We start from the raw sequence: 138,712 nt of genomic DNA, 5'->3' as shown, positions 1-138,712 counted from the left end.
AAATTGGCCATTATAAATTGTCACTAGTATAGGTAGGTGGTAGGGAAATATAGGGACAGGTGGGGATGTTTGGTAGGAATATGGGATTAGTGTAGGATTAGTATAAATGGGTGGTTGATGTTCGGCACAGACTCGGTGGGCCGAAGGGCCTGTTTCAGTGCTGTATCTCTAATCTAATCTAATCTAATTGAAAACCTCTTCTTTTAATCAAATATTATCCTTAACTTCCCTAGTAAGCCACAGATAGATCTTTCTTGCTGAGTTTTTTTTTTAAATGGAATATATTTTTGTTGAACATTTTGAATTGTTTCTTTAAATGTTTCCCACTGTTTCTTTATTGCCATACCTTTTAGTCTATTTACCGAATCAACCTTAGTCAGCTTTCCCCTCATACCTATGTAATTGGTTTTGGTTAAGTTTAAGATTCTTGGTTGGGACTTAATAAAGAATTCAATTGTATTGTGATCAATTTTATGATAAAATCCAGCCCAGTGCACTTATATAGAGAGCTTATGATTCACACCCATGTTACAACTGCAAACTCAGCTTCCTGCTACAGTAATTAAAATTTATTCAAGCAACCACTTTCAGTGCATTGACATTAACTGCTACTAACACTGACAGGCAGTTTCTGTCAACTAGGTATCTTAACTAGCTTGCAGTTTTCTTTTGCAGTTTTAAAGTTCTACATCAAAATCTATGTTAATCTAAATTACAGCTCAGTGCCAAATTTTGTTTGATAATGCTGCTGTGAAGCACCTTGGGTGTTTTGCTATATTAAAGATGATATATAAGTGCAAGTTGTTGTTGCTGGTGACAGCCATGATTGGGGAATTTTAGTCACTTTGACCTCTCCCCTAATTTTGACTGATTTCCTCTGGGATGATGAGGTATGCTGGTTACCACAGGAGCTCTAAGTTTCCTGCTCAGGAACAGACAGGCTCTAATGTGCATTCACATCCGGGCAATGATTTTTTATTTTCAGGTCTTCCTCTATGGTGAGGATCCCCCAACATGTTGAGCACTTCAGCTGCAAGGCGCAAGTAATGACAGGGAGCTCTTTTCCATCCAATTGCCTGAAGTACTTGCATCACTGCTAGAGGCACCTTTCCTTTGTTGTGATATGCTGAAAGGCTGCAGCATGGCTGCTTCCATGGCTCCCTCCTGACTGAGGTAGCAGGGCTTCTGTTCAAGCTGCACCCCCATACTCCCAACCTGTGTGTACTGGGTTTAGGGCAGCATATAGCTACTGAAGAGAAGAGCTCTTGCTGCGAGAGTAACAAGAGTCAGGGGCTTATTGAATAGTGGCGGTGCAGGGTGGGTATCCCCAGAGGCATTGGCAGAGGTGTCAGCTGTGGCTGTGGGTAGCACTCCTGCCTCTGAGTCAGAAGATTGTGGGTTCAAGTCCCACTCCTGAGATTTGAGCATAAAATGTAGGCTGACACTCCAGTGCAGTACTGAGAGAGTGCTACACTGTCCGAGGTGGCATCTTTTGGATAGCACGTTTAACTGAGGTCCCGACTGTCCTCTTAGGTGGATGTAAAATATCTCGTGGCGTTATTCTGGCCAATTATGATCCCGCAACATCACTAAAACAGATTATCTGGTCAATCTCACATTGCTGTTTGTGGAAGCTTGCTGTGCGCTAATTGGTTGTATTTCCTACATTACAACAGTGACTACATTTCAAAAGTACTTTAGTGGCTGTAAAGCCATTCGGGAACCCCTAAGGTCATGAAAGGCACTATATAAATGAAAGTCTTTCTTTTCAGCTGCCTTGATGTCCTGGCATTGTGTCCAATCTGCAGCAAGGCCATCCAGGAAATGAAATCCACACACTGCCCTGTAATGTTAAGTGTATCGAGGAAGCTCAAACATGTGGAGTGGTTCCGTCTGATATCACACCCATTCAGACGGAGCTGCTTATCAGTGGCGAGAATCTCTGCCTCGCAGCTTGAACCTTCTGTTGTGCAATTCCATTCTGCACGGAGGGATTTTCTGCATAATTTTCTGTTGAACACTTTCCGCTTCCTCATCCTAATCTTCCGCTTGGACACATTTTGGAGAAACCTCTGCCGACTGTGGAGGCGAGTATCCCCAGTCGAAAGCCTTGTATTCAGGGAATCCTCTCCCAGTGCGGCTGGGGAACTGTGTTGCAGAGTATTGCAAGACCCGGTGATAATTTTACTGACATTCCAGGCCGCTTGCCCAGTTTATAACCAAGAGGAAATGGTCTTCCACAAATATGTGCAGTGCTGGAGGGTGCAACCCCTTTTTCGTTCCCCTGCAGATGTTCCTGGAACTGCTCCACATGCCAGGGTGGACTGTAATGCTTTGAAGCCATTCAGCATGTAGAATCATACAGAACAGGTGGCCTTTCAGCCCCTCATGCCTCTTCTGGCTCTTTGGTAGAGCTATTAGTTTAGTTCCACTCCCCCGCTCTTTCCCCACAGCCCTGCAACTGTTTCCTTTTCAAGTATTTAACTAATTCCCTTTTGAAAGTTACTATTGAATCTTCTTCCACCACCCTTTCAGGCAGTGCATTCCAGATCACAACAACTTGCAGAGAAAGAATATTTCTCCTCATCTCCCCCTTTCTGATTTTTTTTGCTAAATTTCTTAAAAGTGTTCGCTGGTTACGGGCCCTCCTACCAGTGGAGACAGTTTCTTCCTATCTATTCGTATCAACACCTCATAGATTTGAACACCTCTATTAAGTCTTCCCTTAACCTTCTTTGTTCTAAGGAGCTTCATTACTCTCTCCACATAACTGATGTCTCTTATTCCTGGTACCATTCAGGTAAATCTGCTCTGCACCCCCTCCAAGACATTGACTCACTTGACATGTGAGTCGTACCTCTCACACTTGATCTGGAGCTTACTGTCTGACACAGTCCCCGGTACCTGCACATATATGTGAGGCTCTGCAAGCATTCTTCATTTAAAAGCAGGATCAGTGAGCCAAGGGGTGATGGGTCCAGACTTGCCAGTCAGTAAAGTCATGGCCCTCATATTCCATCTCCAGTTGCTCCTGTTTCATTCGTGCTCCGTGTATCACCCAGTGCAATAGCCTTTGCTCTTACACTCTTGCTGACCTGGGACGGATGTCTGTGGCTGGTGCTAGCAAGGCAGAGAGTGAGTCTTGCCATCTGCTCTAAACTGCTACCAGAGTGGATTCCATTGTTGCCGGTGTCTGATTCCTCTGATACCTTGTCATGAAGGTGCTTCCATTATTACTATTTTTTGAGGACTCATGTTTAAAAGATGGTGAAAACTGGTTCATTTGAAAGTCTGAGGAGATGCCTGGATTTGTTTTTCTAAAAGGTGACTGGAAAGACACTTTGGATGTTTTTTTGAAACTCTTACTGGATTGACAATGAAATGCTAAATAAACATAAGAAGTCTTGCTAACTATTGGAGTTGTTGACAGAGAGGTCACATATCTAAGTTTATGGTTGTCAGGTGTATTAGCTTTCTGATTTGGGCTTGGACTGATTTGAATGCTCAGTTGGTATGTATCCTGCTAAGAGAGAAGCCACCTAACTTATTCTTTTCCACCTGTTTTGAAAAATCTTCTGAGAATACAGTGTGATAGCTGAAACCACTGATGCAGTAATTCTCCTGAAAAGCCTGCAAAACTACTCCTCGACGTCTCCTCAACAGAACTGCTCGAGAAAGAGCCCGGGGACAACCGTCTACGTGCACCTGGACACCAGACCAAAGGCCATCTGAAACATTCTTATCCCTTTTCTTCAAAAATTGACAATAACTTGGCCAAAATATTTTTTTTTAAAGTTAATCTCTGCAGAACCAGTGTTTTCATTTTTCTTTATTTCTTTCTTTAAGAAATGTGTGTGTGTGGTAGATATTTATACTTTCATATTTCAAACTGTGTGTTAATAAGCTTTGCATCTTTATTGAATAAGTCTTGTTTTACAATATATCAACAATTTTGTTGTTTATTAAAGAAACCCGGTTGGCGGATTTTTATTCTGAAACTAATATAGATGAAGTGAATAATTGGCCTTATCGGTAACTGGGCAAACATTTAAACATATGTTGTGACCGGTGGAGTATTGGAACTGGAGAAAGACAGTGCATTCCTCTAACCTCGGTCATAACCAGATTAGCAAAGGAGAGGGGTTAGAATGGGTTACTGTGGAGAACAAAGAACAAAGAACAGTACAGCACAGGAACAGGCCATTCGGCCCTCCAAGCCTGCGCCGATCTTGATACCACCCAAAACTAACACCTTCTGCACTTCCGGGGCCCATATCCGTCTATTCCCTTCCTATTCATATATTTGTCAAGATGTCTCTTAAATGTCACTATCGTATCTGCTTCCACCACCTCCCCTGGCAGCATGTTCCAGGCACTCACCACCCTCTGTGTAAAAAAACTTGCCTCGCACATCCCCTCTAAACTTTGCCCCTCTCACCTTAGACCTATGTCCCCTAGTAACTGACTCTTCCACCCTGGGAAAAATCTTCTGACTATCCACTCTGTCCATGCTGCACATAACTTTGTAAACCTCTATCATGTCGCCCCTCCACCTCCGTCGTTCCAGTGAAAACAATCCGAGTTTTTCCAACCTCTCCTCATAGCTAATGCCCTCCAGACCAGGCAACATCCTGGTAAACCTCCTCTGTACTCTCTCCAAAGCCTCCACGTCCTTCTGGTAATGTGGCGACCAGAATTGCACGCAATATTCTAAGTGTGGCCTAACTAAGGTTCTGTACAGCTGCAACATGACTTGCCAATTTTTATAATCTATGCCCCGACCGATGAAGGCAAGCCTGCTGTATGCCTTCTTGACTACCTTATCCACCTGCGTTGCCACTTTCAGTGACCTGTGGACCTGTACGCCCATATCTCTCTGCCTGTCAATACTCCTAAGGGTTCTGCCATTTACTGTATACCTCCCACCTGCATTAGACCTTCCAAAATGCATTACCTCACATTTGTCCGGATTATACTCCATCTGCCATTTCTCCGCCCAGGTCTCCAACTGATCTATATCCTGCTGTATCCTCTGACAATCCTCATCATTATCCGCAACTCCACCAACCTCTGTGTCATCCGCAAACTTACTAATCAGACCAGCTATATTTTCCTCCAAATCATTTATATATAATACAAACAGCAAAGGTCCCAGCACTGATCCCTGCGGAACACCACTAGTCACATCCCTCCATTCAGAAAAACACCCATCCACTGTTACCCTCTGTCTTCTGTGACCGAGCCAGTTCTGTATCCATCTTGCCAGCTCACCTCTGATCCCGTGTGACTTCACCTTTTGCACCAGTCTGCCATGCAGGACCTTGTCAAAGGCTTTACTAAAGTCCATATAGACAACATCCACCACCCTTCCCTCATCAATCATCTTCGTCACATCCTCAAAAAATACAATCAAATTAGTAAGACACGACCTCCCCTTCACAAAACCATGCTGTCTCTCACTAATAAGTTCGTTTGTTTCCAAATGGGAGTAAATCCTGTCCCGAAGAATCCTCTCTAATAGTTTCCCTACCACTGACGTAAGGCTCACCGGCCTATAATTTCCTGGATTATCCTTGCCACCCTTCTTAAACAAAGGAACAACATTGGCTATTCTCCAGTCCTCTGGGACCTCACATGTAGCCAATGAGGATGCAAAGATTTCTGTCAAGGCCCCAGCAATTTCTTCCCTTGCCTCCCTCAGTATTCTAGGGTAGATCCCATCAGGCCCTGGGGACCTATCTACCTTAATGCTTTGCAAGACACCCAACACCTCCTCCTTTTTGATAATGAGATGACTGAGACTATCTGCACTCCCTTCCCTAGGCTCAACATCCACCAAGTCCTTCTCCTTGGTGAATCCTGATGCAAAGTATTCATTTAGCACCTCGCCTATTTCCTCTGGCTCCACGCATAGATTCCCACCTCTGTCCTTGAGTGGGCCAACCCTTTCCCTGGTTACCCTCTTGCTCTTTATGTACGTATAAAAAGCCTTGGGATTCTCCTTAATCCTGTTTGTCAATGACTTTTCATGACCCCTTTTAGCCCTCCTAACTCCTTGCTTAAGTTCCTTCCTACTGTCTTTATATTCCTCAAGTGCTTCATCTGTTCCTAGCCTTCCAGCCCTTACAAATGCTTCCTTTTTCTTTTTGACTAGGCTCACAATATCCCGTGTTATCCAAGCTTCCCGAAACTTGCCAAAATTGTCTTTCTTCCTCACAGGAACATGCTGGTCCTGGATTCTAATCAGCTGACGTTTGAAAGGCTCCCACATGTCAGATGTTGAATTACCCTCAAACAGCCGCCCCCAATCTAAATTCTTCAGTTCCTGCCTAATATTGTTATAATTAGCCTTCCCCCAATTTAGCACCTTCACCCAAGGACTACTCTTATCCTTATCCACAAGTACCTTAAAACGTATGGAATTATGGTCACTGCTCCCAAAATGCTCCCCCACTGAAACTTCGACCACCTGGCCGGGCTCATTCCCCAATACCAGGTCCAGAATGGCCCCATCCCTAGTTGGACTATCTACATACTGTTTCAAGAAGCCCTCCTGGATGCTCCTCACAAATTCTGCCCCATCCAAGCCCCTAGCACTAAGTGAGTCCCAGTCAATATTGGGGAAATTAAAATCACCCACCACTACAACCCTGTTACCTTTACATCTTTCCAAAATCTGTCTACATATCTGCTCCTCTACCTACCGCTGGCTGTTGGGAGGCCTGTTGTAAACCCCCAACATCGTGACTGCACCCTTCCTATTCCTGAGCTCCACCCATATTGCCTCGCTGCATGACCCCTCTGAGGTGTCCTCCCGCAGTACAGCTGTGATATTCTCCTTAACCAGTAATGCAACTCCCCCACCCCTTTTACATCCCCCTCTATCCCACCTGAAGCTTTTAAAGCCTGGAACATTTAGCTGTCAATCCTGCCCTTCCCTCAACCAAGTCTCTGTAATAGCAACAACATCATATTTCCAAGTACTAATCCAAGCTCTAAGTTCATCTGCCTTACCTGTTATACTTCTCGCATTGAAACAAATGCACTTCAGACCACCAGTCCCGCTGTGCTCAGCAACATCTCCCTGCCTGCTCTTCCTCTTAGTCCTACTGGCCTTATTTACTGTGTCCTCCTCGTTTACTTCACTAGCTGTCCTACTGCTCTGGTTCCCACCCCCCTGCCACACTAGTTTAAACCCTCCTGAGTGACGCTAGCAAACCTTGCAGCCAGGATATTAGTGCCCTTCCAGTTTCGATGCAACCCATCCTTCTTGTACAGGTCCCATCTGTCCCTGAAGAGAGCCCAATGGTTCAGATATCTGAAACCCTTCCTTCTACACCAGCTGCTCAGCCACGTGTTTAGCTGCACTATCTTCCTATTTCTAGCCTCACTGGCACGTGGCACAGGGAGTAATCCAGAGATTACAACCCTAGAGGTCCTGTTTTTTAACTTACTACCTAACTCCCTAAACTCCCCCTGCAGGACCTCATCACTCTTCCTGCCTATTTCATTGGTACCGATGTGTACCACAACCTCTGGCTGTTCACCCTCCCCTCTGTCCGTTCAGAGACATCCTTGACCCTGGCACCAGGGAGGCAACATACCTTCCTGGAGTCTCTTTCACGTCCACAGAAGCGTCTATCTGTGCCCCTGACTATAGAGTCCCCTATAACTATTGCTCTTCTGCGCTTTGTCCCTCCCTGCTGAACAGTGCCAACCGTGGTGCCACTGCTCTGGCTGCTGCTGTTTTCCCCTGATAGGCCATCCCCCCCAACAGTATCCAAAACGGTATACTTGTTAGAGAGGGGGATAGCCACAGGGGATTCCTGCACTGACTGCCTGCCCCTTCTAGCGGTCACCCATCTATCTGCCTGCACTTTGGGTGTAACCACTTCTCTAAAACTCCTGTCTATGACGCTTTCCGCCACCTGCATGCTCCTAAGTGCATCCAGTTGCCGCTCCAACCGATCCATGCGGTCTGTGAGGAGCTGCAACTGGGTACACTTCCTGCAGATGTAGTCGCCCGGAACGCTGGAAGCGTCACGGACTTCCCACATCTCACAGGTGAAGCACTTCACCCCTCTAACTGTCATTTCTATCACTAATTAGTTAATTGATATAAAATAAATACTTATTAAATCCTTACTAAATTATGATACACTTCACTATGTGGTCCCTAGTGCTAGATTTCTACAATAAATATTAAATGCTGTCTAAATACAGTAATCTCCTCCCTCTGGTTTAGTTACTCTACTTATTAATTAGTTAATTAGTGTTTTAATCAATTTTTATCAGTTTTATTTTCAAATTCGGTATAGATTCCCTACCAGCCAATCAGGTCACAGCTTTCCTGTGACGTCACTTTTTCAGTTTTTTTCCCCCACCCTGCCGAAGCTGCCGAATCGTTAGGTAAGTATTTTATAGTGAAACTTACCTTCCCAGCTGCCCCCTGGCTCACACTCTCACTGCTACCGCTGTTCAAAAAGTCCCTCCCTCTCCTCCTATCCTGCTCAACCCACTCCCCCAATTCTCTCCTTTTCCTTGCCTCCTTTCTTCTCCCTTTTCTGTACCCCTCCTCTCCCTCATTGTCCCGATCTTCCCTCCTTTAACTATTGTATTGGGGCTTTAAGGGAATGCACGAATAGTGGGCATGATCATTACTGAAGGAAGTGATGTCACACAGCATGTGACCCGATAGTTGTAGTGCATTGGATCCCTGGGCTAGGCATGCATTGTGGGCTCTCCTGTAATCTATATGTAATGTTCCTGGTCTTCAAATAAAAGAACCTACACATTTGCACCAGTTGTCTCAGGGTGATTGGTAAGTTTGTGAACAGCAAGCAAGAAATGCAACATGGTGCCAACAGTGTGAATTTGAAGACTGGACCCTTTTTACAGAATTTTAAAAATTCCAAGTTGAAAAGTGGAACAGAAGATCGGGTTTGTGGTGCTCTACTTCAGCGCAAGGTCATGGCGAGGAACCAGCCCGAAGTCAGGAAGAGTCACAGAAGATGCTTGGAATCACACAGGCCATCTACAGCAAGAGCAGAAGCCACACATAGAAAAAGGCAAAGTCTCTTTATATAAGCACAATGAACACCTAACTTAAAAATTGCCAAAACTGTGTCAATAGAAGAAGTGGTCAATCTAGGATCACGATGTCCTAGTTCGCTGCAATTTGGACCAGGGTCATATTTTCCAAAGTCTATTGTGCTCAACCAAAATTAACAAAAACGCTGCGGCTGCCATTGCCGTTTTCATGGGCTGACTGCTTCCTGGTGTGCCGAACACAAGCACAGGAACCGGGAAACAGCACACCACAGTGTGACAAAGACCAGAACTGCAGGCTTAGGGAGAACTGCAGTGTTGCTGAACACCGTCAGAGAAACAGCACCATTTTGTGGCAAATACTGGAACTGCAGGCTGAAAAGTCCTGAAGCTTTTTAAGGTGGAAGAGTCTGTGGGAGACAACATCAGAAGCATGACTACCACATTCGCCAGCATGGACTGGAAGGCAGCAGATATCATGTTGAAATTTAAGCTCTTCCGACAGACCATGGAACTATGTTTCTTCGATTTAGCCATCGTGGACGCAGACAAGCAGGCGTTTAATATCAAGATTGCTGTTGAAAAGGAGGGGCTCCACAGAATCAACACATCAGGGCTATCTGAGGAAGTTCAGAAGGATCCTGCCAAACCTTGGAGCACACTGAAGGATCAGCTTCATGTATCAGCTTGGAATTATATCACTGTTCCTTAACTGTCGCTGGGTCATGTAAGATTCAATAAGACAGGGGTGGTTTAAACCCCCTTCTAAGGTGGGAACAGACTTGGCAGCACAAAGCTTGTTGTGAATCAACTTTATTGAGATAAAGGTAAGGACAAGTTTATTAAGATAAACCATAGTCATAAACTCAGGCAGTGATTAACAGTCTAACACAGATATTACCTGTATTAGAGACTGGATGGCAGAGTGCACGACTCTTTCTCTTGCAGCTTTTGGTCTTCAAGTTTTTCCTTCTCGGTCTCTTTGTCTCTTGTTGTTATTTGAAAATTCTCAGTGTCAAAGATACGTCTTCTTTTATCCTGGCAGCTTTCCAATTAACCCTCTCTTCTCCCAATCAGTGATTAGTCTTGTATTAAAGGATGTCTTTCTTAACCAACCAAGGACCATTTTGTGATGGTTGCTAACCTTTCGGATTTATGCATGTGTGTTGATTACTTTATTTCAATGCTTTTACATTCTGAGGTTCCTTATCTCATTACAAAACAAATCTACACTTTGTTCTCACAAACTGTTTTTCACTGTCTGCTCTCAAGGTCTCACCTCTTTACTGAAAGTAAGCATTTTCAAATGTGACATAATCTCCCAGAATCCCTCTACCTTGATATCTTGTCCATACTGTGCCCTATTTCCTCAGTTTTCCTACTTTGCCACACACAAAGGAGGGTTCTAATAAAGCTAAATGTTAGATTATGATAGTAAGTTAGGTGTTAGTTTATAATAGCTAGATTTTAACAATTAGTATTCTAGTTAGTAACTTTTATTAACCTAATAATCTTACAAGTCCCCTGGTTGAGGGGGAGATATTCTTATCGAACCCTCATTAGTTATTTTTCTATTTTCAAGAAAAGCCGCCAGCTCTAAGCTTCATGTTTTGTCCCACATGTAGCGAATAGCAAATACTATGGCCTGTGTTAGTATTATAAACATAGACAGAATCTGGAGGATGGGTATTGGCCTACATGATAAACAGTCTCCCACCACTGGTAGTTGCCTAGCCATTGTATTTCCTGTATTTTACGGTCATTGTTCTGCATCATCTTTACAGAGTGTTTCTGTGAGTTGGTTATCATTTCTATTCCAGGCTGCAGTGCTGACTGTTGTACCGATACCCAGCCATTCCCCTTCCTTGATTCTAACCTGCCTAATCGTGGAGGCAATATCCATGGATCCATGGCCCAATCACACAGGTCAGAAAAGCATCATATTACATTCATTACAATAAGGTTCTCTACATCCTTCCCAAGTTGTGTGGTCATAATCCTTCCATCATGCAGGGACTTAAAGACTCTCCAGCTCTCTCTTTGCCTGTATCCATCTTGTGGATAGTTCTTACTACACATTATTATTTTCCTAGCCCTTCAATGGTCTTTCTGAACTTTAATTTTAGTCCCTCTGATCATTACCAATGTGTTTAATTTATCCTTTTTATTGTAAAGTCATTTTCTCTATGCAGTGTGTCAATGCCTTGATAATTTAAAATGTTGTCTCACTCTACTGGCCACAAAAACCATTTTATGCCATCCTGTTTGTCAAGTAGGTGAACATTTCTGAGACCCATTCTTCAGTGCATTTCACCATGTAATTTGCATGTTAGTTGCTTCACATGTAACATATTACATCTGTACCCTTACACCAGTGCCCCAGTATTATGTCACACATTCTTGACTCTCTGGTGATCTTATCAAAAGATCAAGGGTGGTTTCTGACTGAGATCTTTGCCTATCTCCCCCATCATGTTCCCGATATCTCGGCTAGTGGCCAGACTAACAAATGCAGCTCAGATTTTAAAAAACCCATAGGCAAATGTGCAAGTACCTCCAAGAGAAAGTTATCAAATTACCAGTCTTATCTATACTTTCCTGACTCTTATTCGAAAGTTCTGGACTTCTTGGAAATTCTACACCATGTTAATTTAATGGTTTGAATTCTAATTTCACCATTGCTTATCCCAAAATTCCTTTATTAGCTTTTGCATCTGCCAGATCTAATTGCCAATTTCCATTAATTATAATTCTATTCCATTTTGAGCCCTGGAGAAACTTTACAGTCCAATACCCATAATATCTTTAAAACAGAAATCAAACATATCCATTTGTTTCCAGGCATTACCATATTTTGTTCTTTATCTTAGATAATGTTTTAGTTTCTTAAAAGCAACTTGCTAAATTACATTGTACTTCTTGCATCTCAAAATTATCTCAAATTCAAGTAATAGTGTTGCTGGTGTCATGAAGACCCCACCTGCCAAGAATGAAGCATATTAATTTCATTATATGAACATTAATTTTAAACTGTTGCTGGAGTGAAGAAATGACTTGTGTAAAGACATCAGCAGTGGCTGGAAAACATTTGCATACTGAGTGATAGCGCCTGGAGACAATAGAACGGCTCCCTGATCCAATGAACCCAAATAGATTTTGATCACCAGACATTGAATGTGTAAGAAAGCCAGCATTCCAGGGTGTCTGCTAAGATGGAGAATCCACAAATGCAAAAGTTTGTTAAAACAGACAAATGAGAAATTGGAAGTGGGAAGTCAAATTGATCCCAATTTTAAAAAAGAGAAAAGATTTCAATACAGGTTTTCTTGTGGTTGTGTATGCTAGAATACTAACATATCTGTGACTGAAGCCAGTAACTCACCAAGCCAGGGTGAAGTAACTTGGAATAAGTTAAAAGCACTGTCTATGGAAGAGTTGAGAAAAATGGCTGAGCAGTGTGGGATCACTGTCCATGCCAAGGCTAGAAAGTCTGAACTCCTAAGACTAGTGGCCAACCATTTTTCCCTTGAATCTGAAGAAGCAGAAGTATGGTTAGAAATAGACTCCGACAGGGTATGGCTATCAAAGATACAATTGGAACAGAGGAAACTTGAATTAGAAGACAGAGAAAGAGAAAGAGAGAGACAGGAGAGAGGGAAAGCAAGACAGCAGAAAGAAAAGGGGAGAGAGAGAGAGAGAAAGAAAGAAACTTTCATAAGGAACATGAAGAAAAAGAGAGCGTGGAGAGAGAGAGAGAACCTTCCAGAAGGAATGCGAAGAGAGAGAACTGAGGCAGCTTGAGTTAACTAGGGGATGACAGAGTAACCCCATTGAAAGCCTGGCCAATATGGAGGATCGTAATTCAGGGCTGAGTACAGAATTGTTAAAACTTTCCCAAAATTCCAAAATTCAATGAGGGAGACGTGGAAGCATTTTTTGTATCTTTTGAAAAACTGGCAAGGCAGTTAAAGTGGCCAGCTGAGACTTGGACTCTGCTGATACAAAGCAAGCTAACAGGAAAAGCCCATGAGGTGTATTCCCCGTTGCCAGATGAGAGCTCATCCAATTATGAACTGACAAAAAATGCTATGCTCGGGGCATATGAGTTTAGAACCCTCAAGAAGCAAACTGATCAAATTTACCTGGAGTTTGACAGAAATAAGCAGCTGGCTTTTGACCAGTGGCTGAAGGCTCTTAAAATGCAGCCCAGCTAGGAAAATCTGCGAGAGGTTATTTTGCTGGAGGAATTTAAAAGCTCTCTCACACTCTCCATAAAGACACATGTACAGGAACAGAAAGTTCATAGAGCCCGGCAAGCAGCAGTTCTGCTCTCATTTATAAGTCTCCAGGGGAAAACCTTTCCGAATCACCCCCACAAATCCGAACAGGACAAGGAGTGGGAAGGTGATAGAAGCCCAAGCAGTCCTGGGAGGGAAAGAAAAGCAGGAGACACAGGGGGCCCTCCTCCAGCCAAAAAGGAAGGTGCTGCAAAGAGGAGTGAGACCCGGAGACCTGTGTAATAAAAGCAGGGCATTTAAGAGCTGACTGCTGGAAACTAAAAGGAAAACCTGCAGGGTTAATCGGGGTACACCCACTCAGTGAAGGAGAAGGAACCCTGATGGAAAGCACAGCTCAACTGCAGTAATAGGAAGAGCCAGGAAGCCTACTGCTGCAACTGCAGGAAATATAATAGGATTCCTGAAGGTTATCGGGATTTTGTGTCTGAAGGGAGAGTAACCCCATACCCCTCGAATGGGACAAGCAAGTCCATCGTAACGCACAGGGCCACAAGAACCCTTTTACTGGGAAAAGGCCTGACCTTGCCCCCAGAGAGTGCAGTAAACACCAGAATGGTGATGAATGGTATTGGAGGGCAATGTATGCCTGTACCTTTACACTGGGTGCACTTGGAGTGCGACCTAGTTTTGGGACCGGTGACCATAGGGATCGTCCCTAGTTTGCCTGTGGACAGGGTTGACCTGCTCCTTGGTAATGATCTGGCGGGGACGAAGGTGGTAGCTTCCACAGTAGTGAAAGAGAGGCTGCAGGAGGTCAGAGAGACAGGGCAGTGGCAGGAGACGGTCCACTGCAAGTTCCCTGAATGTGTAGTGAATCAGGCCATGATCAAACCAGCTCCCCCAGGGGAGACTGAATTAAAACTGCAGGCAGATGACCATGAGGTCTGTCTGTCTGAGACTTTCTTTGGAAAGTTAGAAGACCCAGGAAATGAACTAAATGAATCTTCCCTAGCTGAGGCTCAGCGAGCCGACCCAGTACTGAAAGATTTAGCACAGGCTGCCCAGTCTGAAATTGAAGCAGAGGAAGTCCCTGATTGCTATTATTTAAAGAATGAGGTACTGATGAGGAAGTGGAGTTCTCCTCACAGCCCTGAGGGCAAGGAGTGGACAGTGGTTCACCAGTTAGTGGTGCCGCAGAGGTACCGGAGAGAAATAGTAAGAATGGCCCATGAGATTGCAGTGGCTGTACACATCGGTACACGAAAAACCAAAGCCTGCATAAGACAGCAGTTTGACTGGCCAAAACGCCACAAAGATGTGGTGGAGTACTGTAGGAGTTACCACATGTGCCAGGTTGAGGGGAAACCCCAACCTAGAGTGAAATCTACACCCCCTAAGTCCTGTATCGGTGTTTGGAGGGCCCTCCAGCAGAGGGCCGGTGAACTGTAAGTGACCCCTGCTGAGACCAAAAGGGGACAGGCAAGCAAAAGGTTGGAAAGGAAAGGACGAAGAGGGCAGGTTAACAGAAGTCTGGGAGGAATCCCAAATGGAAACCCCTACAGTCCAGTCAGCCAAATACAAAATGTTTGAAAAGTTAGACCCCACATCCTCCTATGTAAATGCAGACACTAGAAGCACCCCACCAGAGTTGCTAACAGCATTTACAGGAACCTGCAGAGACAAAGAAAGGCCTCAAGAGGACAGAGAACTGTGAGGGTGATACCTCATCTTGTCGAAGTGCCACAGGGAAATGTAGTAGAATGTGGGCAAATATCTGCAAGCAGGAGTGTCCTAGAGGACAAGGGGAAGATTAGAGTCATAGAGAGATACAGCACCTAAACAGGCCCTTCGGCCCACCAAGTCCATGCTGACCATCAACCACCCATTTATACTAATCCTACATTAATCCCGTTTTTCCCGCTCACATCCCCACAATTCTCCGACCACCTACCTACACTAGGGGCAATTTTATTTTTACAATGGCCAATTTACCTATCAACCCACAAGTCTTTGGCATGTGGGAGGAAACCGGAGCACCCAGAGGAAACCCACGCGGACACAGGGAGAACTTGCAAACTCCGTACAGGCAGTAACCTGAACCGAACGCGGGTCGCTGGAGCTGTGAGGCTGTGGTGCTAGCCACTGCGCCACTGTGCTGCCCTGTTAGCAAGGAATCCTCCCCCACAGTCAGGAGAAAAGGGAACCAACCAGCCCCTAAGGTGAAAAGCCCTTGCATGACACATCTAAGCACTGAAAGAGAGTTCAGAGTGGAACCAACCACTGTCGATGCCCATGAGCAGAACTCCAATTTAGGGCGGATTATATCTAACCCTCTGCCTGCAGACCTCAACAGGAACAAAGACACCCTAGGCAGTCCTGGAAATGTGCAAACTGGAAAACATACCTAAAAACCACATGTTTATTGAGATGTCAAAAAGGGCAGTTTAAAACAGCACTGCTACCAAGACAAGACAGGTTGTAACAATTTTTAGGATTTCTGAATGAATGAGAGAGATGCATGTGTGTTTTCCTGTACCTACTCTTCTCTTTAGCCCCTTTTAATGAAATGCTCTTCAAAAAATCGCATTTCATTCGGTTGGGTGTGGAAGTGTCATGAAGACTCCATCTGCCAAGAATGAAGCATATTAATTTCATCATATGAACATTAATTTTAAACTGTTGCTGGAATAAAAAAATTACTTGTTTAAAGAGATCAGCAGTGGTTGGAAAACTTTTGCGTACTAAGAGACAGTTTCTGGAGAAAATAGAACTGTTCTCTGATCCAATTAACCCAAATGGTTAATAGACATTGAATGTCATAAGAAAGTCAGCATTCCAGGGTGTCTGCTAAGATGTAGAATCCACAAACGCAGGAGTTTGTTAAAACAGCTAGTCACATGACTAACCTGCTAGCCCAGGTTTTGGTTTTGAACTGCTCACAGGACAGTTTGGGTCATGTTGCAACCGAACTTGGAAGAAGAGAGCCTCTCTCCTGGCTAGCTCTCTCTCTCTGTCATGAATTCCCAGATCCATTGAAGACACTTAAACCTCAACAGAGAAGACTCCTACATCGAAACAAGTTTGAAAGCAGGCCCCAAAGAAACATCAAGATTTAACTGCAATCAAAGACTCTACATTGAACTCAAAGGACAGTAAATAAAACCCAGCTATTGCTTCAAACTTTTTCCCTTTATTCTTTCTACTTTTCGGTCTCTATCTGCATGTATGTTTATCGCGTATGCATGCTAGCATGGTCGCGTCGCGTATTCATAGTCGTTTTAACCAAATTAGAGTTTTAAGGTTAATAAGCTTCCACCTTTCTTGTTTAAATCTAAGAAAACTTGTCTGGTTGATTTCTGTGCCTTACAATTGGAGAGCAGTGAACAAGGCGTTTTCAAAATTAAACCCTGTTACGGTTAAACTAGGCATAGGCTGAGAGGGAAGCCCTAGGCCCCTTTCTCACCTGGTTGTAACATTGGGGTGGCAGATTTTGTTAACATTTCATTTATTTCTACCCAGAAGAACCTTATTTCTCGATATTCATAGAAACCACCAAGACTGTTTATAGTTTTCTAAACAATTGATTATCCCCCTAAATTTTAAAAAAAATTCCCCTTTGAATGCTTGAAATAACCACTCAGATCATTTTTTTTTAATCAATTCCAATTTCTTATGCCCAAGCTTGGTGGTATTGCATGGTGTTTTACATTAAAGACAGAAGTGCTTGCAACAAGTTTAGAGATAACTTTTATATCTCTCCTTCTCAAACACTTTGTCTCAGAAGATAACAACTAACAAAAGTTTTTAAAAAGGCAACGCCTTCAGTCCAAAAAGCAATCACAAAGTGCCAAATCTATCAGGGTCGCCAGAATGTAAGATTCGATAAGATAGGGGTGGTTTATACCCCCTTCTAGGGTGGGAACAGACTTGGCAGCACAAAGCTTGTTGTGAATCGAATTTATTTACGTGAAGGTCAGGACAAGTTTATTAAGTTTTCAGATAAACCAAGTCACAAACTCAGGCAGTGATTAATAGTCGAACACAGATATTACCCTTATTAGAGACTGGACAGAAGAGTGCACGACTCTTTCTCTTGTAGCTTTTTGTCTTCAAGTTTTTCCTTGTTGGTCGCTGTCTCTTGTCTCTTGTTATTTGAAAATTCTCTGCTGTAGAGTGTCAAAGATAAGTCTTCTTTTATCCTGGCAGCTTTCCAATTAATCCTCCCTTCTCCCAATCAGCGATTAGTCTTGTATTAAAGGATGCCCTTCTTAACCAACCAACGATCATTTTGTGATGGTTGCTAACCTTTCGGATTTACGCTTGTGTGTCGACTACTTTATCTCAATGCTTTTACATTCTGAGGTTCCTTATCTCATTACGAGACAAATCTACACTTTGTTCTCACAAGCTGTTTTTCACTGTCTGCTCTCAAGGTCCCGCCCTTTTACTGTAAGTAAGCATTTTCAAACTTGACATAATCTCCCAGAATCCCTGTACTTTGACATCTTGTCTATACCGTGCCCTATTTCCTAGGTTTTCCCACTTCGCCATACTATAAAGAAGAGTTCTAATAAAGCTAAATGTTAATTTATGATAATAAGTTAGTTGTTAGTTCAAAATAGCTAGATTTTAACAATTAGTATTCTGGTTAGTAACTTTTATTAAGCTAATAATCTTACAGTCAAAATCCTGGAACTCCCTTCCTAACAGCACTGTGAGTGTACCTACAGGGATCGCAGTGGTTGAAGAAAGCGGCTCACCACCACCTTCTCGAGGACAATTAGGGATGGGCAATAAATGCTGGCCTAGCCATTGATGCCCACATCCTGTGAAAGAATTTAAAAAATGTGAATTTCAGAGTCCACCATTTGGAGCTGCCAGCAGCTAGAAGAGTCGATCGATCAGTTCGTTGGCAGGTGACGTGATAAGGGCAGAGATGGTGACTTCTCTGAGGCTGAGCTGTCGGAGAGGATTTTGGAACTGGTCATAGCTTCAACACTGATAGAGGCATTCCAGAAAGACCTTCTGGAGAAGAAGGAAGATCACAGCATTGATGCATTGTTGAACGATGGCATGAAGTACGAAGGCATCATGGCTGGACGACAAGACCTGCAGTCGTTAGGCATGGCTACAAGTATCGGAGTAGTGACCAAGGTGCAAAAACCGAGCAAATCTTGTGGGAAATGTGGTCTCCTACACCTACTGCTAAGCTGCTCAGCGTCTAAGACCTTTGCAAGGCATGCGGCTTAAGAGGACATTGGGCGCACCAGTGCAGGAAGTCTGGTTCCGATAGCACAACCAGAGGGTACAGCAAGCCACGAGCCAGCAAAACATGTTTGCAGCATAATGGCAGCAACAAGGGATGTGTCAGAATGCAACAAAATCGCAAGCACCTTCATGAAGTCAGCAGTAAAGACAGACCAGGGCGAAGGTTCAAACGGGAAATCTTCAGCTCGAAAGTGAACAGACTTTCCATATCGTGAATGTGCCATGATGTGTGGATGCAGTTACGCAATCAGAGGCATTTGCTACAATTCGCATCATATGCCAGAAGAAAAGCACCACCAAGACTGACACCTGTGGAAGCTCAATCATTGAGCACGCTCAAGACACAAATCAATAGATTTCTGAATACTAATGACATGACGGGATATGGGGATAGTGGGGGAAAATGGCATAGAGGTAGATGATCAGCCATGATCTGTTTGTATGGCAGTGCAGGCTCAACGGGCTGAATGGCCTATTCCTGCTCCTATTTCCTATGATCCTATGAGACATGGGTGAACCGGCGGTAGCAGGGTTACCGGTGTGCAGGAAACTGAACATTGCAACAATTTACGGGTTCACCGACAGTAACAGAAGATGCCGGGAATGAACGTATCGAGTCAGTCTGTGATTTTCAACTGATGTACCCGGACAGATTCAATGCCACAGGAAGTTTCAGAGGTGATGCTGTGTTGCACCTAAAGGAGGATGCAACTCCATCGATCAAACCTCCCAGGAAGTGCAGCATGCTTGCATAGAAGAAGCTAAAGACCGAGCTGGATGACTTGGAATGTAACGGCATTATCCACCATGTGCATTAGCACACTGACTGGTGCAGCTCAATTACATGCATAATAAAGAAAAACAGCAAAATCCAAGTATGCTTAGACCCAAGGAGGTTGAATCTTGCATTAAAGAGGCACCCACACAAGATTCCAACATGACAGGAATTGAATCCCAAATTCTAAGGCGTGAGGTTTTTCTCCAAGTTGGACGCCAAACACGGATATTGGTCTGTTCATCTAGCAGCGGGGTCTCAAGGGATAACTACTTTCAGGACGCCATTTGGAAGATACTGCTTCCAGAGATTGCCTTTTGGCCTATGAGTTAGCCAGGATCTGTTCCAACAGCATATGGACAGAATTACAGAGAATGTGCCAGTATGCATACGCATTGTGGATGATATTGCATTAATGGGACAAACAAAAGAGGAGCATGACCAGAATCTACACTTATTCATGGCAGTGGCTTATCATAAAGGACTCGTCTTCAACAGTGAGAAGTGCAACGTGAGTCATATCAACTCTTTTGGCTCTATATACTCCAGACCGGGATATGTCCTGATCAAGGAAAAATAGAGGGCGTGAAAGCGATGCTGACTCCCCAGGATCGGAGGGATCTAACTTCTTGGCACCTTGCACACCTAATATTGCAGAGTGAGCGGCCTCATTGAGAAAGTTGCTGAGGAAGGATGTTCCTTACCTATGGCAGTAGGACCATCAACACTTATTTGAATCACTGAAACAGGCATTGTTAGAGCAGACAAGTGTTCTGCAATATTATGACCCAACGAGGGAGATGGTCCTAGATGTCGACGCGTCTCCGAAAGGGCTAGGAGCGTACATCATGCAGCATGGAAAACCTATTGCATTTGGCTTGAAGATCTTCTCAAAAGCACAGTCAAATTATTCAGACATAGAATGTGAGACTCTAGGTCTAGTGCTCGGGCTAACAAGCTTCCACATGTATCTCTTCAGTAAAAGATTCGTTGTGGAAACGGACCACAAACCATTGGAAATGATTTGGCGCACACCGTTGACAAGTGCACCACCTAGACTGCAGAGACTTCCCATGAATGTTGAAGGATATGATTGCGAAGTCCTCCACAAACCAGTAACAGAATGATCACGTCAGATACTCCTAAATAGGTTACCGAATCCGAAGAAAACTGTAGATATTTTGTTGGACTTGGCTTGGATGTTGAAGTTGAGGATAGATTCAAAGTTGACTTGATGAGTTTTGGTCAGCACAAGTGCAATCAACTTCAAGAGGAGACAGCTAGAGATGCACTACTGATGGCACTGTGGAAAGTCATTATCAAAGATTGGCCTGACACAATTCAGGAAGTGTACTCCAATGTGAGATATTTTTGGACGTACAGTGATGAATTAGTCCTCTTAAGAGGCGTAATATTCAAGGGAAAGCAGGTACCTATACCTGCAATTCTTCATCAGGACAATTTGTCACAGTCGCACCAAGGGCATATGGGCATAGAACGGGTGAGACACCTGGCAAGAGAAACTGTGAAGTGGCCAGGGATCAATAGCGATATAGAAAAGGTCGTGAGGATGTGCCAGAGACACCAGCCGGATCAGCACAGGGAGCCTATAAATCCTCACAAAGTTCATTGCATCCTTGGTCCAAGATTGCAATGGATCTGTTCACTGTTCATGGTGATGATTTTCTCTTGGTCACGGACTACTTCCCCTAGTTCCCAATTATCTGGCAGTTGAAGGATGCCTCGAGCTCATCCGTTTCAAACACAATGAGTGCTATATTCAAAAACAAAAACAAGAAATGCTGGATTCACTCAGCAGGTCTGGCAGCATCTGTAGAAAGAGAAGCAGAGTTAACGTTTCGGGTCAGTGACCCTTCTTCGGAACTGACAAATATTAGAAAAGTCACAGATTATAAACAAGTGAGGTGGGGGTTGGGCAAGAGATAACAAAGGAGAAGGTGCAGATTGAACCAGGCCACATAGCTGACCAAAAGGTCACGGAGCAAAGGCAAACAATATGTTAATGGTGTTTTGAAAGACAAAGCATTAGTACAGATTAGGTGTGAATATACTGAATATAGAACATCAGCAAGTGCAAACCTGAAGAAAAACAACCTGAAAAAAACAGTGGGTAAGCAAACTGAACAAACTAAGATGAAATGAAATAAATGCAAAAAATGTAAAAAGGAATGCAAAAAAAAGGAAGAAAAAATAACTAAAAATGACTAAAAATGAAAGTAAAGTGGGGGGCTGTCATGCTCTGAAATTATTGAACTCAATGTTCAGTCCGGCAGGCTGTAGTGTGCCTAATCGGTAGATGAGATGCTGTTCCTCGAGCTTGCGTTGATGTTCACTGGAACACTGCAGCAATCCCAGGACAGAGATGTGAGCATGAGAGCAGGGGGGAGTGTTGAAATGGCAAGCAACCGGAAGCTCAGGGTCCTGCTTGCGGACTGAGCGGAGATGTTCCGCAAAGCGGTCACCCAGTCTGCGCTTGGTCTCCCCAATGTAGAGGAGACCACACTGTGAGCAGCGAATACAGTAGTTATTCAGTCTGTGTGGTACACCAGAAGAGATCGTATCAGACAACAGACTGCAGTACATTGGCAAGCCTTTTAGGGAAATGTGTGCCAAATGGGGCATAACCCACGTGACTGCCTCAGCACATTACCCTTGATCAAATGGTCTTACCAAGAGAATGGTCCATGCTGTTAAGGAAATGATTATAAAGTGCTGGGAAACAAATTAACACCTACAGATTTCCATATTACATCAGAGAGTGAAACCTTTGAACATGGGTTTACCGTCGCCAACGGAAATGATGTTTGGGAGGTATGTGAGAACCACACTGCCTAGCCATCATTTGTTCATGAGTGCATGAGAAGCTTCTTAAAAAGCTGGTGTCATGCAAACCCATACCTGCCAAGAATGAAGCATATTAATTTCGTCATATGAACATTGATTTTAAACTGTTGCTGGAGTGAAGAAATGACTTGTTAAAGAGATCAACAGACATTTCGGCTGCAAGGACAATTGCATACTAAGAGATAGTGCTTGGAGAGACAAAAGAATTGTTCACTGATTCAATTAACAGAGATTGAGCTGGGCAATGGTGATCCACATCTTGTCTCAGTAAGAGGGTGCAGAGGAGATTTACCAGGATGCTGCCTGGACTGGAGGGCATGTCTTACGAAGAAAGATTGAGGGAGCTAGGGCTTTTCTCATTGGAGCGAAGAAGGATGAGAGGTGACTTGATAGAGGGGTACAAGATGATGAGAGGCATAGATAGAGTGGATAGCCAGAGACCTTTTCCCAGGGTGGAAAGGGCTATCACCAGGGGGCATAATTTTAAGGTGATTGGAGGAAGGTTTCGGGGAGATGTCAGAGGTAGGTTCTTTACACAGAGAGTGGTGGGTGTGTGGAATGCGCTGCCAGCGGTGGTAGTAGAAGCAGATACATTAGGGACATTTAAGCGACTCTTGGATAGGTACATGGATGATAGTAGAATGAAGGGTAGGTAGTTAGTTTGATCTTAGAGTAGGTTAAAGGTTCGGCACAACATCGTGGGCCGAAGGGCCTGTACTGTGCTGTACTGTTCTATGTTCTATTAATAAGCTTCCACCTTTCTTGTTTAAATCTAAGGAAACCTGTCTGATTTCTTTGCCTTCCAATTGGAGCAGTGAACAAGGATTCACTGAGGGGGAGCTAAAAACACGGTGTTTCTAAAATTAAACCATGTTATGTTTAAACCAGGCAAAGGCTGAGAGGGAAGCCCTAGACCTCTTCTCACCTGGTCGTAACACAGGGGACAATGAAGGCTATATATGACTGAAATACAGGTGTGGAGACTATCCACTCTGTCCATACCGCTCATAACTTTGTAAACCTCTATCATGTCACCCCTCCACCTCCGTCGTTCCAGTGAAAACAATCCGAGTTTTTCCAACCTCTCCTCATAGCTAATGCCCTCCAGACCAGGCAACATCCTGGTAAACCTCCTCTGTACCCTCTCCAAAGCCTCCACGTCCTTCTGGTAGTGTGGCGACCAGAATTGCACGCAATATTCTAAGTGTGGCCTAACTAAGGTTCTGTACAGCTGCAACATGACTTGCCAATTTTTATACTCCATACTCCGACCGATGAAGGCAAGCATGCCATATGCCTTCTTGACTACCTTATCCACCTGCGTTGCCACTTTCAGTGCCCTTGGACCTGTACGCCCAGATCTCTCTGCCTGTCAATACTCCTAAGGGTTCTGCCATTTACTGTATACCTCCCACCTGCATTAGACCTTCCAAAATGCATTACCTCACATTTGTCCGGATTAAACTCCATCTGCCATTTCTCTGCCCAAGTCTCCAACCGATCTATATCCTGCTGTATCCTCTGACAATCCTCATCATTATCCGCAACTCCACCAACCTCTGTGTCGTCCGCAAACTTACTAATCAGACCAGCTACATTTTCCTCCAAATCATTTATATATAATACAAACAGCAAAGGTCCCAGCACTGATCCCTGCGGAACACCACTAGTCACATCCCTCCATTCAGAAAAACACCCTTCCACTGATACCCTCTGTCTTCTATGACCGAGCCAGTTCTGTATCCATCTTGCCAGCTCACCTCTGATCCCGTGAGACTTCACCTTTTGTACCAGTCTGCCATGCGGGACCTTGTCAAAGGCTTTACTAAAGTCCATATAGACAACATCCACTGCCCTTCCTTCATCAATCATCTTCGTCACTTCCTCAAAAAACTCAATCAAATTAGTAAGACACGACCTCCCCTTCACAAAACCATGCTGTCTCTCGCTAATAAATTTGTTTGTTTCCAAATGGGAGTAAATCCTGTCCCAAAGAATTCTCTCTAATAGCTTCCCTACCACTGACGTAAGGCTCACCGGCCTATAATTTCCTGGATTAAACAAAGGAACAACATTGGCTATTCTCCAGTCCTCTGGGATCTCACCTGTAACCAATGAGGGTGCAAAGATTTCTGTCAAGGCCCCAGCAATTTCCTCCCTTGCCTCACTCAGTATTCTTGTTTGCATTAGTTTGCCACTCCATCATAATTCAGTTCTGACACCTCCCAGGGGTTGATAGTCCATAGTTCTGGGCCACAAGGCTCAGCAGCACAGCAACTTCCCCCACCCCCACGTGACCACACCTCAACCTAGCCTGATGAAATGTGACGTCATTGATTGACATCGACTCCAGCCATACAGAGGGCAGCATGGGGCCGCTGTATCCAATCAGAAGGGGGCGAGCGGACAGTGCGTGATCAGGTTAAGTTGCGGCGAGGTTGGCGCCCGGGGCGTTTGCAGGAGCAGACTCGGTTGTTGGGGGCAGGATGACTCGTGAGTAGTGGCGAGGGGGGGGTGGCGAACCGGAGACCCGCATAAACCCGTGGATCCAAGTCTGGGCCGTCTTCTCAATCCGCGGGGGCGAGTGAGGTTGTTGCTGTCGCCGGGAGGCGCTCGACCTAGGCCCCAATTAACGGGTCCAGCTTTGATCGTAGGGTGGAGGGTTCCAAGGATTAGGCCGGGCCTGGGCTTGGGCTCGGCTTGGCTCTGGGGTGTTACCGGGCCTTTTGTTCCCCGATCCGGAGCCAGTGGCGGCCGCTTCGTTCTAACAGGCCCTGGGCGCTTCCCTCTGCCACGTCCACACTCCATAAAAATAATCGGGTCAAAATAAATCGGCAGCCAGCGATTAAAGGGGCGGTGCGGTCCGGCTGGGGCTGGTGGAAATGTAGTACAACCGCGTCCAAATTTTACACCTACACAACTGGAGTGCGAACGGAAGGAGGCTATTAACCCCTCCAGTCTGTTCCACCATTCAGTTATATCAAAGAACATAAGAAATAAGAGTACGACATTTGATCCTAAAATAAAAGCTAACATTCTCCCGGGGGTTACCATTGACTAGAAACTGAACTGGAATAGCCATGTAAATACAGTGGCTATAAGAGCAGGTCAGAGGCTAGGAATCCTGTGGTGAGTAAATCACCTCCTGATTCCCCAAAGCTTGTCTATCTACAGGGCATAAGTCAGGAGTGTGATGGAATACTCTCCACTTGCCTGGATGGGTGCAACAAGAAGCTCAACAACATCCAGGACAAAGCAGCCCACTTGATTGACACCCCATCTATAAACATTGGCTCCCTCTGCCACCAATGCACAGTGGCAGCAGTGTGTACCATGCACTGCAGCAATGCACCAAGGTTCCTTAGCACTGTCCAAAGCTGTGACCTCTACTACCTAGAAGGATAAAGGCAGCAAATGCATGGGAACACTACCCAAGTTCCCCTCCAAGCCACCCACCATCCTGACTTGGAACTATATTGCCATTTCTTCACTGTTGCTGGGTCAAAATCTTGGAACTCCCTTCCTAACAGCACTGTGGGTGTACTTTCACTCGAAGGACTGCAACAGTTCAAGAAGGCAGCTCAGCATCACCTTTTCAAGGGCAGTTAGGGATTAGCAATAAATGTTGGCCCAGCCGTGACACCCACAGCACCCAAACAATTTTTTTTAAAAAGCAAAATACTGCAGATGCTGGAAATCTGAAGTAAAAACAAAGTGCTGGAAATACTCAGCAGGTCAGGCAGCATCTGTGGAGGGAGAAGCAAAGTTAACGTTTCAGGTGTGTGACCTTTCATCAAAACTGTCAAAAGTTAGAAAAGTATTTGACTTTCAGCAATTGGGTGGCGGGTTTGTGTTGGTGGGGAAGAGAACAAAACGGAAGGTGTGTGATAGGACAGAGGGCAGGAGAGATTAAATAACAAAGCTGTCGTGGGACAAAGGCAAAGAGCGTGTTAATGCTTGTGGTGAAAGACAAAGCATTAGTCCAGTTAACAGCAAAGTAATGAGCAACTCTTTCCGCATGATAAAACAGGTACATGGTTCAAAAATAAAATAAAAACAAAAATATTTCAAAAAAGGCAAGTCGTACTCTGAAATTGTTGAACTCGAGGTTGAGTTCGCAAGGCTGTAGAGTGCCTAATGGTAAGATCAGGTGCTGCTCCTCGAGCTTGCGTTGATGTTCACTGGAACGCTGCAGTAGGCCAAGGATAGAAATGTAGGTATGAGAGCAGGGGGTTGTGTGAAATGGCAAGCAACCGGAAGCTCAGGGTCGTGCTTTTGGATTGAGCAAAGGTGTTGTGCAAAGCGGTCACCCAGTCTGCGTTTGGTCTTGCCAATGTAGAGGCAACAGCATTATGATCAGCGCATACAGTATACTAAATTGAAGGAAGTACAAGTAAATCGCTGTTTCACCTGGAAGTGTTTGGGCCTTGGATGGTGAGGAGAGGAGGTAAAAGGGCAGGTATTACACCTCCTGCAATTGAATGGGAAGGGGACAAGGTGTCGGGGGTAGTGGAGAAGTGTACCAGGGTGTTGTGGATTTCTTCGGAATGCTGACGAGGGAGGGGAGGGGAGGGGAAGATGCGTTTGGTGGTGGCATCATGCTGGAAGCGGCGGAAATGGCAAGGATGATCCTTTGGATGTGGAGGCTGGTGGGGTGCAAAGTGAGGACAAGGGGAACCCTGACATGGTTCTGGGAGGGAGGGGAAAGGGTGAGGGCAGAAGTGTGGGAAATAAAGTGGTTAGCACCGCAGCCTCACAGCTCCAGCGACCCGGGTTCAATTCTGGGTACTGCCTGTGTGGAGTTTGCAAGTTCTCCCTGTGTCTGCGTGGGTTTCCTCCGGGTGCTCCGGTTTCCTCCCACATGCCAAAAGACTTGCAGGTTGATAGGTAAATTGGCCATTATAAATTACCCCTAGTATAGGTAGGTGGTAGGGAAATATAGGGACAGGTGGGGACGTGGTAGGAATATGGAATTAGTGTAGGATTAGTATAAATGGGTGGTTGATGGTCGGCACAGACTCGGTGGGCCGAAGGGCCTGTTTCAGTGCTGTATCTCTAAACTAAACTAAATCGGACACAAGTGGGCGGTGAGCGAGCGGTCGTGGGGGGTGCTGTGAGCGAGCAGGCGGGCGGCAGGGGTCGGGAGCGGGTAGCGGGGGGGGGGGGAATAACTAATCTACCTCAGTTCCACCTACCTGCACTATCCTCATATCCCTTAATTCCTTTAATATTCAAAAATGTCGACCTCTCTTGAATATATTCAATGACTGAGTATCTGCAGCTCTCAGGGGTAGAGAATTTCAAAGATTCACAACCCTTTGAGTGCGTAGCTGATCTGTATCTTAGCTCCACTTAACTGCCATTTCCCCATATATCCCTTGTTACCCATACCTAGCACAATGTCTATTGATCTCATTTTTGAAAGCTGCAATGCCCAACATACCCAGCTTTTTTGAGGGGGGAGAGAGCTTGGATTTTCTCCACCCTTTGTATGAAAGAAGTGCTTCCTGATTTCCATCCTCTCCTCCACCGCACCCCCCCCCCCCACCCCCGCTCCCCCCAATTACAGGGTGTAGTTTTATCTGCACTTACCCTATTGAATCCTTTATCATTTTAAACACCTTGATTAGATCAACCTTCCAGTTTATGGAGGTTTTGCCAAATTTGTGCAACTATTTATAATTTAACCTGTTAAGCTCTGACATTGTGAATCTGTGCATTGAACAAGTAAATCCAGCACAAACCACCCAACCTGTGAATGTGAGTTGGGGCAATCTTCATTTTAGAGTTTTTTAAAAAATGACTTTCAGGTGCAGATCGATACAGGACAAGTCAAGTGCACCCTATCCCTGTTTGAAAACTTGTAATTTCCAGCAAGCCTGTCAAGTGATTTTTTTTTTTTTTGCTACACTTAATCAGTGTTTGTACTTTTTGTTGTTGGATTGCTGTCACTGTTTTGCTAAGTGATAGACTGGATTATGATGTGATGCTTGGCTGCTAACCTGATCTCTCTCTTTTTAAAGATTTCAAGTATGTCCTGTCAGGACAATGGTCTGAAATGGTGAAATTCAGGTCATTGTAATTGACTGTAAAATGCTGTATGGATCCTTAAATGTCAGGCTAATTCAATACTGTAAAGAAGAGAATTCTAGTTCTGGGAGACCCAGTTACAGAATCCTGCATCTATTTGGTTTCCTGTCCTTCATAGCCCTGCCAATAGACGTACACTTGAACAGTCAGAATTTTAACTGCAAATGCTGCTGGCCCGAACCCACATTTGCCAGTTAGATTGTTGTTGGATTTAATGGTCCAGTATTTCTGTAGAAAAGCTTTAAATTCAGATTGCATGCCAAGAAAGCCTCTCATTGGTTCTCTACCAAGTCGCAAGTGGATGGATTCAGTTGAATAATTGTGATTTGAATTGCTGATCACAAAAGATGTCCGATACCCACATGTAGCAGTATTTATGTACAGCAGTTTAAAAGCATGGGTGAATGGATTCCAAATGGGCAACATTGTGAAAGAAAGTGAAGAGCAAAGTGGGACAACATTTTTTGCTAAGGTTTAACTGATTGGAATCAAGCTTGTGAATCTACAGTTCCTGTTCAGATTTCTGTCAAGTGCTGTAGGCCTCAACTACTTGAACAAGTGGGGACATATTTATGCAGCTGCAGCCTTTATACAGCTGGAATTCCACCCAATTGGACAACATTGTCCACAGTAAAGGCCTGCTTGGGTCTGCAAATGAGACCCGATAGGACCCCAAGCCCGACCCAGCCCGAGTCCTTCCATTTTTTTTCCCACGCCCGACCCGACTATCAAACTTGCCTTCCGTTTTTCACTTAGTTCCTTACCTGCACAAGCTTAAAATAACTGTCACAAAACCACCTTTAAAGTTCAAAAAGTAAATTAACATTAGAGTCACTTACCTGAGGTGGTGATAGAGCGTGTCTGATCCAGCCCGAATGCCAAACCCGGAAGTGCGACCCGACCCATGTTGTCGGGTCCCGTCGGGGTCGGGTAGCAGGCCTTTAGTTCACAGTAGCTGGATGCATGGGTTATAACTGAAGTTCTGTTGCTACCTGAAGGTGCATTTTGTACCTTTGCAGTTTTCTTGATTGATTTGCTTAGTGCTTCATTGAATTTTATACATTTATACAAATAGTTGGATCTCCTATTCTGCATGTGTGCCACTAAATTATGTGCCCAGATAGCAGAGTGTGGGAGGCAGAGCCAATTTTTGTGAATAGGCGTTCTCTGAACTCATTTGAATCTCCTAGTTTCAGGAACGCATCCAACTCAATTGAGTATGGGGAAAGAACACTTGGTAATATGATTCGTAAATCTCCTTTTTGAGAAGACTTCCTGAGCTGTTTGTCCTTGGAACTAAATGAAGTCAGTGTTCAATTGTTTGACATTTTGTATCACAGTTACATTTTTGAATGAATGCTAGTCTGGAGTAGGCTTGTTATAGGAAATAGGAGCAGGAGTAGACCATCCGGCCCCTCTAGCCTGCTTTGCCGTTCAACCAGATGATCTACCTCAAAGCCATTTTCCCACACTATCACCTATCTCTTGATATCTTTAGTACCTAGAAATCTTATCGATCTTTGTCTTGAACATGCTTAATGACAGCCTCCAAAGCCCTCTGGGGTAGAGAATTTAAAGATTCACCACTATATGAGTGAAGAGATTCGTCCTCATCTCAGTCCTAAATGGCTTACCTCTTATTCTGAGACTCTGTCCCCAGGTTGTAGACCCCTCCCCCAGCCAGGCGAAACCTCCTACTTGCGACCAGAAAAAGTGTGCAGTAATGTGATTGCAAAAATCCACATCCAAAAGTTTAGAAATCTTAAAAGTTCTTTCAATACTGAGCCATTATTTCTTGGAAATATGAAGGTATGGAAGTTCTCCAACTTCATTATCTAATCATTGACCTGTCGGGCATTTTGAAAGCAAGATATTAATGTTTCAGCATAAACATCACTAAAAAGCCATCTTTTGGCAAGAAGACATTTCCATAGCTGCTCATCTATAGATCATTAAATTCAGTTTTTAGCTTTCAGCTCGTTTTCAGTTTCTCATTGTCATTCTGACTCTGCATTAGTCACTAATATTTCTCCCATGTACAAATGCAACCTTGGGGAGTCTATGCAAGATTGTTTCCTTAAAGCCTTGCAGGCTATTGGACTGTAAGAAATCATTTGACATAGATGATACTTTAATGTCTTTTTTTGGACTGGCCAGTCTTTTCTTTCTAAGAATTTATCATTGGTAACTTGATGTGTACTTACATTTTGTGTAGTTGTCTGTCTTGTAATTTTTAGTTTCAGCATGCACATAACCATGTGACAGTGTGGTATTGCATCCTTTTGGGGTAGATGAGAATAATGGACGCACCCACGTGGTGTATAATGCATTATATCAAAATTAAAAGACAATGTAGTACTATGGCTTTTCATCCTATTAGCAGCATGCTCAAGGCTGCAGGTTGTTTTTTTTTTGCTTGCATTTACTTTCTTTCATGGTTTCATGTACTGTCATACAGGTTTATGTTTTGTTTCTTTGACACAATAAAAAAAAAAAATTCCTGTCAGCGAGATCTCTATCCTTATAAATCTGCCAGTGCATCTCAGCTCCAGTATCCGATCTACTGAGCCCAGCGATCGAAAAGAAACTTGTTGCTATATTTCACAAGCCCCTTTCTTAGTTTAGTAAAGGAACTATAGAATCAGCCTATGACTTCGAGTTTATTAAATTGCCAGTTCCAAAGACACATTAAAAATTAAAAGTTCAGAAACATTTTCTCATACATAAAATAACTGACTTAATATAGGACCTGGAGTAACAACAGGATGTTCTTTGCTTTTGCCTCATGAAATACATCAGCTTTTTTTGTTGATAGGAAAAATGCCCCCATGCTCTGAGGCTAACAGCGATGTCTAATACTCCTTGTGAAGTTCAATCGAGAGCAAGGAAAATCAAAAATGTATCAAAAGCATTTAAGCTGCCTTCAGACACTTGCTTAAACACAAAGGTCTGGAATTTTCTCTGTCCGCCCATCCCAAAACCTGCACCTGTTCCATGGATGTCACAAAACATCCAAGTATCTACCCAATCTCACTATAATATGCCCAAACTCAAAATGGACAAAAAATGCCATAAATCAAGGACTAAGTAACAAAATTTAAAGTTGCAACATCTTTAATTATTGGGCACAACATTGTGACCTACAATCAAGGCAACCTTTCAATTTTTGATGTGAATTATCTGTTGTTAAAGATGCATAAGAGGAAATACTAAGCAAGCCTCATGAGCATACTTTTTAAAAAAAAATGTAAAATTGCAATTAAAAGCCAGAAACATCAGTGTCCTGTGCTGTGGTTGCAAATCTACTTGAAACGTTGAGTCCCCCTGCCTAATTGATTTTGAGAGTAGGGAGACGGGGCAGTGATTTTGTTTGGACAGAGGGTTTGATGGATGAATATTAAAGATAGAGGAGACTTAGACGTATTGTAGTTCCGCTTCAAATCTTTTAAGTCACGTAATTTATTTATGCCCAGATTAAATGCAGAGGAAACTCCAGCTCAAGTTTTCATACATAGCAGATCCTGAGGAATGCTATTCACTTTCAGGTAACAAGTAATTTGTGATAAATCCATTTGTCATTTAGTTCTAAGGCTCTGTTTGACTGACTTGACCACTTGCAGAATAGAAAGCTACTAACTAGTCTATCTGGTGACATTAACACACAAACCTTTGTCATTAAGGTGTATTAACATTGCTTCGTTACAGTGATCTGTAGATATATCCGAAATGCAATGTTTAATTCTGCAATTGCAAAGTGAGTTGGTAATTATTTTTCAGTGCAGGATGGAAAACCACCTTGACCAAACCAGTTTGACTTTGGCCAGTGAATTGATTTTCTTTTTAAGAAGCAACAAAATGAGAAGGGGAAAGATGTTAATTATTGAGGCTGAGCTCAACTTCTTCACAAGGAGGAGCCCAGTTGCATTGATAAAATTTAAATGTGATCAGAAAAAGTTAAGTTTTTTAAATGATTTTTGATTTTATAGGATTTTTGAGCTGGTAAGTTTATAATGAAGTCAGAATAAAAAATATACATCAAAAAGTTACAAAACTGAAGCTGAGTCATATTCTGAGACTTCCAAGTGCACTCATAGTAAACTGGGATCAGAGTCTCTTTTTTTCCCATTCTCCCCCGACCACACCCCACTTACTTCAAAACATCACACATACAGGAAAGTGAGTTCTAAACCTCACACCTCTTACACGTTGGCTTGTGCAGCCCTGATGGAAACGGATGGTGGGGGGAAGAGAAGGGCTGAGACCAGTTTTTCCTCCCTTCCTTTCCCCTCTGTAGAAACTCCTGTCTTTTTAATTGGATCAAAGTAACTGCTGTAATCGTGCCTTTTTTAAAAAAGATGTCATTGTGATGTGGAATACCTGATCAAACTGAAGGAGTCACGATTGACTTTTTCTTCCTAGGTGGTAATCAACGAGAACTTGCTCGTCAGAAAAATGCAAAAAAATCAACTGAGCAAAGTAAGCGGAAGAGAAAGGATGATGGTTTATCTGCTGCAGCCAGAAAGCAGAGGTAAACCAAATGTAACATCAACTGAACCTGTAAATCATAAAACAAACAGTCCAACGACAAATCTGGAGCCCAGAGTCTTGCAACTCTGCAGGGAATAAAGTGGTTATATTTCTGTCCATCTGGCTGTGTTTTAGTGGGGGCTGGGTAAAGACTGCTTATGAAAGCAGAAAAATTAAACAAATTAAAAACAATGTTAGAAATGTACAACAGGTTTGTTGGCAACTGTAAGGTTAATGTTTTGGTTATGGATCCTTTGTCAAAGCTGGGCATAGATGGGGCTAAGTATAAATTTTTTAAGGGACAGGCAAACAGTTTGTGTTGACTCCTATCACAAAAGAAGCAGTTGATGGGTTTGATAACTTGTCAATGGTTTTTAAAAAGCGACAAGTTTCTGGATGATTGTGCCATATTGTATGCTGTATTGTGCTAGGATTAGTTGGAATAGCTGAATTCAGTTGATCTGAACTGCTGGAGACACTATTTTGTAATTCCAGTGGAGAGTCCAAATGAGAGGCTACTTTACTATATACATACATAGAAACTCTAAATTTGTGTTACTGCCCCATTTATAATTGCCAATCATTTGTTCTATTGTGAAAATACAGGTTGAAACATTCTATAAAAGATTATTCAGGCATATATTCAAGTAAAGTGTGTTGGGAAATGTTGTGATATGATGGCTTCCAATTTGTATTCTTGCAGGGATGCTGAAATAATGCAGCAGAAACAAAAAGCAACTAAAAATTCTGCAGCACCTGCAGGAGATAATGCAGGAACTTCAAACTAACGCCCACACCCGTGGTACTCTGCCTAACTTTCCTGGATGGGTACACCTAATGAGCAACGCGGCTTTGTCTTCAAATATTGAACATATTTAAAACATTGGGTTCTGATACTTCAAAATATTGCATTGTTGTATCTTTCCTATGGGATTATGCCATGTTTAATGCAAAGGAAGGTGTCTTGCTTGTAGAATTGGTACTGATGCAGTATTAGATCTTTTACTGTAAAGGTGCATTTCCTGCATGAGCATAATTCATTAGAGGTATTTCCAGTTTAAGCAGAAAACATGCTTGCATTTGGATTTATGTGACCAGCCTTGTATTTTTGTATCAACGCTAACCCTTTAAATTCTGTTTTAATAAAGACAGCATTTAAGTTGACAAAGCTGGGTTTAGCTGCTTGTCTTTAAGTTGCCACTAAAGCTTTGCCATTCTTGAAGCATCTTTATTCTGCCTCAGTGGTCCAGAGGTGGAAGGAAACCAGTCAGTTCTTAGCATGATTAATCAAGTTTGACATTTTCTAGCGAGGTAGGTATTACAAAAGGGTGAAGGACTTTTTTTGGGTTGGGGGTGGGGGAGGGGGGGATTTGCCACTGCCTTTCAATGTTGATTTTAATTACATGCATAGCCATTGGACGAGTAATTCTGCTTTTATACCTCAGGTACAAGTCAAATCTTTCTCTGCCAGGGAGGAATTGGCTTTAAGTGTAGTAGCAAGGGCATTTGGAGTAGAGAAAGGAAATGTGATATGCAGAAGCCTTGCTAATTAAATGACTGATTTGTATATACAATGAAACTGCCTTTCTAAAAGGGTCTAAGACATTTAATGGTGGTTGCCAGTTTATGGTTCAAAGTTGCTATAAAAATCGGGGAAGAAACTGGGTAGTTTCTTGGACTGATTTGGGATGGGATGTGGTCCTGGCAAGTTGTGCAGTCTTTATGTAATAATACTTTCTTTAAAGACTGGAGTAAATATATTGAATTGAGTGGGAATCATGGGTTTGAACTAATAGGTCAGCTATTAAGGAATTATTCAGTGATCAATCTATGGACTTAACTACTACACCATAGTGGAGGAAAAAAGCAAAAATTTTTTTTTGAATAGTACAACTTTGGAGAAGGTTATGGCATTTTGCTGGATGGATGAACTTGGGCTGAATGGCCACCTTTTTATATGTAACTGGTGATCTACCTCCAATTTATCCATCTTGCATGCTATTGTGGTTTTCTTTGCTTTGACAGTGGCAAGCGAATAAAATTACATGCAATAGTTAAAGGAATTTTATACAAGTTGATTTTAGTTTTTAAGTGGCCAAAGGTGTACAATTAAAACCTAAAGAACTAGTTAAAATCTCAATTTTGCTTATTCAGTCCTTGTAAATCAGTGACATTCATGTTATGCCCTAAATGATAATCTCTATTATAAAAGTGAATCTGATGCAGTATTAGAGATGATGTAATTCTCTCATACAGTCCTTTTTGCTGCAGTTAGGCCTGTGATAATTTAAAAAATAAATCTTCATCAGGACAGGAAATTGATGTAGGGTGGTATTTTCTTCAATCTGGGCTAATCAGTTATCCCTAAAAATGTTTTGAGGTGCTGCATGGTTAATGACTTGAAATTGCTAAGAGATGCTAATGCTTTGCTTGCTTAATAGTGCAAAATGAGTAAATCGGATTTGGGTGAATTCTGAAGATTGTCACAAACCAGAACTACAATTTACGCAATGTGATCAACCCGCGTCAGCTTTTTGTCAAGCTGGCTGAAGATGCTAAAAAATGCATGTAATCAGTAGTGACATCTCCTGGATTTTGTGGGGTGCGGTGATGGTGATTGAGACACATCTGCTTTAGCCAAGAATTAAAGTTGGTGGTTTCTTCCTTCTTGCTGTACTGTTAGTGACCTGACACAAACTTTGCTCAATTCCAAGGCTATATTTGAAAACTTTTATATCTGCGCTTCCTGTCATTAAGTTCCCCTGCCTGCTGCCATTTTGCCCAGGGCCTTTGCAAGAGTGGCCCACGTGCCCACCTGAATTGAGAAAGATCCTCATTAAATTATGCATTGGGATCTTAATATACACAGGACCCCAATCAGTTTTGAAATACATATCACATTGTCTCATGCTCTGACTTCTTGTACTGGACTGTGATTCTCAAAGGGAGTGCTGGGCACCATTCCAAACAACCCAGCAAGACTTGTGCCAGGAGGAGCAGAATTGGCAAGCTGCTGCAGGGTGCCTGTAGTTTGCTGGTGAAAAGGAACTGAGGCCCAGGCCTGTCTGCAAAAACAAGCAACTACACTTGACTGATCTGTTTTCTGCTGTTGGTTAAATGGATTGAATAATTTGCGAAATCTTAAGTGTCACTATGTCTGAAACTTGCTAATACTTTGGGAAGATCAGCAGTGGAATATTTTGGGTGGCTGGTAGCTCAGCAATTTGTTTTAATGTGTTTGGTGATTGTAGTTTGTTCCTTTAAAACATTTGGCAAATGTTCAAAGATGTTGCTTCGAAAGAATGCAAAGAATTTACTGTATATTGAAACTTGTCAGGAATGAGTGACTACTCCTGTTGAAAGCTATTGATTCAGCCACAATATGAAGGGGATTGGGTTATAGGAAAATAACCTATTAAGTGAGGAGCAATTTGAAATTGAAGCTATTGGGCTGCAAACTGCCCGGTAGTTTAGTGCATTCCCCACCAATGGTGACTGCCTTCAGCCATCTGGATGTTTGACTCTGACATTCTCTCCCTAAACCTCTTTGCCACTCCATCTCTCTTCCAAGCTTTTAGTCACACCTCTTAACATCTCAAGCTGGATTTGTTTTTATACTTCTGTTGAAGCACCTAGGGCTGTGTCTCTAGATGTTGAGGGATTTAATAATCTTTGAACATCAAGAGGAAATGCCTTGTCACCCTCTGTTAAAATGTTCATTTGACGATGGCACCTTGACGTTGACCCTATATCAAAACCAAAATCTTTTGAGTCATGTAATTCATTCCAACTGATTTTTATGTGAACTCCAAATATGCACTAGTGTGAAGGTAAGAGGCTTGAGCAGGGCTGAGTTTTGCTCCGTGGATCACGAGTTTCTGTTAGGTCAGAACCAATGTAGGAGATATGGTCACTTCGGTACTTCGGAGAATTCTGTCACTTAAGCTTGTTGATGCTCTGTTTTGCCATCAGCCCACCTATCCTGTAGTCCATATTGGAGTAAAGTGACCAAAGGGATTTCTGATGTGCATAAGCTTCTTGTGCAGGGTCCGCCGTCCCCCCCCCCCCCCCCCCCCCAAAAGAAAGAGTTAATTCCTTGTCAATACAGGGTTTCTCTCCTTCCGTACCACCTCTTCTCTTTCCCACCCCACCCCCCCCCCCCACAATTCCATTCATTGTCAATACATGGAAAGCAATATTTCAATAAACCTCTGGTGCTCGTATCTGATTTTGTAGTATTCCATGTCTTGTGGGAGGGGACTTTATTTGAATTGTGTCCACCAGGTGTGTCCTTTCACCGATCCATTTAAAAAAAACATTGGTTTACAGTCATTTTCTTCAACTCCCATTCCCCAGTGCAAAGATTTTTTTGACTGAACTTGAATCATTTTGGACAGGCGTTCAGATCGCAAAATCAGTGTATTTCTTGCACAATCACCACCCTGTTTTCAATAAAAAGATGGAAATGTCATCACCAATTTGATTGGTCTGCATTGGATCTTGCAAGTTGAATATGGTACCAGTGACTATTGCTGGCCTTGAGTGTATAATGCAAGACCCTTGATAGTTGTGAATTGAGTTTTATCTATTAATATAAAGCAAGAAATGAAACCATGCATTCTTTCATTCTCTGCATGTTTAATATGCTTCAAGTAAATAATTGATTTCTTAAGATTTCCCTACAGACTTTCATTGGGGAATTGGACATATTCCTGAGAGAGAATATCTCAAGTTACAGCAGGTAGTTGTGGGTTAGCCAGGATTACTGATGCACATAAATGCTGTAGTCTGCTGGAACTTTTGAGTTCCTTCAGAGATCGGAGAGAAATTTTCTGAATTGTTTTTTTTTTGCCTTTTGCAACTGGGAGCTGGGTCAATGGTGTTGTTTAATCTTTTCCTGTCCTTTTTCTTATGTTAAAAGTTTTTTTTTATATTCTTTTTCACTGGAAGATCTGTACCAGCACTACTTTGTAGCGAAGAGGATTTGAACTAATTCGTTAAGGGAATGGCATGCTTCTCAAAAAGCCGAATATTTTCAATACTTTGATTTTGACGGAAAGGAAACCAGAAAATACAGACTTTATAATAGTTTTTCTTTCCCTATTTTTAACTGAATTGCTGTCTTGATTTGTGTGTGTATATAACATTTTTTGAAGTGTCCATGTTGAATAAAATAACTTTGTTTAAAAAAAAAAGTACTTTGGAATAACTAGTTTTTTCCTGCGGGCTTTTCTGAGATGCAGATAACCTGAAGCCAAGTGGAGGATAATCTAGCTTAACTTCCATCAGTGGGAGAAAATTAGTTTTTGATTGGCCTCAAGATGACCTATTTGCACTGTTGCTCCACAGGGAGCAGTAGGCTTTATAGCAAGTTAGCAGCTGAATCTCAGCAAATTCCAAATGATCAGCCACAGGAGTTCATTGTGTAACTTTTACTTAAAGATATGAGAGCCTATATTTAGAAACTGTTGTTACGACCAGGTGAGAAAGGGGTTCCCTCTCGGCCTTTGCCTGGTTTAACCATAACAGGGTTTATTTTTTAGAAACACTGTTTTTAGCTCCCCCTCAGTGAGTCCTTATTCACTGATTTCTTTGCCTTACAATTGGAAAGCAATCAGACAGGTTTTCTTAGATTTTAAAAAAGGTGGAAGTTTATTAATCTTAAACTCTAATTCGGTTAACCAGTACAGGACACAACCAGGCTAGCAAGCATACATGATAAACACAAACGCAGATAGACATAAAAAGTAGAAAGAATAAAGGGGAAAAGTTAGAGGCAATAGCTCTGTTTCTATTTGCAGTCCTTTGAGTTTGATGTAGTCTTTCGTTGTCAATAAGTCTTGCTGTTTCATTGGAGCCCAGTGCACGCTTTAAAACTTGTTTCGATGTAGGAGTCTTTTCCCTCGAGGTTTAAGTGACTTCAATGGATCTGGAAATCAGTGAGAGAGAGAGAGGGAGGCTCTCTTCTTCCAAGTTCAGTTGTAATCTGCAGTCTGACCCAAGCTGTTCTATGAGCAGTTCAAAACCAGACCTGGGCCAGCAGGTTAGTCATGTGAGTCACTTTTTTAACAGACTCCTGTGTTTGCAGATTCCAAAACTGTCGGTGGGGTGGGTGGGTAGGAATGTAGTGCTGTCTCTTACCCCGACAAGATGTGGATCACCATTGTTCAGACCAATCTCTTAATTAAGTCAGCGAGCAATTCGTCTCTCCAAGCACTGTCTTAGTATGCATATGTTTTTCCAGCCACTGCTGATCTCTTTAAACAAGTCATCTCCATTCCAGCAACAATTTAAAATTAATATGTCTCATTCTTGGTAGGTGGAGGTCTTTGTGCCACTGTTTACATATTTATGAATCATAACCAGCTGTTTGAGCTGTGGATTAGACTACTTATTTATGAACAAGCATGTCAACTTGTGTCATCGCATTAGGCACATTCAAATTCCAAAACATCTTTCATTGGAATGGTTTGTGCATTTGCCCTGTTTCATAGAGGGCATACTTGCTTTAATTATCAAGTATTCATGCAATGTGGTTAAAATGCGAGATGGTGAATGCAGCAAGCCTAGGCCATCATCTCATTGTTTTCCAGGATGCTAAAGCTTGAGATTCTACTTGCCGTATCTTTTTCTGGGAGGAATTTTGCATATAAATGTCCTGTCGGCTGGCTGTTACTTCTGTTCATCATACCATTATGTGGAAGATGGAATTCTGTAAGCTGCTCAATTGTCAACTGTCTTTTACGGAACATATGAATTAGGAGCAGGAGTAGGCCCCTTGAGCCTACTCCACTATTGAATAAGTTCATGGCTGAACTGATTACTCCACATTTCCATTTACCCCCGATAACCTTCCACCCCCTTGCTTATCAAGAATCTATCTACCTCTGCCGTAAAAATATTCAAAGACTCTGCTTCCACTGCCTTTTGAGCAAGAGAATTCCAAAGACTCACGACCCTCAAAAACTCTGCTTCCACTGAGCAAGGGAATGCCAAAGACTCACGACCCTCAGAGAAAGAAGTTCTCCTCATCCCTGTCTTAAATGGGCGACCCCTTATTTTTAAACAGTGTCCCTTAGTTTGAGAATCTCCCACAAGGGGAAACATCCTTTCCACATCCACCCTGTCAAGACCCCTCAGGATCTGATATGTTTCAATCAAGTTGCCTCTTACTCTTGTAAATTCTAGCGGATACAAGCCTAGCCTGTCCAATCTTTCCTTGTAAGACAGCCCACCCATTTCAGGTTTTAGTCTGGTAAACCTACTCTGCTTCCAAAACATTTATATCCTTCCTTAAATAAGGAGACCAATACTGTACACAGTGCTCCAGATGTAGTCGCAACAATGCCCTGTATAACTGAAGCATAACCTCCCGTCTTTTGTATTCAATTCCCCTCATGATAAACGATAACATTCTATTAGCTTTCCTAATTACGTGCTGTACTTGCATACTAACCTTATGTGATTCATGCACTAAGCTACCTCGATCCCTCTGCATCTCAGAGCTCTGCAGTCTCTCATCATTTAGATAATGTGCTTCTTTATTATTATTCCTGCCAAAGTGGTCAATTTCACACTTTCCCACATTATACTCCATTTGCCAGGAGAAGCTGTACTAACAATGGACTCCTCATTGTATATATTGTATTTTGCATATTCCTGCTGTCAGCGGTTTTACAGAATAGAAAAGTTACAGCACAGAAGGAGGCCATTTGGCCCATCAAGTCCACACTGGCTCAAGTACCTCACCTGCTCCCACTCCTGTCTAACCTTGCTTTATCTTAAGGCGCTTATCCAATTCCCTTTTGAAAGCCTCCATCCTGTTCTCAGGCAGTGGGGAAAATGATCCACACCTCTTCGTCTAACGCTATCAATATATTCTATTCCTTTCTCCCTCCATGTGTTTATCTAGCTTCCCCTTAAAGGCATCTCTGCTGTTCACCTAACTACACCAGCTGGTGGTGCGTTGCACATTCTAACCACTCTCTGGGTAATAAATTTCTCCTAAATTTTCTATTGGATTTATTAGTTAAAAGTATTTTGGCCAAGCATAGCTCTCTACTGTACAAAGTGCCTAGGTATGATTGCTTCCATCTGCTGGAAAAGATGAGTTATGTCAGTTTCAAATCAGCAATAGTCATAGAGAGATACAGCACTGAAACAGGCCCTTTTACCCACCGAGTCTGTGCCAACCATCAACCACACATTTATACTAATCCTATATTCCCTACCACCTCCCCTCAATTCTCCTACCATCTACCTACACTAGGGGCAATTTACAATAGCCAATTCAGCTATCAACCTGCAAGTCTTTGGCTGTGGGAGGAAACTAGAGCACCCGTCCGAAACCCATGCGGTCACAGGGCGAACTTGCAAACTCCACACAGGCAATACCCAGAACTGAACCTGGGTTGCTGGAGCTGTGAGGCTGTGGTGCTAACCACTGCGCCACCCAAGTTTATAGAAGGGTGGAATTAAAACAGGGTGAACCTCTGAAGAAGGGTCACTGACCTGAAACGTTAACTCTGCTTCTCTCTCCACAGATGCTGCCAGACCTGCTGAGTATTTCCAGCATTTCTTGTTTTTATTTCAGATTTCCAGCATCCGCAGTATTTTGCTTTTAATTTTAAATTGTTGCTGGACTGAAAAGATAACTTGTTTCAACTTGCATACAAAGAGACAGTTGCCTGTCGAAACAATAGAACAGCTCCCTGATCCAATTAACCCAAATGCATTTTGGTCACCAGACATTGTGGAACAAGCTGGCATTCCATTTCCCACCCCGCACTGTAGGTGTCTGCTAAGATGAAAGGAATCCACAAAAATAGGAGGGTTTGTTAAAAAACTAACTAATTGACGCATGACTAAACTGCTAGCCCAGGTTTGGTTTTGAACTGCTCACAGAACAGTTTGCGTCAGACTGCAACTGAACTTGATGAAAGAGCCTCTCGCTCTCATGAATTTTCAGATCCACTGAAAACACTTAAACCTCAAGAGTAGACTCCTACATTGAAACAAGTTTGAAAGCGTTCACTGGGCCCAACGAAACGGCAAGATTGTACATCGAATGCAAAAAACAGTAAATAAATCCCAGGTATTGCTTCAAGCTTTTCCCCTTTTATTCTTTCTACTTTTTTGTCTCTATCTGTTTGTGTGTGTTTATCGCGTATGTAGGCTAGCGTGGTCGTGTCACGTATTCGTAGTCGTTTTAACTGAATTAGAGTTTTAAGGTTAATAGAGGTGTTGGGACAGAGTAGATGGGGAGGAACTGTTCCCATTGATGGAAGGAGCGAGAACCAGAGGACACTGATTTAAGGTGATTGGCAAAAGAAGAAACAGCAACACGTGGAAAATCTCTTATGCAGCGCATAGTTAAGATCTGAAATACACTGCCTAAAAGTTTGGTGGAGGCAGCTTCATTCGAGGTTTTCAAATTCAATCGAGACCTTCAAAAGAGAATTGGATAGTTATCTGAAGAGAAAACATTTGCAAGAATACTGGGAAAAGACAGGGTAGTGGGACTAAGTGAGTTCTTGCAGAGAGCTGGCAGGGCCACAATGGGCCAAATGGCCTCCTGTGCTGTAACCATTCTATGTTTCTAACTCCCACATACAAAATGATTCCTGTCTACGGGAAACATGTTTAATATTTGCTGGGCACAAGAACAGTACACCCTTCCCCTAAATATCTCAGAATGGAATAGTCCTTTTGCAGCAGATATGAGCACTTTACCTCTGGAACAGTAAACTGCACAGAGTCTTAGTTTTAGGTAATCTAGGTCCCAACAAATGGCGTGATTAACTGTAAACCCACAACCAGATCCTGCAGATTCAACTGGAGAAGAGTAGTAGTTGAGGTGAATAGCGTAGATGCATTTAAGGGAATTCTAGATAATTACGTAAAGAAATAGAGGATATGCTGATTAGCTTAGATGAAGATGGGTTGGTGGGGAGGCTGATGTGGAACATAACTCCCAACATATGCCAGTTTTGCCAAATGACCAGCTTCTGTTCTGTAGATGATGTGGTGATTACATGAAACATAATTCTTAGACAGCTATGATAGTGTTGGCAGATCCATATGTGAAAGCAGCAACTGAAGGTTATAAGTGGTACAGTTGATATGGCATGCTTTCACATTTTGGGAACCAGTCTGATGAATCACAATGAATTTTGTGGTCAGTGGCAAAAAACAGCACTTACAGCTGCCCACGGACTTTGTGGGCTTTTGCATTGCAACTTAGTCATCAGGAGTCTGAAACGATGTGACACCCTTGGCAGGGGATCTGGGCTATGCCCAGGGCAAGCAACTGTGAATCCATACTGAAACATGCAGAGTCCAAACCAGAACGTGTAAGATTGAATTAAATATTCTATGTAAAATTATATGCAGAAAGTAAATGAGGAAAGATGGGATTGAGGGCGCAAAGTTTTAAAAAAAAAATCCAAGAATAAAGAAAAGAATGTGACACCACACTTGTAAAATTACATTTTCAGTGGCAGAGAGGTTGTATGGCAGTAAGTAAGACTTAAACCATATCATTAAAAATTCACTTATACTTGAATGGACCAGCTCTAACTTTTTCTGGCATGTTTAGTGGGTAAGTACTGCAAATTCACACCCTTCATATGTTTGAATGCTGCAGCTCTCAGCAAGGTACCAGTGTTAGAAAGCTTGTGAAGAAGCAGGGCAACTCGGACAGCAATTTCCTGATTTCTGTGTTTGTGCATGTGCAAAGATCGGAAGTGGACGTCCAATTTACTCCTTAACTGTGAGTGCTGATGGCCTCACCGTTATTCCTACCGCAAAATCATGAGAGTATTTTGCCCCAATCCTTATTTATAATGAAAAGCTGGATCTGCTATTTTGATCTATAGTACATAATGTGTGGGATCTATTGACAATAGAAGGGATGAATGCTTTGTTTGCACTATAACTATGAATAATTTTTGTCTTCATGTACTTGGTGTGCTCAAAACCTATCCAAATTGCAAGATTGCACATGAAAGCCTTTATCGTATTTCCCAAACTATGACTGAGGTTCCCTCACCCCCAGAAGTAAGCAAAATAAGTTGACAGCATCAATTGACAGTGTGCAAATGTTTTATACCTTCCAATTTCCTTTGACATCTCCATCTACAGTATTGCATCTGGAAGGTCTACAGCGAAACCTGACCATTTCCTGGTCTGATCACCTATCAGACCTGTTACGATCGGGTGAGAAGGGGTCTAGGGATTCCCTCTCAGCCTTTGCCTGGTTTAATCATAACAGGGTTTAATTTTAGAGACACCATGTTTTTAGCTCCCTCTCAGTGAATTCTTGTTCACTGCTCCAATTGTAAGGCAAAGAAATGAGACAGGTTTCCTTAGATTTAAACAAGAAAGGTGGAAGTTTATTAATCTTAAACTCTAATCTGGTTAGCGACTACTAATATGTGACGCGACCACGCTAGCATGCATACATGATAAACACACACACACACACACAGAAAAAGTAGAAAATAATAAAGGGGAAAAGTTTGAGGCAATATCGGGGTTATATTTAAAGTCCTTTAAGTTCAATGTGGAGTTTTTGGTTGCCTCTAAGTCCTGCAATTTGTTGGGGCCCAGTGCACACTTCAACTTGTTTCCATGTTGGAGTCTTTTGAGGTTTACGTGTCTTCCTTGGCACCGGTGGCTTGGGAGAAAGGGAGCGAGAGACAGCCAGGAGAGATTATTCCTTGTTCCAGCTTCAATTGCAAACTGCCTTCTGTTCCTTCCTGTGTGGCACAATAAAAAAAAAAAGTTGGCCAACAGGTTAGTCATGAGACTAACTGGCTTAACCACTCCTGCTTTTGTGGATTGCATCATTTTAGCAGTCCTTGGAATGCACTTCCTTACAAATTTAGTGTCTGATCAAAATACCATCTGGGTTAATTGGCTCACAGAGTAGTCCTTTGTCTCCACAAGCACCATCTCTTAGTATGCAAATGTCCTCCATTCTAAGGTCTGGTGATCTCTTTAATGAATCCTTTCTTCACTCCAGCAACAGTTTTATATCAATGTTCATATGGCAAAAGTAATTTGCATCATTCTTGGCAGGTGGGGATCTGCATGACAGACCCCACTACACACTAAATTTCAATACTATACAGATGCAGAGCCTGTGTAACTTGTGAATTTATATATTATATATAATATATTCTGAAGGGTCACTGACCTGAAACATTAACTCTGCTTCTCTCTCTCCACAGATGCTGCCAGACCCGCTGAGTATTTCCAGCATTTCTTGTTTTTATTTCAGATTTCCAGCATCCGCAATATTTTGCTTTTATTTTAGGATTTCTATATTAGCCTGTTGACAAAGCTGATCAAGTACCTTTAGCCTGCACACATTGTTAATTTCTGCCTTTTGAGACTAGAGATGAAAACATAGCAGATGTCCTATTACGCTAGTGATCTGTACACTGCAATTGGGGGCATAGTTAAGCCTAGTCTGCTAAACCATACATGTCTTGTAAAAGGACAAAGGTTTCAGATGAAGCAACATTTTTGTTGTTTTTTTGTTGTGAATATGTGATTGGGAAAAGCCTGAACTGCCATAGCCACTTTGTACTAGGTTAGTCAATATTGTACTGAGAGCTGCCACCCAATGCCACTGAACTCACTTCACACTCAACAATCACGAGGGGAGAATCTTTGCAGTGCAGGGAACCTGATTTAAAAAGGTCCCCTCTCATTCTCCCCACCAAAACCAGTCTTCTGGTCCCTATGCAGCTCAACGTTGGAGAGTTTACATACATTGAGAAAGGACTCACCCGGATTTTACAGCACACGGGAAACCCATAAGCACAAACAAACACTCGAGCTATTTTAGCAACTTGTAATTGTTACGACCAGGTGAGGAAGATGGCTAGGGGGTCGCTCTTAGCCTTCACCTGGTCTCATTGTAACATTTAATTTTTTTTTTAAAAAAAAAGAGTGTTTTGAGCTCCCCCTTGGTAAATCCTTAATTAAGAACAAGAAATGCTGGAACCACTCAGCAGGTCTGGCAGCATCTGTGGAAAGAGAAGCAGAGTTAACGTTTCGGGTCAGTGACCCTTCTTCGGTAAATCCTTGTTCACCACTTTCCAATTATAAGGCAAAGAAATGAGCAAACAGGCCTGCTTAGGTTTAAAGAAGAAAAGTGTAATTTATTAAAACAAACTAATTTGGTTAATGCCTAGATACATGCCACACCCCATGGGAGCAATGCATATGCAATACGTACATGCAAATAGAGACAGGAAAAAAAATATTGGAGAGGTTTGAGGTAATCTCTGAAGAGGGATTTTTGTGATTGTGGTTTGAGCTCGCTGTAGTCCTTGCTTGCAAGTAGATCTTGCTTTTCGTTGGGGCCCAGTATTCTTCTTAAACCTCGTTCACTGGAGGAGACTTTTCTCTCTCAGGGTTCATATGTCTTCAATGAATTCCAAAGCTGGTGAGAAGGAGTTGAGAGCAGACAGGAGAGAGGTCTTTTCCAATCCAGGAGCAAACAGCTTTGAGTTCAATTCTCTGGCCAATTTAAAACTCCCCTAATTGTGCAGGTGGTCATGTGACTGACTGGTTTGACCAGGGCTCTTGTGTATTGGGGAGCAGGGACTGGTTCCTTTGTTCCAACACTATTATGCAAAAAATGTCTTTTCCAGTCAGGGGCTTGGCAACCCCTCATAATAGGCCTTCTCCCCAGCAACAATTTAAAAATTTAATGTCCATGTGGCAAAATATATGTGCCTCATTCTTGGCAGGCATGACTCATTTTTGTCTCAATTTGATTCAAATCATAATATACAAGTGCTGTTATAACTAGTGTACATCACACATGGCCAAAGCTGAAAAATAAGTAATAGTGCAGATAGATTTTAGTAATCTAGACAGTCAAAAGGAGTCTATACAGATACTGGCTGTATTGATCAATCTTCTTGGAGTGCTAGGGAAGGAAAGGGGAAAGAAATCATTTGAAAAATGATTACAACAAACCCGAATTTTGTTTTGATAGTTTTATTTCAGTTTCTAACCAGACAGCTTTTACTGAACAGATACGTTATTTCAAAAAGCAAATTCCTTCATTTTACAAAAATGTTTATTTAACTTTTTACATTCCTTGCACATCTTTTTAAAGTCAGTTTTGCATCAATGCAAGACCCATCAAAAATAGAATAGGCAACATGTGTTCTTGTGCTCAAATATGTACATCTAAACCTATATACCCTCATAAAAATATACACAGTATCTGCCAAATATATTGGCCATTAAATAGAGATGCTCTCAAATGAGAGCAAAGGTTTGGGGGAAAAAAATCTGTGATAGCATATTGTGAGCAAACATCACAAATCCTATGAATAACCTATGGCTTAATAGAGGTCAGTGAAAGACTGCAATCGATTGAGTACTAGTTCTACACTTTGCAGCAGTTGTTCAGTGCCTTTTTCCCATCTGCTGTTAGCTTTGTCACTGGTTCAACACCATCCCTGGTTCTCACATGCTTTTTGGCTTCTCTATGGAGAGAAATGAAAACAAATTATGTTAATGCATACAGCGTGGCAGATCTATCCAGCCTACCTCACTGGAGCGCATTACATTTCATGGATTGAGATTAATTTATGCTGTGGAACAGCACTTCAACAGAGAATACTCTTAACTGGGTATGTCTCACCATTGCGATGCATGCAGGGGTCTTTTGTTCCTGCTGTTCTGAGACAGGTTCTTCACTTCTATTTTAGTTTGGCAACAAGGCATGGATTCAAATTTCAGATGTTACAGCCTGGAATAGCGTACAACAGTGTAGCAGTCTATGCAGTTTGTCTGGTGATTTCCTCTCCCTCCCTCCCTGTGCGGCAGCACCCAGCTTCACAGTGCAACAGATGGCACCTGCAGCTCATGAAGCACCACCATTAAAACACTCTGGAAATTAGGGAAGAACTACCAATCCCAAATTTGTCTAGATTGCAGAACTTCCTCCATATCTCAATCCTTCTAATTAGCAGGCGAGTCAAAAACAGTCAGGATTCCCATTTCTGATTGTTATCTAGCGAGTGCAGACATTACACAAGACAGGGTAAGATACAGCTGTGATCATAGAAACATTGAAAATAGGAGGCGGCCATTCGGCCCTTCAAGCCTGCTTCACCATTCATTATCATGGTTGATCATCCAACTCAGTAACCTGTTCTCGCTTTCCCCCCTATCCTTTGACCCCTTTTGCCCCAAGAGTTATGTCTAACTCCTTCTTGAAAACATACAATGTTTTGGCCTCAACTGCTTTGTGGTTGCGAATTCCACAGGCTTACCACTCAGTGAAGTAATTTCTCCTCATCTCAGTCCTGACAGGTTTACCCCGTATCCTTAGACTATGAGCCCTGGTTCTGGATTCCCCCACCATCGGGAACATCCTTCCTACATCTACCTTGTCAAGTCCTGGTAGAATTTTATAGGTTTCTATGAGATCCACCCCTCACTCTTCTGAACTCCAGCGAATATAATCCTAACCAACTCAATCTCTCCTCGTACGTCAGTCCCGCCATCCCAGGAATCAGTCTGGTAAACCTTCGCTGCACTCCCTCTATAGCAAGAACATCCTTCCTCAGATAAGGAGACCAAAACTGCACACAATATTCCAGGTGTGGCCTCATCAAGGCCCTGTATAATTGCAGAAAGACATCCCTGCTCCTGTACTCTAATCCTCTCGCTATGAAGGCCAACATACCATTTGCCCTTTTTAACCACCTGTTGCACCTGCATGCTTACCTTCAGCGACTCGTGTACGAGAACACCCAGGTCTCGTTGCATATTCCCCCCTCAGTTAATAGCCGTTCAAATAATAATCTGCCTTCCTGTTTTTGCTACCAAAGTGGATAACCTCACATTTATCCACATTATACTGCATCTGCCATGCATTTGCCCACTCAACTTGTCCAAATCGCCCTGAAGCGCCTCTGCATCCTTCTCACTACTCACCCTCCCACCCAGTTTTGTGTCATCTGCAAATTTGGAGATGTTACATTTAGTTCCCTCATCTAAATCATTAATATATATTGTGAATAGCTGCGGTCCTAGCGCTGATCCCTGTGGTACCCCACTAGTCACTGCCTGCCATTCGGAAAAAGACCCGTATATTCCTACTGTTTCATGTATGCCAACCAATTTTCTATCCATCGCAATACACTACCCCCAATCCCATGCGCTTTAATTTTACACGCTAATCTCTTATGTGGGACTTTGTCGAAAGCCTTCTGAAAGTCCAAATAAACCACATCCACTCTACTAGTTATATCCTTGAAGAAGTCTTGTAGATTTGTCAAGCACTATTTCCCTTTCGTAAATCCATGCTGACTCTGTCCGATTCTACCACTGTTCAAGTGCTCGGCTATAAAATCTTTGATAATGGATTCTAGAATTTTCCCCACTACCAACGTCAGGCTGACTGGTCTATAATTCCCCTACTTCTCTCTACCTCCCTTTTTAAATAGTGGGGTTACATTAGCTACTCTCGAATCTGTAGGAACTGTTCCAGAGTCTATAGAATTTTGGATGACGACGACCAACGCATCCACTATTTCTAGGGCCACTTCCTGAAGTGCTCTGGGATATAGATTATCAGGCCCTGGGAATTTATCAGCCTTCAAACCCATCAATTATCCCAGCACCATTTCTCTAATACTGATTTCCTTCATGATCATCACTGACCATCATGGCTCACTCAAATAGTGCCTTTCCTGGGCAAAGATGAGTGTCATTGGATCTATAACTCAGACACCTGCTCAACACATATTTCCAAATAATAACTTTTACTGGGTGCAGTTTGACGATTTCATCATCTTCTGCACTTTCTTCCAGGAAAGTGATTGTGAATACATGTCCCAATGCAGGAACAGTCCCAACACATGAGGATCAACATCACACCATAGCACTATTTGGAGAAGAGCAGTGAACTCTCCCAATATCCAGACCAACATCACTCTCTCAACCAACACTACTGCTCGTTCATTCTGTTGTGGAACTTGGGCATATGGTTTGTCATGCACAAATTGTAACTAGAACCCATCTGCATTACTTTGGAGATGTAAAGTGGGCCAGATGGGATTTATCCTAGGATTCTCTGGGAAGCCAGGGAGGAGATTGCAGAGCTTTTGTCCTTGATCTTTATGTCGTCATTGTCAACAGGAATAGTGCTGGAAGACTGGAGGATAGCAAATGTTGTCCCCTTGTTCAAGAAGGGGAGTAGAGACAGCCCTGGTAATTATAGACCTGTGAGCCTTACTTCGGTTGTGGGTAAAATGTTGGAAAAGGTTATAAGAGACAGGATTTATAATCATCTTGAAAAGAATAAGTTCATTAGCAATAGTCAGCACGGTTTTGTGAAGGGTAGGTCGTGCCTCACAAACCTTAGAGTTATTCGAGAAGGTGACCAAACAGGTGGATGAGGGTAAAGCAGTGGATGTGGTGTATATGGATTTCAGTAAGGTGTTTGATAAGGTTCCCCACGGTAGGCTATTGCAGAAAATACAGAAGTATGGGGTTGAAGGTGATTTAGAGCTTTGGATCAGAAATTGGCTAGCTGAAAGAAGACAGAGGGTGGTGGTTGATGGCAAATGTTCATCCTGGAGTTTAGTTACTAGTGGTGTACTGCAAGGATCTGTTTTGGGGCCACTGCTGTTTGTCACTTTTATAAATGACCTGGATGAGGGTGTAGAAGGGTGGGTTAGTAAATTTGCGGATGACACGAAGGTCGGTGGAGTTGTGGATAGTGCCGAAGGATGTTGTAGGGTACAGAGGGACAGATAGGCTGCAGAGCTGGGCTGAGAGATGGCAAATGGAGTTTAATGCGGAAAAGTGTGAGGTGATTCACTTTGGAAGGAGTAACAGGAATGCAGAGTACTGGGCTAATGGGAAGATTCTTGGTAGTGTAGATGAGCAGAGAGATCTTGGTGTCCAGGTACATAAATCCCTGAAAGTTGCTACCCAGGTTAATAGGGCTGTTAAGAAGGCATATGGTGTGTTAGCTTTTATTAGTAGGGGGATCGAGTTTCAGAGCCACGAGGTCATGCTGCAGCTGTACAAAACTCTGGTGAGGCTGCACCTGGAGTATTACGTGCAGTTCTGGTCACCGCATTATAGGAAGGATGTGGAAGCTTTGGAAAGGGTGCAGAGGAGATTTACTAGGATGTTGCCTGGTATGGAGGGAAGGTCTTACGAGGAAAGGCTGAGGGACTTGAGGTTGTTTTCGTTGGAGAGAAGGAGGAGGAGAGGTGACTTAATAGAGACATATAAGATAATCAGAGGGTTAGATAGGGTGGATAGTGAGAGTCTTTTTCCTCAGATGGTGATGGCAAACATGAGGGGACATAGCTTCAAGTTGAGGGGTGATAGATATAGGACAGATGTTAGAGGTAGTTTCTTTACTCAGAGTAGTAGGGGCGTGGAACGCCCTGCCTGCAACAGTAGTAGACTCGCCAACTTTAAGGGCATTTAAGTGGTCATTGGATAGACATATGGATGAAAATGGAATAGTGTAGGTCAGATGGTTTCACAGGTCGGCGCAACATCGAGGGCCGAAGGGCCTGTACTGCGCTGTAATGTTCTAATGTTCTAAAAAAAAAGTACTTTCAGAAGTCTAGGGGCAGCGATAAGGCACTGTATAAAAATGCAAGTTCTTCCTTTTTAAAAAAAATACATTTTACTACCCACATAACTACAGCAGTTAGAACAGAATATTGCTGCTTACATAAACACCTGTGATCCATATTGTTAGCAGTGACTTTACCTGGCCAAATGCAGTACAGCCTCCACCACATTGGTCCCATCCTTTGCACTTGTTTCACAAAACAAAGCATTGTAAGTCTAGAGAAAGATGAAGGACAGGTTTATTCTGTATTGATCTATAAACAGGTTGGCCTACAATTTGCAACATGACAACCACTATACTGGATTAACTCAATGTACCAGGCTGCTGGGCTTCTATTTTACAAACTGGCCATAAGATAATGGTTAAATATGAAATGAACTGTTTAAAAAATTTTGATTTAAGCTGAAAATAGCTCCATATTATGGCACTTTCTTTGGGTATGGAGGATTTATATGACATCAATTGCTAAATTGTGTTAAATAACGATATGTAGTGTTATCACTCTTACCATTGCTAGTTTCTCTCCATGGGCAGTCAGCACAGTGCCACGCTGCGTATGAGGCATTTCATTTCTTAAATCTATTTTATTCCCAATTAAGATAATTGGTATCGCAATATCAGCAGAATTCTGAAAAGATATTATTCATTAGCACTGTTTTATTGTACAAAGATTATCTTGTTTTTGGAACCATATATAGTGAAACTTGTATATTGTGGACATTTTGGAGACTGGCATCAGCTGTCTTTTTTTTGCAGGTGTCCTTATTTTCACAATGTTCCAGCAGAATGGTGATTATTTTACCCAACATCTATAGCAGCAGTGAAACTGCTACATCCCCAAGAAGCAGTCAATCCCAGAGATGGAGTAGTGTCTCTGCTACTATAGATGCTGGGTAAAGAGCTCTCCATATCCACAAAATGAATTTCTTTCACAAAAATCGCTACCCACTCACACTGACTTATGTGTACTATGTTTTAAGTTGTAAATGGGCTTGGTACATTGAAGGCTGTCCATAGCTTGTAATTCACTGAGTCTGTGATTTCAGAGTGCCTCTTGTATATTTTACCATGCAAGTTATTTGGGTTTCTGAATAAAAGTGTCCATTTATCCAAGTTTCACTGTAGATAAGAGATAAAAGATTTCCTGATAGTTAAAATCATAAACCAGTTTATAAAGAACAGATTTACACACAAGACAGAGAATGTTGCCTTCTAGTACTGACATAACATCTTTAGGGCAAACAATACCAGCTCAACATACTGGTTCAGGCAGGAGTGGAATGCCCCACACATCAATACACAGAGCAAGAAACAGATGGGTAATGTTATGTAGTATCTTTCACATCCTCAGGACATTCTAAAGCACTTCACATCCAATTGATTACTTTTGTTTGTGGAATGTAGCCTTTATCCTTGGCTCAGCAGTAACAACTCTCGCCTGAGTTAGAATGTTGTGGGTTCAAGCCTCACTCCAGAGACTTGAGCATGCAATCCAATCTGGCACTTCAGCTGATGCCCCATCTGTCCTCTCAGGTAGACATAAGGGAAGTTAGATATAGTTCTTAGGGCTAAAGGAATCGAGGGGAACAGGGTACTGAGTTTGGATGATCAGACATGATCATATTGAATGGCGGTGCAGACTCGAAGGGCCGAATGGCCTACTCCTGCTCCTATTTACGTTTCTATGCATCTCCGAATTATAGAATGAAGAACAATTACAGCACAGAAGGAGGCCATTCAGCCTGATGAGCCTATGCCAGCTCTTTAAGAGCAATTTAGTTAATCCCACTCCCCTGCCCTTTCCCTGTAGCCCTGCAATTTTTTTTTCCCCTTCAGGTGCCTATCCAATTCCCTTTAAGGCCACAACTGAATCTGCCTCCACAACACTGAGGTAGTGCATTCCAGATCCTAACTACTCGCTGCGTAAAAATGTTTTTCCTCATGTTGTCTTTGGTTCTTTTGTCAATCACTTTAAATCAATGTGCTCTGGTTCTTGACCAATGGGAAGAGTTTCTTTCTATCTACTGTCTAAACTTCATGATTCTGAACAGCTCTACCAAGTGTCCTCTCAACCTTTTCTCTGAGAACAACCCCAGCTTCTCCAATATATTCAAGTAACTGAAGTCCCTCATCCATGAAACCATTTTTGTAAATCTTTTCCTGTACCTTCTCTAAAGCCTTTACATCCTTCCTAAAGTGCGGTGCCCAGAATTGGACACAATACTCCAGTTGTGGCTGAACCAGTGTTTTATAAAGGTTCATCATAACTTCCTTGCTTTTGTACTCTACACCTCTATTTAGAAAGCCCAGGATCCTGTATGTTTTTTTAAACCACATTCTCAACTTGCCCTGCCACATTCAATGATTTGTGCACATATATCCCCAGGTGTCTCTGCTCTTGCACCCCTTTTAGAAATGCACTGTTAGTTTATATTGCCTCTCATTCTTCCTACCAAAATGTATTACTTTAGAATTCTCTGCAGTAAATTTCATCTGCCATGTGTCCACCCATTCCACCGGCCTGTTTGTGTTCCCTTGAAATCTATCACCGTCCTCCTCAATTCACAATACTTTCAAGTTCTGTGTCATCTACAGTTTTTGAAATTGTGCTCTGTCCACCCAAGCCATTATTATAGATTAATAAAAGCAATGGCCCTAGTACCAATCCCTGCAAAAGCCCAATGTACCTTCCTCCAGTCCAAAAAACAACCGTTCACCACCACTGTTTCCTGTCCTTTAACCAATTTCATATCCATGCTGCTACAGTCCTTTTATTCTGCTGGCTCTAGCTTTGCTGACAAGCCTATTATGTGGCACTTTATCAAATGCCTTTTGGATGTCCATATACACCACATCAACCACACTATCCTCATCAAAAAACTCAACAAATCTGCTTTCCTTAAGTAATCCACCCTTGTCCAAGTGATTGTTAATTTTGTCCCGGATTATCATCATTTCTAAATGCTTTCCCACCACTGAGATTAAACTGACTGGCCTGTCGTTGCTGGTCTTCCTTACACTCATTTTTGAGCAAGGGTGTAACATTTGCAATTCTCTAGTCCTCTGGCATCATCCACTTATCTAAGGAGGATTGGAAGATTATGGCCAGTAACTCTGCAATTTCCACCCTTATTTCACTCAGCATACTTGGATGCATCCCAGCTGGTCCTGGTGACTTGTCAACTTTAGGTACAGCCAGCCTTTCTAATACCTCTGCTTTATCAGTTGTTAGCCCATCCTCTTGCACTGTGACTTTGACATCATCTTGGTAAAGACAGATGCAAAGTACTCATTTAGTACCTCAGCCATGCCCTCTTCCTGCATGCGTAGGTCGCCTTTGTGGTCCCGATCTCTCCTCTTACTATTTATATGTTTGAAGACTTTTGCATTCCTTTTCTGTTAGTATTGTTATCTCATGACACTATTTGAAGAACAGGGAAGTTCAATGTCTTGAACAACATTTATCCCTCAAGCACATCACAAACTGATTATCTGGCCATTTATCTGTCAAAGCTTGCAGTGCATAAATTCTCAAAAAAATTAGAACTTATGAAGTGACATCACGTCAAAATTAATTCATTAACTGAAGGGCTTTGCGACCTGAAGATCTGAAAGGCACAAGATAAATGCAAGTAATTTTCTCTCCTTTAAATGCCCAATTGATGTTTGTAGCATTGAATGATCAGTAAAATGTCAGCTGCTGCGAATGAACCAGATAATCATGCAACAGAAATTGTTTTGACATTTGTAGGAAATGCTGTTACGATTTAGGAAACTGTCATGCAGGCCCCCACCTGCCAAGAATGAGGAACATTAATTTTGCCACATGGACATTAAATTTTAAATTGTTGCTGGGAAGAAGCGAAGGCCTGTAACAAGGGGTTTCCAGGCCCAGGCTGGAAAGACATTTTCGCATATCAACAGACAGTGCTTGCAGACAAAAGGAGCTATTCCCTGCTCCAATTCAATCCACAAACAGACATGGTCAGACCAGTTAGTTAGTCACATGACTAACTGGCTACTTACAGTTTGGAACTGAGAGCCTGCAGAAAGCAGAATGCTCCTGGACTGAAGTAGACCTCCTCCCCTGTCTGTCTGCTCCCATCAATTTCTCACAGAATACCAAAACCCACTGAATACACATGAACCCCAAGAGATAAAAGACTTCTAAAGCAAACAAGGTTGAAGAATAATACTGGGCCCCAACGAAATGCAAGGATCTACCTACAATCAAGGACTCTACAGTGAGCTCAAAAAAAAAATGTAACAACTCTTCAGATATTGCCTAAAACCTTTCCACTTCATTTTTCTTTTGCTATTTTCTGTCCCTATTTGCATGTGTGTATCACTTATGCATGCTAGCTTGGGCGCATCATGTATCCATAGGCATTAACCAAATTAGAGTTTAAGTTCAATAAAATTTCACTTTTCTTTAAGCCTGAGAAAGCCTGTTGTGCTGGTTTCCTTGCCTTATAATTGGAAAGCAGTGAACAAGGATTCACCAAGGGGGAACCAAAAACACAGTATGTTTAAAATTTAAACCCTGTTACAATAAGACCAGGTGAAGGCTGAAAGGGAACCCTAGACCTCTTTCTCACCTGCTCCCAACAGAAACCTTTACGACTGAAACCACATACTTGAAGAAAAAAGGTTATTGTAGCTCCAGATCAAACCAGTCAGTTTGATTATCTTTCTCATTTGATTATTCTCGAATGCATTGCTTCAACAATTCTACCCCAAGTCATGCATGTTGTTTATATTCTCATTGTGTTTTATGCATTTATCATATACATCACACCACTCCCCTACCACCCACACTGTAGGAGTGGAGCCCAGTATGAGAAGTTCTGAAGAAACTATACACTTAACATAAACATGAAAACGTCAACACAAACATTAGGCACCCAATCCTGCATGTAGTCTTAGTCCCCAAAACAAGGATAGAGGAATGGGTTAAGGTTTTTGTATGTTAATTATTAGGAAATGCAGTTTGAACATTTAAGCGATCAAGTCTTGCATGGTAACAGGAGTGAGGTTTCATGCACTTGAAAACATATTACCTGAAGAAAGTTGATAAACGTGCAGTGGTTTCAGTAGTTAATAAGCAGAATGGAGGACCAAAAAGGATTATTGAACACACAGACACACACACACACACACACACACACACACACACACACAGACCTCTGGAAAACCCCTGAAATAATGGAGAAAGTGTCAAAGGGTAAGCCAACAACTACATACAGATTAAAAAAAAAGTTACCCAAGAACAAGCTAGATTACCAACATGGTTTAAGCGAAAGGATCTTCGAAATAGTAATGTACCTGGAAGTGCACAATGCCAGAACAACCTAATGTGAAAAGGTTTCAAGCAGAGTAAACCCTTGGCAAAACTGGGCAATTTGGTTAAGCCAATAAAGTGATTTGAACCTTAATTTCGTCAATCCACTCTCGGATATTCAGAAAGCTGGTCTCTGAAGTCACATCATACAGTAATAACACGCCATGAGCTTTACGGAAATAGGACTTGGCAATGCTCCGAAATCTGGGATAAAAAAAGAAACATGCAGCATCATTAATGAGCATTTGAACTGGAAAGTCGATAATGGAAATATGTTTATACTGCAGAGATTCTGAACAAAAGTCAAAACTGATTATTCCATATTATCCATGTACAATGGTGTATAAAAACGACTGTAGTCCAGCAATGATGAGCCACAGGTTACAGGTTCATCATTCAATGAGCCATTTCTCATATACCGGCCTGGAGTTTCCGCTAATTATTTCCTTCCAGCCCCAGTTGCCCAAACCAGTGCAAACGATCGTGGAACTTCAAGCACAAATTGTGTCCAGTACAAATTGAGATTCCATGATCTTTTGTGCTAGTTTCAAAAACGGCAAGCTAGAAGCTTCCTTGCCCACAAAACTGGCCACACCCAAGGACTGAACCAATCACCACTGTGAGCTTGCACTAAATGTGCCTGCTTGTGAGTCTTCAAAAAGGCCCGAAAAATTAAGCAAGTTAGGCATGTATCAAAAGCTTTGGAACATTTAATTTATGAAGAAACTGATTACTGTACACCAATATAACTAGTAAGTTGTTCTATATAGTTTTTAAAAAAAAATTATTTTCATTTATTTAAAATCCAGTTACTCAGGGCTAAGACACTGATTAAAAATGTTTATTTTTTGAGATACATCCATTTTCAGCTGCATTAATAAAACTGCACCAAGTTACCACTCAAATAAATCAAAGAATACTTTTGAAAGCAAAATTTTAAAAAATATGTTCGAAAACACTGCCCGAATGTGCTGGTCCATGGCAGATTTTATATATGGCGATTTGCAAGAGATTTGAGTGGAACCTTGAATAAACAAAACCTCTCAAAACTAGTGCAATTTGGGAGGCACAATTTGCACCCGGATTGCCGATTGGGCCCAAAGTAGAAACTCTACCCGTTCATGTGCAAATAGGTTTCTCTCTGAAACCCAATCTTTGGATGGAAAACAAGTTCCTTTAGAAGCACAGATAAAAAAGGGGAGAACCTTTAGCAGAACATGGTAGGGGTAATATTCACCTTTACCATTTAGGGACCTTTTCCTTCTGCCAGGTTTCTTGCCCAGGTGGCATCGCTCAGCCTTTGTTGAACTGAACCAATTACTTATTCCACTGTAATCAATGGAACCAAACACCAGGTTCTACAGCTGGCATGTGGTCATTTCTGCTCCCTCAGGTTATCATGCAGGTGAAAGTTGAATCTCGCCTCCAATGTCCTTCATATAGGTATATGCTCTAACATTATTCAGGGCCAGAGTAGTTCCCTGGACTGGTTTTCATTGGGGGAAAGAGGCATTCACTAGATTTTTCTTTCCTAATTGGCCTGGGTTTTTAAACCCAGGTTTATCTGCCTCTCGCAGAAAAATCACATGGTTCTAGGTTAAGTGGGAAGCTCTGATCATCATTTTCCAATCCTCTGGCCACAGGTGTGGTGCTAACATTGTACCATTCTTTAGAAAAGGAGAAAGGGATAAACCGAGTAATTACAGGCCAGTCAGCCTAACTTGTAAGTATGGAGATGCACAAAGCATCACAATTATATGGGACAGGCCTTTTCCTGCCTGTCATTTTTCATTTATTTGTACATATGCTTTGCTACTTCTTGTATCACCAAGAAATTCTTCCATTGAATCAATCTTTTAACAGGCCACACAACTACACTGCTTGCATGCAGCTAAAGTGAATATTCTTAATTAGTACCTATGTAATAAAATAGAAAAGTTAAATAAAATGAAGGGCCAGAATGCCTATTTTAAATTCTGACCTATTCAAAATTTTAATTAGAAAAGCGGTCAGGTTTCTCATTTTAAACAAAGTCACCTTTACCTCTCCTGGCCAGCTGTGTCCCAGATCTGTAATGTGGTATTTTCACCATCAACCAATAGTTTCTTCATTTGAAAATCAACTCCTAGAAACAAACAGATTATATTCAACACTTTGCTTTCACTAGAAAGTCCGAAAAACGTAAAACTAAGTTAGCTGAATAAAGATGTTGTCATGAACACAATCAATTATAACTGGGTAAAAGTTATTTAAGTGCAAAGTGTATTCATTCTCAGAATACAGACATCAACAAGGCCAGTATTTATTGCCCATCTGTAGTGGGGAGTCTTGAGCCACTTGTAATGATTTTGATACAACTGCTTGCTAAAGTGAAGTATTTAGAGTTGGTATGGGACTGGAATCAAGGATGGGAGGTTTCCTTCCCTAAAGCAGTTGGGGTTTCAATGACTGACAGATTCATGGTCACTTTTACTGATTGCAGCTTAAATTTTTTTGGAAGATGGAAATAACTTCAAATTCTCGAAGTGTTGTGGTAGAATTTGGACCCATACTCTGCTGCATTTCTAGTCCGGTTCCATAACCACTATACTACCGTAGCTTGGAAACACATATTGCAGTTGATCTACAATCGCCTGTTTTGTGCCCCTGCCATCTTTGAATTCTCCCCCCTCACCTTAATATTTCCAAACCTCAATTCATCCTGGAACAGTAAGCAATATTCGTCTGATATAGGTGACTCACCTCCCATCGCCACTCATCCCCCTCCCCCCCACACCCCCAACAGAACAATCACCAGGGCTCAAGACCTCCTGGCTGTTGCTTTTGAACAGCAACAAAATGGTCCCAAAGCTGGTGGCTACTTGACTTGTCCAAGAGGCTCTCCTGCACATTTAGCAAATAGGATCATATCAGAGCCCAAACCAGGTCAAATGGCATTTATATTAAGCACTTTGCTACTTTTTGTGTGCTTTTGCCAGTATGAGGGTATAACAGGTAGATTGTAGGAAGGAGAAGTGTCCCAATTTCTAGCCTCGACTTCACGAGTGCCTTGTAAGAGTGCAGGGAAGAGAAATTGGGGTTTCAGAAATCCACTGTTGGCTTCTTCATTCTGATCTTGAGCAAAAGACCAGCTTTAAAGAAAAAAAGTATCTCTTGACAATACAGAGCACAGTGATCGCTAAGGTCAGTGTGTCTGAACACTTGCCAGTACGAGTCAGAGCATGCACACTGACATCATCACATAATGACAATCACACACACAGCTGCTGAGCAACAAACAGCCAACTGGGTGGCAATGGTTGAGTGTATGGGTGGGGAGGGATGGTGGAGAAAAAAAAAAGCAGGCGGCTAACACATCTGAAGTGGCCTGCAAGCATTTGCATTCATTACAGATCATTAACGGTGTTATAATTACATGATTCCTCATCAAAAAATATTTTCAGACTTTTTTTTTGCCTTCGCCCTTTTTGGTTTTTGGCGACTCCAACCCCTGAAGAGTCAATCAGAAAAAGGTGGACACCATTGCAATATGGAAGAATCTGGGTGATTTTGCTCTGCTTTGTGCCTGGGATACGTTTATTTCCTCAGAGGAGGAAAGAGGAAGAACCCAGCGATGTTGGATCACTGCCCCTTTTGGATCATTTGCACTTCTGAGGATTTTCCCGATGGGTGGGGGTGGGGCATTTTCATCTGGAACAGACGGAAGCACGTTAATGCTACGATAATGAGGCAGGGTGTCACTGGACTCATTTTCCCCACAGGAAGTGGGACTCACCCAGCTCGCCTCAGAAAAGAAGCTAACAGCAAACTTGTGGAGATGGCAGAAAAGACAGGTGACTGACCTCCCATCACTTCTCCTTCCCACACCAACTGAACAATCACCAGGGCTCAAAGCCTCCTGGATGTTGCTTTTCAATAGCAGCCAAAATGTGCCAAAGCTGGTGACCATTTAACTTGTGCAAGAGGCTCTCCTGCACTTTTAGCAGTATAGGGCCACTTTAAATGCCCAAACCTTTGGGCAGGGTATAACTGGGGAGTACTCCGCCAGACTTATGCTCAGGCTGTGGTTGGAGGAAGAGGTTAAAGGAAAATTAGCTCTATTTTGTAAGCAGATCAATATGCTAAAGGCCCCCCCACTATAAAATAGACATGTCACTCTTTAAAAGGACAAAGGGCAGACAGCAAAGGTAAAGATCTTACCCAATGTGGTAGGAATGTGTCCTTTGAACTCATTCATACAGAGACGTAGTAAAAAACTGGATTTCCCTGAGCCAGCATCTCCTGCAAGGACAAGTCTGTAGAGTAGCCCATCTGTCTCAGAGTTGTTCCCTGCAACACCCATGTTCTGAAAATAAAAACAAGACTAATTGATAAATGCACATCAAAACTGTATTATTTTAACTTTCAATTTGCAAAGTTATAGTCCTGGATCATCAGAATAAAGAGCAACGTCAGAACTCAATTTACTCCAATCACTTTTTTCAAGGCATTTCAACAAAGTGACTCCTGACAACGCAGTGGCCAGCCAATGTCGCAGTGCTCCAAGTTGTACATATGCGCAAACAGTCTCCTGCTCTCAGATGCTGTGCATGCACAGCCAACCATCTCAGCCTTGCCAGGAGTAACTGGCACATGCATAGGAAAACAATCCCTGCCACTCACTCCCCCCAACTCAGCTACTCTCGCCCACCCCACTGGCCGCTCTTCCCCCTTGGCAAGACGCACCCGGCCTCGACGCTCCCCACCCACCCCCCCCCCCACCGACCGTTGCACTCAGCCGCTCACTCCTCGCTTCCCTACCCCGACACTCCGCTCTCAGCCACTCACTCCCCGAACCCGCCCACCCCTCCAGCTGCTAGCTCTAGACTGCGCCACCTCCCTTCTGTCAGACACTTGCTCCTACATCGCCCCGTCACCTCGCGGCCCGCCTTGCGTCTTTGGGCGGCGTGCGGAGAACAATTGAACACGGTAGCGAGTGGCCGAGAGGAGGAAAGTGGTGCGGCCTAGAGCTGGCGCAGGGTTGGGGGGGCGGGGAAGAGAGCGTTGGGAAGTGGGGAGCGACTGGCCGCAGAGTTGATGGTGCAGGTTGCCGGAGTGGCAAAGTGTGGAGCGACCAGCTGATTTGGGGGGGGGGGGGGGGGGGGGTAGCGGGAGGGAAAACTGGCAAGGCAGTAGCAAGTGCTTAAGGGAAGGAAGCTGGGAGCCAGTGAGAAGACAGGCACAGGAGGGACTGAGAGAAGCTCAATGGCAGGAGGGAACGGGGAACTTTTGGGGGTGGGATGGAGACGGCGATGGCAGCCAGAGTAGATTTCCGGGTTCAGTTTGGTTTTCGGTGCAAAAAATGAGCAGCGCCATCTTTAATCCTGGCAGCTGCCTGAATGTCAGAGACAGTTACATTTCAGTGGAAGAGGCTGCATTTGCTAGTACTGTGCCACCTAGTGTTTGCACTGTCAGCAATCGCAGCCTAAAAAAAGGAAGCTACAATTTTAATGAGATTACTAGGCCAAGCCCAAATTTGTTTTGGGTGGGGCATCCAGCATACTGACCTATGGGTCTCAAGCTATTTCTTCCAATTCATCTTGATCCCCTGAATCAAATTAGTGTGGGGTACAAAATATGGATGGGCCATAGGTTGTGCGTGTTATGATGTGTGTGCTGGGTTAGAGATGTAGAGTGGTGGAAGATATGCTCAGAGCATTTTACAGCAAACTCAAATATGGTGCCGTATATCGTGCATACACAATTTGTATTTATATCGCGCTAGTAATGTATTACGCATGTTCTAAGGTGTTTCAGACAAAATGTAACACTGCATCACATAAATAGTTGTTAGGACAGGTGATCAAAAGCTTAGTTAAAATAGTAAGTTTTAAAGGAGCAACTTTTTGGAGGGGTAGAGATCAATGTTCCTTCTAAGCTGCGCGACTGTGCTGCAACACTAACATTACCGTGTGGGCCGCGTACAAGCCGTCCACTTTAAGATACAGCGCACTTAAATGAATTAGCCACACACTACAAAAAAAAAAGAGGGAATGTCGGTTGTGAGGCAGAAACGTTTCAGGACAGAATTCTAGAGCTTCGAGCCTTGGCAGCTGAAGGCATGGCTGCCAATGGTGGAGCGATTAAAAAAAAAAAAAATCAGGTAAGTGCAAGAGGTCAGAACTGGAGTAGCTCGAATGGTTGTAGGTGTGGAGAAGGTTACAGATAATCGGGGGAGGGGGGGGGGGGGGAGGGAAAAAGGAGTGGAGGGAGAGAACAAGGCCATGAAGGGATTTGAATGCAGATGAGAATTTTAAAATTGAGGCATTGCTGGATCAGGAACCAATGTAGGTCAGCGTGCGTAGAATATACTAGAAGTATGGTTCATGAGTTGCGAGCTCGAGATAAGATCACTCCTTAAGCTGTCTCCAAACTACCAAAAAGGTTCAAAGGGTGTGTTCACATTGTGAAAGAAGAATAGGGCAAATTTAATTGTAACTGGATATAAAGACTTCCAATACAAATCAGAAATGATGTCAAGGAAAGAGATGGAAAGACATGGATAACAATGAAAACAAAATATTTTCTTCCTCCCCCATTCACCATATCTTTGCCACCTGCTCCCTGAACTCCTTGGACATTTAGAGAATAACATTGCGGAGGCTGGAGACAGGATTGATGAGACCAATGGATGGTTTCAACCTATTTAAGATCAAAAGTCTGATGAACATTGTGATTGACCAACTGCCCAAAGGAAGAGATTCTTGCAAAAACTGGAATGACGGTGTTTTGCAAAAAAAAAAATCATTGGTGTAGCATAGGAATCGGTGACCATTCAGTCCCTCGAGCCTCTTCTGCCAGGATCTAACTATGGCAGATCTGCCCCTCAACTCAATTTACTCGATGAAAGGTCACAGACCTGAAACGTTAACTCTGCTTCTCTCCACTTATGCTGCCTTACCTGCTGAGTATTTCCAGCACATTGTTTTTATTTCAGATTTCCAGCATCTGCAGCATTTTGCTTTTAATTTACTAGACAAATACTTGGAATGGGCGGGTTGTGTTATGAGGAGAGCTTGGACAGGATAGGCTTGTATTGGCTGGAGTTTAGAACAGCAAGAGGTGACTTGATTGAAACAAATAAGATCCTGAGGGGTCTTGACAGGGTGGATGTGGAAAGGATGTTTCCCCTTGTGGGAGAATCCAGAACTAGGGGTCATTATTTTAAAATAAGGGGTCGCCCATTTAAGACAGAGATGGGGAGAAATTTTTTCTCAGAGGGTCGTGAGTCTTGGGAATTCTCTTCCTCAAAAGAGAGTGGAAGCAGAGTCTTTGAATATTAAGACAGAGGGAGATAGATTCTTAATAAGCAAGGGGATGAAAGGTTATTGGGGGTAGGGTGGGAATGCAGAGTTGAGGTTACAATCAGATCAGCCATGACCTTATTGAATGGCGGAGCAGGCTCAAAGGGCCCAGTGGCCTACTCCTGCTCCTAATTCGTATGCATGTTAAATAAGTAATTTATTAAGCACTTTAAATAACGTTAACCTCCTCTCCATTTTCCTGTGTGAATTGTCAATCAACCAGAGTGCCTGTACAAGGAGCCAACTTAAGCTAGTCCATTCTGCACGAGTTGCAGCCTTGTGTTCAATATCAGCTGTTAACACGTGATGAAATTTAATGCAGAGAAGTGTGAAGTGATACATTTTGGTAGGAGGAACGAGGACAGGCAATATAAAATAAATGGTGCAATTCTAAAGGAGGTGCAGGAGCAGAGGGACCTGTGGCTACACGTACACAAAAAAATCACTGAAGGTGGCAGGGCAGGTTGAGAAAACATTTAATAAAAGCAGATGGGATCCTGGGCTTTATAAATAGAGAGTACAAAAGCAGGGAAGTTATGGTGAACATTTATAAAATACTAGTTTGGCCTCATGTGGACTATTGTGTTCAATTCTCTTCGGGAATGATGTGGAGGCACTAGACAGGGTGCAGAAAAGATTTAGGAGAATGGTTCCAGGGATAAAGGGACTTCTGTTATGAGGATAGATTAGAAGCTGTTTTTTTTTTCCTCTTAAAAGAGAGAGAAGGTTGAAAGGAGATTCGATAGAGGTATTCAAACTCAAGGGGTCTGGATAGAGTAGGTAGGGAGAAACTATTCCTGTTGGCTGAAGGGTTGAGAACCAGAGGACACCGATTTAAGGAGACTAGTGAAAATAAACCAATGGCAACATGAGGATTTTTTTTTATTTTTATAAACGCAGCAAGTGGTTACAATCTGGAATGTACTGTCTAAGTGTGGTGGAGGCAGATTCAATTGTGGCTTTCAAAAAAAAAAAAATTGGATAATAATCTGAAGAGAAAACAAAACTTGCTTGGCCACAGGGGAAGGGTGGGGGCATGGGACTAACTGAGTTGCTCTTGCATAGAGCCAGCACAGACAAGACAGGCTGAATGGCTCCCTTCTGTGCTATAACCATTCTATGAATGGCAATGTCCTCTCCCTGTGTTCCTATCATGCCGGACCAGCTGAGAAGTGCTGTAACACAGTGATTGTTTTTGCTACTGTCTACACATTTTAATGCAAATCAAATGCCTCAAACAAAATAAATATTTTTCTTGTATAAAAGTGCTTAATACTTTGAGTAGCAGAATTTTAGTTTGATGTAATCATGGATAATTTGATATGCTCCTGAAGATACTAATGGGGACGGGGGATATGGGTATAAGAAAACCCTTTTTACTCATTGGAAAAAAAGAAAAAAAAAAGAGAATTGGCAGTTGTGGTGCCAGCTTCATCGTAACAGGTGAAATGGGCTGACATTTCTTACTATTCTATTAATGAACTATTTACAAGCTGCACACCAACAAGCACAAAATGGACCACCACCACCCCCTGTCCCCCACCAGTGTAGTTTTCATTCCACGCATTTTGGGAACTTACAGTTTGCCCAATTCAAAGAATTACAGCCATTTCTTTTGCTCTATTCAGGATGTCTCCCACGAATGAGTTTTGGGCAAAACAAGAAATAGTGCTCCCATTTGTTTCAATCGCCTAAAGGGGGTCAAAAAGTGAAATTTCCCAGATTATTTTCCTCTCCCAATTGGACTGGGTTTTTAAACAATCTGGTTTGTCACCTCTCCCAGGAGATCATGTGGTTTTCTTAGGGTTGTTGGTTGGGGGGAGGTTGTGGTGTATATATTGTAATGCACTAGGCATCGCAGTTGTGTGGAGCAGGCAGGATGGAGCAGAGGGTTTGTTCATGTCCACCATTGTTTGAACGTTACCTTTGATGAGAATGCTGGCAGGCGTCTCCTGGAAGATGCTGTGGAGCTGCAGCGGCTGACAGGTCGCGATGGCTTCCAGCTCATGGCCACTCCGTCCACCTCGGATTTCAACTCCGGCATCTAAAAAAAAACACACCCATATAAAGTCACAGCTCTTCTCCAATCCGAGCCCACAGCGGGTGGACAATGCCCATTATTACACGCAGCAGGAGCACAACTAAGGTACATTAATTTCTCAAGATCACTTTTTTTTTGGGACAGGTATAACATTAATCCCACTTTTTTCCTAACAATTAGATCCCGTTTCTTTGTCCCCTTCAACAAAGCATCTCATTAAGTTATTCCGAAGCCTCGTTCAACATATTCACAAACAACTTACATTGCGCCTTTAATGTGATTTTTTTTTTTACTACAAGGTGCTCACAGGATCAATATCAAACAAACTGATACCAAACCACAGAGATAAGGCTGGTCGCCAAAGGCTTTAATCAAAGAGACGGGCTTTAAGGAGAATCTTAAAAAAGGAGAGGTGGAGAAGTAGAGAGCATCAGGGAAGGAATTCTAGGCCTTACAGTTCGGTCAGCTCAAGGTGGAGCAATCAAAAGTGGAGCAATGAAAATCGGAGAAACGCAGAGAGATGTCAGAGGGTTGTGGTACTGCATGAGGTTACAGAGATAGGGAGGGACAAGGCCATAGAGAAATTGGCACAATGGGATGATAATTTTAAGTTCTTGAGACACTGCTGGACTGGCTGTCAATGTAGGCCAGTGAACACAGGGGTTTGGCTGAGCAGGACTTGGTGCAAATTTTGGATGAACTGAAGGTGAAAAAAAAAATAGGAGGCTAGCCAAGAGAAAATGGTTATCTCCAGACTCAACTATTCCACAACCATGAATAAGGGTTTCAGCAGCAGGTGGGGAGAGGCAGGAGCGAAGATAGCAGATGTTGCGGAAATGGAAGTAGGTAGTTGTGATCAAGAGGATAAGAGGTCGGAAGCCCAGCTTGGGGTCAAGCAGGAGGTCGAGGGCGCCAACAGTCTGGTTCAGCCTCAGGCAGTGGCCAGGGAGAACGATGGAATCCGTAAATAGGCTACAAAGTTTCTGGCCGGGGTCGAAAACAAATGGCTTCGATCATCCTAATATTTAATTGGGAACCAGGACAAAACCTAGGATTCGAAGTAAAAAGCCAGCCAATACTCTTGAAAATTGCTAGTATCTGTAAGGTGTGTTCCTCACCGTATGCTTAGTTTACATGGAAACTGTAAATGAAATAGCAATTGCTTATTATTGGAGCTCCCATAAATGTAAATTGATCAGGAACTTGGCCTAAGCTGTGACTACACCTTACATTATTGACTACTTTGCAGAGACAGTTTATATGGATACCAGTATGCTTTTACTTATGGTTTGGAGTTGCAAGGTTTTGACCTCAGACTTGTGTTGCTTAGTTTTACAGAAAGGGGAATGTGGAATAGCAATATACTAGGAGGAGTTAATTAGAAAAGAGGTGGCAACAGGCAGCTGGTGGTGAATGTGGCAGTTTTTTTTTTTAATCAATCTACAAAATAAAACCTAATTCCAAAAATGACGTTAGCCAACACAGCAACTCTGCTGATCCTTAAAATGTGCTAAAATGTTGCATCTTATGACTGGAGGCATCAGATCTGTGTACCTCGTTGCTATGATAACAATATTTTTTTGGCCCTGTTAGTTGCTGAAAGTGCAAGCTAATAATGAAGGCAATGAGGCATCTGGGACCTTGGTGAACAATGGGAAAATAGTGTATCTCCTAATTTCTCAATATTTAAACAGAGGGAAGACTGAAAAGGAGGGTGAATTAAAGAAAGTGAGTTCAAGTCAAGTCAGAGGCAAAAAGATTGAAATGGAGAAAAAAAAATTGATATTTTTAAAATCTCCATCAAGAATTCACAACATAGAGGAAAGAAATTCCACACAATTGTTCACTTTCTGGGCTAGAGGTTGATTGATGGTCATTAACAATCACATTGTTAAAAAGATGCTTCTGCTATTAATTAACTTTATGGCAAATATATTGGGCAATTAATGCACAAACCCAGAAACCAGTTTCATGAAGTTAAGAACAAGATGTCATTTTCACAAAGGCAATGATGAAACGACAAATCATCCAGTAACTTGTGGCGATTCACAGGGTATCTTCCTTGCCATAAACTGCTGGCCAATTTACCCATTAACAATGGGCGTTGTTCACATGCCTTTTGTTTTTTCAGAAAATTACAGCATAATATTTCTCAATATTGACCGACAGTCAACGAATACTGCACTGATTTGTTACTTTGGAGATGAAGCAGAAATCAGGCACTTCTGTCTTAATTATCAGACCTAGTACACAGTTCTGCAAAGCATAGCTGGGACTAATTTGTAAAAGCATCATTTACAGAAATACAATGGCTTTATAATAGGCACCTTGGGATGTTTTCTGGTTCCCATATATTATTAAAAAAAAAGGATAGATAGGTACTGAAGGTGGTGCAAACAAAAAAATTCACAAGGTTGATACCAGAACAGAGGGGTTAGGCCTATGAGGAAAAATTGAACAGGTTGGAATGTCTTTCTCTAGAAAGGAGAAGGCTGAGCCATAACCCAACATAGGTCTTTAAAATTATGAAGGGATTTGATAAGGCAGATGTGGAGACCAAAATGAGGGGCCATAAATACAAGATAGGGAATTCAGAAGAAACTTCTTTACTCAGTGGTTAGAATGTGGAATTCACTACCACATGCAGTAGTTTCAGCAAATAGCATAGATGTTGATAAATATGAGGGAGAAGTAGTAATAGAAGGATATTCTGATAGGGTTAGATGAAGTGTGGAAGAAGTAGTGATAAATGCAGGCATAGACCAGTTGGGCCAAAATGGCTTGTTTTTGTGCTTTACATAAGTTTTATGATGCTAAATAGTTGTTGTTTGGAACATTTATGAACAGTCTATTTTTGGACTCATCTGAATGAAATAAATATCTATTCCTTTGCAAAACAAGTACTGCCCTGTAAGAGCAATTGCTATTATCTTGTAGCCGTCAGTTAACATTTTAATCAGCAGGTATTCGGAAACAATTTAAGTGACAGACAGTGGAACTTCTTGTGCCTACTTGAGAAAGTGACAACACTGGAACAGAATAATATTGATGCATTCACCAAAGCATCTCTAAAGTTCAGTTGCCCAAAGACTGAAGTTTAATAATCCAATTGCTAGCTTACTTTTGTTAATTTTAGCTGATCCCTGTAATAAGGCCATGGTCACATGTACTAAAATTCCCTTTCTCCAGCCATAAAAGCATACATTGTTTGAAGCCCATTATTCAACCAAGACGACCCCATTAGCTGAGGGATTTAAAGTCACACACCTTTGGTCAGGACATCACACTGATGTCATGGAGCATGCTTACCATGAGACACACTAGTTGGAAGAGAGCAGGGAGAGAAAAGAAAAATGTTAAAAACCCCATGGAATTCATCCATAGTGAAAAGGAAGGGCAATGATTACATTGGAGAATTTCCAAGGCTGCCTATTCATTTTTGAGGTTCAAGTGATTTGTAAACTAAAGCCTCACTCTCAACTTGTGTTGTCATTTGAAACCTGCCCGATTACAGCCCAATAAGATCACGCCCGAGTGCCAGTTGTACTCCAGAAATGAAGCATTTTTAAACAGGTCATCTTACCTCAGCATCTGATGCCACGTATGAATAACTGTAATGCATCGTTTCAAGAGAATCATTGCTTCCATCACTGTCATAATCATCTGAGGAATAATCCACTATGTCATGAGATGTAGATACACCACTGTCCAGGTATCGGTCCGCCCAGTTTGCCACTTCAGATATTCTGTGTCTGGATGTATTATTTAAGATCAGAGACTCTTCATTGCCATTGGTATCATTGTGCATAGAATTACATACAATATACAGCACAAAAACAGGCCTTTCAGTTCAACTAGCCTGTGCTGGTGTTTATACTCCACACAAGTCTCCTCCTATTCAATCTACCTCATCTCTGCCTTTCAGCATATCTTCTCATTCCCTATTCTCTCACGTATGCATCCAATTTCCATTTGAAACCATCTAACATAATTGCCTCAACCACTCCCTGTGGTAGTGAGTTCCACAGTCTAATCACACTTTGAGTAAAGAAATTTCTCCTTTTTTCCCCTCTATTGGAGCTCTTCACATCTCACTTGTCCAATCTATCCATAATGTTAAAAGACCTCAATCAGGTCACCTCTAAGTCATCTCTTTTGTAAAGAGAAAAAAACCCTGTTGTACTTATCCAGATAGTTAACATTTCTGTTCTGGTACCATCTTTGTAAATTTATTTTTCCCAGTGCTTCCCTGTCCTTTTTATATTATGGGGACCAGAACTATATAAATATTCTATGTGCAACCCGACCAGGATTCACTACAAGTTTAATACAACTTCACTACTTTTGAATTCTGCACCCTGAGAAATAAATCCAGTGCCTTATGAGCATTTTTAATTGTATCTGAAGAGTGAAGATTAATGCAGGTCATATTGGTTTCAGAAATTTCAATATCACATGCAACAAGTTAGTTGAGTCAGTTCTCGTAGTTGGGGCAGTGGGGGAGGTACACTGAGCAAGATGGTACATCAGAAAATGGTCCTTTCACTTGTATGGCCAGTTCAGACAGATAGGTTGAAGCCTTTCTCTGCTGGCTGGTAATAAATGAGCTTGGGTTTTTTCTTTCCCACACTAGTTCAGAGTAGATGAGAGTGTAGAGGAATACAACTATTTATAGCCCAGCAATAATTAGCAATCTCACTCCAGCCCCTATTTATAAACCTCATCTCTGGTCCTCTGCTTCCCAGCTGCCCAACTAATCCACCATACCCCCTCCTCTACCCAATAAACTCATTCTCAGTCTCAAGCTTTTGTTTAATGTCCACTGACTGGCACCACATACAAAACGTATGGCTTTGAGATTTTGCAGCAAGCCCGGCTATTCTGTTTATGTACATGGAACTCACTTGACCAGAAGGAGGGGAGAACACAGGTTCTGCACCCAGGGATTTGCACACTTTTCAGGACTGGCAGAACTAAATGAGTTTCCAGCATTCCTTTATGTCCATTCCAGACCAGCCTGACTCAGTCCTGCTTTTCACCTTCTTAGCTATTTGCAGATTCGTTTGTTTTTCCAATTTCTTTTTGTCTTCTTACTGGAATGGCATTTTGCATCATTTAACAGAAACCAGCATCTATATTAAGCAGTGCACTGCTCATTCAACCTGCCTTTCAATGACTGGAACACCTGTTAAAACTATATTTTGTCTTGCACCCTTCAAAGAGGCTCATTTATCTTTTAGTTCTGAAGGGTAAACCCCAGATCATTAAGCCATCTTTCTTCTAATGAAGTTGACAGTTCTGCTGTGGTTCCAAAATTCTCTTTCACATTTTCAACATTTCCAGTGTTCTCATTTAGACCTGTTGCCATACCTGTTGTAGCCAATGACAGGTATTCCATTTTGTACTTCTGATTTCACTCCACTCTCTGGAACGGATCCATTTAAAGAATACTGTAATCATAAGCAAACTTTTAGAAAATATTTCTTACTGAAATGCCAGTTACCTATAACAGTTTCCAAACATTGGACAATAACAGTAAATATTCTTTTCTCCCAGCTTTTATAGGTCTCTTTGCACCAATTTCTAGTTGAGAGAGTAGATGAGAATCTGCTAACAAGTCACGACAGCTTTACAACACTGGTTCAGAACAATTGATCTGCTTTTGCCCTCCCTTTAAATGTATGTTCCAACCAAAAATCTAATTTTGTTTTGTATTTCTCCTTTCCATCTAATCATATACAGTAACATTTTACCATGCTACACTGCTATGTTATCAATTGTATTCCTGAAGAGTTATTCTAATTGAAAAAAAGAGTTTGAAACTGGTTGAATAAAATTTGGATTCTTCAGCGATTTGAATCATTAGGGATGGGCATTACTACCAGGAAACAGAGCCATTTGCCAGTCACAAGTTTCATTTTCAGAACCTACCCCCTTTTTAGTTGAGCTGTGATTTCTTTCCAAAGCAGTTCTTAATCCATTATTGCTATCGTAAAGAGTCTTGTTGGCCTCTCTAAAAATGCAGAAAAAAAGGTTAACAACGGACCATTGAAAACTGAGTGGTCGGCTAATCTATTCAGAAAAAAAAATTACTTTGGAACATGGGCAACATGTAGTTCTGAATTAAGGTTATCGACCTGAAATGTTAACTGATTCTCTCTCCACAGATGCTGTCTGACCTGCTATTTCCAGCATTTTCTGATTTTATTATACATTTATATAGTGCCTTTAAAATGTAGCAGAACATCCCAACATGCTTCACAGGAGCATCAAACAAAATTTGACAGAGCCACATTAGGAAATGTTGGGAGAGGTGAACCCAAGCTTGGGGAGGTTCCAAGGCACGTCTTAAAAAAGGAGGAAAGACAGGCAAAGAGGTTTAGTGAGGGAATTCTAGAGATTAGGGTCTAGACAGCTGAAGGCACAGCCATCATTGGTGGATGAATGAATAATTGGGAATGTGTAATATTTTATTGGGAGACTCAAACTAGCTAGAGATCATATTTAGGTTCTTTGATAAATGACCAGATTTTACTTTTAGTAGAAAGACAATAGTGTTACGTAAAGTAAATTGGACAGCAAGAGAGGAGTATCGACTTCTACCCACTGTCAAGCAGCACCTTCATGTTGCAAAGCTGCAGCAACATAATTTCTATTGGCCCAGTACTTTGAGTGGCCCACTGTAGCCATCATAGATTAGCAGTGATGCATTGAGGGGGGAGAAAAGTAAATTGGGCCCATACACAATAGCACATACACAAATAAGAAAATGAATTAAAAAAAGGTCATTTTGGATACACATTGTAGTCTTAGGTTTATCCCCCTGTACATTGCTATACTGAAAAATTGGTTTTAAATCCTTAAAAGATAAATAAATGTAACCTACTGAAGCATCTGTATCTGATTCGTTGAGATTTCATTCTCTTCAGTTAGTTTCTTTAGATCCTCTTTTGCCCTATTTGGAGGAGATGGAATTATTAAAGCAAAGCTAAAGGGGCACCTTTGCCCTGCAACATTAGAATTTTGCAATATTGTGTGAATAGGTCTGGATACCAACCCTTCTTTTTACAGTGTGAGGTTAAGCTGTTGCAAGGTATTAAAATCCATTACACATTACACCCTCCAGGCGAAGATTTCAGGAGACAATGGATCCCAGGCCTCATGATTATTGCTCGACCAGTCACTACAGAGCAACTGGCCAAATTTTCATCTTTGTCGGAAGGCAGTTCAGCTTGTGCACACTCGGCAACCAAGTGGCTGACTGTAGATAAGCAATTTTCAATGTATTTTAACAGCACTGCTCTGTTGGCATCACTTCTGCTACATGACACTGTTGGCTAATTTTTCAAACCAGTACACACTAATGTCCTTTTTCCAAAACTCACATTAAACTCAATTGTACAACACAGGACTTTTCCAAGTATTTTGCCAGTAGATTACTAAAGATCTGTGGGACCAGTTTGTGAACTTTATAATATTCTCATTTTGACACCAAACAGAAGGATCCTTTCTACATAAAAGGAGAGCGGAAGGTAAATACATGTTAAAACTATGTATAAACAAGATCAATAACATGCAGTTATGTAGTACCTTTAAATGTAGTAAAAGGTCACAAGGTCTTTTTTACTGGAGCATTATCAGTCAAAAAAATTGGCATCAAATCAAAGGAGAAGACATTAGGACAGGTAACCAATAGCTGGGTCAAAGAGGTAGGTTTTAAAAGTGAGTCTTAAAAGGGAGGAGAGAGGTGCAGAAAGGTTCAGCGAAGGAAATCCAGAACTTAAGGCCTAGACAGCTGAAGACACAGCTGCCGATGGTGGAGCCATGAAAATTGGGAATGTGCAACATTTTGTTGGGCGACACAAACGACACACAAGATAGACATGGGCACCAGTGGTGGGTTGAAGGAAGTTAGGAATGTACAAGAGGCCCGAATTGGAGGAATGCAGATTTTCTTGGAGAGCTGTGCGATGGACAAGGTTACAGAGAAAGGGAGGGGCAAAGCCATGAGGCATTTGAACAGAATTAGAATTTGAAATTTGAGGCATTGCTGGTCCAGGGGCCAATGCAGGCCAGTGACCACAGGATGAAATAGTATGAGTTTGGGTGAGCTCTTATATAGGATGAGAAACTTCTAAAACAAAAAAAAGTGTGATCAGGAGAGCTAGAATATTAAAATTGAAGCAAATCATTCCATCAACTAAAGATGACAACAGACCAACTCTCCAAGTCAAATACTATGATCGATAGAAAAATATACTGCAACTCATTTGTCCGAGTATTTGTTCAGTACAGGGATTGCTTATTTACCGTTCTTGATCAAGTTGATGATCAGCAAGCTCATTTTTGAATTTGTCTAGTCCGGCTTCAAGAATGGAAATATTTGTCTGGCTCTCAAGCAGGGAACTTCTCAAATGCTCATTCTCCTTCAACAAACAAAAACAATTCTGTTACATAACACGGAAACCTCCAATAGCATTCCAAATAAAACAAATAGTCTTTCAGAAGGTTGTAGGTTCAAGTCCCAGACACCTGAACACAAAAATCCAGGCTGACACTCCAATGCAGTACTGAGGGAGTGCTGCACTGCAGAGAGGTGCTGACTTTGATGTTAAACCAAGGCCCTATCTGTCCTCTCAGGTAGGTGTATAAGATCCCATTACACTATGGGAAGGAGAGAAAGGGAATGGCCTGGACAATATTTATACCTCAATCAAAATCACTAAAACAGATTATTTGATCAATATCACATTGCTGTTTGTGGGAGCATAGCATACGCAATTTTGGCTGCTGCATTTCCGACATTACAAATGTATTTCATTGGTGTTCTAAAGCACTTTACAGCCAAGAGATTATGAAAGGTGCTATGTAAATACAAGTCATGCTTTCACTGTTTAGAAGGGTACTACAAGAAAATATTTTTAAATGGGAGGTGGATTAGAGCAGGAAAGCGTACTTGGTTTATAACAGTGCCATGTACAAAGTTTAAATCTGCACTGCTGTTAATTTTAAATCAAATCAAATTCTGGTACTCCATAGCTCTTGGGTGTCCAGATTTCTGCCAACTATGAGGCAACCGCTTTACTAAACAAGCAGACTCAAATTTCAAAAAGGGCAAGTCAGCAAATGAGTAGTAGAAGCACAGAGAAAGTTACTGGGCTGGATTGCTAGAACTTATAGAATCAGAAGTTTACAGCAAAGGTGGCAGCCATTCAGCCCATCTCATCTATGCCTGCTGATAAAGTGCTATCCAGCTTAACCCCACTTTCCAGCTCTTGATCTGTAGCCTCGTCAGTTACAGCACTTCATGTGTATATCGAAGTACTTTTTAAGTTCAGTTTAGTAGACTCTGGGTGGGAGTTTGAATGCCTCTGTACTGGAGGGGTTCATCAAGTGCTACACATGCACACAAGTTATGAAGGTTTTTCAAGTTGAAAGAATTGGAACACAGAATGAGCACATGCAATTTGCTATAGCATGGGTGGTTTGGGGTTAAAGTGTTTCATGGCATAAAAGTGTTAAATTAACTTTTCAGATAATAATTGAGCAATAATTATGCGATGCACAACTGCACCTGATCACATCTCGCATGCTGGGATTTACAGACAGTTAGAGATATTAATATGAATAATGATAGCCTATGATCAAATGAGATTGGCCATCATTCTTATAGCATTGCATGAACTGTGCCACCAGACAGCAGTTTAGGACACATCTCCACACATTTCCGTTGGCCTACAGAATTAACTACTTTCAAAATATCAAAAAGGTGTGAGATTTTCCCATCACCATCCATTACATCTTTAATTCCTAAAGCATCATAAACAAACAAAGGCCTATTTTTGTCAGAGAGAAGATATTTGAGCAGTAAACTTTGCTTTGCTTAAAAGAACTCAAGTCTTTGAATCTAGGCAGTGCAGGAGTCGGTTATTTCTCGGTATGGTCTTGACAACTGAATGAGTGCACTTTGCACTCAAATTATTTATGGGTTTTAGCAGAAAGAAAATATGACTTCTAAAATCATAGAATCACACAATACAGAAGGAAATTCAGCTCAGCGTGATTGGATATCTCTTTCAAAGTTCACTCCCTGACTCTTTCCCCATAATCCTGCAAATCTTTTCTTTTCAAGTATATATCCAATTCCTCTTTGCAAGTTACTAATGAATCTGTTTCCTCAACCTTTCAGGTAGTACCTTCTAGATCATAAATTGCTGCGTATAAATGATTCTCCCCATCTCCCGACTGATAACGTCACCAAATGTACTACAAATTTTGAATAGCTCATCCATTAAGCCTCACTGCTAATGTGAAGTGGGATAAGCCAAGTTTATTTTGGATTGTCTGTTTATTTCAGTTCTCTGCCAAGAACAAGCTCTGCGTATTTGCTCTGAACAAATATTGTTTTTTTTTGTAGTGTGAAATAGCTCCTTCAAGGACTGCAACAATAGACTAATCTCAAAACACACTTATGCATTCTTCCACCATGTATCACTCAAGTTTCCTCAGAAGCAAAGAATTTTAGAAATCCAGAGGTCACCAAGACAACAGACTATCAATACAGCCACAACAAGGTGTGAACAAATCTTTAATTTCCATCTGCTCAGGAGATGACAATGCTACAGAAATGAAAGAGATCATTGTTTGGATTCTACTAGCTTTATAAAAATAAATCAATAATAGTTGCAACAGAAGGCAAATGCACACACATACCTGAGTCAATTCATCCAACTGTTGTTTCAGCGCAGAGATGTCCCCTTTGGAATTAGAATTCCACAGCTCTTCATTAAGCTGGAGAAACACAGTAATGATAGTATCAATTATACACTAAAGTCTGTCAAGTTAAAGATTCCACAATGTTACACAGCTAGCTACAAAATATTACAGCTTAAATACAATTAGACTATTGGGCTTTTACGTATCTCCACTCCGTGCTTTTACTCTGGGATATCAGAGGTCATGGAAGGTTCGAATCATCCAGCATAGGAAGCCATTCAGTCCAAGATATCAGTGCTGGCTCTTTGAAGGAGCTGTCCAAATGGTTTCACTCCCCTGCTCTTTCCCCATAGCCCTGCAATTTTCCCCTCCTTCAATTAGATATCCAAATCCCTTCTGAAAGTTACTATTGAATCTGCTTCCACCTTTTCAAGCATTGCATTCCAGGTAACAGGCGGAGTAAAAGAAAAATTCTCATCTCCACCCTGGCTTTTTTGAAAATTATTTTAATTCAGTCATCTGGTTACCGACCCTCCTGCCAGTTTAACAAGTTCTCCTCATTTACTATATCGAACCCCCTCAGAATTTTGAGCACCTCTATCAAATCTCCTCTTCACCTTCTCTACTTCAAAGGAGAACAACTGCAGCTCTCTATCTCTTCACATAATTGAAGTCCCTCAACCCCAAATATCATTCTAGTAAATGTCCTTTGCACCTTACTAAGGTGCAGTGCCCAGAATTGAACCCAAATATTCCAGCTAAGGCTTTTCTCTACTAAAAAAGGCAGGGGGTGGCAACAGCATGAAACTATAGACCAGCTAGCCCAATAACTGTCATTGGGAAAATGCTAGAATCCATTAAGGTAGTAGCAGCAGAACATTTAGAAAATCATGATGCAATCGGGCAGAGTCAGCATGGTTTTATGAAAGGGAAATTGTGTTTAATAAATTTGTCAGAGTCCTTGGAGAATGTAACAGGGTGGATAAAAGGAAAACAGTAGATGTAGCATATTAGAATTTCCAAAAAGCATTCGATAAGGTGACATTAAAGGTTACCACACAAGAGCTCATGGGTGTTGGCAATATATTATTTAGCCAACCCTCTATCCATGCTAGTAGGAAACAGAGAATCAGAATAAATGGGGCATTTTCAACTTGGCAAACTGCAACTAGGAGCGTTACAGGGATCAGTGCTGGAGCCTCAACTATTTATGATCAGCAGAGGGGACGGAGTGTAGCCAAATTTGTGGACGATACAAAGATAGGCAGGAAAGCAAGTTGGGGGGAGGATACAAAGTGCCTGCAAAGAGATAGCTTAAGTGAGTGGGCAAAAATGTGGCAGATGGAGTATAGTGTGGGAAAACATGAGCTTGTCCACTTTGATAGGAATATTTACTTGGAGAGACACCTCAGAATGCCACTGTACAGAGGGATCTGGGTGTTCTTGTACATGAATCACAAAATGGTTGCATAGAGGTACAGCAAGTAATTAGGAAGGCAAATGGAGTGTTGGCCTTTATTGCAAGGGGGAATGGAGTATAAAAGTCCTGCTACAACTGTACAGGGCATTGGTGAGACAGCACCTTGAGTACTGTGTACAGTTTTGGTCTCCTTACTGAAGGAGGGATATACTTGCATTGGAAGCAGTTCAAAGAAGGTTCACTAGGCTGATTCCTGAGATGAAGGTGTTGTCTTATGAAGACTGGTTGAGGAGATTAGACCTATACTCATTGGAGTTTAGAACAACAAGTGGAGATCCTATTGAAACTTCTATCAAGAATTAGGGGCACAAAGTTTCAGAATAAGTGGTCTCCCTTTGAAGATGGAGATGAGGAGGAATTTCTTCATTGAGGGTTGTTACTCTTCGGAATTCTCTTTCCCAGAGAGCAGTGAAGGCTGGGTCATTGAACATATTCAAGGTCGAGTTCGACAGATTTTTCATCTAGAAGGGAGTCAAGGGTTATTTTTGGGGGGGGGGGGGGGGGGGGAGGCAGGAAAGTGGAGTTAAGGCCACAATCAGATCAACCATGATCTTATTAAATGGCAGAGCAGGTTTGAGAGGATGAATGGCCTATTCCTATTTCTTATGTAGTGATTGATAAAAGTTTCTTTTCAGATATGGAAAGATCATCTGCAAAAATAGGGGTGGCACAGAGGTTAGCACTGCAGCCTCACAGCTCCAGCGACCCGGGTTCAATTCTGGGTACTGCCTGTGTGGAGTTTGCAAGTTCTCCCTGTGTCTGCATGAGTTTCCTCCGGGTGACTTGCAGGTTGATAGGTAAATTGGCCATTATAAATTGCCCCTAGTATAGGTAGGTGGTAGGGGAATATAGGAACAGGTGAGGATGTGGTAGGAATATGGGATTAGTGTAGGATTAGTATAAATGGGTGGTTAATGGTCGGCACAGACTCAGTGGGCCGAAGGGCCTGTTTCAGTGCTGTATCATCAAATCAAAAATATAAAAATGTAACAGGTCAGGGTTGAGTAATGAATTGAAATGTTAGATTGCTATTGTGCAGTCATAGGGAGCAGGAGAGGAAAAATTGCTGTTTTATAACAATGGAAGTTTGAGCTGTAGCTACTCACTTCCTCAGGATTAGTTAAGTCGGGAAGTGAGTCCTAATTGTACACATTCTAGAAACAGTAAGTCAATAAGCCAAGCAGTTTGTTCTCACTTGCAAATCAACTATGCATCACTAACACAGAACGTAGAAAAGGCCTTTGTGTACTTGTAGTTGCATAAGTGACTGATTCAAGACCTTGCTATGTGATTATGAAAGACATTGTACTGAAATAAATGAATTAATAGAATATTGAGCTTTAAATTAAGTTCTCTACAAAATTTGCACAAATGCAGCTGCCCAATCACAACAGAATTTGTTTTAATTTGACAGAGACTAACTATTGATAGGGTGAGATGAAGTAAGGTTGGATAAGGTTCATGTGGAACATAAATACCAGTGTAGACCTTTTGGTCTGAATGGCCTGTTTCTATCTTGTAAAATTCCATGCAACAATTTATAATTTAATAGTTGGCATGACCAAAGCAATTTTTGTCAAGCTCCTCTTTGTGGTTCAGTTTTGGAGCTGTAATACTTGGAAGATGAAGACACTCATTGTTGGCATTTTAGAAATTTATACATTGCCAGCAGTAAAAAAAAAAATTGGACTAGCCAGGAATGCTCAAACAGACCAAACTTTAACTTCATTACAATGTAGTTTGTATGGATTCCAGAATCTTCCTTTGTCTTTTTAAATGGGTCTTCTAGAGGTTGTAAATTACTGTCAGAGTGAAAGATAGCACTGAAGTATGCTGACTTGCCAATTTTGTTTAAAATATAAAATGGGATAACTTATTGCTGGTTAGTAATTTTGATATAAAATCAGATCAGGCAGTTCAGAAAGATTGTTCCCTCCCTTTTGTCTTATTGCTACTTCTCAGATACTGGGCTCAATTTTTATTCTGGAGTCAGGACAAATTTCAGGTCCCAATCCCACACTGTGTGGGCCTGACACTCCCACGGCTATTTTGAAAACATCAGGACAATTAACGGCCAGGGAGCTGGCTTTCATCCATCAGCCAAAATTCAGGACAGCGGGCAGATTCACAAGGCTGGAGGTCAATGGGAGGCCCTCCATGCAGTGACTTACCGGCAGCCCCGTTGACTGGAGGTAGGAGCTGCTAATTCCTCCTGCAAGAGTTAGAGCCTAAAAATGGAGACATCCTCTGAAGAGAAGGTCAGGTAGTTTTAAACATTTAAAATGGCAGGGCAACCCCTCCAGAGGACAGCCAGAAGCCGCACTGGAGCCCAATGGGAACCGTTGCAGGATTAAGTGTGGCCCTCCCCCCACTCCTGCTGTGAGGGTGCCTTGTTGCACAGGCCAGGTTTCGGTTGTTGTGCCGAGCCCACATGCTGGCTAAAAAAAAAAAAGGCCCCTTACCGCTCCAACTGGGATTTAATTGGTAGCCATTCCAGATCCAGCCCTGGCCATTTTAAAAATTGGCGTGAGTTCTGCATTGTGGCTGATGGCGTGAAATTCCAGGCCCACCTGCCTCGGAGCCCAATCCCACTAGGATTTAAAATTCAGCCCACTATTTTTGGTTAAGTTTTTTTTTAAATGAAAGTGAATTTAAAAAAAAAATTTGTATTGGTTAATGACTACATTGTATTGAAAAATTCGGCTCATAAAGGAACAAAATAAGACCAATTGATAATCTAACAAAATTCTTTGGAACGTGACAGTTTTAAGTACCTTTTTCATTCGGTCAACGACTGCCTGTAGATCCGTTACCTCAGTTTCGTGTCGCTTCTGCATTTCTGCTACTTTCGCCTCAAATTTTGACTGCTCCTGAAAGAGATGAAGCTCAAACAGTGGGCTTTTGTTCATCAAGGAGTGAACAAGCAATCTTTGTTATCAAAAGACCTGTTTTCAGCACACTACGCTAGTCAACGACAATAAAGAACAACCTATTCAGCGACTGAAGCAATATAACAGTCTCTTCAAACTGGAGTAGCTGCAAGGCTCAGTTTCATTAAAGGACAATGCATGCTTGAGATTCATTTCCATCTCCTCTTCCCACCTCCTAAACAGGTGAACAGTAAAAGCAGCATGTTTGTCCAAGGTTTAATGTGGGCTCGACTTGTTCAATTCCAACTTGGTCCACTAAGGGCTATAAATCAACATCGCAATTTAGTTTTGAAGCCGAAGTTGAAACAAACCATCATATTGTCTTAACTCAGTTTCTCTCTCCTCAGATGTTGCCTGACCTGCTGCAGGTTTCCAGCATTTTCTCAATTTTATCTTAATCTTGTCTCTGAAGGAGAAGCCATACCCTTCACTTAAAATATAAACATCTCAGATTGGTTCAATGGCAGTTACTTTGGGCTGGATTGCGTGGGGGGCAGGACTCCCAGCACTGGGCCTAAAAGGTGGGGGAAAGCCCGCCTGCCTTTTCGTGCCCCCCACATCCGGAACCATCCGCCAGTCTTTTTAAAACAAAGTTTCACAAGCCGGGATCCCCATCACTTTAGAGACAGGGGTCCCGCCTCTAAGAACTGGCGGCCAGTGGGGTGCCAGCTCAGCAGTACCCACCAGCGGTACTGCAGAGGCCTCGGACCCAGGCCCAGTGCTACAACTGCAGTCAAGAGGTGAGTGAGGCAGGGTCACCAGGGCCAGTCCAGAAGGCCCTGGCAAGGCATGGTGTCCAGGGGGAAAGAGAGGGGTCCTCCGTGAGCCACAGATTGCCCACGGAGGAGGGACCCCACCTGCCCTCACAAGCCCGCTGGAGGGTGCCTCATTTTACTAGGTGGCTGGAAGAGGTCTTTAGTTGGCCACTTAAGGACCTCATTTAGCCTCTGGGCAGGAATGCCATTGTCAGCCTATCCCGCCCTGGGAAGATCACTTGGCGACAGGGAGGCAACAGGCCCTCTGCCACCATCTCCTCCACCCCTTGGTGATACTCAGTGACCCCCACCCACCTCCGACCACACTTGGGGCCACACAAAATCCCAGCCTTTGAGTTGAACAGCCAGTTATTTAAATCTGCTTGGTCCCATTAATTTTCTAGAATGTATTGGTAGATTCTGAAGTCAGGCCAAATAGAAAAAGATAAACAGCCACACAAAAGTACATAGTTTAACATTAATGTTGTTATATTCTACTTATTCAAGGAGCTAGGCACATTTAAACTTCAATAAATGTATTACTCTTCACTATTCTTTTACGTTGTAATAGATTGGTGTGGCATTTTAATCATGATCCAGTGTACTGTTATTCTGCCACCTTCCAAAGTCAGGGCAGATCATGTGAGGAAACCCTTAAGCCAAAATACAAAGAGACATGATTCTCCATTCAATCCTGGGCACACTACAGTTTCTACGTACCTGAGCAACTGAAAGCACTCGGATATGGAGTGAAGGCTCACCTACGGGAATGGAAGTGAGTGTTGCTATTGAACTGCCCAAACCTCCCCAAAATACTTGAGTAAAATCTGTCAAAAAATTCAGTAATGCTTTTACGTAGATGAAATTATTTCCCAGAGTGACAACAAAACTGGGTTTGTTGTTTCTCCATTTACACCCTGTAGCAACTGTCAGAAGCAATGCAGTCGTCTCCATACACCGCCCCTTTCTTTCCTGCTTTCTATCACCATCTATCCTTATACGCCAAGTGGTGTAATGATCAGAATCTGCTGATGCCACAATTGGAAAAACAAGAGGTCCATTCTCTTTTGCACTGTGGTTAGCAAGCATTAAAAAAAAAAAACAGGCAGCTCCGTCCATACCAGGATTCAAAGTAAACGTCAGCATAATGCCAGCCAGCTGGTTCCCTCTACGTTACAGAGCCAGTTTGAGTAATCACAGTTGTATCTTTTGATGAACTATATCATTAATTACATATAAAGCAGTGCCAGGGTAGAGTGAATATACAAGGGAATAAGACACAACCCAAACCCCTCTCCCTTACTTTCACTTTGGAAAATTAGAAGGCACAATTGTTTGAGAGGGATCAGGAAGAGTATATATTGCGGTGTACAATGTCTCACAATTGAGTGGGACAAGCTGGATTGTCAAAGGGTCTTTTCCCCAGTCATTGTCCATATGTTCATATCAATTAAAATTTACCTTTGCGGATTGTAGAATCACCAGAATCTAGTGGTAAGCTATGCTTTAGTTTTCACTCAAGAAATTTATGTAAAATTTTAACTTTATAACCAACATACCTACTGTAACCACTTCAAACTCAAGGTTCACTTGTTAAGAATAAACCGGTTAAGTGTGTGGAAACAATGCTTAATTTTCTTCAAAAGACAGACAGTCAGCAGTGTGAATGATAAATTTGTGTAGAGCAAAACTTCACAAAAATAGTTCACTTGAGAGAACTTTCAGCCCGTCAGTCCAGGCTAGACACCCACAGATGGGAATAGAACATTCCCATTCACCCCACAAACTAGTGTTGTAGTAGAAATCTGCTCACTGCCTTCTATCTATAACCTGTGAATGCTACAGGCCAGTAATCTTGGAGACCACAAGATGCACTTCTACTCAATCAATTTCTAACATATTACAAAGAGATGTGCAAGAAGTGAATATTTCTGCTGAGTGATTGAAAATATCGTGGGGACCACCCTCCCACACCAGCGGCTCAGTCGGCAAAGCCTAAGACAAGTCCAGTGTTCAATTGCTGGTCTGAAACTACAATCAACCTCCCCCGCACACAGGCTAAAGGAATCAGCCAGGTTTCCCATTCCCAATCACTAGCCAACAACACGACCTTGAAACAGCAGCAGACAGGCACATTGGGCTGAATGGCCTCCTTCAGTGCAATATGAATCAGTGGAAGTAATTTTAACCCCCCAAAAATGGATGGATTTGGGTCGGATGAGAATTTAATTTTTTTTTTTAAAGTCTCAAACCCGACTCGAAACCTCAAAACCCTCCCACTTCCATTTTTTAAAATGGAGGCTGGTCAGTTGGTCAAACCTTTGAGGAGGCTGCACCATTCCATTTTAACATTTCATTTTTAAGTCACGTCAGTTGCATTTCCCAGGCCTCAGGAAATTTGGCAGGTGAAGGGAGGTGAGAAAGACTACATCCATTAGCCAAGTGCCTTTACAGCATTGCTTGTGGCCCAACATGCTGCCCCAGTAACCTTCCCCCTCCTGACCCTGTGATCTGTGTTTCCCCCCATCTCCATGATCTCCTCCCACTGAAGCCCCGTAATCTTGGGGTGGCACAGTGGTTAGCACCGCAGCCTCATAGCTCCAGTGACCCGGGTTCAATTCTGGGTACTGCCTGTGTGGAGTTTGCAAGTTCTCCCTGTGACCACGTGGGTTTTTGCCTGGTGCTCCGGTTTCCTCCCACAGCCAAAGTCTTGCAGGTTGATAGGTAAATTGGCCATTATAAATTGTCCCTAGTATAGGTAAGTGGTAGGGGAATATAGGGAAGGTGGGGATGTGGTAGGAATATGGGATTAGTGTAGTATTAGTATAAATGGGTGGTTGATGGTCGGCATAGACTCGGTGGGCCGAAGGGCCTGTTTCAGTGCTGTATCTCTAAATAAAGTAAAATAAATAAATAAATCTCTTCTACTTCCCCCCCACACCCCATTAGAACCCCCCCAACACATATCTCCCTACCTGCTCCTGATGTGTCCTGCTGCTCAAGACTTCCCTGCTCATCAAGTGACCAGCCCATCGAACAGGCTGGGACACCTGGAGGAAAATGTAAAAGGCAGCCTGCAGCTAAAAATTGCAGGACATTCGGGAAGCCCATACTTTCAGATATCCTGCCCTCTCTTTCCCCAACTCTTCCCCCCCCCCCCGTCCCAAACGCACAGCCCCAAAAGCATCAGGGCCTATGATTCGATTTGTATAGAGTCTTAAATGCAGGAAGGCGTCCCAAATAATTCCCATTAGAAAGTCTGCATGTGGGTGTTGGGTGAGGACAGCATCAGGCTAATCAGTGATTCCCTTCATGGTCAAGCAGCCAATGACGCTCACTGTTTAGGATTCTGCAGGAATAATGGTCACTGGAGTGAGGTGGTATAGGGTGCCCGATGTCCGTGCAACCAATTGAGCCAAAAAACTGGCAAAAAGACCATTATAATGTGCACTGCACTATTTTCTTGGAGCAATTCTCCTGCCATCCCAAGGGTTAAAAAGGAATGCGATTTAATTGGAGTCCAGAGAGAAGTTTATGTAATAACATTCCTGCACATTTTCCACTTGGAGTGTTTGAGGAATGCAGAGTTGTAAATGATTAATAATTACCCCAACAATTACACAATGGCAAAGAATTCATATCAATGCCTACACTTCGATCTCACCTCTACTCGAATTTTCTGCTCAAGTCTTGTAGCCTGCTGTTGCACATCATCTTCCATTTCAGCCAGCCGATCATTCGCCATTGCCTCCGTCCTACAAGATAAATTAAGTAGTTTGTGCAGTTATTTACTGGTAGGTTAAAATTAACTGCTCGCCTCTGTTAAATAGCATTTCAAAAAGACTAAAGCAGCTTCCGGAAGTTATATTTGGGTGAAAAAGCTGGCTTGGTCATCTGTATGAAAAGGTTAACTGTTAGCCAGGGAAACGCACCAAAATATCACCTAGTGCATTCCCATAAAGAGAACTTTTCATCATTTCATTGTGACCTTGTGAGGTTATAAAGCACTAATGTGACATTATGTTGATTAAACTTTTAAGCTTAACATAAAATTAATGCAAGGCTTGATGGAACATAGGTGTCAACTGGAGATCTCCACTCTCCCAGTGCATAATACTGATGCAACAACCTGCTACACTCGAAGCACCAGAGTAAATGCTTTCATGAAGTAATCATGATGCCTCCACCCAGAGGAGGGTGATGCACCACATGCTGCTGTTGGTTACACCCTTTTTCTTGGAATATCTCATCGGGTTGGTGACAAGAATATAGACATTAAAGTTTGATATCTGAGATAACAGACACAAATCTCAGCTTGGCTCTAGATATTCTCTTGGCTTTGGTGTCACTGGGCTGTCTTGTACGTGGATTCCACATATGCTACAAATCGGGAGTTTACCTTTATTTCCCAATATATAGTCATAAGATAGTGTAGCACAGGAGATCGCAACAATGAAGCTCCTAATTACACAAACTTTATACTGTAAACTCACATGCACCTTCCCAGTCTTTCAAAAGGCCAGCTGAATAACACTATACCGAGATGAGGCCAAAGCCAAACGATTTTATTTTAGTCAATACGAGACCAAAGTATTAGCTACGGCAGACTTCATCTTTCTTCAGTTCAATTTATTCCAACATAATAGAATAAAAAAAACACAATGCTGGTTAGCAATTAACTAATATAATCAGCTCTCAAAACAGCACGTGGATCTGTTCCCTCACCAGCTTTCCACAACTCACTCCCAACCAACTGCACCTCAGCTATCCGACCTTCGACCTTCTCATTTGCCAGCACAGCTACCAGCTACTGCCCCCTAGTTAGAGATCCTAGAAACTATTTTCCAGCTGCTTTCATTATTAAAAAAAAAAAGTCTACCCTGGAACAATGGAGTCTATTTTGATTTTAGGATGGGTGGGAAAAGTTGGGATTGTCTAAGGTGGAGATCCCGTGGCTGTGTCACCCAGATCATCTTTGTGGGCCCTGGAGGTGCTCTCCTGTTCCTCTAGGGCCCAGAAATATCATTCAAGACTCACCGTCACTGGGCTTTGTGTCTTCCCTCACCCATGGGTCGGGTTGAAGCCTGCATTGTGTAGGCTCTGATCAGTTCCTACCTAAAATGACAATCGGGGTCCAATTTATGTCATAGAAACTTGATTTCCATATTAAAAGGGTCTACTGTCTGGACCCTTGGTCACCTGGCAATAGGCCCTTTTCAAAATTAAATATAAAAAACGGGGCAGCGAAGCCATTAAAGAATCTTAAATGTCAAATTTATTTTTGTAACATTCAAATATAAGCAGCGTCATGTCTTAACAGGACCCAAGTTTTCTGATGATAAAAAGCCAAGTGGGAAAGGAAGTTGTGTGAAGGAGTTAGAGACTGCAAAGGGATATAGACTGGTTAAGTGATTAGACAAGAAAGTGGCAGATGGAATATAATGTAGAGGAATGTGAAATTATCCACTTCAATAGGAAGAATGGAAAAGCAGATTATTTTTAAAATGAGAGACTAGTAAATGTTGGTATTCAGAGAAATTTGGGGGTCTTGTACACAAGTCGCAGGAAGTAAACTTGCAGGTACAGCAAGCAATTAAGAAGGCAAAATGGTATGTTTGTCTTTATTGCAAGGAGACTGCAGTACCAGAGTAAAAAAGTGTTTCTGCAATTATATAGGACTTTGGTGAGACCACACTTGGAGAACCGTCTACAGTTTTGGTCTCCTTACTCAAGGAAGATATATGTGCTTTAGAGGTGGAGCAATGAAGGTTCACTAGATTGATTCCTGGGATGAAAGGGTTGGTCCTATGAGTAGAGATTGAGTAAAACAGGCATACATTCTCTAGCATTTAGAAAAACGAGAGATAATCTCATTGAACCGTACAAAAAAAATTCTTAAGAGGGCTTGATAGGGTAGATACTGAGAGGATGTTTTCTGTGGCTGGAGAGCTAAGTTCTAGACTCTCCAGCCAGGGAACCTCAGGTTGAGAGTGTCAGGATAAAGTGTTTTTAAGGAGTGAAATGAGGAGAAATTTCTTCACTCAGAGGGTTGTGTAACTTTGGAAATTTCTACCCTGGGGGCTGTGGATGCTTAGTCGTTGAATATATTCAAGACCGAGGCTGATAGATTTTTGTGCACTGAGGGAATTAAGGGATATGGGAATATTGCAGGAGTGTGAAGTTGATGTAAAAGTTCAGCCAGAACACTCAAGGGGCTATATGGGCTCCTCCTGCTCTTATTTCTTAGGGTTGTTGAATTCCTTTAAACTCTAAATAACTTTTAATTACAAAACAGAATTGTGAAGAGGTGATTCACACATTGTCAGAAGGATAATCATCATTAAAACTGGCTGCTGAAATGACACAGAGGCAGTCACGGATTCCTCCTCGAATCAGTAATTTGATTTTCTATTCTATTGAAGCATGCTATTTAACATCTTTCCTTCAAATTATCACTTGCTTAATTTTGATGTGCTTTTCAACCAATTTCAAATAAAAACTGAAATAAAATATTACAAGAACTTAAAAGGAACACCATAAACAGTACACTAAAAATAGTACAGAAAGTTGAATCCTCTGGAGTCAAAGTTGCAAAAGTTAAACCACAAATCATTAATCTGGAGTCTTTTCCATACTGGTGTAAAAAAAAAAATCACATACTTTGGGCATCATTTTGGTATTGATCAGACTAATATTTTTACACAAGTTTTGAGCAGCATGGACAGAGTGGATAGTCAGAAGCTTTTTCCCAGGGTGGAAGAGTCAGTTACTAGGGGACATAGGTTTAAGGTGCGAGGGGCAAAGTTTAGAGGGGATGTGCGAGGCAAGTTTTTTTTTATAAACACAGAGGGTGGTGAGTGCCTGAAACTTGCTGCCAGGGAAGGTGGTGGAAGCAGATACGATAGCGACGTTTAAGAGACATCTTGACAAATATATGAATAGGAAGGGAATAGAGGGATATGGGCCCTGGATGTGCAGAAGGTGTTAGTTTCGGCAGGCATCAAGATCGGCCGGCACAAGCTTGGAGGGCCGAGTGGCCTGTTCCTGTGCTGTTCTTTGTTCTTATTTCAAGAAATTTACACCTGTAAATTTGTAGTCTTATTACTAACAGGGTGCAGTGAACCTCAGAAGTACAACTGTGGATCATTTTAGGTGAATTGGATTTGTGTTACATTGTGGGATATACACATGTAAATTGCAATCAATCAGGTATTGTAAGCTCGTGTCCAGTTGCTGGCTTGGCTTCAATGCTTTTCTTATAAAAGATCCCTGTGGATGACCTTTACATGGCCATTTGTAGCTTTCATCCTTTTCGTAAGATTTAAAAGGTTACTTTGTCCTTGAAGGAACAGTGCAAAGCCACACACCAGTTTCAATGAAAGTGATTAAAGTAAAAAGATACTGAACAGTTTGGTGTCAGTCTTAAAGGCTATGATAATTATTTCACCCTCAATCTTTGAATTGAAGACTAATTAAGTAAGTGTGACAAGGCTTCTCAACTCAATACTATTCTTCTAACAGGACAAGTGTAACTTATGGTCATAAAATGACCATTCAGATGGAAAGAAACAGTTGGAAAACCAAAAAAGTTCACATTTCCAAGAAAACACACGTTTCTATTTCACTCCAGAAGTGATTCTAATTTAGATTTTATATTAAGAAAACGGCCTGGATATCAACATATACATAAGAGGTGTTGAAGCTATGGTCTCTGGGCCAATGCAATCCCATGAAGCCCAGGCAACTTAATGCAAATTGTCCTTGTATTTCTTACTCTGATTCGTCCTAGTTGAATTTTGTAGGCTCAGGTTTGGAAAGGACTCACCACCTTCTCAAGGGTAATTAGGGATGGGCAACAAATGCTGCCCTTACCACTGACATTCATCTCATCAACAAAAACAAATTCTTGGTGCTGCTGCCTCTTTGGTGGATAGATCCAAAATTGTTATATAGAGATCGACTAACAACAACTGAAGATGTACACATCTTAATGGATACATTCAGTTGTTGGCCTGGAAGCTTGGAAAGAACTGTTGCTTTACTAGTACATAAATCTTCAATCAGAACACCCACAGCTTCAAATACACACCAATTAACAAGAGCACCAATTGACATTTTACATTTAGTCCAAAGTCCAGTGATATGTACAAGCGACCATGAAGACAATAATCTGGATATGCCAGATCGCCACAATTCAACTTTGGCAAGTCAAATTCTACAGATTACATTTCTATAGCTTTACTAAGATGGGAAAACTATTCCTGTGGAGCACTGTTTATCATTCATATGGCCTTATAAGGTTTAGTCCAATTCTCAACTACATTTCCATACAGTCCTTTTAAGCCACCATTGCAAAGGGGCATTCTCTCACCTATGCAAGATTATTTACCCTCCAGTAGCAATATTTATTTAACACATAAAAGTTATATTAAAGATAGACTGTGGTTTGATTTAAATTACATCAAGTCCCAGTGTTTCCCACATCTAAAAAAAAGATCTGAGATGTGGAGGTACAGCCCAGTACAGAGGTGATGAAGTCAAATTTCAATTTCATACAGTTTTATATGTAAATCCATCCCCATTTTTGTAAACTGGAGGAGGTATTACAGCGAAGCTGTATGAAGCTTGGGATTTGTTTGGATTATGGCAGGCCGAGTGGAAATGTGCTTTAACCATCACTTGGGTGTCGTGCAGTAAACTAATGAAGGAGGACCAGGCATATTTCCAAACCAGAATTTACTATAGGTTACAGATGATCGAGATTATATTAACGCAGCTATAAGGCCCTTTAACATCAAACCAAACTGAGCCATGTGTGGCACTCTCCAGGATTCTGTTACTTTATGATTTCTGCACTTTCAGGTCAACTGGAGACCAGCTCAGAAAATGAAAACGCACCATCACTTTCTAAATCCATCACTCATTTTCTCAACCTCCCTCCAGCTTTCTCTTCAAAAAAAAAATCAGACCATAATAGGTTTAGGAACCTTTGCAGTGTTTTATTACATCAAAGGCGCTATATAAATGCAAGTTGTTGCCAAGATGGCTCAATTAATCATCATGCACTTTAGTGGCAAACCATGCAAGCACCCAAAACTGGCTCAAAGTATTAAACAGGCTAGAGGGGATTTTGCTTTTGGACAGGTTAATGACAGCCACAATACGTAGAAACTGATAAGTCTATATTTATCATTACTGCTGGATCAAACTACAGCAGAATAAAGTGAAAGCAATTGTTTTGAAAAGATACAACGTTCATAAAAATAACTAAACAAGTGATGGAGGGTGGGAGGGGATTCAGATTTATTTCCCAGCCAAATGAAACTACACTCTTTCACACCCTTCAATATTCCAAAACTACTCACATTCCACAAACGGTACAATATGTGAAAGCTTCATACACATTGAATTACTTCCATCAATTTCTTGATAGAAAACAAACAGTCCCTTACCTTTTGAGTGTCTGTTCTAGTTTTTCTGTCTCCATGGTCTGGATCTTGCTGTCTTTGATCAGCCCGTAGACCAGTTTCTCATACTGATGATTTAAATCCGAATCAGAAAGTGCACGAATCTGCTGGTAGAAGTCGGACAGTTTCTCCCGGCTGTTGGGGGTGGAAAACAATGTTAATATCTGCTTTAATCCGAATGAAGCCTCCACTCCCTTTAACTCAGTTTCTGGGGGCCAGGGGGTTTCTATTTCACAGGAAACACTCCAGCTCCATCAACGTTGACTAATTGAGATCCCACCGACCATCAGACACATCCGGATTAATCTAAACCCGGTTTAAACTCGTTGTGACAAAGTTCTCAAATTCCGGGGAAAAAGGAGCAAATTTCCAGACTGCGGCCAGTGTACATGGACAGGGGGGGGGCTTAAGGAAAGCTACAAGAAGCACCGAGCCCTCCAGCACCTTCCTGAGGTCCACCCACCATCCAGACTGGAGAACACCTCTCGCCTGCACCGCTTTGACAGCAATTGGAGCGGCAGCAGCGCCGCTCCCCGCCCGCTTGGAACAGACATGGTGCAATCACCAGGGGAGAGGCTCATTGTAAAACCAGCCCAGCCACTCTCCACTGAAATCATGTACAACTGGCGTCTAAACATCTGTCACGGGACTCACACCCTTACTGGCTCCTAATGCAGAGGCAGGTGAGATTGCATCTCCAGCCTGTTTTAGTCCCTCGGTCTTTTCATGTTGTACAGACACTGGGAGAAGCTAATGAGTTAATTATTTCTTCCTGAGATCAGTCATTGCCAAGATGTTCCCAGCTCGTTTTGAACAGACGGTGGTCAGTGAGAATCTGCAAGTGAACTCCTGCCAATTGGCTCTTCCATAAAGATCGATGTTAATGTTTCTTTACACTCGACCCACAGGGAAAGTTATCTTGGCCACGACTATTGGATTATTGTAATTGGGCCAATAGAGGTGGCATTGAGTGGCCTTTCACCGACATGCAACAGGAGTGGGCACCACGAATAAACGTCCAAACAAGCTTAAATGAATTTAAAATAAAATGAGAGTACCATTCCAACCGTAATGATTAAATCATAATCTTATTAGGTGTGTCTTATTAAACAGTCTATTCAGAACAGGAGGAGGCTATTCAGCTCCTCCAACCTGTTCCAAACAATGAGGTCATCACTGATCTCTATCTTAATTCCATCCACCTGCCTTAACACTATCCTTTTAAACTCTTGCCCAGCAAAAATCTATCCATCTCCGATTTAAAATGTTTAGTTGAGCTAGTATCTACTGCTTTTTGTGCAAGAGATTCCAACGATTTGAAGGTTATAGCCCCTTGTCCTAGACTTCCCCCACCAGTGGAAAAAAAGTTTCTCATTACCTACCCTATCAATTCCTTTCAAAACCCTGAACACCTCAATCAAATCACCCTTAACCTTCTCTATTCCAGGGACTGCAAGGCAAGTTCGGGTAATCTCACCTCATAATCTCTTAGAGCCCTGATAACATTTTGGTGACTCTGTACTACTTTCCTTCTCAGGCCAATATATCCTTTCCAAGGTGTGTCCCAATCTGTACACAATACTCCAGATGTGGTCTAACCAGGGTTTTACATATCTGTAGCAAAACTTCCTTCCTCCCCTTTATATTCTAGCCCTCTAGTTACAAAAATTAACATTCCATTAGCCTTTCTGATTATTTCCTGCAGAGCCCATTGGTTGTAGAAGCCCTCAACCATAGTTTGAGGAGCAGATCCTAAACTAATTAAATAGGGGTTGTAACGTGCTGCATTCAATGCACAGTTTGTTCCCTTATCAACACTGGACCCTGCCTTCAGCTGCCAAAAATCATAGAATCATACTGCCACAGAAGAAGGCCATTTGGTCTATCGTGACTGTGCTGGCTCTTTGGCAGTGCTATCCAATTAATCCTACACCACAGCTCTTTCCCCATATTCCTGTAAATTTTTCCCCTTCAAGCATTTATCCAACTCTTTTTTGAAAATTGCTATTGAATCTGCCTCTACCACTCTTTGAGGTGGTTCATTTTAAATCACAATAACTCACTGTGTAAAAATATGTTTACTCATGACGCCTTTGGTTCTTTTGTCTATCACCTTAAATCTGTCTTCTCTGGTTACTGACCCTTCTGCCAATGGAAGCAATTTCTCCTACTTACTCTGTCAAAAACGTTCATGATTTTGAACATCTTTATCACATTTCCTTTCAACCTTTTCTGCTGTAAGGAGAACACCACCAACTTCTCCAATTTCTCCACATAACTTAAGTTGCTCAACCCTGGTACCATTAAAGTAAAACTCTTTTGCTTCTCCTTAGCTTTGACATCCTTTCTACAGTGTGCTGCCCAGAATTTAACAGAATACTCCAGCTGAGGCCTAACTAGTGATTTATAAAGTTTATAATAACTTCCTTGCTTTTGTACTCTATTCCTCCATCAATAAAGCCAAAAAGATTCCATACGTTTTTATTACCAGCCTTCACAATTTGTCCTGCCACTGGCAAAGATTTGTGTACATACACCTAGGTTTCTCTGTTCCTGTACCCCCTTTAAAGTTGTACTATTTAGTTCATATTGTCTTATCTCATTGTTCCTACCAAAATGTATCTCTTCGCACTTCTTTCATTACATTTCGTCTGCCATACGTCTGTCCAATTCTGTCTATGTCCTCCTGAATTCTGTTACTATCCTCATTCTATACTACATTTCCAAGTTCCATGCCATCTGAAAATTTTGAAGTTATACCCAAGTCCAGGTCATGAATATGTATCAAAAAAGTGGTCTTAATGTCAACCCCTGGTGGGCTCCACTGTGTACCTCCCTGCAGTATGGAAAACAACCATTCATCACCTATCCTTAGCCAATATTGTATCCACTGCCCTCTCAATCACATGGCCTCTGCTAACCTTACAGTTGTTCGGAGCTGGATTAAGAATCCTTGGAGCCCCGGCATAAGAACATTCAGGACCCCTTCGTAATTCCCCGCTCAACCCACCCCACTCTGATCCATTGAAACACAAAGCTCTGCCTTGCCCTCTCTGACGGTATTTTTAAATGCTGTAATATTTCAATGCAGCAGTTGTACACAGTTTTCCTGTATCATTGAGTTTTACGGGGGCTCATATTTGGCTGGAGCTCCTAGACGTAACCCTGTAGCACATCCATTTATCTACTCCAGTCTATATTGTTGTTTATTGTCCTAGTTTGTCCTTTGTGAAGCTCTGATAGGTTAATGACATCATAAGTGTTAACACTCCAATTTTTCCCCCTCGCTGACATGTCCAGAGCTGTATTTACATCATGTTTAATACTACTTTCAATGCCTGATTTAGCAATCACCCTGCATTTATACTCTGTTTTACCCTAAGCTAAACTTGTTTGTTGTTCTGTATGATTGTTTTTCTCCCCTCAGCCCGTTCAAACAAGTACAGACAAGAATATCTTAGTCATTATTTCTTATATTAGGTGCGGCACACAGACTCCTCATCACATAACTTATGTTAATTGTAAAGACACCCAGGCTATTTCCTTAGTCCATAAAGGAAACATACAAGTGGTGGAGTTATTGTGAATACACCCTAGCTGTGTGAGACTTGCAGGTGCTGGGAAATAGTAACACCTGTAATGATGGGGGTATTGAAATTAAAAGTTGCAGCAAGTGTTACACAAGACATCTTCCGTAATATTGTAATTGGTGACAGATTGCAAAGGGTTTACATTTGGTTGTTTTTTTTTCCAGCCAGTAAGATACATATAACAGTTAACAAACTTTTTCAAAAGTGTACTACCCAATCTTTTTAAGAGTGGAAAACAGACTATATGGGTTTTAGGTGGAATCCCCAGTAAGATCAACCAGGAACATCATGGTCCATAAAATCGTTCCATTCTTTCGCTTTTGTCCCTTTAAAGACCATTGCAACTTGCTCTCACTTCCTGAACAGTGCAAGTTTGTTGCATTTGAATTCCTGGTGCCATATCTGGCACCCAGATAAACTCCAGCAATTTCTTTGAACTCGAAAGGCTGGCGCCCTCCAGATTTTGAATGCTGACATTGTTAACATGGTAACTAATTTAAATTAGATACAAGATTAGCAGTTAAACAATTTAGAACAAAAGTGGATAAATCAAAAATAGCTCCACTATTAAGGTTTTTAAAGCAAAATGCACTTCATTGTATGATAAATGTAACAAACACTAAATCTGTTTACAAGATGGCTACAGATGAGGGAAGCCTCTCCATTCATCTCAGTGAATTAATCCAGAATTTAAAAAACTAACATCCCTCTCCCTCGATCACTTTATTTGCCTCCTGAGTGATTCTAATGCTTTTGCCTCCACTATCCTACTGAAAAGATTGTACCAAGTATTAATCACTGTTTGAAATGAAGCTAATCATATCGCTGCTAAATTATTCTATCACTAGTTTTAACTCTTCATCCATGTTGCTTACCTTGCAGCAATGCTCCAGGTCAACCTTGTGTATCTTTTTTAACAGTTTCCATAATGTCCCCTCTCAGTCACCTCTTTTCAAGAATCCCTCATTCTTCAGTCTTTCCTCATCACTCAGCTGACCCATCAATGTAATTTGACATTCTGTTTTGCTTTGATTATTGCTACCGTGCATTGATTTGACAAATTAAATATTGAACAAGAGTTTCTTGATTTGATAACCATGTATACCAATGATTGCACCATATGAAAATGACAGGAGACGCTCCATACCTGGGCATTGAATTTCAGTTGTTCTTTCATCTCAGAATCAATTTTGACCTCTCTTAGAGTCTTAGGTTGCAGCAAGAAAAAGCTCATTTAGCTCAATAAGTCTGCTCCAATGTTTCATTAAAATGAACCACTTTGTCTAATCTTACTTGCCTGCTTCCTCCTCATTCCCTCCAACTGCTGATCTGGCTTCACAGAAAGAGGAAATGCCCAGGAGATCATTGCCATGATGTTTAAATGCACCTTCAAGCAGTTTTTCAAGTTTCTGCTTTAACTTTAACAATTTGGTTGCTCACAAAGTTAATTGCTTGTTCCAATGCATGCATTCATCACTTGACTTCACTTGCCCAATGTCTAAGAAAGATTCCTTAGGTATTGCGATAGCACATCTTTTATTGGTTTGTTTGTTTGGATGTGGGTGATGCTGGCAAAGCTGTATTTATCACCCATCCCTAGTTGCTCTGAGAAGGTGATGGTGGGCTCTGCTTGAACTGCTGCAGTCTTGTACTGTTGATAATAAAAACAGAAAGTGCTGGAAATACTCGGTAGGTCTGGCAGCATCTGTGCAGAGAGAAGCAGAGTTAACGTTTCAGGTCAGTGACCTTTCATCAGAACTGGCAGAGGTACCAGAATGATGTGTGACTTTGAGGAGACCTTGGAGACGATGGTGCTACCTTCACCTTGCTACTCATCACCTGCTTCATGGTAAATATCACAGGATGAGAGTTGCTATCAAAGTAAGTTGGAGGAGTTCTTGCAGTGCATCCTGTAGATATAATACATACTACAACAACAGTGCACCAGTGAAAGAGTGGGTGGATATTGAGTCCAGTGGCAGGAGTGCCAAATAAGCAGATTTGTCCTCAGTGCTGTCAAGATGTGGATGGTGGGACACAGGGTAATATTGGTTCTGTTGAAAGTTAGGAGGAAGTGTGTGGGCTTTTTTGTTTTGTTTTGTTAGGGATGGTCATTGCCTGACACTTGTTTGGCACAGATGTCACTTGCTACTTGTCAGCTTGACTCTGAACATTGTCCAGGAGTTTTAGGAGGAGTTGTGAATGGGGATGAACACTGTAGAATCATCAGCAAACAGCAAAAATTCTGGGTACTGCCTGTGTGGAGTTTGCAAGTTTTCCCTGTGTCTGCGTGGGTTTCCTCCGGGTGCTCCGGTTTCCTCCCACATGCCAAAGACTTGCAGGTTGGTAGGCAAATTGGCCATTAGCAATTGCCCCTAGTATAGGTAGGTTGTAGGGAAATATAGGGACAGGTGGGGATGCGGTAGGAATATGGAATTAGTGTAGCATTAGTATAAATGGGTGGTTGATGGTCAGCACAGACTCAGTGGGCCGAAGGGCCTGTTTCAGTGCTGTATCTCTAAACTAGATGTCATCACGAAAAGCCCCACTCCTGATCATCAAACAGAGGAAACGTCATTGATGAAGTAACTGAAGATAATCACTTCATACTTTAAAACTAATTCACAACAAGCAGACAGACACACAAATCACTGCTATTAAATCTATAAATGGAAAACAAGAAGCCCTTTACCACTATGGGGCATTGACTGCAACCCGATAGTTGATTGGTTGATTTATTAACCATATCTTTTTGTTTGACACTGCTCTTGTGAAGCACTTTGGGACATTTTACTGTGTTAGAAGTGCTATGTAAATTTAAATTGTCCTTATTTAGAAGAAGCAAGACTTTGGTACAGATGGATACTAATCAGCATGACATGAGGGGGAATATGGATTTTATAATCTCCCTTAAAAATGAGAATTAACAACACTTGCACAAGGTTATTTTTCACAAGACAGATATAATTTTAAACTTGGTGGTGGAGACAGTGAACTAATGTAGATCCACAAGATTAGGGTGATGGGTGACGGGGATTTAGTGCAAGATAGGATAGATACAGCAGAGTTTTAAACAATTTGACCTTTATGGGGTGCGCAGCAGGCCAGCAAGCAAGGCACTGGAGTAGTTGCGTCTGGATGGTGCAGCAGTCTATATAACAGCCCATATGCAGAATGGTAATCTGTGCCTGGTTTGGCAATATTCACTAAACTCTTAGCAATTAATCACTACAATTATAGGACATTCCACAACCAGATACAATTGAGGGTGTTCACAAGCAGAGTGCTACAGAGGAAGTAGTGAATATATTCAAACCATCTCCAATGAATGCATTGTACGCTAATATGTGTGCAAAAATGCCAAAATCCATCGTAGCATTATAGTCTGAAAAAAATGTAACCCCAAGCTTTGCCTCAATGTTTTATTAAAGGAAGGGGATTGTATAGCAATAACTATGGAAAGGTGTAAATGGCTGCTAGATGGGGACGTGGGGGTAGGGATATTGGTTTAGTGACTTCATCTGCAAGAAATCAGGCAGCCAGGTAGAAAACATTAAATCCACTGTCACAGCCAGGACTGCTCTGAGCTGCAGATGGGTCTGATAATCCCCAGCAATGCTAATGGAGTTAAAACCAAAATGCATTGTTTGACACTATAATAGCAAATTAAGTTTGCACATCAGATTGTGACTCAGACTTCCCAGGCTCAGAGTTCCCTCTATCAGCCAGGGCCATATAGGGACAATCGGAATGGAGAACTAACCATTAGCATTCACATACACAGCACAAAATCAAAAATTCAGGCACTGCATTTAGCCCATCTTAGTTTGATCGTCCAGAAAAACCTCTCCAATGATTTGTTCAATAACTCCAGAACAGTTCTACACTAAAGTCTATTCCACTATTTGTGTGAAGAAGAGTATCCAGACCTAAAGTACCTTCCACTGTCGTATGATCGCTTTAAGAGCAATGTCCCTTTAAGAACTCAGTATGTTAATGAGCTAAGTACCAGGATGTAGTCATGTGACTAGAAACTATAGTCACTCTATGCTGTAACCCCCTGGACAAAGGTTCTGTATATAGTTTGCTCTGTATTGTATATACCAGTTTAGCTGTTAATAGACCTTTATAGAGGTCTTCAAGGAACTGGAATCTATGTACCTCATTGTGTTGCTTAAGATAACGCAAAAAACACTTGACATGGTGGTAGCAGTGGTGAAAAGACAAGATATAGGCTTGAAGACCATGGATAAAACAACAAATGAGATTTAAAAGCAGTACAGAAAACAGAAGAGAAAATTTGAAGCAACAAGTGAAGAAACTTTAAAACAAGTTCCTGAAAAGAGTGAAAGGATGTAACATACATTGGAAGGCTGAGAATCATAGAACAGAAGCGTGGCTGAGGGGATGCGATCGGGTCAGTTATTGTGTCGACGATCGAGAAATCCTGGTTAAAAATAAAAGCCTTTGAAGAGTTTAAAAAGAAAAACTAATTTTCTAAAGTCTCCATGTGAGTGAGAGTTAAAAAAGGGGAAACCCGAAAAGCATGCAAACTAATAAAAAAGTCCGGTAGTAAAAAAAGCGCGGGAAACCCTGAACACAGCAGAGTCTCCATTAAAGCAGCCAAGCTGAAAAAATCATTAAACCAGTCAAACACAAAGAGGAAAAATAAACTCTAGCAAAAAAAACAAAAAGGAAAACCCTTAAACTGCCTATTGAACAGCTGTACAAAAATACAAGCCAAGTGCTGAAAAAGACATAAACAGAGAACACCGTCAAGCACCTGTTGCACTCCGTCAAAGCAGCTAGATTAAAAAGAATTCTTAAAGGGGGAACAGAGTTAATCGAACAAGATTTAAAACATTTTTCAAAACACAAGTAGAAAAGTCATAAGTACAGTGCTGAAGGCATACACAGAGCTGAACGAAGTTAAATTTGGAGGAGACAGATGAATATCAAATTCCCCAGCATGAACCGGAAGGTCATTGACAACTTATCCATGTTCAAACTTTCAAACAAAGAATGCAGTTATGCTTCACAGATCAATCGGTTGCAGAGCCAGAGAAGCAAGCTGTGAAAATGCTGATAGCAGTTGAAAATGAGGGGTTATACAGAATCAGTATCTCTGATACTGATACACAAAGATAGGGAAGGTGCGAGCAAATCAGCTTTGGGTAAGAGTGAAGTTTAGAATTCATCACCTGGAATTAATGCCCTAAAGGCAACAACCACAGGAATCAATAGATCAATTCATCAGTAGGTGCCGTAGTAAGGGCAATGAATTCAATTTTTCAGAAACTGAGCTGTCGGAGCGAATAATGGAGCTGGGGATTGTTTCAACACCTATTGAAGCATTTCAAAAAAACCTCTTGGGGAAAAAGAGAGTGCATTGATGCACTGCTAGAAGATAGCGGGAAATACAAAGCCATTGTAGCTGGCCAACAGCATCTGCAAGCATCACCATTCAAAGAAAGACATACCATATGTATGGAAGAGGACCATTAGTGTGTGCTTGAGTCTCTCAAACAATCGTTGTCAACAGAAACCTGTACCCTGAAGTACTATGATCCAAGGAAGAAGACTATCCTTGAAGTCGAAAGGGCTGGGTGCATGCATCCTGTAGGATGGCAACCAATTGCATTTGAATCCAAATGTTTATCCTCTGCACAATCCAATTACTCAGAGTGTGGAACACTGGCTCTGTTGTTTGGGATCACAAGGTTCCACACCTACCTATTCGGTAAGCAGTTCACTGTGGAAAGCGACAACAAACCACTGGAGATGATTTGGCGCAAACCATTGACAAGCGCACCAACTTGAATTCAACGCCTCTTAGTGAAAGTACAGCGGTAGGACTTTAATGTCTGCTACAAACCCAGATACCAAAATGGCTACCTCGGATACGCTGAGCAGATTGCTAAATTGGCAGATGCACTGAATATGTTATTCCCGCAGATATTCAGCACCCTACCTGTTTCGTTAACCAGCTGTGTGAATGTATCTCTGAGCAGTGATTCTGCTTCTGAATTGCAGCAAAGAGAATTCACAGCTGAGTTTGAGTCATCTACAAGTAGGGATCTGTTTGACAACTGCGTGCAGGCACTGCAGCTCCTACTAAATCAGACAACAAATAGAGATGTGTTTAGATATGTGCACAGAAATGGAGGATGGTACCTGATGGAGAAGTTTGACAAATATGACCAAGGGGTTGTTCTGCTCGCCAGAGGAATCGTGGAACATTCTGGCTACACTCTGCATTGTATAATGAACAAGCTGGCTTCTCAGATCCAGATTGGAGGGTCCAGATCTTTGTTCTACCAGCTGATCCAGTCCAACCTGGTGCACTTGTTGTTGCACTTGGATGGACAGAGTGAGGAGATCACCCGATCTTGTAACTAAACACTGCAGAAGATCTTCCCACTCATTGGATCTGCCAAGGGCTCCTCCTTGATTGAAAGATATCTAGAGGAGCCCAACTGCAATTACTTGAACTTCCTTCAATGCATATCACACCACTTGGTTCAAGATTTCCCCAACAGGGTGAATTGCTACGCCGTGGATTGCTCATCATTCTTCAACACCGACCAGCAGCAGCTCCGAGATCACGCCGCAGCCTTTTCAGCTTTCCTCCTCAGGCAGCCAGCATGTTTCCAATTCAGCCGGTGGGTCAGCTGGTGGAAGAACTGTTTCATAAACTGCTGTTGTCCAGTTCCAGAATGAACCCTAAAAACACAGGTTCCGATCCACCTGCTCCACCTCCTCCTCTTCTGAACACCCAACTGATCACTCTCCCAAAATGATTTGCACATTTGTAAATTAATATATTGTAAATAAATAAATATATGATTGCACTGCAAATAAATATTCTGTTGTGCTAAAATCAAATATTCTGATGTACTGTTGTATCTATTGATGGATCTCCAAACAGAGCAGGTTCTCCCAATGTACACACACTCACACACCAGACGTGGTCAATGGTTATTTTTCAGGCTGGAGGATGGTAGATTGTGGTGTTCCCCAAGGGTCAGTGCTAGGACCACTGCTTTTTTGCTATATATATAAATGACTTTTATCTTGGAATACAGAGTGGAATTTCAAAATTTGCCAAAGATACCAAACTTAGAGGAATTACAAACAGTGAGGATGATACAAAACACCTGCAACAGGACACAGATAAGCTCACAGAATGGGCAGAGAAGTGGCAGATGGAATTTAATACCGAGAAGGAAAATGTGAACTTGTCCATCTTGGCAGGAAGACAAGATGGGCCAAGTGGTCTCTTTCTGTGCCTTAAACTTTCTATGATTCTAATAGAAAAGCCGTTTATAATTTAAATGGAGAGAGATTGCAGAACTCTGCGGCACAGAGTGATCTGGGTATCCTCGTACATGAGACCCCAAAAGGTAGAGTGCAGGTAGAGCAAGTGATTAGGAAGACAAATGGAATGTTGCCATTTTATTGCACGAGGAATCCAGTATAAAAGTAGGGAATAAACACAAGAAATGCTGGAAATACTCAGCAGGTCATCAGAACTGACCTGAAATGTTAACTTTGCTTCTCTCTCCACAGATGCTGCCAGACCTGATGAGTATTTCCAGCATTTCTTGTTTTTATTTCAGATTTCCAGCATCTGCAGTATTTTGCTGTTATAAAAAGAGGGAAGTTTTGCTGCAGGACATTGGTGAGACTACATCTGGAGTACTGCATACAGTTTTGGTCTTCCTACTTAAGAAAGGATATAATTGCATTCGAAGCAGTTCAGAGAAGGTTCACTCGACTGATCACTGGGATGAAAGAGCTATCTTATGAGAATAGTTTGGACAGGTTGGGCCTCTATCCATTGGAGTTTAGAAGAATAAGAGGTGATCTTATTGAAACATATAAGATCCTGAGGGGATTTTGACAGGGTGGATGCTTGAGAGGATGATTACCCTTATGGGAGGGAATAGAATTAGGGGACACCGTTTAAATGTCAGGGGCCTCCCCTTTAAGACAGAGATGAGGAGACATTTTTTCTTCTGCGGGTTTTTAGTCTGTGGAATTCTCTTCCCCAGACAGCAGTGGAGGCTGGCTCATTGATATTTTAAAGCTTGAGTTAGATAGATTCTTGATTGATAAGGAAGTCAAAGGTTCTTGCGAGTCGACTGGAAAGTAGAGTTGAGGCCACAATCAGATCAGCCATGATCGTATCAAATGGCGTAGCAGGCTTGAGGGACTGAATGGCATACTCCTGCTCCTAATTTATCAGCTTGTATGTTTGTAGGTAAGTGAGGTGATATATTTCAAGAGAAGGTGGAGGGTGAGGCAATATAGACTTAATGGCAAGTTCAGAAAAGTTTGCAAGAACAGAGGGACCTGGGTGGTGCATAGGCATCCATCTTTGAAGGTGGCAGGACATTTTGAGAGAGTGATTAACAAAGCACATGCAATCTTGGGCTTCTGAAATAGAAGCATTGAGTACAATAGCCGGGAAGTTATGCTCAACCTTTATAAAGCTCTGGTTAGGCCCCAACTAAAGTATTGCCTCCAGTACTGGTCACCAAACATTTGGAAGGATGTGAGGGTCCTGGAGAGGGTGCTGAGGAGATTTACCAGAATGGTCCAAGGGGTGGGGGATTTTGGTGACAATGTTAGGTTGGAGAAGCTGGGATTGTTCTCTTTGAAGCAAAGGAGAGTGAGGGGAGATTTGATAGGGGTGTACAAGAATATGGCAGGCTTAGATAAGGTAGCCAAGGAAACTCTGTTCCCATGACATGTTGGTTCAAGGAGTAGGGGACACAGATTGACAGTTTTGGGCAAGAGATGCAGGGGTAATGTGAGGAAGAACCTTTTTGCACAGGGCGTGGTAATGACCTGGAAAGAGGGCGGTGGAAATGGAAACAATCAATGATTTCCAAAGGAAATGGGGTGGGCACTTGAAGGAAATAAACTTGCAGTTTAACGGGGATCGAGCAGGGGAGCGTCACAGAGAGCCAGCACGCACTTGCTGGGCCAAATGGCGTCCTTCTCTGCTGTAAATAACTCGAGGACTCTAGAACACATGTCTGGAAATAGGGCTCCTTAAACTTGTAATACCTGGTATTCACATGTAGTTACATGTTACAGAAGATGCAATTCCTGGAATAGCTTGAACTGACTTTAAACCATATTGGGAATCATCAGCATTGTAGCCGTGAAAGTATTTCAATATTTAACTAGTCTCATTCACCTCAAATACCAACATACAAACATACAAATTAGGAGCAGGAGTAGGCCACTCGATCCCTCGAGCCTGCACCGCCATTCAATAAGTTCATGGCTGAACTGATTGGTCCACATTTCCACCTAGCCCCGATAACCTTCCACCCCTTGGTTATCAAGAATCTATCTACCTCTGCCTTCAAAACATTCAAAGGCTCTGCTTCCACTGACTTTTGAGGAAGAGAATTCCAAACACTAATAACCCTCTGAGAGAAAAAATTTCACCTCATCTCTGTCTTAAATGGGCGACCCCTTATTTTTAAACAGTGACCACTAGTTTGAGATTCTCCCACAAGGGGAAACATCCTTTCCACATCCACTCTGTCAAGACCCCTCAGGATCTGATATGTTTCAATCCAGTCGCCTCTTACTCTTCTAAATTCCAGTGGACACAAGCCGAGCCTATCCAATCTTACCTCGTAAGACAGCCCACCCATTCCAGGTATTAGTCTAGTAAACCTTCTCTGTACTGCCTCCAGCGCAGTTATATCCTTCCTTAAATAAGGAGACCAGTACTGTACACAATACTCCAGATGTGGTCGCAGCAATGCCCTGTATAGCTGAAGCATAACCTCCCTACTTTTGTATTCAATTCCCCTCGTGATAAACGATAACATTCTATTAGCTTTCTTAATTACCTGCAAACTAACCTTTTGCGATTCATGCACTAGGAGACCCAGATCCCTCTGCATCTCAGAGCTCTGCAGTCTCTCACCTTTTAGATAATATGCTCCTTTTTTATTCTTCCTGTCAAAGTGGACAATTTCACACTTTCCCACATTATACTCCATCTGCCAGGTCTTTGCCCACTCACTTCACCTGTCTATATCCCTTTGTAGCCCCCTTATGTCCTCTTCACAAATTACTTTCCTAACTATCTTTGTGTCACCAGCAAATTAGCAACCATACCTTCGCTCCCTACATCTAAGTCATTTATACAAATTGTAAAAAGTTGAGGCCCCAGCACAGATCCCTGTGGCACACTACTCGTTACATCTTGCCACCCAGAAAATGCCCCATTTATGCCTACTCTCTGTTTCCTGTTAGCTAACCAATTTCTGTCCATGTCAATATGTTACCCCCTACACCATGGGCTTTTATTTTCTGCAATAACCTTTGATGTGGAAACTTATCAAATGCCTTCTAGAAATCTAAGTACAATACATGCACCGGTTCCCCTTTATCCATAGCACATGTAACTCCCTCAAAGAACTCCAATAAATTGCTTCAACATGATTTCCCTTTCACAAAACCATGTTGACTCTGCCTGATTACCTTGAATTTTTCGAAATGCCCTGCTATAGCATCAAAAATAAAAGTTTCGAACATTTTCCCTAAGACAGATGTTAAGTGAACTGGCCTGTAGTTTCCTGCTTTTTGTCTCCCTCCCTTTTTGAATAAAGGAGTTACATTCGCAATTTTCCAATCTACAGGAACTTTCCCCGAATCTAGGGAATTTTGGAAAATTAAAACTAATGCATCCAATATCTCACTAGCCACTTCTTTTAACTCCCTAGGATGAAATCCATCAGGACCCGGGGTCTTGTCAGCCTACAGCTAAAACAATTTGTTCAGTACCACTTCCCTGGTGATTGTAATTTTCTTGAGTTCCTCCCTCCCTTCCATTTCCTGACTTACAGCTGATATTGGGATGTTACTTGTATCCTCTGTAGTGAAGACCGATGCAAAATATCTGTTCAGTTCATCTGCCATCTCCTTATTATCCATTAATAATTCCCCAGACTCACTTTTTAAAGGACCAACGTTCACTTTATTAACTTTACATTTTTAAATATCTATAGAAACTCGTACTATCTGTCTTTATATTTCCAGCTAGCTTTCTCTTGTACTCTAATTTTACCTTCCTTATCAATCCTTCTTTGCTATTTTTTATATTCTGTCCAATCTTCTGACCTGCCTCCCAACTTTGCGCAATTAGAGGCTTTTTCTTTACGTTTGATACTATCTTTAACTGTTTTAGTTAATCACGGATGGTGGTCCAACCCTTGGATGTTTTCTTTCTCCTTGAAATGTATCTATTCTGTGTATTCTGAAATATCCCCTTAAATGTCTGTCTCTGCATCTCTATTGACCTATCCCTGAACCTGATTTGCAAGTTCACTTTAGCTAGCTCTGCTTTCATGCCCTCATAATTGCCCTCATTTACGTTTAAAATACTAGTCTTGGACCCACTCTTCTCTCCCTCAAACTGAATGTAAAATTTAATCATTTTATGCTCGCTGCTAACTAGGGGTGCCTTAACTATGAGTTCATTAATTATTCCTATCTCGTTGCACAATACCGGGATCTTATGATGGAGGGGCCTCCATTTAAAATCAAAAAGACAGACCATCCAACAATGGTGGACACAATCGGTAACTGCGTACAACATTGGAATATATGTTGTGATCAGTGGAGTAGTGGAACGAGAAAAAGTCAGTGCATTCCTCCAACCTCGGTCGTGACATTCTCCTTAATCATGATAACTTCCTTTCTTTAGTTCCTTATCTTTCCTGAACACCTGGTATCCAGGAATATGTCATACCCGATCCTTCCCTTTGTTGAGTCAGGTCTCCATTATCGCCATAACATCATCTTCCCATGTGGTTATTTGCCTAATCAAATTATGATTCTTTAAGTGCTCTGTTACTACATTCCTGATAACTGCTTCTAGCATTTGCCCACGATCTGACACTTCAACATCCGAAGTTGGGGGCATTTGTGCTAGAAATATCTGTCTCACACTCGCATTTCTACATCTTCTGTCACAATTACTTTGAGTGACTGTGGTGTGGAGGATGCTTTATTAGGAATAAACAGCTGCACAGCCCGAATAGGACCACTCAGGGTTGCGAATGTTGCCTTGTCACTATGGTCTGTATCTCAGGTCTGGGTCTCATCCCCCAGCACCCACCTTAAATGGCCACAAACAGCTGACAGGTCTTATATGGGTGCATGACCCAGGGTCACATCACAACTGAGGGGTGATGTATCACAATGAGAACCATGGCAACACAGAATCTGCAGGCTGGATAAAACACAGCAAAGTGGTACAGACTGTACACTTGTGCATGAGAGAGCATCACGGTAAGAATTAAAGCTAAGTGCGTTGATCAAATCCATCCAAGTCTTCAAAGATTACCTGGGAACATCTTAATTATTCCAGAGAAAGAAATCAGGAGTCATCATTGTAAAATCTGATTTCAGTGTGAACAAAGACAATCTCCAATTCTTTAATCATCGAAAATATTTAATTCATTTATTTCGATTATTATAATTTATAGTGCAAATTAGTGAGGGAGCCATATTTAACATCGAGTGCACTATTGACAGACGGATAAATTGGACCTCAGCATGAATTCATTTTCATGGGCGGCACAGTGGCGCAGTGGTTAGCACCGCAGCCTCACAGCTCCAGCGACCCAGGTTCAATTCTGGGTACTGCCTGTGTGGAGTTTGCAAGTTCTCCCGGTGTCTGCGTGGGTTTCCTCCCACATGCCAAAGACTTGCAGGTTGATAGGTAAATTGGCCATTAGCAATTGCCCCTAGTATAGGTAGGTGGTAGGGAAATATAGGGACAGGTGGGGATGTGGTAGGAATGTAGGATTAGTATAAATGGGTGGTTGATGGTCGGCACAGACTCGGTGGGCCGAAGTGCCTGTTTCAGTGCTGTATCTCTAAACTAAACTAAACTAAACTGTCCTTGCGAAGATTGCGGTGGCAAGTGAGAATTCTGAGCAGCAAATCTCAAAAACCATCCATGAGATAGAAGAGGGGATCAATTCAAGCGAAGACCATGAGCGACAAAGAGCCATGAAAACGACCTCACAGCTTCTGACAGTTTACTCGGAGAAGCTCGATGTCAGTAAGGGAGTGACTGAAAGTGTTGTGGGGAGTCTGATCGGAAGACTGATGCCGGGCTGTGTGGACTATTCGCTTCCCGTTAGACAGATGACCCTGGACGGGGTGTATAACAGCCTGTCCATTCAGTTATCGTATGCAGGGGCCAATTCTGATCAACAACAGGAGCAGCTAAAGGCTGTGAAAGCACTCCGAGCAGAGTTCATCAACCCTGACATTTCAGTCCTCCTTCACAAATGCTGTCAGATCGCAGAGGTCGTTTCCATGTGTTTGCCCCCTGACCAGCTGGGCAACTTGCTGTTCATGGTCTGCAAGGAACTATCCAACCAACATCCCAGCTGCTCCTTAGCAGCTGCTATGCTCATAAAAATCATCTTTATAAGGCGAGGCAGTGAACTTCGGGAGCAGGTCTTAGAGATCTTTGATATGCTCAGGGTTCAAAGGGAATCCCTGTCTTACGAGGAGATGAAATGTTGGGTTCTACACAGCATTGCCATTTTGACCTCACACAACACGGCAGCAGTGGTATCTTGTCTTCTTACCAATTTCCCTTTGAACAGGTTCATCAGACATGTGTGGAGAGCAGTGGCTGTGGACATGGAATGTGCAGTGCCTACAATCAAACAGCTGCTTTACACCCTGGGAAAAAGAACCTGCCCTGTCAATGGGAAAAGAACAGAGTATTCCATTGATGTATCCCTGGCTGCCGTCTGTGGGCTGAAGGAGATAATCTCGAATCCCAAATTGGCAGAGGCGCTGAATATGTTATTCCTGCAGATATTCAGCACCCTACTTGTTTCGTTAACCAGCTGTGTGAATGTATCTCTGAGCAGTGATTCTGCTTCTGAATTGCAGCAAAGAGAATTCACAGCTGAGTTTGAGTCATCTACAAGTCGGGATCTGTTTGACAACTGCGTGCAGGCACTGCAACTCCTACTAAATCAGACAACAAATCGTGATGTGTTTAGATATGTGCACAGAAATGGAGGATGGTACCTGATGGAGAAGCTTGATGAATTTGACCAAGGGGTTGTTCTGCTGGCCAGAGGAATCGTGGAACATTCTGGCTACACTCTGCATTGTATAGTGAGAGAACTGGCTTCTCAGATCCTTACGGCCCAAGACAGTCAGGCAGCGACTGTGATCACCTTCTTCGAAGAGCTGATAAAAGATCCCTGGGTTTCAGCGCTGCAGCTCACAACAGACACCTTGGTGAACAGTTTATTAAGCTATTTGCAGATAGCTTCTCCTGCTACCCAGTTGCTGGCTGTCAGGGCCCTAAAAAATGTGACATTTGGACCTAAGAGACGGCCGCAGAGCGTGATGCAATCAATGATGAGCCTGTTGGGGAATAAGCAGAATCCAGATGTTCTAACGCTTGCAGTGCTGTCCTGCTTGCGTAGGATCATCAGTCAGTCAACAGCAAACACCATCCAGCCCTTTCTGGATTCAATCCGCAACAGAATTCAGCCACTCTTCGGGGCAGAGTGTGCGAAAGTGCGGGCGGAAGCCTTCTTCCTGTTGGGAATCTTGAGCAAGTGCGGGATTGGAGGATCCAGATCTTTGTTCTACCAGCAGATCCAGTCCAACCTGGTGCACTTGTTGTTGCACTTGGATGGACAGAGTAAGGAGATCACCCGATCATGTAGCTTAACACTGCAGAAGATCTTCCCACTCATTGGATCTGCCAAGGGCTCCTCCTTGATTGAAAGATATCTAGAGGAGCCCAACTGCAATTACTTGAACTTCCTTCAATGCATATCACACCACTTGGTTCAAGATTTCCCCGACAGGGTGAATTGCTACGCCATGGATTGCTCATCATTCTTCAACACCGACCAGGAGCAGCTCCGAGATCACGCCGTAGCCTTTTCAGCTTTCCTCCTCAGGCAGCCAGCATGTTTCCGATTCAGCTGGTGGAAGAACTGTTTCATAAACTGCTGTTGTCCAGTTCCAGAATGAACCCTAAGAACACAGGTTCCGATCCACCTCCTCCACCTCCTCCTCTTCTGAACACCCAACTGATCATTCTCCCAAAATGATTTGCACATTTGTAAATTAATGTATATAAATATTTGCTTGTACTTTAAATAAATATTCTGTTATACTGTTGTATCTATTGATGGATCTCCAAACAGAGCAGGTTCTCCCAATGTACACACACTCACACACCAGACGTGGTCAATGGTTATTTTTCAGGCTGGAGGATGGTAGATTGTGGTGTTCCCCAAGGGTCAGTGCTAGGACCACTGCTTTTTTGCTATATATATAAATGACTTTTATCTTGGAATACAGGATGGAATTTCAAAATTTGCCAAAGATACCAAACTTAGAGGAGTGGCAAACAGTGAGGATGATACAAAACACCTGCAACAGGACACAGATAAGCTCACAGAATGGGCAGAGAAGTGGCAGATGGAATTTAATACAGAGAAGGAAAATATGAACTTGTCCATCTTGGCAGGAAGACAAGATGGGCCAAGTGGTCTCTTTCTGTGCCTTAAACTTTCTAGTTTAAAAATAAGGGGTCTTCTCTTTAAGACAGAGATGAGGAGAAATTTTTTTCTCTGCTGGTTGTTAGTCTGTGGAATTCTCTTCCCCAGACAGCAGTGGAGGCTGGGTCATCGAATATTTTTAAGCTTGAGTTCGATAGATTGTGATTGACAAGGGAGTCAACGGTTATTACGAGTCGACTGGAAAGTAGAGTTGAGGCCAATAATCAGATCAGCCATGAGCTTATCAAATGGCGGAGCAGGCTTGAGGGGCTGAATAGCCTATTCCTGCTCCTAATTTATCTGCTCGTATGTTTGTATGTAAGTGAGGTGATATATTTCAAGAGAAGGGGGAGGGTGAGGCAATATAGACTTAATGGCAAGTTCTAAAGAGTTTGCAAGAACAGAGGGACCTGGGTGGTGCATAGGCATCCATCTTTGAATGTGGCAGGACATTTTGAGAGGGTGATTAACAAAGCATATGCGATCTTGAGCTTCATATAAATAGAAGCATTGAGTACAAAAGCAGGGAATTTATGCTCAACCTTTATAAAGCTCTGGTTAAGCCCCAACTGGAGTATTGCATCCAGTACTGGTCACCAAACATTTGGAAGGATGTGAGGGTCCTGGAGAGGGTGCAAAGGAGATTTACCTGAATGGCCTAAGGGGTGGGAGATTTTAGGTACAAGGTTAGGTTGGAGAAGCTGGGGTTGTTTTCCTTGGAGCAAAGGAGAGTGAGGGGAGATCTGATAGAGTTGTACAAGATTATGGCAGGCTTAGATAAGGTAGACAAAGAAAATCCGTTACCACTATGTGATGGTACAAGGAGTAGGGGACACAGATTGAAGGTTTTGGGTCGTGAGCAGGGGGAATGTGAGGAAGAACTTTTTACGCAGCAAGTGGTGATGACCTGGAAAGAAGGCGGTCGGTACGGAAACAATCAATGATTTCCAAAGGAAATGGGATGGGCACTTGAAGGAAATAAACTTACAGGTTACAGGGATCGAGCAGGGGAGCGTCACAGAGAGCCAGCATGGACTTGATGGTCTCCTTCTCTGCTGTAAATAACTCAAGGATTCTCGAACAAATACATGGAAATAGGGCTCCTTAAACTTCTAATACCCGATATTCACATGTAGTTACATACGACAGAAGATGCAATTCCTGGAATAGCTTGAACTGACATCGAACCATATTGGGAATCATCAGCATTGCAGCCATGAAAGTATTTCAATATTTAACTGGTCTCATTGCACTTTCTCACTGGGACTATCTAGTTGCACCTCTGTTTCAGTTTAAACTCTCCTCTAAAGTTCTTTCAGCTTATCTGTCAGCATGTACATGAGGAGCTGCATTAATATCAAAATCATTCACTTGATATCACATTCACTGTGCTGTCTGACAAGGTCCAACGTCTTGCAAGATATTTATTCAGACAGGGGGATTTCTTTTCAATTCCATCACTGTCATAGAAGACTGTTCTCACCAATTAAAGCAAGAAATTAAGGCACGGGAACAGGAAACATTAAGGAGCTAAAATTTTAATTGAATCCTATGTTTTTGTTTCATCCGTAAAAATTACTTAACAGCCAATGGAGTACTTTGGAAGTGTTGTAATTCAGAAAAGCATACAGCCAATATGTGCACAGCCAGCTCCCACAAGCAGTATTGGGATAAGTAACCAGACAATCTGTTTTAGTGGTATTGGTTGAGAGATAAATATTGGCCAGGACAGCGAGAACTCCCCAGCTCTTCAAAAAGGTCCCACGGCACTATTACATTCAGCTGAAATGATGGAGGGGACCTCAGCTTAAAATCAAAAAGATAGACCATCCAACAATGGTGTACTCAAGTGTCAGTCTAGATTGTGCGCTCTCCTTTCTGAAATAGGGTTTGAAGCCATAACCTTCCAACTCTTGGGGAAGACTGCTGACACTGAGCCAAGGCTGACACCTATGTGATCCATAAGTTCCGATTTGGGTACAGAGACATACTGTGGAAACTGGATAATTACTTGGTTAAGGAGATAGGAAGGGGACCTTGTGTGGAATAAGATATGGGCAAGAGAGATTTGAATGAGTTGAAGAATAGGAGGTCAGTCAGGAGAGTTTCTCAAGCTACTGCAATTAAGTATATGGTTGTGCATTTTTATAGTGATAAGCACACTAGAAAGTACTGAATTTACAGTTACACCCAACGCAGGAAAGAAAACCAAATTATCAAAGACCTGTGAGACATACTGTAATTCAAGGTAAGCGAAAACTCCTCTGGTTAGTCATACTTTCTGCTCTTTATAAATGCTCTCTTAACCATAAAGAGGACATTGTTACGTCCAAGTGGGTTGAGACATTCCTACCAACAGTACTCAGAGCCAGAGAATGCAAAGGTCGTGGTTGGGCTGCTATGTTGTCAGGAGCACTCAACAAGAAATATTTAAATTACAGCGATTCTTAAATGTACAGCAGAAACCCGTAAAGTGTTGTGACAGCTATCTGGAACTATGCTGCCCTCTATCATTCACATACCAATGGCACAATGCTTCAAATCACCCAGGCCAGATTTGCAAAAGGGTGTCATTTTACTGGTAATGGAGGTGCAGTTTGAGATGCAATGTGAAAAAAGTCACCTGCAATATATTCAGTGGGTATGTCCAGAAAATGTAATAACCAACAGATCATGTATGTAAAGTGATGCCTTTTCAGGACTGAAAGATCGAAAGTATTATATTGTTGAGGTGCAGAGAGAAAACAGGCACATGTGGAAGTGTTTTGAATATTGAGAACTATGATAACACAAACCAGGGATGTAAGCGAGTGGGACTTCAATCTACAAAGGATCCAAAATGATGCTGTAGCTTCCATTGTAAGGGGAACATAACAGTAATAAATAATCCATCAACCCATAATTAATTTATAACTTCAATAAATCACCACATTTGTGAAATTAGGATGTTAGAAAGGGTTTCAAAAATATAACTAGTAAGCAATAAATGGGCACACGAAAAGAGATAAAACTCATCTGAATTCACCACTGGTGACTATTAAGATTGTTTTAATGAATAACATCCCAAAAATGTCTCATTATTAATTATGATATACTTGTATGCATGACTTCATGCTTATTAGAGCTGATCCCTGCTGTAGTAACATTCAGACTTGAGTATACCAATGCTCTCCTGACTGACCTTCCATTCTTCACCTCATCCAGATCTCTATTGCCCATATCTTACTCCCACACAAGGTCCCTCTCACCTATCACCCATCTTGCTGACCTACACTGGTTCCTCATTCCCCCAGTGCCTCCAATGTAAAGTTCAAATTAGTCCAATCCCATCCTGGCCTCTCCCCTTCCTATCTCTTTAACCACCTCCACTGTTACAATTCCAGTCTCTGAACTTTGAGTTCCTTTGATTCTGACCTTTTGTTTTTTCCCAGCCCCCACCTTCCTTCACCACATCATTGGCAGCCAAACTTTCAGCCATCTAGGCTCCACGCTCTAGTATTTCCTCCATAAACCCTCCACCTTTCTCTGTCTCCTTTAAGAAGTACTTCAAATACAACCTTTCAGTCACCCCTCCTAATATCCTCTGCTTTGGCTCAACATCCATTTTGGTCTGATAACACTTCTGTGAAGCACCTTAGAATGATTGCTCTACATTCAAGGTGCTATATAAATGCAAGTTGTTGATGTTACGAATGTTCAGCTGGATGCTGAAACAGCCATTCTTACAGTTGGCACTATATTGGTAATTAAATCCAAACTCTAATCACGAAAGGGGCTGGTGAGGTGATCATCTGCTGCCTTGACAACCAGCTGTTGCAGTAGCCAGCTGTTAGGTAGGCACCAAATAGCCTTTAAAACAGCTCCAAATATCTCTCATTCATTTTGTCTCTGCTCAGTAATGTTTCTTTGAGACTGTGTCCTGTCCCCGTTATGTAGCTCATATAGTTTCTAGCTTTCTCCATGCATGTTTTCTTTCCCAGTGTGTGAAAACGCTTCTTCAACACTTTCTCTCTCTCTCCATTTCTCTCTTCCTGTCACACAAACTGGGGGGAATTTTATGCTCTCCCTCCTGTCGGGTTTGGAGGTGAGGAGAGCATATAATTGGGCGGGATGGTGGCAGGCAGGTACCCCGCCAAATTTCCGCCTATACCCAAATTAAATCTGGGGCAGGAAGGCCCGTGAACTGCCTTCCCGCCCGCCGCCAATTGAGGCCCTTAAGTGGGCAATTAATGCCCAATCCAGGGCCTCATCCCATCATCACGGAATTAGCCCAGCAGTGGGCGGGCCCTCTTCCCCATGGAAAGCACATCAAGCAAACCTGTGCGGGCTGCTTGCTGGTTCTGTGAGGGAATGGGGCGGGGGGATGCAAGCCCTTTGTTAAAAGGCACCCAGTGCCTGAACGAGGGACCCGGAATCAGGAAGGGGCAGGGGGTGGGGCCTGCTGACAGCCACCATCCTGCTACCCTTGCTGCTGACCCCCTTCACCTCCTCCCCCACGACCCCAACCCCACGAAACCCCTCCTGCCCTGACTTACCTGTGGCCTGGTTCCAGTGCCTCGGCCACCGCCTCTGTGGTGGCGCTGCTCAGTTAAAAAGCTGCCAGCCTCTGATTGGCCGACAGCTCTCAGCAGGCGGGACTTCCATCACCCAGAACCTTGATCCGGGGGAAGGCCCGTTGCTGTCCAGTAAGTACCTACTGGCACTTCATCTGGTGGACCTTCCCCAGAGGAGGCGATGTGGGGCTCTCGCCAACACTTTTGTGGGGATGAAGACCCCCGTCGTCAGGGCAAAATCCGGCCCCGGTGTATGTTTGTTTCCTCTCTGTTTCTTTCTATCATTCTCTGTGTTAATATACCATCATAATTTTGGAGGAGTTTTAACTTGAGTGAATCAGTGGAATTGGGTTTGGGTGGTGGGGGGGGGGTTGGGGTTTAAGTTCGCAAAATCCCAAGCCAGCTCCAACCCGCCAACTTCCAGGTTTTACTGAGGTGGGACATGGGGTGGGCAGCTAACCCGCACCTAGTTGGCAGATTGGTATTTTAAATGTGATAATGATGGTGGAAGCCTCGAATTTAACCTGCTCTGCAGGTTTAACTGTGGTCGGCCGACTTTCAAGCACCTCAGGAAACCTGGCAGCTGCACCGATGCAAGGAGATCCTTGGGGAACACTCCTTGTGGGCAGAAGGAGCAGAAGTGCTTCCTCCTGGACCCCACCCACCCCGCCCCCACCCCCATTTAAACCAGTCCCTCCCAACCCTGGCATCAGACTCCACTTCGGGATTAGTCTCTCCCTCGTGGTCAGGGATTAGATACACCCTCCCCTGAGGGTCAGGAATTGACCCCTGGGAACACCCTAGAGGGCCGGGCATCAGCAATACAATTGTGGGTTTCAATTGGCTCTGCTCTGTTTTACATTGTCTCTCGCACCCAGTCTCTGACTCCTTTATTATTCCCACATTAAAACAGTCACCACACTGCAAAAGTACTTCAAAGTACTTAGAGCAGCCTGGCATGTTTAGTGTCAGCCATGGGTCAATGCATTCCGCTCTTGTCTCTGAGTGCAAAGGTTGTAGATTCAAGTCCCAATCTAGCGACTTAAGCACAAACTCTAGGCTGACACTCCAGTGCAGTACTGAGGAAGTGCTGCACTGTCAGATGAGATATTAAACTAAAACCCCATCTGCCCTCTTGGGTAGATGTAAACTATCCCATGGCACTATTTCAAAGAAGAGCAGGGGAATTCTCCCTGCTGTCCTGCCCAATATTTATCAACATCAACAAAATATAGTATATCTGGTCATTGTTGCTGTGGGAGTTTGCTGTGTGCAAATTGGCTGCCACATTTCCTGCACTACAACAGTGACTACACTTCAAAAGTACTTAATTGGTTGTAAAGCACTTTGGGATGTTCTGAGGTCATGAAAGGCATGATAAGTAGTTCTTCCCCTTTTCTGTCTTCTTTTCCCTTTGTCTCTCTTACTTTCCCTCTGTTTTGTCTCTCTTTCCTCTCCCCTACACTTCACTTTTTTTTCTCTGTCCCTTTCCTCTTTCTCTACCCCCATGCTTTCTTAGTCTTCTTTTCCCTTTCTCTTTGTGTATTTTTCTTCTTTTTCAATCTCTATCTTCTTTGCTTCCTCATCGCAGTCTCTCCCTTTTTCACACATTCTCCCCTTGCCTCGTTCTCCCTCACTCTCCCCATTTCATTTCTCTCTCATCCCTTTCTGTCTCCCCAATTTATTTCTCTTTCCTCTTCCATCTTCAAAATACACAAAAGACTGTTCTATGGCTAGAGTTAACAATCTTTGTGTGAAATATGTAGGTTCTTTGTTTTTATTTTGTTTCAAACATTATTTTGGACATGATTAATTTCAGTTGCTGAGGAGAAAAAAAAATGGAGTGAGGGAGGAAAATGGTTGATTCACCTTCTCTCTTCCTTTACTCGAAGATTGTCCTGACTGCTCATTCAGGACTGGTTGTTTCTTTTCTATTTTTCTATATGCTTTTCTCACTTTTGTTTCAGACCTTGTCCCTTTCTGATTTGCTGCCATTATACTTTGAGCCAATGTGTGACAGAAAAAAATGTAACAGCAAGTTAGCTTGATGTTTACAGGAAATGTACACGATGTGCATTATTGGGCAGATCTGCTATGGCATTGCTCACAGGGAGTCAGAAGGTACATTGTTTTATCTCGGGAAATGTGCAATACTTTAACAGGGCCACTAATTTATGGCGAGTACATACGAACATACAAATTAGGAGCACGAGTAGGTCACTTGGCACCTCAAGCCTGCTCCGCCATTCAATAAGTTCATGGCTGAACTGATTGTTCCACATTTCCACCTAGCCCCAATAACCTTTCACCCCTTGGTTATCAAGAATCTAACTACCTCTGCCTTACAAATATTCAAAGACTCTGCTTCCATCGCCTTTTGAGGAAGAGAATTCCAAAGACTCACGACCCTCTGAGAGAAAAAAAATTCTCATCTCTGTCTTAAATGGGCGACCCCTTATTTTTAAACAGTGACCACTAGTTCGAGATTCTCCCACAAGGGGAAACATCCTTTCTACATCCACCCTGTAAAGACTCCTCAGGATCTTATATGTTTCAATCAAGTTGCCTCTTCCTCTTCTAAATTCCAGCGGATACAAGCCTAGCCTGTCCAATCTTTCCTCGTAAGACAGCCCACCCATTCCGGGTATTAGTCTAGTAAACCTTCTCTGTACTGCCTCCAACGTATTTACATCCTTCCTTAAATAAGGAGACCAGTACAGTACTCCAGATGTGGTCGCAACAATGCCCTGTATAGCTGAAGCATAACCTCCCTACTTTTGTATTCAATTCCCCTTGTGATAAACAACAACATTCTATTAGCATTCCTAACTATGTGCTGTACCTGCATACTAACCTTTTGCAATTCAAGCATTAGGAGACCCAGATCTAGCTGCATCTCAGAGCTCCGCAGTCTCTCACCATTTAGATAATATCCTTCTCTTTTATTCTTCCTGCCAAAGTGGACAATTTCACACTTTCCCACATTATACTCCATTTGCCAGGTCTTTGCCCACTCACTTAACCTATCTCTATCCCTTTGTAGCTTCCTTATGTTCTCTTCACAACTTACTTTCCTAACTATCTTTGTGTCATCAGCAAATTAGCAACCATACTTTTGCTCCCTTTATCTAAGTCATTTATATAAATTGTAAAAAATTGAGGCCCCAGCACAGATCCCTGTGGCACACCACTCGTTACATCTTGCCAACCAGAAAATGACCCATTTATGCCTACTCTCTGTTTCCTGTTAGCTAGCTAATCTTCTATCCATGCCAGTATGTTACCCCGTACACCATGAGCATTTATTTTCTACAATAACCTTTGATGTCGCACCTTATCAAATGCCTTCTGGAAATCTAAGTACAATACAACCACTGGTTCCCCTTCATCTATAGCACATGTAACTCCCTCAAAGAACTCCAATAAATTCGATAAACATGATTTCCCTTCCACAAAGCCATGTTGACTCTGCCTGATTACCTTGAATTTTTCTAAATGCCCTGCTATAATGTCTTTAATAATAGCTTCTAATATTTTCCCTAAGACATTTTTATAAGATATTTTTATTGAGGTATTGTGGAAGTGTTCTTGGTATTTTAAGGCACAGGTTCCAGGGCTGTGTGAAAATTTAGACGTAATGTGTTATTTGATAGGGATTATATGGTGGGATTATTGTAATACCTGTTCTAGTGTGCTCAGCTCTGAGTCAGAAGGTTGTTGTTTCAGGTCCCACCTGAGAGACTTGAGCACAATGTTTAGCCTGACACTAGTACTGAAGAGGTGCATTGTCAGAGGCGCTATCTTTTGAATAAAATATTAAACCAAGGCTGTGTCTACCCTCTCAGCTGGATGTATCTCATTACCTTATATAATGAAGAGCAGGAGAGTTATCACATTGTCCTGGCCAACATTTATCCCTCAACCCAGAGTTAAAACAGATTATCAACATCCTGGGGGTTACCATTAACCAGAAACCGACTGGAGAAGTCACATAAATATTGTGGCCACAGCAGCAGGTCAGAGGTTGAGAGTAATACACCTCCTGACTCCCCAAAGCCTGTCCACCATCTACAAGATACAAGTCAGGAGTGTGATGGAATACTCTCCACTTGCCTGGATGAGTACAGCTCCAACAACACTCAAGAAGCTCAACACCATCCAGGACAAAGCAGCCCACTTGGTCAGCACCAGCTTAAACATCCACTCTCTCCACCAATAATACACAGTGGGAGTATTGTGTACTAAATACAAGATGCACTGTAGCAACTCACCACGTCTTCCTCAACAGCACCTTCCAAACCTGTGACCTCTTCCACCTAGAAGGATAAGGGCAGCAGATGTGTGGAAACACCACCATCTGCAAGTTCCCCTCCAAGCCACACACCGTCCTGACTTGGAACTATATTGTCGTTCCTTCACTGTAGCTGGATCAAAATCCTGGAACTCCCCCCCTAACAGCACTGTGGGTGTACCTGCACCAGATGGATTGCAATGGTTCAAGAAAGCAGCTCACCACCACCTTCTCAAGGGCAATTAGGAATGGGCAATAAATGCTGGCCTTGCCAGCAACTTTCACATCCCATGAAATGATTAAAAAACTGGTCATTTATCTCATTGCTGTTTGTAGGAGCTTGCTGTGCACAAATTGGCTGCCACATTTCCTACATTACAACAGTGGCTGTGCTTCAGAAGTACTTTATAGGTTGTAAAGTGCTTTGGGACATCTTGAGGTCATAATAGGTGCTATATAAATGTAAGTCTTTCTTCTTTTGTTGTTATCAAAGAGCATAATGATAAATCACTGCCAGATTATCAGGCACAAGGTCACACCAAGGCCAAGGCACTGTATCAGCAGATTGCCAATCACATTTCTGGTAGAAAGAGAACATGGAATGTGGAGAGACCATGCCAGTTAATATCAGAACCCTGGTCATAATTTCAGGCCTGCACACCCAATGGATTTGTTATTCTTTGTAGAATTCAAAAAAGGAACTGCAAAACATTTCAAACACTTCCTCAACTAATATGCAAATATTTGCTTAGTTTCAACTTTCTAAACATTTACATTGAAGGACTGCACCAGTAGAATACTCTTATTCTCAAGTATTTGACCGATTACAAAGTCGCCTCTGGTTATCTTTTGAAAAAAATTAAATAATTAGCCAGGAGCTTCCTTGGAGCTGCTCCAGCTTCACAGCCATAACTTCACTGTAACTTTGCCAGAACAGTTTACATATGTAAACTGAGTTTCCAATGATCTTCCAGCAAACTTCAGGTAGTGAAGCAGAAGCAGCTCCGAGGAAATTCATGGCCATTGTTTTTAAGACTTGCATAGATCAACCAGAACTCAATGTTACCGTAATGTGCCTCTTATTCCAGAACCTCTCCACCAAAACATTACCTGCCTCCAGTCCTTTGTAACTCTCACTGCCACAGGCACAGTCATCCACATTTATCACCTTTAAGCTTCTCCCAAATCCTGCTTGGTATCTAATCAGTTCCTCTGTGAAGTGCCTTGAGAGGTTTTGCTATTAAAGAGGCCAAATAGCAGGTACAATTGTGACACGATTACGATACTGGGCCAATAATCCTGAGTTTAAATCCCACCATCGCAGTTTGAATTCAGTTTTAAAAATTCTAGTATCAGTACAAGTCACCATGAAGCCATCTGATTGTTGTAAAACCCGATCGGTTCACTAATATCCTTTAGAAAAAAGAAACCTGTTGTTCTTACCTGGTCTGGCTAAAAATGTGACCCTTACTTGCTCTGTGAAGTGACTTCAAAAGCTACTCAGTTGTATCAAGACCAGAAAATTAGGGATGGTCAATAAATGTCGGCCTTGCCAGCAAACACCCACATCCCGAGAATGAATAAATTTTAAAAAGTGAATTGTGGTCACACTCCCAATGAGCAGTTAGGGTGATAAGTTTGAGTTATGGAATTGCTGATATGTTGAAAATTAGTTTGACATGAATAATGATTAATATAACTTCCTCAACTAAGAACTAACAAGAAGAGAGAGAAGTCATGAGGCTAATTATGACAGGAAGAAATGACAGGCTTTGAACTGTTCAGGAAACCCAAACAGTTTCTACTGAGACGTTGATAGTAATAGATCAAGAGGCAAGCAAAGAAGAACATGGCTAAATAATGCAATCGAGCAAAGGCATTATTCAGGAGCTGATACAATCCATGTGTGCAGAGACCAGGAAGAATGATTAGCAACTTCTAGACCAGACTGACAGAGGTTGGGACTGAAACTCAGTGGTCGAACATGATTATGACAGAGTCTTGAAAATTCTCAAAAGGTGGCAGCCTTACACAAAATCTATTTTCATGTATCTAAATTTATTTTCAGGAAGTGGGCATCACTGGCAAGGCTGGCATTTATTGCCTATCCGCAGTTTCCCTGAGAAGGTGGCAGTGGGCCTTCTTGAACCACTGCAGCAGGTTTTGATACTACTGAGAGGCTTGCAGGCTCAGAGGGCATTTAAAAGTTGATCTACCACACTCGTGAGAGGCTGGACTCACATATCGGCCACCACTGGGTAACGACAGCAGGTTTCCTTCCCTAAAGGACATTAGTGAACCAGTTGGGTTTTTACAACAATCCGACATCTTCATGGTCACTTTTACTGATAACCAGCTTTTTATTTCCGGATTTTTAGTTGAATACCTGAGTGCAAGCTATTGGAATGTTTTCTCCTGAAATATTCCTGTAGTGTGGTAAATATTTCACTAGGCCTTTAATTCAACATTGATAGCTAGCTTTTTCTATAAATCTAATCAATAGAAATTGCTTCTGTACTTTCAGCAGTTAGGCACAAAAATCAATTAGATCAGTATTTTCAAGCTAATCCAAATACACTCACAGAATCACTGTGCTGCACTCATGAAAGAATATGGAGAGAAATATTATTTTAAATGATGTCTCCAATGCCAACGAATCAAAACTGTGAGACCTTTCTGGTACAAAGGCTCACTTGGCAGGTCAGAGAATCAGGGATGGAGGTCAGTGCACTTGAACCACAGTGGGGTAAATTTTAACTTTCGGCAGTGGGTGGAAAGTGGGCAGTGACGGAGCATGATACACCCCACCCGAGGACTGGTCAGTAGAAAGGAAAAAGGACAAAGTGTATAACAGCTGTTTGATCCGCAAATGTCCATTTTCCACACAGCCCAAGTTACAAACTACCCCAGTGTTTCCCATGCTACAGCAACTAAAATCAGGGGTGATGCCTGCACTCTGTTCTCCAGTCTGTGCCTCCATTCCACACTGGGGCAGGATCTTGCAATTTTGGGGTTTAAGGTCACAACAATCCAGGCAATGTTTTAATTGATTTCTCAAAATCACATTTAAGAAAAAGCAGGCTTAATATGCTAGAGATCACTTACAATTGTTCAAGACTGAATCCTACTTAAGATGAAAATCTTTTCCAATATGACACAATTTCCAATCAATACTATGCAAAATATTGTTCATAGAATCTTACAACCAAGAAGGAGGCCATTCAGTCCATCATGCCTGTGCCCGTTCCCTGAAAGAGCCACATAATTATTCCCACTCAATGTTCCCTCTAAGCGTGTGAGTGCATGGTCACAGAGCAATCTGGAATGTACCGCACAGTGCAATAAGCAGGCAGTGCAGAACAAAGAAAAATTAGAGGGAACATGGGTCCCACACCCTTACTCTTTCCTCATAGCCCTGCAATTGTTCAGTTTTTAGAAGATCAAAAGATGAACCAAACATTTTCTCATTTAAGGCCAAATTGTATGCATTCCTTCTCATACCAGAATAACATATTAATCAATTAATCAGGTCTTCAGGACTGATAACGACTTTTTAAGTATGAAGGTGCTTTTACAATGTGCAGCAGATGCCAGAGGAAACATAACTGAAGTGAGCACTCACACCTTGTTTCACTTTTGGTGATTGTGAGGCCCAGAAAGACTTGAGAAAATTATACTGTAGTGACAATGGTAAATGACAGGTTTCCGAACATTATTGCATGTTGCAGTGATCCTGGTTCAGCATGTGAAAGTTAAGTCAGAGATTAATCTCTACAGTCAGGGGATAGATATCCAGATAATGAGGTAATCTGTGGCACTTTCTACCAGCCAAAAGAATGCAGTGCCACTGCTGGCATGCTGGGCGAGTTATTTACAATGATCCAGAACGCTGAAGTGTAGCTACAGTTGTTCTTGTGCTCCTTGCATAACCATGGTGTCCTGGTTTAAGAACTGAGAACTTATGATCCTCCTTCAATTCATCATCTTAGAGAACTGAGGATCTGACTCTATCTGTTTAACATTGTAGCTTCGGGTTGTCCAACCTTTTCACATGGGGGGGCCACATTAAAATTTTTGTCTTACATGGTGGGGGGCTGGGGCGGGGGCAGTGAGACAATTTCGGAAAGATAAAGGCATTAACATATATCTTATTATTAATCAAAACAACAACAAAGGCGCATTTTTGTGAAGAAGCTTTAAATGAGAAAACTAATTTATTGACTTACTTTCTGGTCACTATGTTGGACACTAATTTTATGAGATACCTGGCATTTTTTTGCTTGCACAGGTAGTCAGTGTTTGCACACTGACACACTTGTTGTAGTGATGCAGAGTATTCCGGATAGATGTCATTCTGTCAGGAATGATCTTGATCACTCTCGCTCCCTCTCTGTCCCCCCCTCTCTCTCTGCCCCCTCTCTCACTCTCTGCCCCCTCTCTCTCTGTCCCCTTTCTCTTTCTTTCTGCCACCTCTCTCTCTCTCTACAACCTCTCTCTTTCTCTCTCTGCCCCCCCCCACCAGTCCCCCTTTTGCTCTGTCTCTGTTCCCCCTCTATCTTTGCCTCCCTTTCTCTCTCTCAGCCCCCTTTCTGCCGCCTTTCTCTCTCTCGGCCCCCTCTCTCTCTGTCCCCCTTTCTCTCTCTCACCCCCCTCTCTCTCTGTCCCCCTTTCTCTCTCTCTGTCTCTCTGACAGTTGCAGAGAGCGGGAATGCTCAGCAAATGGTTGATCAGTTTAAAAAAAAAATCTCAAGTCAGTTTCTTAGACGACAGATCCTTACATCGAGAACAGCAGTTTCTGACTCCAAATCTGTCCAAAGTTCAGAAACTGCTGTTCCTGACATCAGGATCTGTCAGCTGTGAAACTGACTTGCAATCTTATTTAAAAGCCCCTCTGACAATTGGAATTTCTCATCTCCAGTCACGGACCCCCGGCGAGGATAAGGAATGGTCCCGGGTACAGTTTACATCCGTGGGCCGGAGGGAGTCTTTGACAGGCTAGATCCTGGCCCGCAGGCCTTATGCTGGACAACCCTGTTCTAAGTATTTAAGATCGACATTTATCCATTCAGCCTGCAATTTGATAAAATATTTGATGTGATATCCTTTAGTTGCTGCTGCATTCTTTTAGCACACTTTTCTACAATAATGTATTAACTAGCAAAAAACAACCAAAAGGATCAGAATCAATATTTTCTTCATTAGATTTAAAGAGTTGTTGAGATTAAATTCTGCTCAACATCTATTTTCACTTGGTTTGATCCCAAGTGGCTGTACTGAAATCTCACATCAAAACCCCCCTAAAGATAGCCTCCTATTGGCCCTAGTTTTTTTTTTGCCTCTCTCAGAAGATTACATGCTTACAGGGGTGGGTGGGAGGCTGGTGTTGGAAAGTGTCTAGACATGTTGCTGCACGCATCATTAGTGTACAACAGGCTTGATGGACTAGCTGAGCTTTTTCTTCCCGTCGTACATTCACATGTTTTCCATACTCTCAGGATTCTGTGAGTTTGTCAGTGATTCATTGTGCAATTTGAGGTAAAGGTCAGAATGACTAACAGGTGGAAAGACCATCTTTGTGAAGAGGGGACTGGATTGAAGAATGCTTCTGTGAAGAGGCAAGTGCACGAGTAACAACATTCCTCTACAAGAAATAAGAGGAAATCGTTGTTGAAAACAAGATGAACCCACTCATAAGTCACAGATTTAAGGCTGAATGTTGGAGGTGGAGTGTTGACAAATTACAGCTGGAAATCTGACAGAAGAGTTGAGTAAGATTTGAACCGTTATGTTTATTCCCACCTTTACAAACTAAAGGGCACACTACCATCATTTAGTTTTCTCTCCACACTGCAATTCATCTGCTTTCACTATTTTAAGCCCCAGAGGTAATCACAGTGTTAGAAAAGGAGTATATATCTTTACGTAAGGGCTGGATCTAATTCTCGAAATGAATCTTGCCAGGACATCCACAATGTGATCAGCTGGCGCAATCAGAATGGATTATTGAAGATACGTTATTCGGATGTTTCTATGTTGCGGCTGTCTGCTTTTCTTCCTCCATTTCTCTTTTTGTCACATGCTACTGTGTCAGTGGTGATGGTAGAATCCTTAATTCATGTTGTAGTTTTAAAGTTGCAGGTCCAGCAATGTGATTGTAACCCCTACTCAGGACTTCCCATCAGGTCCAACTCACTGTAATTTATGATCATGTAATGGGTTAACCTGAACTGACCCATCGAAGAATACAAACAATGAATGACGCTATCCAACAGGTTGATGACCTAGGTGTCAATTGTGGCTTAATGGAAGCACTCTCACCTCTGAGTCAGTAGTTTGTGGGTTTAATCCTCACCCAATAGATCTGAACATATAATCTAGGTTGACACTCCAGTGAGGGACTGCTGCATTGTCAGAGGTGCTATCTTTTAGATGAGATGTTAAACTGAATCCTGTCTGCTCTCACAGCTGGATGTAAAAGATCTCATGCCACTATTTCAAACAACAGCACAGGAATTCTCCCCAGTATCCTGGCCATTATTTAGCCCTCAACCAACACCTACAGAAAAAAACATCTGGGCATTGGTTTAATTGCTGTTTGTGGGATCTTGCTGTGTGCAAATTATAGTTCTCTACATTACAACAATGACTAGACTTAAAAAGTACTTCATTGGTCGTAAAATACTTTGGGCCATCCTGAGGTAGTAAATGGTGCTTGATAAATTCATGTTTTTTTTCTTTCAAAGAACCAGCACAAGAACAACGGGCTGAAAAGCCTCCCTCTGTGCTGTGAGATTCCAAGACTTTGCCCTACTTTATGCTGCAGAATCAGAAATCCCAGTATGAGAATGATCCCAAATGCCAAACAGTAAAGTGCAAGAAAACTCTGACTTTTGTTCATTCCCTTCCTGAATGGCACCTACAATGTGTAGGCAATGTTCCCGCTCATCTGCCAAAGGGTGAGTGTAGCAAGAGCAAGATCACCTTAAAACTCTCTCCAAGTTCCAAACCTGTGTTAAGTATTGATAGAACAGAACTCACTGTGGGTGATCAATGTGCTTTCAAGCAGATGGAGATGTCCATGGAAAATGTAACAATAAGAAAGTAGTGTGTGTGAGTGAGAAAGGGGGGAGAGGGAGAGGGAGTGAGGGAGGGAGAGGGGTAGGAAAGTTGCCTACCTTGAGTGAGGGAGGGAGAGGGGTAGGAAAGTTGCCTACCTGCGGAGGTACTGCACCCCATTCCCGAATCGTTCCTCAAACTCCTCCCAAGCCAGTTTCGAGGCGGCTTGTGACCCATCCGACCCAAAGGAGGACAAATCCAGGATTTCGGAAACTTCCTCGAAGCCGGCGGTGAAGTCGTTGAAGTTGATGGAGCCGTCATTGTCCACGTCCAGCTTGTGGAAGAGGGGATCGATCTGGGAGCGAGAGAGCCCGAGCTCCCGGCACACGCTGGAGAAATCCTCAATCTCGATCAGCCCCGAGCGGTTCAGATCACACGCCGAGAAAAGCCTCCTTAAATCCGGCCGAGTCATTGCTCCAATGTCCATCCGGCAGCAGCTGCTCAGAGCAGAACAACTCTCAGGTGCCAGGGACTATCTCTGCTGAATATCCCTGCTCTCAGCTTCCTTTCACCGGGCAGCCAAGGGGTGTGGACCGCTTCTTGACGTCAAGTTGCCTCTCTGCATTGCCCAGTGTGTGTCTTGAGTAATCCCGGTTATACAGGACTGGCTGCAATCATCTAACATCAAACAGGCGTTTTCCAACAGCCAGGATCATTCTGTGCAGCAATCTGTCAGGGTTCACTGTGCTGCAGAGGTTTGTGCAGTATTTTAAACCACTTGCAACACTAATTTGTAGAACACGATGCAGAGCACTTATTTTTAATCTGCTAAAAGCCTTGAATATAGCAAACACTTCCTGTAAGGTCCTATTTCCTGCTACAATTCACAGATCAGATTCCATCCTATTCTCTGAATCACCTGCAGCAATGCCAGGGAAGAGCTGTTACTACAGCTTTAAAAATGGAAGCAAACGTTGACATTGAATTCCACACTGGGGCTCTGTCAGCGGCACTCTTGTCCCATTCCAAAAGGTTTGAGCATAAACATTGAGGCCGACTGGCCCAGTGCAGCACTGTTGGAGGTGCTGTCTTTTTGATAAGATGTTAAACCCTATTTGGCTGCTCAGTTGGACATAAAAGATCCCATGGCAATATTGCAAAGAAGAGCTGGATGAGTTCTGCTTGGTTTACTTGTCTCTCAACCAACACCGAAAACAGATTATCTGGTTGTTGCCTCTTTGTGATTTGTGGGACATTGTTGAGCACAACTTGGCAGCAAGATTTCCTCCGTTGGAACAGTACAATACAATACACTTCAAAAGTGCTTCATTGGCTGTGAAATACTTTGGGATTCCTGAGATTATGAAAGGTGTTCTATTTCCTTTCAATTCTTTTCCTGAGGAGAAATGGGTTAAAACTGTTGTTTTGCAGGCAATTGGGGGTATGGTCATTATCTCATTGGTTGGACAGATATGTACTATTTGAAGTACCGTTTAAGATTGGTTGCTTCTAAAACATAGTGGTGTCAGTTAAACTATATATATATATATATATATTAATAAAAATGATATAGATGAGGGAATTAAATGTAATATATCCAGTTTTGCAGACGACACAAAGCTGGGTGGGAGTGTGAGCTGTGAGGAGGATGCAGACAAGCTCCAGCGTGATTTGGACAGGTTGAGTGAGTGGGCAAATACATGGCAGATGCAGTATAATGTGGATAATTGTGAGGTTATCCACTTTTGTGGCAAAAACTGAGAGGTATATTATTATCTGAACGGTGATAGATTGGGAAAGGGAGAGGTGCAGCGAGACCTTGGTGTCCATGTGCACCAGTCACTGAAAGTAAGCATGCAGGTGCAGCAGGCAGTTAAGAAGGCAAATGGTATGTTGGCCTTCATAGCGAGAGGATTCAAGTAGAAGAGAAAGGATGTCTGGCTGCAATTTATTTATTTTATTTAGAGATACAGCACTGAAACAGGCCCTTCGGCCCACCGAGTCTGTGCCGACCATCAACCACCCATTTATACTAATCCTACATTAATCCCATATTCCCTACCACATCCCCACCTTCTTCAATTCTCCTACCACCTACCTACACTAGGGGCAATTTATAAACCCCAATTTACCTATCAACCTGCAAGACTTTGGCTGTGGGAGGAAACCGGAGCACCCGGCAAAAACCCACGCGGTCACAGGGAGAACTTGCAAACTCCGCACAGGCAGTACCCAGGATCGAACCCAGGTCCCTGGAGCTGTGAGGCTGCGATGCTCACATCTGGAGTATTGTGTGCAGTTTTGATCTCCTTATCTGAGGAAGGATGTTCTTGCTATGGAGGGAGTGCAGCGAAGGTTCACCAGACTGATTCCTGGGATGGCAGCACTAACGTATGAAGAGAGATTGGGTCGATTAGGCTTGTATTCCTTAAGAGTTTAGAAGAATGAGAGGGGATCTCATAGAAACTTACAAAATTCTAACAGGACTGGACAGACTAGATGCAGGAAGGATGTTCCCAATGGCGAGGGAGTCCAGGTCTAGGGGTCACAGTCTAAGGACAACAGGTAAGCCATTTAGGACTGAGATGAGGAGAGATTTCTTCACCCAGAGAATGGTGAACCTGTGGAATTCTCTACCACAGAAAGCAGATGAGGCCAAATCATTAAATATATTCAAGAAAGAGTTAAATATAGTTCTTAGGGCTAAAGGGATCAAGGGGTACGGGGAGAAAGCGGGAACAGGGTACTGAGTTTGGATGATCAGCCATGGCCATATTGAATGGCAGTGCAGGCTCGAAGGGCCGAATGGCCTACTCCTGCTCCTATTTTTCTATGTTTCTATGTTTATATAACAGCCTCAGAATGGGGTTGGTAAACTTACCACCCCATTAACAATAGCAATGGCGGGATCTTGAAAGGGCCCACCGCCTGCGGGCATACACCTGCCTGATTCACACCACAGGCCCCTTATAATATGGAAATCGAGGTCCCGTGACATAAATGGGATCTCAAATGCTGCTTGAGGTAGGAACTGGCTGGAGACTGTGCTGTGCGCCCTCTGACCAGTCCCATGGCCAATGGAACCAAAGAGGCCTGCCAGAGATGTGTTGAAGTATTCTGTAGGGACCCAGAAGACCACGAGTACACTTCCAGGGTCCACATAAATAATCCGGGCTGCTGCATCCCAGGACCCCCACCCTCCACCGTCAGGAACCCCTCTTCTCCCTGCACCAGCAGCTTATCTTACTGGTGGCTGCCCTGGCCTGATCATCAGGCTTCAAGCTGCATCATGACCCTGCCGCTCACCTGCCAGATTTAAATGAGACTGAAGCCTCAAAATAGCAGGGGAGCCTCTTCACCACCAGAACAGGTGACAGAACAGAGCCCAAAGGTCAAAATCGACCCTATTCACGGCAAAAGAAATGAATTGGCGAGGGACATTGTACCGGCAGCTGTCTCCCAGGGGCACTGGCAATATATTGAGGTGAGGCACCTTGCTATTACATGAATAGCATTTCCAAATGAAATGGTTTGTAATAGTTTCAGGTCTGGGCATGCTCACTGAAACTTTTAAAACTCTGGAAGCAATTTAAGGTACTTTTTAAAAAGTGTTTTTGTTTATAATTGTAGTCAACTCTTTCCCATTCATCCAACCTGTTACCTTCGATAAAATGCTAAAAATCATTTCAACATTGAAAAGGAACTGGTATTTTTATAGCACTTTATCTCATCTTCAGGACATCCTGAAGTCTTTCACAATCAATGAACTACTTTTTAAAGTTGTCACTCTTGTTATGTAAGAAAGTACAGCAGCTAATTTTGCACAAACGGCAAGTGAGAGAAATGACTGCAGATTTATTTTTCTTTAGTTTAGAGATACAGCACTGAAACAGGCCCTTCGGCCCACCGAGTTTGTGCCAACCATCAACCACCCATTTATACTAATCCTACCACATCCCCACCTGTCCCTATATTTCCCTACCACCTACCTATCCTAGGGGCAATTTATAATGGCCAATTTACCTATCAACCTGCAAGTCTTTGGCATGTGGGAGGAAACCGGAGCACCCGGAGGAAACCCACGCAGACACAGGGAGAACTTGCAAACTCCACACAGGCAGTACCCAGAATTAAACCCGGGTCGCTGGAGCTGTGAGGCTGCGGTGCTAACCACTGCGCCACTGTGGAGGTGTTAATTGAGGGAAGTGATCAAGGCACAAGGTGAACTCTAGTTCAATTAGTGCTCACAGGATTTTTATGACCATATGCATCAAAACCTGGACAACATTCAGGCTTGGGCTAATAGGATACAAGAAACATTCTTGCTGCACAAGTGCCAGGCAATAACCATCTCCAACAAGAGAGAATCCGACCACCTCCTCTTCACATTGGCCTGTGTTACCATCCCTGAATCACCCACCATGAACATCCTGGAACGTAGAAGGGTCACTGACCCGAAACGTTAACTCTGCTTCTCTTTCCACAGATGCTGCCAGACCTGCTGAGTGAATCCAGCATTTCTTGTTTTTGTTTCAGATTTCCAGCATCCGCAGTATTTTGCTTTTATGAACATCCTGGAGGTTACCAGTGACCAAAATTACTGGATCAGCCACATAAATACTGTGGCTGCAAGAGCAGGTTAGAGGCTGGGAATTCTGTGGCGGGTAACTCACCTCCTGACTCGCAAAGCCTTTCTAGCACCTGCAAGGCACACGTCAGGACTGTGATGGAATACTCTCCACTTGCCAGGATGAGTAGAAGGGCCGCAACTCACTTCAGAAGCTCAACACCTGCTCCCCCCCCCCCATCCACCAGCTTAAAAACAGTCAGTCCCTCCACCTCTGGTGCACTGTGGCTACAGTGTGTACCATCTACAAAATCCATTGCAGCAACTTGCCAAAGTTCTTTTGACAGCACCTTCCAAACCCACAACCTCTGCCATTTAGAAGAGAAAGGGAAGCAGGCGCATAGGAACACCTTCAAAACACACACCATCCTGACTTGGAATTATAGTGCTATTCCTTCAGGGCATTCAGAGGAAGAGAAAGGGTAAATTTTCCAGTCAATTGCTTTGGGAATGCATTTTGGGAAACCACACTCTCAGAACCCACGATTCACATTTGTTTATTTTAAGTTGTTGCAGAATCAGAATCCTGGAACTCCCTATCTATCAGCACTGTGGGAGTGTCTTCACCACGCAGGCTGCAGCAGCACAGAAGGCAGCTCACCACCACCTTCTCAAGGGCAATTAGGGATGGACAATGATTGCTGACCTTGCCAGCAAAGCCAAATCCCATGAATGAATAAAAACAAACTTGTACTTGCAGGGCTTCAGCTTAACATCTCGATCACAGGGCAGCACCTCTGAAAACACAGCACTTTCTCAGTGCAACATTCAAATATCATTATAAGGTCAGAATATCATTATGCCCATAGGAGCAGGGGTAGGCCATTCAGCCCATCGAGCCTGTTCCGCCATTCAGTGCCTTTATCCCGCACTATCCTCATTTCTCCTAATGTCATTTGTATTTAGAAATCTGTCACTCTCTGCTGTCATGCAGACCCCCACCTGCCAAGAATGAGGCATATTAATTTTGTCATATGAACATTGATTTCAAACTGTTGCCGGAGCGGGAAAGTGACATCAGCTGCGGCTGGAAAAAAACATTTACATAGTAACAGACAGTGCTTGTGGAGACAAAACACCATTTCTTGATACATTCAACCAACTTTTATCACCAGACATTGAAGGTGAGGAAGCTCACATTCTAGGATGACTGCTAAGATGGCCGAATCCACAAACAGACGTGGTCAAACCAGCTAGTCACATGACTAACCTGCTGGGAAACCTGAGTTTTTTTGAATTGTGCACAGACAATTTGAAGGGAGAGATGTTTGCTCCTGGACTGTGAAGACCTCTCCTGGCTGGTTCGCCACAGCCTCTCCTGTCCACTCCCATCTCTTTCTCACGGAACTCCAAATCCACTGAAGACATGAACCACAAGAGAGAAAAGTCTTCTACATCGAACAAAGTTTAAGAAAAATACTGCACCCCAACGAAAAGCAAGGCCTACCTACAATCAAGGACTTCACAGCAAACTCAAAGGACAGTAAAATAGAAAAACCATCTTCAGATATTGCTTCAAACTTATCCACTTTATTTCCTCTGCTCTTTGCTGTCTCTATCTGCATGTGTGTTTATCGCGTATGCATGCTAGCTTGTATCCGTAGGCGTTAACCAAATTAGAGTTTAACTTTAATAAATTGCAATTTCTCTTCTTTAAACCTAAGAGACTGTTTGGCTGGTTTCTTTGCCTTATAATTGGAAAGCGGTGAACAAGGATTCATCAAGGAGGAACTAAAAACATATTTTATATTTAGAGATACAGCACTGAAACAGGCCCTTTGGCCTACCGAGTCTGTGCTGACCATCAACCACCCATTTATACTAATCCTACATTAATCCCATATTCCTACCACATCCCCATCTTCCCTCAATTCCCCTACCAATACAAGGGGCAATTTATAATGGCCAATTTACCTATCAACCTGCAAGTCTTTGGCTGTGGGAGGAAATCGGAGCACCCGGCGAAAACCTACACAGTCACAGGGAGAACAGCACAGGCAGTACCCAGAATTGAACCCAGTTTGCTGGAGCTGTGAGGCTACGGTGCTAACCACTGCGCCACTGTGCCACCCCAAACACATGGTGTGTTTAAAATTAAACCCTGTTACGGTAAGACCAGGTGAAGGCTGAGAGGGAACCCTCGTCCCTTTTCTCACCTGGTCATAACACTACTTCAAACATAGTCAATGACTGAGCTTCCACGGCCCTCTGGGGTAGAGAATTCCAAAGATTCACAACCCTCTGAGTAAAGAAATTTCTCCTCATCTCTGCCCTAAGTGGCTTCCCCCTTATTTTGAAATTGTGTCCCCTGGTTCCCCCAACCAGGGGGAACATCTTAGCTGCATCTACCCTGTCTATCGCTTTAAGTATTTTGTAGGTTTCAATGCGATCACTTCTCATTCTTTGAAACTCTAGAGAATACAGGCCCAGTTTCCCCAATTTCTCTTCATAGGACAGTCCTGCCATCCCGGGAACAAGTCTGGTGAACCTTCGTTGCACTCTCTCTATGACAATAATATCCTTCCTAAGGTAAAGAGACCAAAACTGTACACAGTACTCCAGGTGCAGTCTAGCCAAGGTTCTATACAATTGAAGCAAGACTTCACTACTCCTGTGCTCAAATCCTCTTGCAATAAAGGCTAACATTCGCCTTCTTGATTGCTTGCTGCACCGCCATCTTAGTTTATTCATCCAGAAAGATCTTAATGTCATAATAAAAGAAAAATACTGCAGATGCTGGAAATCTGAAATAAAAACAAGAAATGCTGGAACCACTCAGCAGGTCTGGCAGCATCTGTGGAAAGAGAAGCAGAGTTAACGTTTCGGGTCAGTGACCCTTCTTCGGAACACGCAAATAAACTTGCTTATAACCTTTGACATTTCTAATATTTGTCAGTTCCGATGAAGGGTCACTGACCCGAAACATTAACTCTGCTTCTCTTTCCACAGATGCTGCCAGACCTGCTGAGTGATTCCAGCATTTCTTGTTTTTATTTAAGATCTTAATGTCCCTCAGTTGTAGCTTAAATGATTCTAAGACTTTTGCCTCCACTACTCTAATAATTCCTCATGTCGATCACTCTTCATGTGAAGAAGAATTTCCTGATATAAGTGTAAAAATTACCTTTTACAGGTTTGAACCTGTGTCCCCTAGTTCTACACCCACAATTTAATTACGTGTCTATAAAAATCGTCTCTGAGATGCCTCCTTTCCAAGCTTAAATGCCTAAGTCTTTCTAATCTTTCCTTATAAACTCAGATCCCTGACTGTATGGATCAGTCTTCTCTGCACTGCCTCTTGTGCTCGAATGTTGCTCTTGTTTCTTGACAACTAGAACTGGGCACAATATTCAAGGTGCATTCTAACCAAAGCACTATACAGTTAGATCGTGACCGTCTCTGATACATATTCCACTGTCTTGACGATATAGTTCAATATGCTATTAGAAGTGTTAACTGCTGCTTTTCATTGGTTGGACATGTTTAATGTCGAGACTCCTAGGTCTCTTTCATCTTCACCATTAGTTATACCAACACAATTCATGGAGAATGCAAGTAATCTATTTCTCTCTGCTATGCATAGCATTCAATTACCTGCTGTTGCTTTGTCCACTTGCATATTTTATCCAACTTATTCTTTAATTTCTGAGCTGCCTCCCTTGATTCCCCAGCTCCTCCTACTTTGATCCTATCTTCAAATTTGGCCTTTTTGCATTGAGTTTCTGAATTCAGGTCATTTATGTAAATTTGAAACCGTCCTGGTGCCAGCACTAAGCTCTGAGGTACCCCACTCTGTCATAACTCCTTGAACATCTATTTGTTACTACCTGCTCAAGGGAGTTCCCTTCCTCAACCAACATCACTAAAACACAAATTATAACATTACTGTTTGTGGGACCTTGCTGTGCATAAATGAGCCCCCCCCCCCCCATCTCATTTCCTAAATTACAACAGTGGCTATATATCGAAAGTACGTCATTGGCCATGAAGCACTTTGCGATGGCCTGATATCCATAAAGGAGCAATTGGAGACATTTTAGTCCATGGAGATTGAAATACCTCAAAGAACTGAGGTAATGACCATAGTAATCAGATTAACTATGATTTCTCATGTGGTATACATGTCCATACACGCTAATTATGTTAATGACAATATTGTATTTAAATGGATAAGTTTGCTTTCGTAATATGCCACCTACTCTCCACAAATCGAGGAAAACCCAATAAACCATTAGTCGCAAACCTGCAACATTATATATCTGTGCAATATGTGTTACAGCTCTGTCTTGAAGCAGATGCCAACACACGTACATATATTGTGGCAGTTATTAACACTGATGAAGATTAGGGTGAGGAATCGCTATGTGACACATAGGCCTGATGAGAAAGGTGGTCAATGATAAGCTGGATGATACAGGGTGATGGCCCAATATGATGCAAATCCTTAATGAGTTTTTAAGTTGTTCTTAGGATGTTGGGGAGGCAATATTAATATTAATTGCCCATTTGTTATTGTCCTGAGGGCAATAAAAGTCAACCACATAGTGGAGAACTGGAATCATATGTAGGCAGGAATGGCAGTTTTCCTTTCCTAAAGGACATTGGTGAGTCAGTTACTCTGTTACCACACTCTGGCAGCTTTTAAGAGCATTTTGTGGTGCTAGTTACATGAGGTTGCACAATGTTCAGTATGCCCATTTTCAAATGGAAGCTGTTACAGCAGCAGAACTTAATCCCTAATATCTCCTTTGACTCAGCGTCCATTTTTGTCTGATTCTGCTTCTATGAAGTATTTGGGACACTTTTCCACGGTATGTAAATGAAAGCTGTTAATTGTTGTTAAACGCCTGACATTGGGATATGATCTGGGTATCATAAAGGTCAGTGCCGTCTCCCACATTGGTTGAGGAGGTTTAGAAGTCTGCACTGCTGTGTATCATTGAGTATTTGTAATGGAGACCTAGGTTTGCCTGGCCATAGGCACAATTGCCATACCTCTTGTGAATTCTCACATTGCTACTATGGAGCCTTTGGTGTTCAAATTCCAAGTAGTCATGGCCAGATTCCATTCACTTGGAGAACAGATTGATGAAGGGATTTCAACATCTCTTAGATGACCTCTCTTCTATGGTCATTGGGCAGTGCCTTCCACAGTAGCATATGGGTTGCTGGGTAACAATGGTGCAACCAATTGCCAATTACATTGGCAAGAGTTTGGTGCCATCACATAGCCCCACTGAAGTAGAATTGGTTAAACTTCAGCAACAATTGAGTCCACAGCAACTACAGAACCAGAGATGTCATGAATTGATACGGATCCTTTGAGGTTTATTTCAGAAACATGTAGTGGGCTGTCTGTATCCCTTACAGCCCATATTCAACCATTCACTGGTACTACCCCTTCAACTAGGAGAGCATATTATGGCGGGATACATCTACAACCAACATAGAGATGCATGTCACACACGAGAAAATGCGGCAGAAAAACATAGAGGGCATGTACTAAAAACAAAATAATAATAATTTTTAAAAAGTCACTGTCACTATATTTTGTAATCTAGAATTCTTTTGTGGAGCAAAAGATGAAATCATAACATGCAGTGGACTGCAATAAAATTACAGTTGTCAAACTCCAGTTCTGTGATTGTAAGCAAGCCCAATAATAAATTATAGTGTCTATAATAGTGTCCAATTACACAGGTTATTAGAATAATTGGACAGTGAGATCCTGTCTTCCTGGCTGGAGTTGCTGATATGTTGCTGGTTCTTGCTGAGTGATTCAAGATATTACAGGGCCTTAGTTGCCTCCTTTATAGAAAACAAGGACTCCTTATGTGTTCCCTTTGGGTGCCTGGAAATCTTTGTGGTATTAAATTTGAAGGAAGTGATGTCTGTTACTGCCACTCTACATTGTTGATGACTGACTGTCCCTTACCATAGTCTCCCCGAGGAACCGATGTTTACTCATGCATTCTTCCTCTGCTGTGGCCAGTTAGTTTCCTATTAGATTAGATTAGAGATACAGCACTGAAACAGGCCCTTCGGCCCACCGAGTCTGTGCCGAACATCAACCACCCATTTTGTAGTAGACACATTGGCCGGGATTTTATTCTGGTGAAGGGAGTCTCAATATCCAGAAAAAGTGACACCAAGATCCCCGCGTTGCCTCTTTTCCAGAAGGCCCGCCAAATCTAGTACTAATCTGGCACTTAAGTGGACAGCGGCGGGCTTTCCACAGGATCAAGGACCCTGTCACTGGAAGTCCTGCCCTTGGAGACCTGCCGGCCAGCAGCTGCAGTGCCACCGTGGAGGTGGTGACTGCTGCTGGAGGAGCACCTATCAGAGGCCGAGGTGCGTCGCTGGACCCAGGACACAGGTAAGTCAGGGCGGGAGGGGTCTCCCGGGGTGGGGGAGGCAAGAGAGGGAGACGTAGGGGGTCGGTAGCAAGGGCAGGGTAGTGGCTCTCAGCGGGCACTCCCCTTCCCGATGCTGGGTCCCTCATTCAGGCACTGTGCCTTTTAACAAGAGACGACCCCACCCCCAGAGCTAGGAAGCAGCCCACACGGTTTTTCATGCCATGCTTCCTTGAGGTGACAGGGCCACCCGCCAAAGGGCTAATTGTGGCTGTGATGGGAAAAGACCCTTAATTGGGGTTAATTTCCCAGTTCAGGGCCTCAATTGGTGGCAGTGTGGGAAGGCCATTCACAGGCTCCCAATTTCCCCCCATTGTCTGGGTACATATGTGCTGTGACCTGTGAGGTTCCCATTCCTTCTGTATTCTTCAGTCGTCCTTTCCCCCTTCTCCATCTCACTATGCCTAGCAATGGATGCTATACCAACACTGAAGGTCAGAAGACCCCAAGTATTATTCACTGTTCTCTCACAACGCATAACTCTTCATATTACTAATTCTCACTTATCCCAGGTCTGATCTTCCATGAAGTATGCACCTTTCAATATGCTTCTGCAGACAGTTGGACTAGTTGCGCATTCCTGTCTTTTAGCTACACCTTAACGCATTCAACTTGCCACAAGTGTTTTTAAGGATCAGGGAATTTGGATCAAGCTCAGACAAAGCATTAATCCGGCACTTTTTAAGCACAACCACTTTCTCCTACAGCTTCATACAAAGAGAATTACAGCCTTCTTGCATTTGTGGAAAGCTTTTGTAGGGCACAGATGCAATATGAGCTGTGTAACTACAGCATGACTGCCAAACTGTTTTCTGCTGTATTTGACAAAGCTGAAATTAAAAGTTGTCATTTCTCATTGAATAAATTACACTGGCAACTGAGGACTGATGAGCAGAGCACCTTGTCTCTTGTGCAAAGTTCTGTTTTCCCTGATTAGATAGTATCTGCACAATACTACACTTTTTTATTAAGGATAAACCCAGAAACTAAAGGTCAGTCAGTTTAACCTCAGTGGTGGGAAAGCTTTTAGAAATGATAATCTGGGACAAAATTAACAGT

At 42.4% G+C, this 138,712-nt stretch overlaps 2 protein-coding genes across 5 annotated transcripts; one reads left to right on the top strand and one right to left on the bottom strand.

Moving 5' to 3' along the window:
• Positions 1-24,582: 24,582 nt before the first annotated feature.
• On the top strand, positions 24,583-33,979 carry LOC137352403 (small EDRK-rich factor 2-like). 2 transcript variants are annotated; one of them, XM_068017757.1, is made up of 4 exons: positions 24,584-24,687; positions 31,758-31,829; positions 32,704-32,812; positions 33,515-33,979. In XM_068017757.1, exons 2-4 carry the CDS (start codon positions 31,763-31,765, stop codon positions 33,597-33,599), a joined length of 261 nt encoding a protein of 86 aa, XP_067873858.1. In that variant the 5' UTR covers positions 24,584-24,687; positions 31,758-31,762; the 3' UTR covers positions 33,600-33,979. The 2 variants fall into 2 exon arrangements, with proteins under 2 accessions (XP_067873859.1, XP_067873858.1); XM_068017758.1 differs by lacking the exon at positions 31,758-31,829 and having other exon boundaries at positions 24,583-24,687.
• A 12,835-nt stretch (positions 33,980-46,814) lies between these two features.
• Positions 46,815-127,256, bottom strand: rasef2 (RAS and EF-hand domain containing 2). Of its 3 annotated transcripts, none has more exons than XM_068017753.1 (17): positions 126,772-127,256; positions 91,513-91,662; positions 85,725-85,815; positions 81,150-81,245; positions 76,893-76,970; positions 74,490-74,605; positions 73,066-73,134; positions 72,111-72,192; positions 71,550-71,629; positions 69,763-69,931; positions 66,063-66,182; positions 60,996-61,140; positions 58,839-58,920; positions 56,885-56,999; positions 51,963-52,082; positions 51,593-51,669; positions 46,815-47,327 (listed from the first exon to the last, which is right to left on the bottom strand). In XM_068017753.1, exons 1-17 carry the CDS (start codon positions 127,098-127,100, stop codon positions 47,228-47,230), a joined length of 2,019 nt encoding a protein of 672 aa, XP_067873854.1. In that variant the 5' UTR covers positions 127,101-127,256; the 3' UTR covers positions 46,815-47,227. The 3 variants fall into 3 exon arrangements, with proteins under 3 accessions (XP_067873854.1, XP_067873856.1, XP_067873857.1); XM_068017755.1 differs by lacking the exon at positions 126,772-127,256 and adding an exon at positions 92,182-92,260; XM_068017756.1 differs by lacking the exons at positions 91,513-91,662; positions 126,772-127,256 and adding an exon at positions 87,098-87,177.
• Between the last annotated feature and the right edge of the window lie 11,456 nt (positions 127,257-138,712).

The sequence above is a fragment of the Heterodontus francisci genome, chromosome 38 (assembly GCF_036365525.1).
Source record: "Heterodontus francisci isolate sHetFra1 chromosome 38, sHetFra1.hap1, whole genome shotgun sequence".
Classification (NCBI taxonomy): Eukaryota; Metazoa; Chordata; class Chondrichthyes; order Heterodontiformes; family Heterodontidae; genus Heterodontus; species Heterodontus francisci.
This window is presented reverse-complemented; position numbering and strand designations above follow the sequence as displayed.

Coding starts and splice junctions, on each gene's coding strand:
- LOC137352403 (XM_068017757.1), top strand. CDS start 31,763: ATGCAGAGGAAACTCCAGCTCAAGTTTTCATACATAGCAGATCCTGAG. Junction 31,830..32,703: donor GGAATGCTATTCACTTTCAG/GTAACAAGTAAT, acceptor TTTTCTTCCTAG/GTGGTAATCAACGAGAACTT. Junction 32,813..33,514: donor GCTGCAGCCAGAAAGCAGAG/GTAAACCAAATG, acceptor GTATTCTTGCAG/GGATGCTGAAATAATGCAGC.
- rasef2 (XM_068017753.1), bottom strand. CDS start 127,100: ATGGACATTGGAGCAATGACTCGGCCGGATTTAAGGAGGCTTTTCTCG. Junction 91,663..126,771: donor GGGGTGCAGTACCTCCGCAG/GTAGGCAACTTT, acceptor CACCCCCAACAG/CCGGGAGAAACTGTCCGACT. Junction 85,816..91,512: donor CTAGAACAGACACTCAAAAG/GTAAGGGACTGT, acceptor TTTATCTTGTAG/GACGGAGGCAATGGCGAATG.